This window comes from Siniperca chuatsi, linkage group LG20 (genome assembly GCF_020085105.1).
Source record: "Siniperca chuatsi isolate FFG_IHB_CAS linkage group LG20, ASM2008510v1, whole genome shotgun sequence".
NCBI lineage: Eukaryota > Metazoa > Chordata > Actinopteri > Centrarchiformes > Sinipercidae > Siniperca > Siniperca chuatsi.
The window spans coordinates 18,974,499-19,096,638 of record NC_058061.1 but is presented as its reverse complement, the minus strand read 5'-3'; the positions used below and the strand labels follow the sequence as shown (position 1 = coordinate 19,096,638).

Below are 122,140 nucleotides of genomic sequence, written 5' to 3'. Positions count from 1 at the left end.
CGGTTGGTGTTTGGTGGCAGAGTTAGCACAGCCTCATGTTTATACTTCCTCTCTCTTTATTTCTGTCTTTGACACACCACATGCCAAAATAAACATAAAATATGCATTTCCCTATTCTATTGTTACATAATGCCATTATTTCCCTTGTTTGGCTCAGTGTCTTCAGTTTTGTTTATGCTCGACGCGGTGTCCCCAGCGTGAGGGTTCATGCACCAGAAGTGACTTCATTGCGCCTCTTGTGTCGAGCGCGTAGACTCTGGAAGTGCAATTTTTGAGGATAGGCCACGGTGTCTCGCTCGAGCATAAACGAAACTTTAGGCTCTCACCAAGGCTGGATTATGGACCGGGCTAGTGGGTCTGGTGTATTTTATGTTTTAGAGCAAGCGAAAAAATCTCATTCAAAAACCGACCAAAGATTGAGCTGAGGGAACCCATGACCTACGTCTCTTTGGAGTGCTGTAGCATGTGCCAAACATGTCTCAGCTCATTGTCACTTATGTCAATAGTGTAAGATATTGTCATACAGGTAGATTTTGACGATCTAGTGGATGATTTTGCAAGGAGGAAGGCAAGAAAGACACCGATATAGGAAAGCAGGGGGGCCTCCAAAAGACATGTGCCCAGGGGCCTCATGGGACCATGATGCGGCCCTGGCTTTCACTCACTCACTCATTGATTCAGTTGCTCACTTAATGACAAATTCACACTTTTTCACATGCATTTGCTTGTTGACTTTTTAACTAATTCACTCACCCACTCACTCAGCGACTCGCTCGCTTGCCAACCCTTTCACTCATACATTTATTCAGAGACTAGCACACTGAATTTTGCACTCACTCACTTAATGACCTGTGCACTCACTCACTCACTCACTCACTCACACATTCAAACATTGACTTTTTCCCAAATTTGTCTGTGTGTTTAGTGCTTGGCAGGAGAGTGGCAGATGTCCCTGTTGACTGAGGGGCCACATTTCTGCAGGGCGAAGGAGCCGTACAGAGCTGCCATTGTGCTCTTGTGTGGGAATAAGCTTTTGCATGTACTGGTGTGCATGTGTACATTCTATATATATGGATATTTGTGTACATTTTTCTCAGTCCAACTGGGTCACTGTAAATTATAACTGATGTGAATCCAAACTGGCATCCTGCAATCATTTTGAGCCACCTTTAAAGTCTAAAAGCGGTGAGTGTTTGATGTTCAAAACTTTGATTTTCAGTTGCGTGTTCCTTTAAAGTTATAACAATTTAAGATTTCAATCCTGGGTTATTTGGCGAGACCTATGGTGACAGTAAGTGCACTACAGCAAACACTCCTCAGAAAGGGAAGGAAAACTATTTACAGTGCAGCCATATAATTGCAATAATAATTGCAACTGCGATCTGATTTCATGCTGCACTCGGCGTGCAAAAAGCCACCCTGAGTTTCACCAGCTGAATGTTTTAATGTGAACCAGCAGCAAAAAGAAATATTTGGTTTGCATTAGCAGTAATGTAATACAGCTCTCATACGGCTGTAAGAGAGGTAACAGTGAGGCTGACATCAATGAGACAAAATTATGAACAGTATTGCAGCATCATTTCCTGTGAATCCCTCATGCGTAGGCCATTGCCACTAACAAGGAAAACTACTGTATAAAGACATTATTACAGAATGTTGAATGGCTTTTGCAGAAAAAATAAAGACCATAAATGGGATTTGTTTTCATGAAAATCTCAGGGATTATAACTTTAAAGTAACAGGCTCACTCAACCCAACAGCTTATATGGTACTACAAAACAGCTCGGACTACAATTACAATTTTCTTAAATATATATTCAGGTCAATACAAAATTTGCAGAGTTGTTTTGTATTCACAAGCAAATCAGCCATGTCTGTGTCGTGTATGTAAAGTAACAACCATCATATTTTACACAGTGGTCATCTGTGGCCATATAGTCCGCTGCAGCATTGCTACTTTTCTTGGAGGAAAATGACACTGGTTCCTTTGGAAATTTGTGGGAGTTTTTGTTACAATTAAAAAGACAAATTCAGGAGGCTGATTCAGCTTCTCAGCATGAAGACCCATTTAATGAGGAGCAAAAGGAACACGGTGAAATCCACCCAAAAGAGCAAAATCTCAAAGGCTAATGAATGGCATGTGGAAAAATTAGTAAGGAACATTTAATAAAAGCTCAGTTTAGACTTCTTGGGGCTGCTACTCTACAATGTAGTGTCACTTCTCATATCAAGAGATAACCTTTGGGATTTAAGTTTATTTATCATTTGAAAAACCTGAATGAAACACCGATGTTGGGTGGTAAATTCCTAAATCATATCCTGTCTCCATGTAATTGTAGTTCCATGTAAATAGCGCAGTTGTCATTACAGGAAAGTATAAACATCTTGTAAGTGAATTTTTCATTGGATTTTCACTTTGTTCAATATCTCCCAAAGCTGGAAATGTTGCACACCGTTTCAGAAAGGTAGCGGTTTGAACTGCAATTTCTTTTTACTGCATCCTGTCCGCACCACTCACCTCATCCATCATCTGCACCAACAATTATTTGTCAGTTTCTTCCATTGTTCCTGATTCTGAGTCATAGATTAATACAAGAGTTAAGAGAGACAAGAGAAAAGAAAACAAGAGAAGACAAGGGGAGGGGAAAAATGGACATGACACATCAACCATCAGGTTTTGATTGCTTAAAAGATGTTTGAATCACAAGGTGAACACAAACATTACTGAACATCAGACCTTGAAGAGTTCCTGTTGCATAACACAAAGTGAATTACAGTGCCGCTGAAAACGCCCACATCTGGCAGGTGTCTGATGCTTAGTGATGGAGCACTCATTAATTGCAGTTTTGAAAGTACACTCAACAAGGCTCTCAGTGTAGTCAAATGCTGCTTTCTTTTAATACAAAATCTGTTTGAATATAAATCATGCACAGAAAACCTAAAGTTATCTCCCTACGTTAGTCCGGGAAGTTGGTTGCTCTGTTTTGTGATTCGAATTGCAGGTGAAAAAAAATGAATGATGAGGTCACAAGACTGTTGCTGTGAGTTTTGAAAGTCTGGTAATTTGCCGTTACCACAACTGGAGACCCATGAAAGAGAGACAGCTAGCTAGACCCCAGCTGCTTCCTATGATGTGGAAAGAGCGCATCTTTAAGTGTGCAGGACTTAGCAGGTGTTGGAATAAAACAAACGAAAAGTAATGTCTAGTGGAAATCAGCACTAATGTTAGTAAGCTAAGCTAACTAGCTTCTAATTAGGAAGCTAATTACCCAACTTACTAGCTTCCACTTTGGGAGTGAAATACAAACAGGGTCCTCCCAAACGCTGAATGTTGTAAAGGAGCAGACCGGCTTACATTGCTAATGACGTGCTGCTGTCAGTAAAGCAATGCAAGTACCTTTCAACAACAAGGTAATTCAAAGTGCTTTACATAAGCCACAGAAGTTGACAGCACATCACCTGGCAAGGCTGGCCCTCAACTGTCAGTGAACTGCTGCCATGGGAAAAGCACACACAGGCTCTAAGCTTAGAGGTTGTTTCCAGAAATATGTCACAAACAGGGTTATACCAGCTGAATGGTATTAAATTACTGATCAAATTTATAAATGACTAATTCCAATTTAGGATAAAGACGCAAAAATGCAAAGCTTAATAATGGATTTCCATTTTATGGTTCATCTAACTGGGTAATGACATTACATGATTTCATCTTATTTAAATTCACTCGCTTAGAAAGAAACAGGTAATTTCCTGTTGTAGACAAACCACAGAGCGGCTCATTGGAAAGAAATGTGTTTTTGTGGTTTGAAAACTGTTAACTAAATAAAATCCCTGCTATAATATATAGGCTACAGTGGTGCATGCAATATTAGGTGTGCTGTGTCAGCTATAGCTAATTAATTTAGCATCTTGATTTTGATTATTTGCATAGCTGAGGCAAAAATTCTCAATAACCAGACCCTATGAATCTGTGATCTCATTTTCCCACGGTGGCATCGAGGCTCTGTCTATCTTGAAGCTGTGCTTTGGACCAGAGCTATCAATTACTGTCTCTTACCAAAATCTACAGAGCCAGCAGCTTAGCATCTGTCCTGCTGTGAAGTCTGAGGATGGAGAGAAACAACAAGTGAATCAATCTGTTTTCCATCTTCAGGAGGAAAAAAACAATAAACACTGTGTGATAGCCCTTAATGGGCAAGTTGGCTTTCTGGCATAGATGGCTCTCATCTTCATCAGTTAAAACACACAGCATCATGTTAGCTCCAGGAAAGTGTTTCACCTTGATAACTATGCAATAAAAATGGCCTAAATACACTTGAATGAATGAACAATGATTATTACATTTATTACACCACACCAGGATTTTTTTCATGGTGAATTTGACTGTAAACTCTGTTACATACTCGTGCCAGGTGAGCAGTCCACACTACACTATTAATACATTACTTCATGTCAAGTTTTCGACATGAATGATACAATGTTTAGCTTTGATTTTGGTCACAAATTCAGATATATTAAAAGGAGCACTGATTTACAAATTATATTTACCTAGAGTGTATGTCCCACGCACACAAAAGTTGTGTTTCCTGCCACAAAAGGACACTATTCACTGCTGTTTACAGTAACAGGGTTCTTTTGAGCCCTCCAGTATTAGAAAGTGACGGGGAAAAGGTAAGAAAATGCAAACAGCTGTTTGTGTGATAGAGCCCTACTAAGCCACCTTGGTTCAAGGTGTCTGACACTCTTATGTGATGTATGAGGGACAAGAAGGAGATACAGGTTGGCTTCTGATGAATGAAAGTGAAATAGAAGTCCTCTGGTGTGACCTCAAAGGACTCTCTGGTGGCGAGTGGAGTATTCGGATGAGAAGGTAGCAATTGGAAGAGCTCAAAAAGTCTAGAAAATGGGCAAACTTGATTTGGGGAAGGTAAACGTAGGGTGAGTGCAGATGATTCAAGAGACTTTCCAGGCAACAAGGAGAAAAAAAAAGAAATACCCAATCTATACTGAGTTAGTCATTATGATTATTTTTGCATCATCCTTTCCAGCTGCACTCAAAATTCTACATTCACAAAATAACTGTAGCCACCATTGTAGGTCATACAATGTCACATATGTCAGAAACACAACTGAATTTATCTGCAGTTGTATACTTATGGACTCATCCTTTTTTGCAGCTGTAGAATATGCACAAATGTATGAATGTGGGGATCATTCACTACCACCTCACCTTGATAAAGAGGTGTAAATATTCCTACAATTAAGGAAACGGTAAACTGATATGTTAGATAAGATGGAGGTACACAAGCACAATAAACTGGAGCTCAAAATAAAATGTTTTGTATCATTTATTTCCTCTTAACTCTTTACTCTCATTATTGCATACATTTTACTCAAGCTTGCTTTGGGGAGTTTGTAATGGAAAGAAGCATAACTCTTAATCAGACCATAAACTGAGATCAAATGAGAACTGAAGCATGAAAAGGAATCAAAGGAATACTTCTCAATGTGTGTTGTATGTGTCATACAAGTACAGAACTGATTTATTGCTATCTGCTGGATTATCAATGCTTTGTAACTCATAGGATTGTGTTTGGGGACACTTTAAAGTTGAGGCTCTTAGTTTGTGCAAACAATTTTTTGTAACATTTAACAGTTGCTATGAAACACATAAAAACCTTGACTGTTTAACACAAGCGTATTATAGAACGTGTTGTTGCACGAATTTCATTCTAAGCGTTTTGGTGTTTTTTTTGCCATGCTAGTAGCATAACCTAAATAGTTTTCCCATCAGCCTCAGCTGTACTTTGTGGGTTGTTTTTTTTTTTTTTAAATTTGTTCATTGGTAACTGTTAGCATGCTAACATGCTAAACTAAGATGGTGACCATGGTAAACATTACCTGCTAAAAATCAGCATGTTAGCTTTGTCATTGTGAGCATGTTAGTATGCTGATGTTAGCATTTAGCTCAAAGCAAAAGTACAGCCTCACAGAAGCGCTTGCGTGGCTGTAGACTCTCCAGGTGCTTTCAGACAGCGAGCGGTTGCTGAATTGGTGGCAGCAGGGCACAACACCACCACCACTGCTCCTGTCTACCTCCGATCCTACCAGACTGTACAGCACAGGCTGCTGCTATCCATCTAGCATAATCTCATCATGCACCTAAACAGAGCTGGTTGTATCTTAAAATAGAGGAAATGAATGAAACAGTTAATATAGCAAATTGCTAACTAGTATCATAAACGTTGTTCATTGCTCCAGACCATATAATGACTTTGAAGCTGATGATGCTTCAATATCGCTTCTCTTCACTGATGTCTGACTGTCTTTTCTCTGCTGGTGAAGAGGTGAATCACTGAGGGAAATCAGATACCTGTAAAATCAGCTCCTGTATTGTGTCTCTCGCAATGGATTCTGTGGTTGCCATGGTCACACAAAGAGCCGCAACTGCAAGTTTAAAAAAAATGAACCATCATGAACGAATGCAGCGGCAAAGTCACAGGTCACAGGATTTGACAGTCACTTCTACAGATTGTTAATGCTTTAAAGTGTGACACTGTGAAGAGAGCGGACAGAGAATGAACTTAAACTTGAGCAATATTTACATTCTAGGTGACAAAAGGTTATCTCCTTGCTCTCCATGAACATCTTAATTGGCTGCTACACTATTGCAAATAAAAAAATAGTATTATTATTTTATTTCTTCACGTTCCATATGATTACATTTCCATTTCTGGATGGCAGTCTTAATATACTTTTCCAGTGAACTCATTTACTGCAGGGATGAGCAAGGAGGGGAAATAAACAGGTAGGGAATCTAATGATATCTATTTTTGTCTTTATGACCAGGACCTGTATCTCTGGGTTTTACTGCATGCTGTCTATATTTTTCCATCATTTTTGAAGATGTCTATCCGTCAGTCTTTGAAACTTTCCTGACAGGCCATAATCGGGTAGATATTCACTGCACACAGCTACATGTCTTGTGGCATTTCTTCTGTCTAACTTTGCTTCGCCTTCTTCTATCCATTGTGTATGATGATTGGTTTTCCGTCTTTCTCATGTGTTTTCTTCCATCATGACTGTGACCTTATGACCACAGCAGAAGCAGTGGACATGACAGGATTCCAAACATATTTTACATTATACATATTTTAATCAAAATTGGAGGCATATTCTGCATATTCTCACATTGGTCAAAATATCAAACTTCAACACCACAGGTGCACTGTATTTATTTTGACATGCATATTCAGTATCTCCTGGTATTTTTTTTAAATGCTGAAAGGCATTGCACAGGTATTTTAGACTGTATAAAACATGGACATAGTGTCCGTGACGTCACCCATGGGTTTCTGAAGAGCTGTTTTGAAGCTCAAAGTGGGCGGTGCTAGCCGTCGCCATCTTGGCAGCATGTCACTCAGCCTAGCTCCCGGATAACCACAAAAGGGCAATGAGGTGTAGTGTGGGTGAAGCTGAGGTGCCTGGTTGCTGAAACATGCTCACCTGGCTCAATGTTACCAAGCTAGCTAAGGCTAAGAAGCTAGGCTATATGCTACTCTGGGTTGCTAGCTGGCTAACCCTGTGGTATGTGGTTGGCAGTCCACAGTTAGTACCCAGTCATCGTCCCAGTTTACTCTTGAGGTATGTTAACCTGAAACTAAACAATAAAACTCAAAATAATGATTTATCTGTTATTGAGATTATACTAGACAAGATTTACAATGCCCCAACGTTTTTTAAATATATAATTATGGTAATTTGCAACACTAGATTTTGTCGAGACTTGCAGTGTTACCGTGAATTAGTGTAATGTTTACTTAATACATGTCTAACGAACAATTTGAAATCACTTAACCTGAATTTAGATTTTTTTAGTTGTGAGTCATTGATTATAATGTTACTTTTTTAAGTTAATGTTAATAAGCTAACATTAAGTTACCTACATGTGATTGCATAGTCATAATTATTATTGCCACTTTTGTTTAGCCTATTAATTATACCAAATAAGAAAATAGAAAATCTGCAGTTTGATTCTCAGTGTGGTGCAGATGCGTCGGTGCATAACAGCTTACAGATAGATTGCAATTCCCCACACCGCTATTTTGATTTGTATACTGCTACCAACTGTGCTGTGTGAGATATGACTGTTGAGATTGAGAAAGAAAGGCACTTTTATATTAGTTCTTATCACACTAATGTTTGTTGTGTTAGTTTTTCTGATAAGTTCTAATTAGTTATTTGATGCTATAAACAGGGGGTTTCACGCCATTGAACAATATCGCGGTTCTCACCATCAGAGAAAGAGAACAACACGTACAGTAGTGGGAGTAGGGGTCCAGCTTCAAGTACCTGCTTCTGCTTCCATATTACCACATGTCTATGATCCACAGAGTGTTGATCTGAACTGACTGAGCCATGATCCTGGGAACTAGACCTACAGGAAAGGTCAAATCTGTCCATTCTTTATCTCACCAAGGTATAGGCTCAGCCATTCTGTATGACATTAACTTTTCATGTCTCCTAGTGACCCTAGTGAGAACCTAGATAACGAGCATATTATTAGTACATCCCACCATAGCTCCTCCCGTGCTTTTCCTTAATATTTAACTTTATGCAAGTGAGCAAGGTGGATGGGAGGGCTACATACATGATTGGGAAAGTGATCAGACTTAGTGTCCATGAGTGAGAAACAGAGACAGAAAGTGTTAGATTTGAAGAAGTAGCTGTAGCAGCTCTCTCCCCCATGACAAGCTATACAGTGTGCAGTGGAAAGAGTGAGGTAAAAAGAGAAAGAGATCAGTACAGGTGCACACATTTAGTCATCACATGAATTGTAAGTAGCTCATGGTCAAATTTTGTCTTCATCTTTACTGAGGTTGGACCATGTTGCTTTAGCGATACATAACCCGTTGCCATGGAAGTGGTGGCCATAGCAATGACTCTGCTGAGGACAAGTGATGTTTGTCTTTTAGGAATAAGTCAAGCTGTTTGGTCAGAGACTGCTTCAGAAATTAGGTTTCGTTTATTCAGAAAGAATTGTTGATTGTATGAAAGTGACAGAATGTACAGTCTGAAATCAAAACACTAATGAATATACATTTATAAGATTAAAAAGCTCAAACCTGTCATATCTCAGCAAATCTTAAGGGATTATAAATAAAGAAATCTATATTTTACAGCTGTGTAATGTTTTGCATACACTACTGTATATTTTATGTCCAGTTTGGAAAAGCACAAATAATGTATATACAACTTTCATTGCAATGTGCCAAACACAACCTGGAGGTACTTTTTCTGCAAACATGAGCACTTGAAGTTATGCAATCCTTGTGGCCTCATCCTCATCCTCATCCTCCACCAAAGTATAATAAAAAAAAATTCCTTGGACAAAGACCAAACTATTAACCAAAAATTGCTTTCTGAGGAAGTCTGCTGACAGACAAACACAGGAAGACAAGCAAAAATTGGGGGGAATTTGGTGGCATGTTTGTATCCTCCTGACAAATATAAAACCAATAATCACTCTCCTTTTGGCTCTGGTTTGGTCTCCACCAACTCCTGAGGGAAATATCTGGTTGTTTAGCTGCTAGATGCTCCACTATGTTCATCAGCTGGTCGCTAACTTCGTCTGTCTGCTGTTTGGTGATGGACTGGTAGCTTACAGAGGGCATTAGAGCTTTTTTTCTGAAAACAGCTGATTGCTGCGGCTAGAAATGGCTCTGATGAGAGCGGTGAGAGTGAACAAAAAGTTGCTGGTCGTAAAAGCAAAACAAAAACTGCAGAGTTGGGTGGTAATTCTTTGGCACAACGAGCAAGACCTCTCACATTATATAGTGTCATTTCATCCATTGTTGATAGAAACAATATTGACTGGAGTTTGATTTATATCCATTACACTGTGCAATTAATATTTACTTCATAGTGATAAGTTAAAGCAAAAAAGTTGTCTATTTCCACTTTAAGTCAGCATGCCTGACTATGACTATGCTAACATGCTGATGTTTAACAGGTATAATTTTTTTTGCCATTTTCACCTTCTTTTTTTTAGCACGTTAGGTTGCTAAACTTTTCTAATTAGCAGTAAACACAAAGTACAGCTAAGGATGATGGGAATGTCTTTTGAAGCATGTGACTTCTATGCTCACACTGATCGACTGGTCACAACGTGTGGTGCTCACACTGAACATAACACGGGAGCCCTGATATGTTTTGTCCAGTGATGATTCCGATAAAGATGGCATCATTATCAAAATATGAGAGAGAATAGCAGTGCCACTTTGTGTCTACTTTGGAACAGCAGATGGCAGGGAAAATGCAAATATTTTGACAGCAGCCATGTAAAAACAAAACAGAAATCTATCCATTTAGATTGTCCAACAGCCAGATTGATTGTTTAGGCTTTAATCAGGAACCACTATCCCTCTCAAACTGAACATCAGACAACAACCGATTCTAAACCGAATTCTAAAATGAATCGGCAGCGACCGATTTAGTTTCACTGTGGCTAAATTCTGCCCAAAAACCCAATTATCCCTTTACTGTACGTGATCAGAACACAAACAAGTAAATCATTTATGTGTCCGTAAGGACATCTCAAGTGCGTATCGAAAGGACATTGACACGACACTTTATATGAAGTTGTACAGAGCACACACACTCTCGCATTCACACTCACACTCACACTCAGTGTGGATGTCACTGTGTTCCCCAGTAACCTGAGTCAGCAAGGGATTACCCTGTGAGAACACAGTAAACCTGTTAACCTAGAAAACAATACTGCAGTGATTCATGTATCCATAACTGCACTGAATATAAAGCACATGTTTGCTGTAGAGTTTCCAGCAGTCAGGCATTGCATCATGGCACAGTCTCGTTTTGAAAGATCAGTGAGTACAGAACACTCAAACAAGAACCTGATCCTTTCCCTCCATACGTTTCTGGCTGCTGTCAGTCTGCATCTGCTGCTCTTTTGAATATAGTTAATATCAAACCGGCTAGCTCACTCTACTTGACAGGTGTTACGGAACAGACAGGCAGGGGACACCGAGATTATTTAGATGACAGCCCGAGTTTAATTGTTCACAGATAGGGAAGAGAGAAACGCTGGAGACTGGAGAAATGCTGGAAGAGGGAGATCGCTTGGAAGAGGGAGAATAGGCATAATGCTGAGTAGTGTGGAGAGTCCTAGTCATGAACAAGGTTGGACACACACTGAGGAGCTAGCTGGAGGCCAGTGAACCAGATCAAGGGCCGGCGGTTGGACATCAGGACGGGGAGCCAGCGGCTGGGCCTCGGTACTGGGAGCCGGCAACTGGACAGCAGGACTGGGAACAAGGAGCTGCTGCGATCCAGCCGGGAGAGGAGTCGACTGCGATCCAGCAGGGAGTCTGGGAGTGGGGAGCTGCTGCCATCCTGCAAGAAGTGATGACTGCTGCGATCCAGCAGGGACTGGAGGCTGCTGCGATCCAGCAGGGACTGGAGGCGGCGGCGGTGCTGGGACTGGAGACAGAGACAAATGTGGAACAAACTGATCTTGTTTACACTACTGACCAACTACATACAATAAATACAATAATAATAATTCTCACTGTAATATTAAATAGTGAAATGTTAAATTATTTTGTTTACTAAAAAGGTATTGTTGACTAAATGGCTGATATTATGTAGCTTTGTTTTTCATTTTTAGCATTCAAACATACTTGATACTTTAAAATGCAAAATGCAAAGATTTATAATCTCAGAAATGAAGCCCTCCATCATACAGGGTCATATATGGTACAGCCAGAGTAGTAAAGAGCCTCAGATACCCCACAAGATTTGTATATCTTGTGAGAGCAAGATGTTAACTTAAATACACATATTATGGTGACAGATCCTGTCACTACATCACTACACAAGGATCTTGTTACCACACTAAAATGTATTTTTCCCAGAAGATAAAGCTGCTCTAATCAATATTGTTTCTATCAACAATGGATGAAATTACACTATATAATGTGAGAGGTCTTGCTCGTTGTGCCAAAGAATTACCAACCAACTCTGCAGTTATCCTCAGCTCTGTGGAGCGTTTTAGCATCTTTCAGCTCATTGTTTTGGTTTTACGACCAGCAACTTTTTGTTCACTCTCACCGCTCTCATCAGAGCCGTTTCTAGCTGCAGCAATCGGCTGTTTTCAGAAAAAAAGCAGAATCAGAATTTTTTATTCAGATTCTGATATAGAATAATGACAACATCTGCGTTTAGATTGGTTCTCAAATTCAATATAAAATTGTGACAATTTCAATTTACCTCTTCAGTGAACATGCTTCTTTATTCTTTCTAATTTGATCATTTCTTCATAGAGCTAGGCAAACGGAAAGCTACAGCAGCGTCTCTGCAACAGCACCACAAACACATGTCCACTAACACAAGTGGGTTGAGAACATGCCAGCAAAAAGGCTCAAAATAAGTCTGTCACAGTCTTACAAATTTCATTTATCATTTATTTTGGGTTTTAATCTGTATTCACCCATTCGCCCAGTATCTGCCATCTATCACTGCCTGCAAGACACAAAACAGCAGAGGAGGAGGAGGACAGGGAAAAGGAAGGAGAAGAGACATAATATTAATATGAAGGTAAAGAAGATAAACATGAGAAGAAGATGCTGATTCTCAAGAAAAATCACACCATAAAGCTGAGTAATACACACAGACACACACACAGTCTCTCTAATCACACATCTCCACTCATCTGATTGCCAGATTGATTGCCATGTTGCCATGACAACTGTCTACAGTATATTTATACCTGCGGCTGGATCCAGGCAGGATACACTGAATCAATACCAGACGTCTGCAGCCATACTGTCTGTCCGAAGTTATTTACAGCATCTGCCAGACCTTCTCTCACCTCAGATGATCCCCCACATTGTCAGACCTGCACCCCTAGGTGGGACTTCACCAGCACACTCTCCCTTTGTCGGCTGTTCATCTACAAGAGGTTAATGAATATACAATCCATTCTCTTGTTCAGCCGCATCCTGCTTCACTCTCACACATACATTATATACACATATGGCCTCCTAAGAAAAACTACGTGAACAAATGGGATTCTTGAAAGCAAATTTTCAATGTTTCACCAGTTGAGCTGTACCTTTTACAAACATTTACAAACACTCTAAATTTGTAGTAATTTTTGAAATATGGGGTTTTCATTTCACACAAACAAAAGCAGGCTCCTCATTTCTACCCAACAACCATTGTCGCTAGCAGATTTTCAGCTATATAGTTAGCTAGCTTACCCTAACTCTGTGAGTTGGTTGGAAACTCTTCAGCTGACTTCTTATTGTTTCTAGCTGACTCAATTTAAAATGAGAACACTGTAAATGAAGACTGTCACAGTCTTTTGCACATGATGGTTATATACATGTTGGGCTGTGTAGCGTAATCGTGCTACCGAGAGTTCCTCTTGGCCCTGAGATACCACGCTGACACCAGGGTTTCAGTGTATGTTCTTTATTTTTGGTTGTTCTTGCTTTCTTTTCTGTCTCTTCTTCTGTCCGCTCTTCCTCCTCCTTGTCCAGCATGCTACTGTATTTAAGGAGAGAATAATTAGTTAACTGGGTTCAGCTGTGCCAATTATCTCTCCTTGATGCTGCTCACCTGAGCAACTCCCCCACCTCTCCCTCTGCAGCTTAAAGCTACCCATACCCACCTCCACAGGCTGCAACTAACGATCATTTGCATTATCGATTAAACTGCAGATTATTTTCTCGATTAATCAATAAATCATTTAGTCTATAAAATGTCAAAGTATTGTGAAAATGTGCATCATAATTTCCAAGAGACAAAAGTGACATCTTCAAATTGCTTGTTTTGTCTGATCAACAGTCCAAAACCCAAAGATATCATAAATGACAAAGAAAAGCAGAAAATCTGTACATTTGAGTTGAATGTTTAGCAGTTTTACTTGAAAAATGACTGAATTAACCAAGTATCAATATATATATATGCTACGTTACTTTTGTAAGTTAATTAGCCATCCATGCTAACATTTGCAGCTTACCATAGAGCAGATAAACACAATGTTTAATACATTGTTACACTTTGCTCTTTTGTTTTTGCGTTGCGAACTCTTTATGTAAGGAGTATGGCTCCTACTACAGCCCCATGCACATCATTTGGCATGTGAATAAATCCAAACCTGCTGTGCCTACGGTTTCTAAGCAATGATGGACAATCATTATTCGGGGCAGGGGTTTAGCAAAGCAGTAATTTGTGTGATTGATCTAAAGATAATATAACCGTCAAACAATCATTCCAAAGTGTATCGAAAATGTCAGTGCCATGGCTTGAAAACAAACCCCTCTCTGCTTAATTACCTGGGGGTGATTGAAAAGCAATGCAATATATATATATCGCATATCGCATGGGCGAGATGCGACTGGAAACCCCGAGGTCAAAGTGGGAAACACCTCCAAAGGTGGTAGAGAACGACTGAGCCAAGATCCTGTGGGACTTCCAGATTCAGACTGACAGAATGGTAATGGCGAACCAGCCTGACATCGTGGTGGTTGACGAACAGCAGAGGAAAGCCGTCGTGGTTGACGTGGCAATACCAAGTGATGGCAACATCAGGGAAAAGGAACATGAGAAACTAGAGAAATACCAAGGGCTCAGAGAAGAACTGGAGAAGGCGTGGAAGGTGAAGGCGACAGTGGTGCCCGTGGTCATCGGAGCACTCGGGGCAGTGACCCCCAAACTGGAGGAGTGGCTACAGCAGATCCCTGGAAGAACACCAGACATCTCGGTCCAGAAGAGTGCAGTACTGGGAACAGCAGAGATACTGCGCAGAACCCTCAAGCTCCTAGGCCTCTGGTAGAGGACCCGAGCTTGAAGGATGAGACCACCTGCGAAGGGTGAAGGACGAAGTTTTTTTAATAATAAATAAAAATAATATATATTTATATATATATGAGTCATTCCAGGAGATACCAAACCATATTGATATACAGGACAATATCAGATCCAAAGGCATGTGACAATCTTAAATTTAATTCCTATGGTAGTTTAATTAGCACAAATGATGACAAAACATAATAATGGAATGTAAGACGAATAGCTGACTTCAATTCACAAAATCTGCATTCACTCAAAACTCGAAGGCACGAAGTGTGGCAGAACAAAACAGATGTTATATATGAATAAATGCATGATAACAAGACTAAGAGTCTACAGGTATGCTAGCAGCTCTGTGAGGCTATACTCTGAGCTAAATGCTAAATATCACCAGGCTAAGACAATGAAAATGCTAAGATGATTACCATGTTCACTATCTTAGTCAAGCGTGTTCGCATGCTTACATTTGCTAATTAGCACTAAGCATAACGTGCAGTAGTACTGGACTAGTAGTAAAGGCTGTAAAGGAATGAAATAGGGACTGAAAAAGGGAAAGATAAATAGATAAACGTTCATCACAAATCAACAGAAAAAACATAGTCCATCTATTCAGTATGATCTTTTCAAGTCATAGCTGAATAGGTACATCAACCCCGTGCAGGAATCACTCCTCAACCTGCTCCCTAGTCAGTCATGGACAAAGATGCATCATGACTGCAGTCATCAAGGGACCACATCAATCTACAAATACATACAATGTATATAGTCCTTATCAAACACAAGGATAAATATATTGTCCATAAAATCATGCCCCATAGACACTACACTGAAAGAATATGAATAAGAATATGCTTTCCTCTCTGGAATTACTGCAGGACTAAGGCCCCATAATGGCACAATCACTCTAAAACCTGCTCTAAAACCTGCTCCCACTGCCAAGCCAAGGACATTACAGAGAAGTGATGAAAGGAGCCGACAGTAGCTCATTTACATAACTGATTTTAAATGCAGGGCAGCAGCTTTTTGATATGTAATTACAGCTAAGTCATGCAACCTAAGGCAGTATTCTCCTGTCAATCACTGTTTCAAGCTCCTGCACATAGACACTTTGTCACTTTTCTGTCTGAAGATGAGGTAACCTGCGTCAATAAATCCTCCACCAGTGTTGAACATGCACAAAGCAAATGCAGCCAATCGGGTGACTGTTTTCATTGTCTGTACATTTAGCTTGGCTGGTCTCAGGGCCGGCTCTGGACAACTCTTGCCTGCAGTTGAGAACAATAAAATAAAGCTTTAAAGTACTGTACATACAGTATATAGTTTAACTCTATACATGTATAACTATATACAACTATTATTTGTTTTATGAAGACAACATGACAACCCTTTGATATTGTACTACCACAATGTGGCAAGAACATTCCTGCAATCTATAAAGTGGGCACAATCCTTGCATGACATTAATACACAAAACACACATTTGTAGTAAACATGTCATCATTAAGAATTTTGCCCTCAGACTTTAAATCAGGTACAAAGTCTTTCTAAACTGTCAACGAAAAATGAGGGTGATACAACGCTTGACAACATGTTGGCAGAAAAACAGTACAACCCAGCCCACACTGAACAGCAGTCATACAATTAAAAATAAGCCCCCAAAAAATGAGATCATTCTTGCACTAATAATATGAATGGTTCATTTAGATATGGCATTAATTGTATTTGCGGTAGGCCTATTGTAAATGCTTACATACATGCATGATGTCTGCTGTTTGTTGATGGCAGTGTCTGTCGACCTGTTGACAGAATGCAGCATGAAAGCACGCGATCTCTTCATTCATGCATAATGTCAGGGGCAGTTCTGTAATACTGCTGCATTTAAATCACCCGACCGTTTTATCCTTGTGATTACTCTGCCGGTGAAATAAAGGCCCAGTGCCCTTACACGCTTGACATGATGATGGTAAACACATCACACTATAAAAGACTGGAAAATGTTTGGGCCCAGTCCGCACAACCGGAGTGGGAACATTTGGATTCAGCTACAATTTAAGCCAACTGAAAATTGCTTGACCAGGGGATGCTTACATAGGGACGCACATAAAACAGCTTTTCTAAGCTCTGAGAAAGTTTTACAAATACAAAACCTTCAAAAATATAAAAATATTCCACCTAAAAAATTCATGATACAGAGTTATATTTGACTTTGTTTGCAGTTTGAGGTGTCCTGTCAACAGTTCTACAGATGTCTCCTTTTCAATGGCGATATGTGAACAGATTTTTTTCATTGCAGTACTGCAGTTGGCCAGTGTGGAAAATTTGCAGCACCACATCCAGCTCTTCTAAAACATCCCTGAAATCCACGTTTCCATCTTTCAAAATGTGCGCTGTTTACCATAAACAAACTGTAGTGTGGTGACAGTGCTGACCTTTGAGGGAACGGAGAGTCAGAGTGTCCAGAGGATGCTTTCATCGTTTATGTCAGCTCTGTTGCACCATCCAATTTACAGCAACCCTGCTCTGTCAGAGTATAAACTACTGCGCAGAGGATGCATGGTGTGCAGACGGTTATGAGACAGTTGACAGTACAAATAAGTATCTTGAATAATCTGTGTTAACTTATTATAACCAATTAGGTGCTGAGCTAGCTAGCTTGCTAACTGACAGTTACCAAGCCAGCTAGCTTGGAAAAGGTATTGTGACCAAGTAGCTCTACTATGTTCCCTCCCTGGCTAGCATGTTAGCTTTTAACTCAGCAGCTACAGTAGTTTTCTAATTAACCTTGTGGGTAGTCACTTAGTCACCAAGCTTCTGAACTCACGGTTAGCAGGTGCAATGCCTTTTCAGCCATGATATAATTTGTATGATAGTATCATTGTTTTTGTTTTTTGTGTTGGTTTTTCATCATTTGTGTGTTTTGTGTTATCAGTGATTCAGTGTCACATGGATAGAGGCAGAGGTTGGGAGGGAGGACATTTTGTCATAAAATGTTTTCCTCTTGCCTGCATGCTTACCTCTCACCTTGCTCTCCATGCATGCCTTGCCCCCTACCAGCCCATGTGAATTCATTAACAAATATACTCATAATAAATACATTTTCAAGATAATAAGACGGCCATATAAAGTACCTCCTCCATATCATTTCGCTTTGAGTTCATCTTATCAGCGAGGGTTGAATCTGTGGATGAAAACATACAGTACAGTAGATACACGTGGGCCATCCGGACTACTCCACAGAAAAGCAAACAAACCAAGCAGAGCCTGTGTGTTTGTGTCGCAGCAGGAGGTTTTCCTTACTGTTTGTTGACGTTCTTCGGCTGAGTGGAGAGGAGGCTTATCTTAATGGGACTGCATAACTGGAAGGCCAGTCCTCTTCATAACACAAACCATACACACACACACACACACACATGCACGCGCATACACAAAAACACAAGTATGGAAACTGATATTGCTCCATTCACATGTGCAAATGGCAACTGAAACACACACATATCACTGTCAGCCCAGTCACACACCAGTAAAGATTAAGGTAGTGTTTATTTCCAATATTGATAATCAATCTATTTAAAGAAGGCCATTAGGCGTATACAAATACTGTAACACATTTCCCACATCACCAACATTACAAAGAACCAGAGGAAGGGTCATAATCAACGCACTGTGATAACAGACAACAGAAAATATTGCTGTGATCCCAGAAGTCATTCACTGTAAAAATCAGAGAGAAGCATTTGTTATACTCTGTCCATGAAATGGCATGGATCACATTGAAACCAAACTATTATTATATTTGTACATCTCTACCTCTCGTCTTTGTGTGCTTTCTTTGTGTTGGAGAGTCGGTGAATCAGTCATTTTTGTTTACGAATCCAATCCAATCAATTCCAGTCAAATCCAGTACAATCCAATATAGTCCCGTCTAGTCCAGCCTAATCCATTCAAGTCTTGTTTAGTCCAGAGTTCAGTCTAATCCAGTCCAATTTATCCCAATTCAGTCTAGTCCAGTACAATCCAGTCCAGTCCAGTGCAATTCAGTTCCATCTAATCCAATTTAATCCCGTCTAGTACAGTGCTGTCTTGTACAATCCATTCCAGTCAAATCAAATCCTGTTGAGTCCATACCAGGCCAGCCCAGTCCAATCAATTCCAGTTAAATCTGATCCAAGATAAATTCATTTAAAATTTAAATCTAGTCTAATCCAGTCCAGTCCATTCCTATCAAATCCAATCCTGTTGAGTCTAACCCATTCCATCCAGTCCAATCCAATCCAGTCTACCAGTCCAGTCCAGCTAAATCCAGTAAAATCAATCTAGTCTAGTTCAGTCCAGTCCTATCAAATTAATCCAATTTAGTCCAGCGCATTCTAGTCCAATCCACCAATTCAGTCCAGTCTAATCTAATCCAGTCCAGTCCAACATGCAACTGAATAAGACATTAAAAATAAATCTGTATTTAATAATATATTAGGACATTCAGTAACAATGTATGGACTTCACTTAATCTAAGCACTACAAACTTTCCCTGACATATTGTGATATAACATAAACTCACTGTTACATACAGTGTATAGATAAAAACAACAATAGGAAGGAGAACAACATTGGAAACAAATCTGGGCTTTAGTGTTTTTAATCCTCAAGGGATGCAGTGCCTTTTATTATTGGACCATCTACAAGATGGTAATCATGCTGCAGAATGTCAACAACTACAACAAGAATAAAACCCAGACAACAAGAACAAAAAGATCACCCTCCTCCTCACTTTGTACTCATTCTCTGATCACTGTCTCATCCTATTAATAACCCAGAGCTTTATCTGGTGGTGTTACATGAAGTGTTACATGTAGTGTTACTGCTCCAGGCACTCACTGTGAACAGGGCTCATTTAAAATAGCACAGGTAGGCTGCTGTGTTCGCATGGTGAGTGTTCACAGTTAGTAGGAAGACTTTAGGATTTTCCAGAAACATACTGCCTTCTGGACAAACTGAAACTAAAGAAACCAAACTAGCATTTCTCCAGATACACAAATACGCATGCCACATGGCTTTGTTTGGGGTTCCTGGTCACTTTAGCGCAGCAGAGTGGACTGCTTGGCAACTAGTGACAGATGAGCACGCACACACAATCAGACACACATACACCGACCACTACAGAAGAGGCATCGGGGTTATGGTGCCCTCAGGTAGGGCTAATGACATGGAGAGCAACTGGTGCAACAGATGGCCCTCGCTAAGTCATATGAGGGCCTCTGTTAACAAGTGGCATCACTATGACTGTGATTTATTTACTTATTCACACCATTGCACACATTTACACATATTCGGGCAGCATGACCACTCGCGGACCCATTCTTTGTCTTCTGCTTGCCTCTCTTTTTCTGTGGATGGAAATAAAAATTGTGGAGCGATTTATGTTACTACAATGAGGATTTGTGTACGAATTAATCATTAGCAAGTGAACTTTTAAACAATAAAAGTTTTACGGTAAACCAAGACCATTAGCAGGACGACTGTGTGAAATCTGCTGGTGTGCTTTACGCATGGCAGGCATTACTTGTTAGGGGATCCGAGGGTAATTGCTTGGGCCCCCATTGATCCCACCCCCTGATCTTCCACCCTCTGAACATTGTGGATGTACCCAGATACCTCCAAGTTTCCATTATGTATAGTGCACACAGCAGATTACACACAGCAGTTTCATTATTTGCCCCGAACAGAATTGAGGGACCAACCACTATTCCTATGCTGGAATAATGACACCGGCCCCCAGGCTCTCTGTGTGTCATAATTCAATTAATCACACCATTATTTATGAAAATGCACCATGTGAGCACACTATGAACCAAAATAACAAAGCTCTTAAACTAGATATTGTCACAGGGCCCGACAGAAGCTGTGTCTACTTGTGACCCCACATCAGTACGTATGCTTAGTGTTTGTGACTGGTTCAACTAAAAAGTGCTTTTTTTTCTTCTAAACTATCCAGTAACTCACAAAAATATAAATCAAATATTAGAGGAAAATTACATCTTCAGTCATTGCAGCAAGCGCCCCAAAACGACATGTGTAAGTGACTAAGCCCACTAGTGGCCATAGGAATGATGACAGAGCAAAGGAGGACATCAGGTGACATTATTATAGAGCGACAGATTCCGCGTAGGGAGCAGTTCGGAATGGATGTATAGGTCAATAAAACATCAGACGTTAACACACGAGCCTGCTGTTGTTTGCTGTTTCCAACCAACAGTCAACGCTGGGTTTTGTAACCATGACCACGATCATTCCCTAACCTTAACAAAGTACTTATTTTAACTCAGACCATGATGTTTCCCTAAACCTAACTTTGTGCCTAAACCTAAACAAACCTTTAGACACATGAAAAAGTGGCTGCCAACAGGAAAAAAAAAATGCACAAACACTGTAGAGGAGAGAGGCAATGGACATATACAGTTTAGTAGTAATATTTTCATTGCAACATGGCCCTAACACTAACAATGTAAAAATTGTACAGAACAAAAATAATGCATGTGATACATGTAGCAAAGACAGGATGTTACTTAACCATACTGTACGATGCCTGTAGCTGTTTCCAGAAATACTTAATCTTAAAAAAGTAAAACTGTCCAAACATGAAGTTAAATGCACCCCGGACCTCGTGCATGAAATCTTTCACTATTTCTTATTTCAGTTCATTCTGGAGTGAAAAACACTTGCTGTTTGTGGCTACTTAACAAATCTGTGCAACAAGTGTGACCCCTGCTGAGCATAAAAGGCATTACAGCTTACCCCAGGTTGGTTACAGAGGGTCACTGCCGACCAAATCGTGAGACAACCAAGTGTGAAACGTAAAAAATTTTTGTATGAGCTGATGAGCTTGAGATTAATGAACAAATTCATGCTATTTTTGTTTAATGGAGCGTATCCCCTGTATTATGCCTTTGAACAGAAATTAGAGATAGTACTTCAGCAGAAAATACAAAGTATACACTAATGTTGTGACAGACTAAAGGTTTCTGGGACGTTGTGATGTGACAAAACTTTTTCAGGTGGTATTATCAGGTCAACATGGGCTTCAAACCACCTATGTTCTAATAAGTGCCACTGAATCTAATGAACAAGAGGGAGAGGGAAAATATTTCTGGGGGTCGTCGTCATACTGTTCCAGACTGGGATGTTTTAAGGAAATTGAAATAACTATTAGTCAGAGTCTGAGTCACAGCCTGTCCAGGCACACGGTGTTGATCACGCATGCATGGAAACATATTTTCCACTTCCAGCAAAGGACACAATAACAGAGACAGAACACTAGATTGAGCAAAGGTGGACAGAACACGGTACAGTATGGACACATTATCCATCACCAGCAGCAGCAGCAAGAGGCAAATTGGTCTAAACTGGAAGCCTGAAGAAATTAAAATGTATTCAAATGAAGAAAGTTTGGTCAAAGTTTCTTGTGGCATCTCAAAGCAGATTCAAAATGAAGAAATTTACATTTAAAATTAGACCTCCTAATATACATGTATGTACATGGAATAGATTTGTATAAATCTAAAAAGAAATGATGAGCATTATTCATCTTAACTTGCAGACTTCTCCAAAATCAGAAGTAAATTGTTCATAACAATAACATAACAATAACATCTGCATAAAACATAACTAGTAAAGAACGCAACAATACTCTGAACACACATCTATACTTACAAACTCCTACACAACTCTATTTTTTGCTTGTAGCTTTTACCGCAAAGAAGACTGAACTATTGACCTGAAACAAAAATATCTATTGTGTGTCAAGGTCTGATATGGTTTGTCCACAAAAGAGTTCAGTTTACTAATTCACATTTCTTTTCCATCCTCTCCTTATCCCTCGTTGAGAAATACGAATACAAATATTTTTCATTTCAAAAGTTTAAACACAAGACACAAAAGTCAATTCTCAGTGTTTGTTCACTGATGGCTTCAAGTTTCCACATCATAGTTGTGTAAGTTGCATACTGGACCATGATTGGCTCGCAAACTAATTCCTGCTCACATGTACGCGCGTCAAACTCAGATTTTTGAGTGGAGGGTGACAACAAGACACTTTGGATGGGACACTTTAGGGGGGTCATGCACTTTTAACAACCTTCCCGATGAGGCGTCCACAGCTCAACGAGGAGGCCTGGGAGACGCCACCACAGCTCGGTGACGAGCCCGGGAAGAAGCCCGCACACCGACCGCATGGACACCAGATGATTTCCCATGAAGACTGTAGTCCAAAGGCAGCTGCCAAGATGCATCCTGTAATGGCAAAAGAGGTGACAGGAGGCATGGAGGATTCGGGAGGAAAATACAGTGGAAAGGACAGTGTTCCAAGGATCATCGCTATATAGAGTGGAATTAACTGGAGCAATCTTTGGTTTTGCTTCAGAGGCTCAAAACATGGCACCGTGGAGTCTAGTTCTTGGCCTGCTGTAGTGTTGGTAGCGGGACCCAGATAATCCACAGATTTGTTGTAAGCAGTTTCATGTAGGAACTATTTTCTTTCTACTTATTGTTCCTACATGAAACTGCTCACAACAAGGTCTGTGAATAATCTTGAGTAACCGAGTCATGATTTCTGGAAAGAGACATTGCTGTTGAGTTTTTCAAATGTATTTTTTTTTTTTTTGTCGCTTTGAGCACCACAAGCCGAGTGCCATATAGTCCCATTATATTCAAAAAAGGAAGACATCTCTACGGGCGATATCTTCAGAACTTGGCAAGTCACTAAAACAATCTAGATGGATACATAGCACTACAGGTAAGAGGAAAAAAATGTATTTTTGATTTTGCGGTGAACTGTCCCTTTAAGTGAAGTGGATTATATTATTTATCACCAAAGTCAATATGATATATTGTCTGGGCACCATGGATGTCTGTACAAAATTGTGTGCCAATCCATTTTGTAGATGTTGAGATATTTCACAGGATACGTGTACATTTTGACCTGCTGGTCAAAATGCAAGATGAAAAGTCAAGGGAACACCAAAGTCTTCAGGATTCATCCTCTGGGCACCATGAGTGTCTGTACAAAATGTCATGGCAACACGTCCAATAGTTGTTGAGATATTTCAGTCTGGACCAAAGCTGTGGACCAACAGACTGACATTGCTATCCCTAGAAAAACACTGTAGTATACTGTGATTTGTGGGTTTAAATTACATTTTAGGTTTTGCAATCCCAACTGATCCCAACTGCATTAAAGTTTCAAGATTTAGTAAAAAACATGTTTCATCTTGCTTGCTTACCTGTATTATGACATGTGTTCGTCCCGTACTGTGTGATGTTGACCTGTTCCTTTCTTCTGGTCACTTTGTCCCCTCTCTTCCTCCTCCTCATTATTCCATTCCCCTTCGCTTTGTTGTGCTCTGTTACAGAATATTATGGCATAAACCATTTTCAGGCCAATCAAAGCAAAGCTCAGGTTAAAATGTCCCTGGATTTGCACTGTGTTCGTTTTTGGAAAAACAGCTGGGTTTTTCCAGTGTTCCACACCCACACTGTTACACATCAAACCTGCAGGTTAATCCGGCCTGGTAATCACTCCTCATAGTCTCAGCTCTCCCACCTGCCTCCTTGCAGAATGAAATTTCAGGTATCAAAGATATTTGGAAGCAGAAATTATCTTACTGACTGCTTTTACTGAAATAGCTAAGACTGAAGAATTACCACATAGGGCACTGCAGGGGTTGTTTTCCATTTGACTACATTTTTGCTCTGACTTGCAATGTTTTTTAAGAAAATGTTCAACTAGAAAAATAAGGTACCACATTTTGCAGCAGCCTTTGAGATATACTATACTGTTGTTTGTTTAGCTCCAGACGTGAAAACCATCACGTCCACAAAGAAAACCCAACAGGGCTATTACTTAAATAAGCACAAGGTTCGAAAAAGCCTTCAATGCAACATTTGCACCATTTAACACTTTATTATTGTAAAGAGAAATTTAATTCATACCCACCTACACCTGTATTCAAGCCACAAGAGTGATTCTTGTCCCTGTGCTGATGGTAAGAGACCTGCTGGCAAATTCTGTACTGATTCTGAGTCAGTGCAGTCTGTGTTCTGGTATGTCCAACACAGAGCTCCATTACATGTTCCATGGCATTGTAAAGAGATGGCACCATATCAGATAATATTGTATTGTGTTGCACAAATAAAGCCAGCCATAGTCAATGTTGTAATAACAAGACTCTGCCAGATGGTGGTGGTGTAGATCCATGTGTGAGCTTCATCACTGGTCATCCACAGGTAGAACAACTCATTCACTGTTGATTCATTCTTTATTGTGAACACTGGAGATTGATACAATACAAATCATTTCAGTTAGGATACAGCACACAGATTACAAGTTAACAATAAATTAATTACTTCTGATTTATTCTGAAAATGTGTGATCTATTGTAAAATCTGTATATTAAGATTCAGTGTAATTTAATTTAAATACCATTTAATGTAAGCAAATTGAATCTGTATTTGTTGTATTTTATGATAGAATTGATAGTATTTTTAACATAAGCAGACAGGAGTCTGAAACTATCTTTGATAAAACATCTCACAAAAAAAGATAAAAATGCCTGTGACATGTTACTTTTGAAAAAGTCTAATTTACATGAATCCTGCATCTTTCCTGCATTTCTACTGCAGACTGCAACTCCTCCTTGAAGCCAACACACAGCAGCAGCTTCTTTCAACCAACTACCAACTTCCAATTACCGTTCCATTTACCTCCTCTTGGGGTTGGAGCCATAGCGCAGCATTAGTTCAGCAAAGATCCAATAACAATTGTTACATCTCTATGGAACAACAGGAACTACAAAACCTCAGGAGGGAAAAATAAGTTCAATAAAACTTTCTTCTAGGTTTAACAAATTCTTAACACTTCTTTGAGGTTCAGTTTTCTAAAATTTTGTGATCTTGATTGAAAAGTACAAGACTGACTCTTTGGGTATCTGCTGTGTTCATGGTTATTGCAGCTGTTGCAGGTTTATTTTATGTTGTTTGAACATTTTATGCATTGAAATTAAGTCTGGAAAAGTGGAGAAAAAAATCAAGATGTTTGGTGTAGCAGTTTTAAACATTTATACAATACACCGTATAGTTGAAAATTCACTGTGTACATACAAAAAGTGAAGAATAATAGATAACCTCTATCTCAAACCAGCATTATTCAACTTGGGGGGAAAAAAAATCTTACTAGCTTTATCTGGAGCTTTCAAGCACATCTCACAGTCTTCCATTAGAGTTGAATATTAAATAAATCAATATTGTTAAAGCTGAGTTGATCTTCTGATGAAAACCTGATCAACTCCATCAGCATGTGCTGATGAAGAGAGTGACATGTGGTGGAAAGCTCCAGAAAAAGCTAGTACTGTAAGTGGAGCTTGAATTGAGATTTATTTTTCCAACTTCTGTTTCCAAAGTCAAAAATGACTTTTCACTCTCAATATGCAACTTTTCCCCCCCTTTCAAATTCAGACCAGATTTCACAAGAACCCCGTTGCTTTGTCACAAAAAAGATGTTATTTGTCCCTGTCCCTTGTATTTCTCAAAAAGGAGCACTTGAAGTGATTTCAATGGAAGAACGAAACCCTCTTCCTGTGTTGTGCCGTAAAACAACTGATTCCTCATCATATCTGTAAAACGCAGAGTAGAGGTTAATGGACGCCTTCAGTCTTTTTGCTGATGATCTTGTTTTTTACATTTAATATGGTCTAATACTTAATGAGGGAGATTTCTTTGTGTTAAAATGCTTCACATATCAGTTTTACACTCAAACTGAACAGTCTGTGTATAAAAGGTAAAGACCTCAAATTAAATTTCACAGACACATCAGTATAATAATAATCATGATCAGGAGTACAAGTATTAAAAACAGTTATCATATGATATCCTGTACATAAACAGCACACAGTGCCGTTTGACAGCTTATATTAGGTGCTATAGTGTACATCTGTACAAATTTCTTCATAAGATCTCTTTATTTCTATTACTTTAACAAGATTGATTTATTTAATATTCAACATATTTGTGACTGTGCTCTTTTGTTTCAACAAGACAGGCATTTACAAACTACAAAGTTTCAAAGCACAAAATTACATTTAAAATATTTACATCACACTTATGGAAAAATGGATTGAACAGGCTGTGAAGTAAACTTACAAACACAGCTGTGTGTGTGTTTGTGTGTGTGTGTGTGTGTGTACATGCATGTGTATGTGCAAGCATGTAGGTAGTTACATTAGTTATATTACATTCACAGTTGCAGAGGAAAGGTGGGTTGGGAGAGAGAGCATATTGGCCATATCACCACTAGATAGAAATATTACAAACACTGAGAATTCCCAGACACACTGACTCAGATTTATTACTACTCTAATAGAATGTACCTGTTCTCTCTCTCTCTCTCACTCACTCGCTCACTCACACACACAAGCATACACACACATATAGGATGTGGTCTATGAGCGGCAGCAGCCAGCAGTCCTCATTTCTTTGTCGACGTACTCCTTCAGCTGAAACTTTGGCTCATCAGGCTCCTTCATGGACCTGTGCTTCAGTTCTCTGAGATAGAGACAGAGAGATAAACATGAGGCTATGCCATGCTTTCTGTGTTATAGAATATCACAATAACATTTTCACCAAGGTTTCGTGGCAGTAAAATACATCTAAATGAATGCAGTATTGCACTTTTTTGACATAGACTGAGCTCATTCATTCTAAACTGTGTGCATGTTACTGCAAAATATTTTCCAAAACATACCATAAGGTAACAACTGTTTTCCATTAATTGATTGATTGAGATAGTCACTGTATCACCGTGTGGTAATGCAGTTGGTACTATTTTAAAACCATGTTTGGTGCACATTGTTGATATATTGTCTGACTTGACCATATGATTTTACAGTTGGATGTTTACAGCAAGAGGAAACTCAAAACTGAGAATTTGTAATTGAATAGGTGTTAATTGTGCTGCTGTCCTTGCCATCAACTAAGTAATTCAGTCAATAACTGTTATTGCTTCCCTGTTGTTTTATCATCTTTGTTTTCTGGTACAATCGCTAGGGTTTTCACACTTTAAAGTAATAGTAATTGACATTTTGGAAATATACTAATTGGCTTTCTTGTCCAAAGTAAGATGAGCAGGTCGATACCACTTTCATATCTCTATAATATGAAGCGACAGCCAGGAGACTGTTAGCTTAGATTAGTTGAAAGACTGGAAACAGGGGAGGGTGAAACAGCTAGCCTGGCTCTGTCCAAAGGTATCAAAATCCACCTACCAGCAATGCTAAATATCACTAATCAACATGTGGGATTATGTTGGGGTAACAGTTTCTTAGCCAGGTGCAGTGACTTCCTGGAGTCTTTGCTGGTTGCCTGGCAACCTCATGGTTACAACAAGAAATAGTCCCCGACATAACCCCCCATAAAACCCCAAATTGTCGTGTTTAGACTTTGGTTTTTGCACTGATTTAACAGATTCATTTTCCTCTTGTTTCCAGTCTTTATGCTGAGCTAACCAGCTGCTGGCTGTAGCTCCATATTTATCAAACTGATATATTGATCACATGACAGACCAATGTATTGTATATAAAAGGAAACCGGAAATCACTTCAGACACCACCCTGATGAAGGCAAGATAGCCAAAAACGAGTGGTGTACTGGAGAAGAGCTGGGCGACATGTTTTATTTTGATGGACTTGCATTGAAGCTCACACTGGTCTGCACCTTGCTGTGTGTGCATTCTCAAAGTCAGAAATTTAACAGACAAAAATTAGATTGGTATCAGTCTTCTAATCTTACTTAAGGCAAGTAAACAAGTAAAAATATTTCCCAAAACCTGGGCTACCTTTCACCATAAAAAAATCATGTTCAATTTCAATTCAATTTCATTTATATAGTGCCAATGCAAAGTTATCTCATTGCAACATTTTACAACTAAAAATAGAAAAACAATATTTACATAGGACAATTAAAGTACATAAATAGATGAATGATGCCCGTGGTTGTCAGTGGATCAATAGTCAGTAGTAAATGAATGAATAGTGGGAGAATGGGCCGTTTGTTGCTGTCATGCCATCATTGTCTCGGTTTCACGTTTTTACCTGTTTTTTGTTGCTTTTACTTTAAGCACTTGTACGTTTTGTGCAAATAAAAACACCACTGGAGTGAAATGAACAAAAACATGATGGGATGGCAGAGATGGGAAAGTGGAAGAGTGACAGATGAGAAGTGATGGAGAAGTTTGGAGAGAGCTGAAAAAAGAGAAAGCAAGAGATGCAGATACTGAAAAGGTGTTAACATGAGCTAGAGGACAGCAACAAGAAAAGAGCTTGTCTCATACTCTGTATCCACAGGGTGTTGTGTGCCAGACTGTCATGCTATTCTTGGCAACACCCCATCATGCCAGCCTGTTACCATAACGAGGCTATAAATGTAAAACAACTCCCACACAAACTGTCCAACACTACACATTTAAGTGAAACACACAGTTAAAATAGCATCCGCATTATTATGAAAAATATAAGACAAGCACAACTGTTAGATGTGTTGTTGTCAAGATCAACTTTTGGTTTGGTTACGGATCTTAACAGCTGAATGTACAATTTGTGTCCCTGTGTATTGGAATGCTTAAGTTTGGAATTTTCCATTATCACACCATGGCCGTAGGGAAGAAATGCAAATGTACATCATGTCAAAAAACAACTCTTAATAACTCCCCTCGCCTCTATCATTACCAGGTTGGTCTTGTTTTTTTTTTTTAAGATAAGAGCATCGGCCATCTTGCTCTCAGCCTTTAAACGTGTTCATATGTGAAAGGTGTTGCCAAAGTCTTCCATGTGCACCTGCCTCCACTAGCGATGCAGAGTTTTTGAAACCTAATATGAAAGACCTCAAATGGCTTCACACAAAAATGTAATGCCTGTTCACCAGTTGAAATTATTTTTCTATGTGTCTCAGCGTTAGAGCAACACTCCAGCAGTAGTTCAGCTCATCAGACCTCTACAGTGCAGCTGATAAGGCCATTGTTCTGTATTCTGTGTTTATGAGTTGATAGCTCAGCTGGATATTTTCCACAAGATATATGATGCCAGACAGAAGGTCTAATCCTTTCTTTAACAGTTTAAGGCATTCCACTGATGTTCTCACCTAGAGCAGCTGTAACACGCAACAGGTCTATAAGGAGTTGGGTGTCTAGTTTGACTCAACATGCCTTACATACTGTACATACTGCTGCTCATGGACACATCTGAGTGATGTGTTGCCTTCTGGTTGTTGGACGTTCATCTTTATAGTCTCTGTTCATTAAAAAGTACTTTTCACCACATCATCTCTAGTGCAGCCATTCATTTTAAGATATTCTTTCATAAAACTGTGTGTTGAGCTACTCTCTGAAATGAGAGAAGTTCTAGAAAAGCGAAACAAATTAAGTCATGCTTGTGTTTATGTACCTACTCAAAACTATCTTATCTATATTAACCAGCAGCCACAGGTGGCAATTGACCCTTCGCTAAGCCCCACTACCCAGTTACTGTTGCTACACCTGTCGAGTTTTCCATTCTAGCACGGCACATATGCAGTTTAAAGTAATAATGGTGGCAGATTTTCCACTCTCAAAGTGCAGAAACTTTTAAAACAATGGGTCTTCGATTTCACACAGAAGTAAACAAAAGCACGACTCGCATTTCGAGCAGATGGCGATCGATTTTGTCTGCTGAAATGACGACTGTCGCTGTCAGATTTGATCAGCTGTAGCTAACTACCATGAGATAATCCTAACACTAAAAGCACGAGCATGAAACAGACTCTGGTGAGGTATGGTGTGATTACTTCATGTTAAACATTTCAGTGGTTTTATCATAAAAGTATATCTGTGACATTCTAAAAGTGTAACAGTAGCAGAAGTAGAGAACTGTCAAACTGACTCAGGAATGTTAGTTACACAGTGATATCTAACTAGAGTTTCCTAACATTGGCTTACATTAGCCAACTTGTGCGTGTATTGAACTGAGAAAGGGTGTGCTTTAATGCTTAAAAAATTATAAGAGGAAGGTTGTGTAACTGCTTCCCTGAAAAGTTATGTACTCTTGCTTTAACATAATGTTTTTTTATTCATTATTCAAGTTCATTGAACACCAGAGATATGTTCCAGTTCTCATCACTTAATGACGGCCCACGCAAACTCTCAAAACCTCTGTGTTCATTTAAGTTAAAGTTACATTGCTGTGCTCTTCATACTGTGGTGTTGTGTGTGTGACTCACTTGGCCACTGCAGTGAAGGCCAGCTCCACGTTCAGTCCAGATTTAGCACTCGTCTCCATGAAGGGCACCCCAAACTCCTGCACAGAGAAAACAGAGAAACATCTGTTACTAGTGTGTGTGTGTGTGTGTGGACTTGGCACTCTTGTATCTCTTTTCTTATGAGGACAAAATGCCCTGATGCTGACAGAAAGATGAGGTTTATGATTTCTGGCTTTCAAAAACTAATTTTCTCCCCTCTTTGTCATAATTTATAACAAAGAAAAAGAACACAGTATGTAGTCGATGAAAGATGCTCCCAAGGTATAGTAATTCATTCTGTGTGTGTGTGTGTGTGTGTGTATACACATGTCATTATTCCTGCTTTGTGTGTCTCTAACTTGACAGCTGCAGTGCTTCTGCTATGCTATTCTCTGCCACTTGTGTTCGTATTTACTCTAACATGCATCTCAGAGCTTATCTGAGCGGAACGGCCCGGAAAATTAAGTTAGCAAGCCCCCCGTCATTTATTCCAAACAATAATAACATTATGTGCCTCCATGAATACATAATTACACATACTCCATAAGCTCAAGACACATGGGGGGAGTTTTAGGGTCCACGTCCCTGTGTGAGCAGATGAAGTACAGCATTATGCTTGTTACATGTGTCAAATTGCGCACGTGTGTGTGTGTGTGTGTGTGTGTGTGTGTGTGTGTGTGTTATGAAGCTCACCTTTGCCAGTTTCTCTCCCTCTTCTCGCTTCACCACCCTGTCATGTGTTGAGTCAGCCTAGATCACATTGGACACACGAGGTCATGTTAGAAACTGTGGCTCACATCCCGAGGCCTGTCGCACAGTGTCCGGAGAGTGGTTAATGCCAACGACGGAATTCATTCTGTTGCCCGTGTTTGACATATACATGCACATCACTATCACATTTTCCTCTCTTACGGAATAAATCAACCTGCAAGTTATTTTTCGTGGTTTTACCAGCCGCTTTAACATTCTTTGCAAATTTTGGTTTCTGGGTTCATGACCAACTCTTGTGAAAAAATAAATCAAATAAATCCAAGCGGAGGATTTGGACATATTAAATAAGATATTTTCCAAGATGTCTTGTCATAAAAATGGAGCGACTAAATTTAGCTTAAGCTGCTTTTTTTGTTCACTTGGAGGCAACGCTCCACAAGAAGCTAAAAATATAACATTTGACATTTTATGGCCTTGCAAAGCTGCTATGGCTAACGTGCCAGCAAACAGTTTACCTATTTACACATTCAGCAGAGCAACAAGAGCATTATTTGGAGCTGGCTTTCTGGATTCCTTCTGAATTTATGAATACAAGAGCAACATAGACTCTTCTTCTAGAAGCAACACATTACACATTGTCATTTGATAAATTGTTAACATAAAATGTCAAATATTGATTAGTTGAGCTTAAATAATCAAAGTTTATAGTCACTTTATCAACATAATGACCTATTTGTTGAAATGACCAGTAACCACTCCCAAGACATTTTGTGACATTTGAAAATCCAGTCTGCAATACTTGATATCAACTACTCTTTCCCTGCTTCCAGACACATCCATAAATCTGTCCTTACACTCCAGCTCCCGCCATACCTCCCTCCATGATCCCTCCTTCCCTCCCTCTATGAGTCCATCTGTCCATCCATCTCCCAGTGTTGGCAACAAGGTCTCACCTTGTTGCCCAGCAGCATGACGACCACGTCCTGCTGGGCGTACTCATGGATCTCTGTCAACCATGCCTGGAGACGGAAAGAGAGCACAGAGCGGTGAAGAAATCCAAAACGGGAAAGGAAAGACGGGGGAAAAAGAGAATACAGAGAAGATAGGCATGATAGCAGGGAGGGATTGGAGATAGATGGTGACAGAGGAGACAGATGGATCCACAGAGAAGGAGAAAAAGAGAAAGACAAAAGATTAATTTATTGTTCACTGGCTGCAGTTCATCTTGTCCTCCCTCCAGATCCCCTCTTCACCCTTCTACTCTCCTCCTGCATATCTATCTATCCATCTTCTTCCAATTACAGGCCAGTGGTCTCTTGGCTCCCTGTTACCTAGCTTGGTTAAAAAGCACTTAAGTGTCTCTGGGGATCTTTGATACTCTGATACTCTACTCACATGCACTTTCCTCAGAGATCTCATCGTTAGTTCACTATATACGTGCAGCACACATGGAAACAAAAGCTGAGACCAAGTGTGTTTCCATCCCACTTTCAGGCAACCTTTATACAAACTTTTGAAATGGCCGATGACCAGTGATGTCACTGAGCAGCTACGAAATCGACTTTAGATGATGAATGTAGCTAAAAAAATAAAGAGAGAGAGAGAAATGGTTGCAGTCCTTCCAGATCTGATTAGCATTGGAGAAGTCATTCTTTACTCTCAGGTAATATTTCATAATTTCATCCACACAAATAAAAATCTAATAAATGTACTTGGCAATATTTCAGTACACTGAAGTTAATGCAATCATGATGGGCTCTGTGTGTATGTGGGAACGATGTGACATTTCTGGGAGGTTGTCATGGACAGATTTTACGCCTAAACAACACTTGTTGCACGATGAGCTGCTTATCAAAATCATTAGTAACATTTATTTAGAGCCTGACTGATGTGTCAGCAGGCTGATATTGTTGGCTGATATTAGCTTATACAGATATTTTAATATCTGCATTTATGTCCAACGATAAGCAACAAGAATTTGCAGCATGAACATGCCAAAGATATGTTTGAGTTGCTATAGAAACTGTCACTGTTACATTGTTTGTCCACCAGGGAGCACTGACAAGTTTATTTTTCAACTGTAACATTTTCTGCTCAGTGCTTATCTCTTTACAATATAAAAAACACATTTATTCCATTTTTGACATGTCAAACTGTGCAGCTCTCCAATGTCCAGCCAGTTTGAGGGAGGGGGGGTGGATTGACCTCTCATTCAGGACATATTATTGCTTACAACCGTGCCCACACCACTTCCTGTCCTGCCTGCTTTTTGCCACACCACACTAGTAAATTTCGCCAGGAGACTGCATCTTTAGGCTGCGTTCAGACCGATTTTAGCCTCAATGCAGCACGATGTCATCCGGCAAGGCACTGCGTTGGCCAATACATGCAAGTGCAGGAGATACCTTTGTAACGTGAACACTGTATTTCAACGGGTTACCTCGCAATCATCCTGACAAAAGGTCAAATTCCTGCTGCCATGAAAGAACTGTAAAATTCTGAGTATTACAAACTGTTGTGATAAGCCTTTAAACTCATTATCTGTTAATCCAAATGGACTTCCTGGATTGTATTTCATTTATTGTCGGTACCTTTTAAACAACACACCCCCGCCAACTTGTGAGATGTATTTAAAGTTGACCATTATCCTGCCAAATTACAAAATTAATTCTTCCAGACTACAACTTTAAAAGCCTCTAACATGGAACACTAAAACTCTCCACAGTAATACAGACAATTAAATTCATTAAAATTAGCATCTGCTTAACGCGGGATGGGTTCATGTGAAAAAACACATTCTGGTTTCAACCAGAGACAGGATTTACTCTTTATTTATTTATTTAGCTCCAGTCCCCCACAACATACAGTGTGTACATGTGGCTTAACAATGTGTCTTGTGATGATGACCATGTGTTAATAGTTAAATAGGATTATTAATGCAGGCTACAATAATTGACATTAAAGTGGAGTAGCTGCCCTACCTTCCTGTTTCTAATTAGCCCAGATGATTATGGAAATCATTTCAGTTATGGTAATTACTGTCCCATTCTGTGAGCACATACTATGAGTGCCTCTCTGTATGTAATTAAATCTAAATCCAATCTTACCTTCAACCGTTACACATTTAGAATCCTGATAAGTTCTTAGTTTTTTCCAGTAAAATTAACTGTAAGAGTGAATATACTAAATAATGAGCCACAGAAGATCACAGGATTTGTATTAATTTTCCAGCCAGCCCAATTTTTTGTTCACAGGATATCGTGAAGGACAGTTAGCTTTTCTGAGATTCTGCTATTAAGCCTGGATAAGAGTGAGAGGAAGATGGGGAAAGGTATAATGAAATGGAGAGCTTATGCAACAGTCAAGTCAGCGTTTAAGAGCAGTTCAAGGTTGTGTCGAAACACCTCTACTGGCACAGAGAGAGAACAGGAAGGTTACGCCGTTATGACATAAGGAGAATGGACTGCAGTGACCTCCACACGAAATACTTTACCAGAAGAGATGCAGAAATCTCAGGTCAGTCTCAGGCATTTAACAAACTTCTCAATATGACATTTTGGCACATTAAAACAAGGAAATATTTTGTTTTTGCAGAATAACATATCACAGAGTAAAATGTGATTATTTATGTGATAACTTCAGAGCTGCTTTTAAAGGTTCATCTTAAGGCCTGGTCACATCAGCATCAAATAGCGAAAATTCGCGGTGACAGCAATTTGTTCCAATGGAATCGCCGCAATCAGTGGATTTGCTCGCGGGGACGAAACTGTTTCAACTTTGACCCGCTAATTTGCGTCGCTCACCAGTAGCAAGATGTCTCTCTCAAAATGGAGGACCCTAATCGTAGCTTATTAGCTGTGTTGCAACATCCACTTTTATATAACCATCCTCTGTTGAGGAGTATAAACTGCTCCACAAGAGAGGAATGGTTTGGGGACAATTATGAGACAGGAGTCGATGGTACAAATAGGTGTTTTAAATACACTGTGTGAGCTTATTGTCCCATTAGCGACCAAACTAAACTAACAATAAATACAGGTTCTGATATCTTAAAAAGACATTCAGGCCCCTGATTTCACAAACTGATGCAGGTAGCAGTGATGGAATAATGTGGATGCTGTCATTACTTCCATTTGCTCCTTGTGTTTTTCAGTGTAGAATTAAGCAAAATTTGTGACATTTTATACTTCCAGGAATCCTCCAAACCCTAAGTGTGTGACTAGCTGTTATACTTGGATCTCTGAATCCTTCCTCAAAAAATCTGAAGGGTTTCTTTGATCATTTTGCTGGCAAACCTGAGGGGATCAGGCTTCAAATCTCTCCATTTTCCACAGAGCTGTACTGTAAATCTCTGCTGAGCCGCTTTCTGTGCTTACCCATTGTAAGCAAATCTCTCTGTCAACTTCTGCAAAAAAAAATAAAAAATACATTATGAAATCCTCCACCTGCTTTTTAGACATTATCCCCACCTGATTTCTGAAACGTTACTTTGGAACACATATTCTTTCCATTATAAACTAATTTTCCTTCCTTCTTTAGACACATCTTTTACAGCAATTTTCTAATTTTCTAAACTGAACTGAAAAGTTCCCAGCATGGGTTTTAACAGTGATGTGCTATACATAAGAAATATAACCCCAAACAGAACATAAGTAGAGATGGCCAGCTGGGCAGAGAGCTGCTGTTACATTTCAAGCATCAATAAGCTCATATGGATCGCTTCTGACTGGCTGGGAGCAGAGGTAAATATATTTCATTGCCATCGAATTAAACGGTGAGAGAAAGGTCAGGTCTCTCTCACACTCACACACATACTGTACAGTACACACACATTTCCTCCTGCCTCCGTCCATCTCCTCTCTCTGTGCGGTAATCCCTCCCTCGTCTACAGGTTTACAGCATTCGGCCCTCGCTTCCCGGGGGTTTACATCACATCATTACACAGAGATTAATGTACAGAGCCTGCACCTAGCAGCCCGGACTCTTGACAACATGCAGACCTGCCAATTACTCACACAGCCTTGAAAGATCTCCGCGGCCTGTGGGTGGATTACAAGGAAGTGAGAGACGGAACGCGGCGTCTGAGCTGAAAGTGATCAAACTTCAAAGGACTCGCTGTCGACACAGCGTTAGACATCATACAGTATGTGTGAGCATGGGAGGAGGACGTGTGTATGTGTTGATCTACATGTGATAGCTTGTGAGAGGAAGTCATATTTAAAGCTTTGGTACAGCTTTCGGTTGACACTTTGACTTTGTGTACAACCGCTGCATTTTGTACAGAGGGAGCCTGAATGTCCTGGCCGTGGGCTTATAAAGAGGCTACTGCAGAATCACGTGATCAGTCTGCTGGATGCTTATTTTTAGCTGCCACAGAAGATCCAAACAACTTCAAAATGTGAGAAGAGTGCAACCTATGCCAAGAAAAAAAGTTCTATCAAACCAATTATAGACAGTGTCAGCAGCAGTCACCAGATAATGTCACATCCTAGTTTGCATAGTTGCTACAGCTTTCTGAACTTTGTGGGTTTCTTCAAAATAGATAAGTGAAAAGTCTAAATCAGTAGTACCAATATAATCACAAAATTCCCCAGTAGACAAAAAAATAAATCTTGCACCCGCTGGTTAATAAGTTTCAACAAGAAGTTATCAAGAAATATCATGACAATAATGTCATGAAGGTAGACTGTATGACCAAGTTGGTATTAATTTTTAGATAGAAATGTGAAAGTATAAACTGTATAATAAAATGACAACCCACAACCATTTTGTAAATTTAAACCACCTTTGGCCTACCTATGGAAAATTGATGCAGTGCTATGAGGGACAGCACCACCAAGAGTCAGAAATGTCCCTACACATAGTGGCATGCCACATATTTATCATTGAGAACAAACATAACTGCACTGCATATTAACAATCTCCAAATTGAAAATGCAGTTACATTCTACTTGCAGGTTGCCTTTGTAGTAACAAGACTAACAGTCTACATCCATGCTAGCAGCTAGCTCAAAGCATGCTTGTGTTTAGCAGGTATAATGTTTACCACCAAAGTACAGCTGAGGCTAATGAGAATGTCAATTAGTTTTGCAGGTATTTGGTCATAAACCAAAGTATTTGACAAATTTTACTTTTGAACTCTGATGGCGCTAGTCAGGGGATCACAAAAGGGAGTGCAGTTCATCCTGAGGGGAACACAAATGACTGTACCAAATTTCATGACAATCCATTCAATAGTTTCAGAGATACAAAACCACAAATGTCAACCTCATGGTGGCACTAGAGGAGAAGTCAGGGAATCATCAAAGTCATTATGATTCATCCTCTGGGGACCATGAATGTCTGCACAAAATTTCATGGCAATCCATCCAATAGTTGTTGAGATATTTCAGTGTGGACCAAAGTGGTGGACTGACCAACAGACGGACATTGCAGTCACTAGCGTGGCTAAAATAAATTTCCCCTGCAGCTGCAGCTGAGTTTGTGAAGCACAGAGAGGTTAATTATGACATGCTTTTGCTATTCTGCAAAGACAACAGAAATCAATGGAATGTCATATGTGGAACTCAAAGCATTGAAAGGTTACTTTTGAAAGTTTCCTCTAAGAAACAATGTTCTTGTTATTCAGACCTCACTGTGGACAGTTCTCACTTTCAAATTTCTTTGGTCAAAAATTGAAGAAAGTGGGAGAATACGTTCTTTTATGATTTGGTGAACTAACCCTTTAATTAGAATAGAAAACCATACTTATATTTACATTGAAGAAGCTGTGGATTATTACTAAAAATAGTAAAATAGTTAACAGTGAGGTCATGGTCGGTCGTGGACTTGTACATTATCATCAAGTTTAAATGTCTTCAAACTGTGTGAAATGTGTTTCTCATGAACAAATATATACTTTCCCATACTGCTCTTACTTCATGCTATTATGAAAGTGAGAGTGAGTGTGTGTGTGTGTGTGTGTGTGAGTGTGTGAAATGGGAACATTTCTAGGCGTTAGTTTGAGGAAGCTGTGGTCAGATGTGGGGTGGGTCGCTGGGTGGGGAAACACACACAGATAGTGATATTAAGAAAGAGATGAGAGGGAGAGATTAGTCCAGACTGGACGAGAACTGAGATCAACACAGCGCTGCAGGTAAACAATGTTTTACATTTTACATTCACATCTTAGAGACAAAGGTATTCACACTGTAAACATGTCAGCGTTCTTTTTTGTTGTTGTTGTTTTGGGGTATAATGATCTGAGGTTTTCCAGTTTTTAACTAAATTACTACATTTTAAGTTACAAACTATTTTGAGAGAATTTCATGTTTACTTATTTAGTTAGCATGTTTATTGACGTGTGCAATACAGTGGTAGTTCAATCAAACAAACTAATGTTGACTAATTCTAGCTAATGTTAGCAAAGTGTAGGCTATTATATGGCTGTATAAAGAACACAGTCAGTTTGCTGACTTTATGACTCTTCTCCACTTGCGCTATTGTTACAATAGCTTAGCATTTTAGAAGCTAAACAGTAGTTTAGCATTTATTTGTATAACAACTTTTCAAAAATGCACACGAGTGACAGTTGTTATCATAGCAGCAAGTATCTCTGTTGTGAAAAGACATTGTGAAACATGCAAAACTTGATTTGAGAAGTTGTTATGGGCGTCTCCTGTTCCTCTTTTGAGAAATGAAATAGACTGACCCCCCTCCGTCCTCTCACTTTCCACATGATTCTCTTCACAGGGTTCTTTATGCTCACCAGACCTGTCAAACACTGAGGTTTCACCCCTTCAAGCAAGATGAATAAATGTTCCACTCCTAGCCCAGCCCGTGCCAATGATAGCTATGCTAAGTGTGGCCAGATGAATAAAAAAGGGTCTAATGCTAATCATGTGAGCCTCGTGGCACAGAACGGAGACTGCAAGAACAGACAAGGACCAGGATATGTCACAACACACAGCCAGGAGCCCAGAGAGCGCTCTGTGTCAACAGTCTCCATCTCTAATGTTGCGCCCCGCTCTCATCAGCGGCGGTGGTCAGCCGACTTTTGCAAGTGTGGGACCCCCACAGTCATTACTGTGAAAAAGAACAAGAAGGAACCACAGCCTCCTCAGCGTGGAGTATCCCTCCTCCGACTTCACACAGCATCCCATTCTTCAGCCAAACGCTACTCCTGCCCCCCCATTGGGGTCTTTGGCTCACCCACCAAATCCTCTTCTTCCTCATCCTCCACTTCTTCTTGCTCCTCTCCTCCTCCTGTCCAGACATCTGTCATCACCGGCCACGACCCTCTAGGCTGGAAGTTGCGTCCCAAGTCCCACTCCACGTCCCCCCGGGCTCGCACTAACAGGCTGTCTCTGCAGATTCCCCTCCCTGTCATCTTTCCTGACCCCAAATCTGGTCCTGCTCCCAACTCTCAATCAGACAACACTCCTAATCCTGATCCCTCCCCTAAAACCAAACCCCCTCTCAAACCCAAACCATCCCGTCGTCACCACTCCGAGTCCTCAGCCTTCCTCAGGTCTCTGGCGTCCACTCTACCTGTGGTGAAACTTGAGGAGCTCTGCACTGTGAAACTCCGCCCAGTCACCCTTTCAGATGAGTCTGACGATGTCTTCAGCGAGGGGAATGAAGAGGAGGTGAAGGTGACCACTCGGCCACGCAAAATTCCACCACCTGTTCCAGAAAAAACTGCCATGGCAAGACAAATAGCACAATTGTTTGCCCATTCACGCCAACACCGTCGGCCTATTACAGCCAAAGCTAATGAAGAAAACATTTACCCCAGTGTTATAAAGCCAAAGCCTAAACATTCACACCAGACTGAGGACCACAGCAGCCTGCATGCGAGAAAAACTGGTAAGCACTTGTGAAAATCTCCCAATAATTAGCTTATGGGTGATTTAAAATGTGTAAACCCAGTGGTGTTTACCATGACCATCCTCCTTGGAAAAATATTTATTTTCAACACAAACATGGAGAATAACCTACAAATAGAATGATTAAACTTGTTGTAAAACATCACTCTATGGTGGAAATATTATTTGTACAAACCATTGATAAGCATAAGACATATGCCACTAGGGCTGGTGATACTGATGGAATCAACTAAAATAATTAACATACTTGAATGTACTTTGGTGGTGGCCTGTTCTTCTTTTCTCCATTATTACTGAAGCATTACATTTCAATTGTTTTCATTTTCTAGGTTTAGCTTTAGGATTAGAGTAGTGGAGATGAAAAATGAGTTTTTTAAACAATAATTGTAAAATAATAAATAAAGATTGTCCTCTGATTGGGGGAGAGGGGGCTAACTTGTAAGATACAGATTTAAACTAAGAATGGTCTCAATTGATGCAGCAGGGTCTGAGATATCCTGACTTTTAGTCCCCAGCTTGGATCAAGCTCCAAAAACGCTGGATCCTACACATCCCATAATGCAACATGATTGCATCTTTTGGTTAAGACTCTCCCTGTCTGGTAAAAGCTCATTTCCTTCAAACTGACTCCCCAGTTTGTGAAGCAGGCTTTCGGTTAAAAATATGCTGTCTTCTAGCTCAAGCCAAGATAACCCTTATGACATCATCTGGGGTACTTTCTTACACTTCTCTAAGGCCGTGACAGTATACAACCATATTTACAAACTGTGTAGTACGCCTCATGATGAGTAAACTCAAGCTGTAAAATTGTTGGTGTTCCCCTTTACACAAACAGTAACAATGCACAACATTGTCTTTAAAGTTTGCAGAAGACCTAATTTGCCTGAGTGCCTTTCACCCTGATTAGCTTTTGATTGATTTCCTTTACCATGTGCTGAGAGGAGAGGATTTGATTGCCATTTGCACAGGTACAGGGCAGTACAGGTGTACTGGAATTCTTGTGCATAGCTTATGGAGTCTGCTTAATAAAAAAAAAGACAGGTAAAGGAGGGGCAGTTAAAAAGAGAGCAGCACAGGAAAACTGATAATAAATATTAATAATGAAATAAATAAATGCCTTATACTTATTGTGGATGGAAAAAAGCTGTTATGGAAGCGTGCCTTGTGAGTGGTGATGCTCACTGGCCTGTGGTGTCCGAGATTGTATCCAGAGTTCTTCCATCTGAACAGAGTGAGCTGGGTGTTGTCGGTCACTAAAAATGCTTTTTTTCCTGCAGCGCTGTGTGTAGAGTGTGTCCATGGAGGGGAGGTCAGAGCCGATGATTCTCTCTGCAGTTTTGATGACTCGAAGTGATTTTCTCTGAGCTCGGGTTGTATTTCCAAACCACACAGTGATGCCGCTGGTGACAACGCTTTCAATGAGTCCTTTGTAGGCCTGGTTTAGGGGCTGACGTCTGAGTCCGGCCTTCTTCAGCAGCCTGATGCAGTAAGGCCGCTGCTGTGCTTTCTTCACTGTTGACACCGGGTTGGTGGCCCAACACAGGTTCTTTGTTATGCGAAGGCCAAGAAACTTGTAACTGTCAGCTAGCTCCACCTCAGTCCCCTTGATGGTGAGAGGCTGCAGGGGTTCCTGTGCTGACTGTGAGCTCAGCAGAGGTCTTTTCTCCCATCTTCACCACCTGTGGTCTGTCTATAAGGAAATCCAAAATCCAGTTCTGGGTGGGTATTGGTACTCAAAGGTCGGCCAGCTTCACATTCAGCTTCATTGTCAGATCGTGTTGAAGCTGTAATCCAGAGAGAGCATGCGTGCATATGTTCTGTGTGTGTTCAAGTGTTCCAATATAGAGTGAAGCACCATGGCCACCGCATCATCGACTGATCTGTTTGGGCGGTAGGCAAACTGTAGCGGGTCTACCGTGTCGAACGACACGAACGACAGAGTTTATGGATTGGAGAACCAGCTAAAGTCATTCATTGTAGGACTGTGGGACTGTTTCCTGTGTGAGAGAGGACTTAAAAATGACTGTGTACACCCCTGCGAGCTGTTCAGCGCACGTTTTCAGAACTCTCTGTGATACTCCATCAGGTCCTGCTGTCTTGTGGGGATTTCAAAGCCCTGAGAACCTGTGTGTGTGTCACCTGAAGTGTAGCTTCCTCAGGGTTACATCCTGTCAGTGTCAGTCAATAGCAACATTTTCAGCAGCATGTTCTGTGTTTCAGCATGGCTAGGTGTGGATACCAGCTGCGACAGGGAGAGGTCCACTCCGCGCTTCCCTGGCTGAGGAGACTGAGAGGAGCCCTGGGACTTCTTTAACATCCAACACCATTAACTACCAGGAACGATTACAGTACAGATTACGGTACATGTATGGAATGTCCTGGGGATGGGACATCATGGTCTATCCGCCTCATTTGAGGTTTTTAACTCAAAGGTCTGAGATTTCTAGAGTGTAAAACATACTTTTCTAGTCGCCTGACACAAATGACTATTTGCATGATGTTTTACCTGTCCACTGTATATTTCTGTTGAATATCTGCTGTAAATGTTTGGCTAACTTCTCTCTGTTGTGGAAATGCGACTTTATTCTTTGTGTGAGTTACAAGCAAGTGTTGCTTTAAGGGCATGTGGTGCTACTTGTGTAGGATGAAACAAACCCTGCAGATGTTGCAATTCCTACTGGTTGCTAATAGCGACCTAAGTTACTGTTGTATATTTGCTTGTATAGTGTATGAAATTTGCCTGATGTGATCTGTTGACAGTATAGGTTACTTATCATAGCAGATATGACATTCTTTGTGGTAAAACTAATAAATGTGAACTCATAGGCACTGATATTAGTAGCTTAATGGATTACTTGACCAAAAGGAAATAAACTGATGGCAATAAATCATTAATCATCTCAGTTAATTTAGTTTTTTTAGTAAACTTTTTGAAGCTGGGGTCCCTTGTCAAATATAAATCTCTTTCTTTTCTGTCAAATATAAGCAAAAACACTGGTTAACGCTTCTCAAGTGTGATGATTTGCATGCTTTTGCTGTTTTTCATCATTGTTAGTTGAAAAAAAATATTGTTAATAGAGCTTTTTAACTAATGGTAAAATAAAGCAAACCTTTTCAATACATTACTTTGGCCTCTGGTAACGTATTTGTGGTATTTGTCATTATTTTTGATACTTTATAGATTGATGATTCAGGCTTGGCAGGCCCTTACTATATACAATAGAATACCTGGGTAAACCTTGGTGTGTTTGCCTGAAAGATGCACAAACACACTCACTGTGCACCAGCAAAATCTAATTTGCTTGTGGCTGCAATGTGACTGGAATAGTATGCAGACTTCACACAGGTGCAAAGTGCTGAGAATCTAGCCGCTTATCTCAGGTCAGTCAAATAAACAGAAAAATAGGCTCAAGACAGCAAAAAGCTTAAAGTTTACAGACCGTCTACTCACAAAGGAACAGCTGCTTACGGGGAAAATAGAAAAGAAACACGACTGTTATCACTGTATTTACTGGTTGCAACTAAAAACAATACCAGTCTTACTAAAGTCAAGTAATACTCAGAGTGTTCACATAATGTGTTTTTACAGCAGCAACAGCAGGGATAAATTTGCAATTAGAAAAAGCTAAAAATTACAAAACATCGGCCTAAATCCAGACTGTGTAAAGTAGCAGCCAAAGACCAACACTTGTTTATCTTTTGTTGCCGGTTTGCAGCCCTACCATGTATTGACATTATCAACTAGTGACACACTTGGAAGAGTAAGTTCAGACAGAATAAAGTGTTGAGGGAAACTGAACCAAAGCTTTTAATTTCCTAGAATGGAACTGACCAGGTAACTGGGAAGGTTCCTGTAATTTGTTACTATTAAAAGGGAAATGGAGACCGTGTACACTGCAGCACACTTCCAACTATTCAATTCTAATTAATTATAAGTGTAATTTACACTAATTAAAACTCTTACATAGAACACATGCAAATGTGAAATGTCACTCTTGGTGTGGTAAAGCACAGGCAAGTCTATAATTCAATAAATACGCAAATATATATTTTCAATAAGAAAATAATATTTACTTGGTTTTCAATGGATCTCAGTCAGTTTTTACAAAGATTTAAGGAACACTCCTGGGATTTATCACCGAGATATCCTGACAGTCCCGAGCATGGGTCAAGCTCCTAAAACACTGGATCCTACGTTTCCCATATTGTAACGCAATACTGCCCACTTCTTTCAAACCACACGCAGTTTGTAATGCAGGCTTTCAGTTAAAACATTTTAAGTCTCAAGATCCAGGGCGAGATAACCCTGATGACATTATTACATTAAGATTTTAGCAGCTCTTTCAGAATGTTTTATCTGAAAAACAAAAGCTAATAGACTCCATCTCCTCTGTTTTTTATTGAACTATAGTATAGTGTCTTGAGCTTGAAAGTTAATTCATGGTTTTGGGATTAGTATGAGTGATAAAATGATCTCTACTCAAAGTCCATTTACTAGCTCGGTGACGCTAGAAAATGGACTTTGAGTAGAGATCATTTTTCAGACATCTATGACATCATCTCTTGATTTTTCTTACAAACTCAAATAAATTAAGTGGGTGTACTGTCTTACCGTGTACACTGTCTTACATTAATTTCTCATTACCTTTAATTAGTACCAAATTACATCATTCTATCCAGGAAAATTCCTGGGAAATTATAAGATATTACGGTGCCTAAAATACAGCATGACCAGTCGATGTCTGGCTGGTCAAAAATCTTGAAAAGTTGATAACTGAACTGAGAACATTGTCATTGGCTGTTTTTTGGCAATTGTTTCCATATATGATAACATTTTTCCTGGCATGTCAAAGATGACTCCAGCCTGATTTAAGCCTCCCCAAACTGTTAACTCAAATGTTTACGGGAATTAACCTTAATTAATAAAGAATTCTAATGATTTTTTTCTCTGTGTAGCTGTAGTTTTCTTACAGACTTTATGGGTAATCCAGCAGAGTGAATTACAGTAGTCCAAACGGCTTGTAATAAAAGCATGAGTATCTCAGCATCTTTCTGAGTTAAAAAAAAAGGTCTGACTTTGGCAATATTTCTGAGATGGAAAAAAAGATGTTTTAATGACCTGATCACTCCCAGGTTTGTGATGTTAGATTTAACCTGTACGCTAAGACCACCAAGCATTGCAGTTTTTCTTGTGCTGCTTTTGGTCCTATTAAAAGAATGTCAGTTTTTTTTTCCCCATTTAGCTTTAAAAAGTTTTTACCCATCCAAAAATTCATATATCTATATTAAACTAAAGAAAATATTATCTTTCACTGTGAAATATTTGGTAATATTTCAGCAGGATATAGTGCAACAAAATCTATATGAAGGCAGAGAAGTTTAGATGGATAGTCACTTGTGTGAATCTGGGTTTGGTCCGCTGAGATGAGCTGCTGGGTGCCGGGCAGAGCGGAGAGAGATCTGCAGTGCAGGCTGGAAGCAACGCTGCAGGCAGGTGAACAGTGGGACTCATCATCATGCATACACATAAACACATGCAGAGACCCCACACCCATACACACACTCTGTATTTTACCCTGTGCATGCAAATCTGAAGCTGCTGCATCATCACACTGCACACACATTGCACTTCAAGCCTCAAGACTACACGCTGAACACTGCTTTCAACTGTGTTAAGATCTCTTGTTTCCTAATTGTACCTGCATCAGCTACTGGGAAATCAACTCTTCCCGTCAAGACGGGACGGCAGCTCTAAACTCATTGCATTGACACAAACGCGATGAGGAGGAGTCTGGTCACATGAGACTCATCAGAGGATCACCATCACACCTAGAGCTTGTTGCCTTTGGTCAAAACCAGGATGGAGAACTTCACTTTTTTTGCATTTGCTTCATTAAGTTTCTTCAGACTAAGTTAAGGTAACATTATGCAGTATTATATAGTCAGGGTTCCAGGAGTATTGGAGAACTGGATGCCACAATCCAAGATGGAGCTGAATTCATTCCAGTACAAGTTGCTCACTGGGTGCATATGCCAAAAATACGCACTAGACTCCACCTCTGGCCGATTCAGTTGAGAGCATGCTTGCCGGAGACTTTTTCTCTGGCTGAGCTGACTGACATCCTGTTGGTTCCACATACACATGAATGCCATGAAATATAGAAATATTGATACGACTCTTTTTTTTTATTTTAAGGATCATTTAAGGGGGTTTACAGTTGTTCATTTAGTCTAGATTGTGTATGGCACAAAGTCATTTGGGCCAGTGTACTTCCTGCAGTGCCAAAAGTGGCCACTATACCAAAATGGCATCACAGCCCAGCACTGTTCCTGGGAGCTTGGTTTTGATGGATGTTATACACCACCAGTGTGTGCTGCCCTTCAGATTTCACAGCTTTTTTTTTTTTTGTTTACTTTTTTTAAGTGAGGTTTACTGAATGGAAGTATCAGCATTGGTATCAAGAAAGAAACAGTGGGCTTTTAAGACATCTTAGTGGTTTTATTTGGTGCCACCTGAGCTCAAAAGACGTGTGTTCCCACCCTGCCAAATAAACTGAGCTGAGGGATCAAACACTCCAGGGTTCGATAAGATGCTCCAAACACACTTGGTGTGAATGAACCTCAGATATAAGTTTTCACCCAAACGGATTAATAACTGAAACTTTAAGTGTAAAAAGAAAAAAAAAGTCTCAGGAGTCTAAATGAGACGGCTGGATGCACTCCCACTCCGAGGAGGAACAAGAAGAGTAAGATGAAAAGGCAGAGAAGAGGAGATCTTTTCATCCGTCAGAGCGGGGAGAGCAGAGGAGGCAGAACAGACTGACACTTATTAGCCTGCTGCACTGAGTGTGTGTGTGTGTGTGTGTGTGTGTGTGTGTGTGTGTGTGTGTCTGTGTGTTTGGGACAGTGTCACTTGTGAGGAAATGTGTGTATACGTGTGGTTTTGTGTAAAAGTGTACATGTTAGTGCGTGTTTGAATTTGAATTCTGTCCAAGTTAGTGGAATGTGTGTGCATGTGTGTGATTTGTGAAATTTGCATATGTATGGTGTTACGGGTCCCACAGTACCACAGCATCTTATTATATACTTCAAATAAAGTACTCAACATATATAACATTTCTGTGTGTGTGTGTGTGTGTGTGTGTGTGTGTGTGTGTGTGTGTGTGTGTGTGTGTGTGTGTGTCAGTCTCTGTTTAAATCCACGGTGACTTCAGTACAGAAATGTCCATAGTCCTGCTGTTGTGTACCTCTCCACAGAACACATACCAGCTGTTAATATCACACATTTCCAGTGTATTTTTATTTCAAACTTTTTTTTACTTCGAACAGCCAGTTACACATTATCACCTGTATAAGTGACTCAGGGCTTCTACTGTATCATCATACAGTGCGTAAATTTACAGCAATACTCAACTTAAAGGAAGCTACATTTAGCTGCATAAAATTATACAGGTCACCGAAACATCTCAAAAACTCCAGAGAAGCTCAAAACATCTTCAGTATGAAACGCTCAGGCTATAACTTCAAACATTCACACATTTGAACTGCATAATTACAATATTAACATGTTTCTCCTGCCCCTTGTCTTTTACATATTCATGGGACATTTCAAACTGTTTTCTCACTCGTGTCTGATAAGCTGTGGCGACACGGAATGTTTTAATATGCCAGAAAATGACAAAGTAGTGCCCCTATTAGCCTTGGAGAAGAAGGTGAAAAGCTAACTTGGATTCAGAGAGCTGCAGCCTTGACAGAAGGGAGAAAGCATGGCAAATAAACAGAGGAAGAAGCAGAAAGTAAGAGAAAGTTTGAGGGCTGGCGGGATGTAGCGGGGTGGATGGAGAAAATCAACAAATATGCTTGTGAGTTTGTGTGAGCAGAGAAGAGAGATACAGAAAAGCAGAGAGAGGAGGGAGAGAGAAGGACAAACATTATTTGATACAGTGCTATAAAGAGGCAGAGTGTGTTTTTGCGTCGTTAATTTTCTGCTCGGCAAAGGAAAGGACCTCGAAGAGCAAAGCATCACCACTCTCGCCTGCCAATCAACAGTGTGGGGTTTTTTTTTGTTCAACCAAAAGCTTTTTGGTGTCCATGCAGCTCAATTAAGCAAACTGGCACTGAGACTCATCAATGTCTATGTTGGTACCAGAGAGGCTGTGCTGGAAAATTATTGCAGAACGAGAAACTTTTTTTCCAGAAGCCCGTCCCTCATTTTGTAGTGTTGTTTAGTACGTCTAATTTACTGGGGTGTATATGATCAACGTGTCTGGATTTGATTTCTAACATTACAATATTTGTCGAAGGTTTTGACTTTTTCCTTTTTGCCAGATCATATTCAAGGTGTGGTCAGACGCAACGCAAGTTTTTGCCTCTTTTGATCTGCACAAATCTTAGCGCTGGAGTCCTTTAGCAGTCCGTGTTTATTTGACAGAAGTGGCCATGCAGCTAACAGTACAGATGCTATTTCTGGCTAGCTAAGAACACACTATGACACACTGTGTTTGGGTGACACTTTAGACTAACCACAGCTCCAGCTGTTTCTCTACAGCTGTTTATATACAAACACTTGTTGTTCCTCCTCTCTTTAAGGACGTAGGTTTGGTTTCAGATATATAATAAAAAGGTGTACATCATACTGATCTTCTATTTTACTGTTTTTACCGGGAATCTTTGGAACAACAAAGCCTCCCTGCTGTGAAAAGGCTCTCAGTGATTTAATGATTTTTCTCTGTGGCCTCTGTGCCTGAGCGTGCTGGTCAATACCAATAAAATCTGTCTGTGTGTGTGTGTATGCATGCCGCTGTGCTGGTCTGTGTATATTCATGTGTGTGTGTGTGTGTTTGGCATGTGAGTGAGTGCAAATCTGCAACTGAGCAGTGTCTTTAGCTAACACGACGCATGGTGCCAAAGTAGCAGCTGTAAAGCCCTCATATGAGGTTATGAAGGATTCAAGGGTTTACTGGCATCAGGCTCCTGAAACATTACGACTATATTTACATTCTTGCAATAATACATACAAAAGGAATAATGCAACATGGGAAATAGCCAGAAAATGACTTTTTTTTCAGATTATCCAGATGAAGTTGTTGGTAAAAATCACATGTATTGCAGCATAATCACATCTGGAGGAATACAGTGGACACACCAGGATATGTGTGTCTCTAGTGACCCTGATGACGTGCTTTCTATATTTTATGATTTTTTTGTAAGTTAATTTGAAACCGATCATTATGGGTGCCACAATGAGAGACAATCAGGGTCCATCTAAAACGATGATGGTGAAATGACAACCAGTAAAGCACAAAATTATCATCAACATGTCCCTGACCAATGAGGAACTTGAATTAAATGGCAGATTGTATAATCATGTAGGGCATTATGTTTTATTACTTGCATCACTACAGTAATGATAAAGGATTTTGAGTTGAGACTTGTTCATGTTAAGACCTTAATGTATAACAGATAGCTGGCTCACTGTCAGCTGTACTGAACATCATGAAGATTCATTCGCTTACCTGTTAACATTTTTCAAGTAAGATTTTTGTCGACCATTACTGACATTTTAAAAATGTGAGAATTTCCTGCAACGTCAAGTAAAAGCATCTTAAAATGCTGCTGATCTCTGGCAGAAATCAACGTTGTTGCATACATGCAAAATACACGTGTGAATGCACACACGCTGGGTGGATGCTGAGGTACAGAAACACACATACATGCATGAAATAAGGATGTCGGAAAAAAGAGATTTTGGTCTTCCATGGTCATTCTCTGGTCAACAACTAAAGCCCTGTTCAGACGTGGAATATGTAACATTGCTGGCTTCATCTTTCTGTTAAAGTGATGGCCTTGTGTCATTCAGACATGGGAGCCTCTTGGGTAAATGTTCCTTTATTCTTACTTTATTCAGACATGACAGGACTGTTACAAAAAACAGCCACAATGCTTGTGCGATATTTGGCATCAGTGACGGACACTCACAAACAAACAAACAAACTAGCATTGCAGCAGCCTTTGTCAATCAGACAGCATTCAATTAAAAATGATTAGGTCCAGCCTAATAAATCATGTTGTCATTACATAGAAGTGACTCAGGGCTTATTCATACATAAGACCTACATGTTAAATTGCCATTGCATTTACGTAACAAGGTGCAGGTCTGAAAGGTGCTCAAGAAGCAAAATGCAAGATGATTGATTATTTTTGTGCCCTCCTTATTTTTACAATGACAGTCCACATTTATCAGAATTACTGCAAATGTACTTGTCTTACAAAATAGAATATGAAGCAAAACACCCTGGACTGCTGGAATAGAAAGGCAGAGAAAGATAGCAGGAGATAGAGATGGAGGTAAATAGAGGCAGAAAAGAGCGGCAGAGAGAAAGCAGCAGTGGCTGTGGCCATGGGTACAGATGGTATGGAGAGTGAAAAGAAGTGAAAGAGCAAAAAAACAAAACAAAACATGGGAGACAGTATAAGAGAGAGTGAGTGATGGAAAGCACTGGGCACAGCGTCTCCATCTCTTTATCATCCAAATGCTCTCCAGCCTTCACCCTTAGGCTCTGCTGCTAATGGATTCACTATGGGAGACATCAGTGTGTGCTGATACAGTGTGCGGCAGTAGCCTTGAGTGCACATGTATATAGTGAGAGCTGTGTGTGCCACATGTTTACATTCATCCGGGTAAAAGCAGCTTTAACATATGCTTTCTGTGTATATACAGTAGATGTGTTGGCTGTGACACATAAGCAGCAGTGAAATAAGTATTTTGATCTTTTGCTTGAGTAAAAGTAACGATGCCAGTATAAAAATAGCCCATTCTGTATATTCACCACACACAGACTGTCCACTAGCCTCCCACAGAGTCTGCATCTGCTCTGGAGCTTTAGTGCTGTTTTTATGCTAATGCTAACAGGATAACATCCTCATGCATGGAGAAATCGCTACAGTAAGTGATGATCTAAGGGACATTGGATGAGATAGATTTAGAGAAAAATTTAGAGAAAAATCATGTCAGGATAAAGGAAGATTTATCTTCTGACCCCAAATTCATTTGAAACGTGAAACAATACACAGACAATACAGATACTACAGAGACAGAGTGCTACTGCTTCGTAATTTCAAATTAAACAAAAAATAAATCAGCAAACCGTGCAATCGTGTCTGACACCTTTGCACATGAGTGCTACAGGTAGATGCTCCATATATACACATCACCTCTCATAGTTCAATCCCCAGTTCCATTTTCAACAGAAGCTTTCTGATTTCAAATCATCTACACTCTTCCTGTTCCTGTGTTCTGTGTTTGCTCCTGTGGTTCTCAGGAATAGTAACATGCTTTTCATGGATATGTTGCCAATAAAAGATACAGAATATCACCAACCTTGTCCTTTATGTCAGCTTAGTAGCAGATCACGTTATTGAAAATTCCTGTCTACTTAACCATTTATCCGTTTACATCATCTTTCCTCCTCCCCTGTCTGTCCTCTGTTTTCCATCCCCATTAGATCCAAGGCTTCAAATACCTGATAGAGTGATTTACTGCAAACTATTTAAAGCATTATGATGGTAACCAGCTGTTTGGAGAGAAGCTAAGCTGTGTCTGTTTCTCTCTGGGGACTGCTCTCCGTCCTCTGTTAATGAAGGCATTTGCGCACCTACACACACACCTGAGCCCACATACCTGCACCCCACACAGGCATACCCATGAACACACACGAACAAACCCACCCACACACACAGACTCCAGATGTAAATGCATCAGCCCTGCCAGATGGCTATGGAGCCATTCCTCTCCTTGATGTGTAAGACACACACTTTTATAATGGCCATATTTTGCTCTTCGCTCTGTGTTAATCAAAGGAGAAAAATACACCTAAAGAGGATGAGGGGAGTGGCACCAAATGGGGCAGGAGATGGCTGGAAAATCACAGTGGGAACTGAGTGCAGAGGAGAGACATGCTGCGACTACAAAGAGATGGGTCCATTTGGGGGAAAAGTGAGCTCCAATCTGCACCCCCATGCTCTTCAGTTTCGACACCTTCCTTCATTTGTTACCACTGTGGTCATCCTCACTCACTGTCCTCATTGTTCATCATCCCATCCCTGCTGTGAGTATGAGCAAATGGGCACCACTGCAGATTACTTTGAGAGCATTTGTAATCAACTGCACATTTTCAGTGGACAAGAGACTTTCTATGAGCACTATCCTAACTTGTACAATCCAGATTTTATTTCTGCTTTGTTTACATAAAGGGAAAGCCTTCAACAATATATAGGATTTGATGTTAAAGTAAGCATTCATGCAAACTTTCATTGTTCAGCCCTGTGTTGTAGAATGACAAATAAATGTACCTTTAACCTTGAAATAACAATTTAGATATCCGAAGAATTATGCTAACAGAAATCTACAGAATTCTCAAACAGGAAGCACTATTCAGCTGCACCTTCATTTAAATGTCAAAGGGTCAATGTGTGAGTATGGTTATTCCACCAAGTAACATCAAGTGGCATTTTATTTGTTCCTCCAGAGGAATCAACAGTGGTTTCAAGCATCCAAGAATCATTACACCCATCAATTTAGACAGCCAGCCAATTTATTGCCGGTACATTGATTACACCCTAATTTCACTCTAACTCCTGAACTTTCTTAATTTTAAAATGCATAAGTTTTGCTATGTTTACACCTCGTGTCCACACGGCTCCAGCGTTTTAGCCCCTAAAACAGAAAAGTTTGGAAACGCTGCTGGCCCAGTTTTTGTTTGAGAACTCCAGGATTGCGTTTTAGTCTGGAAGGGCAAAAATGGAAGCTTTTGGAAATGACAATGCAGACACTTGCGTTTGCTTCTTGATTGGGTCTCATCAGTAACGACGTGTCCTTCCCTGATTCATCATGCCCCTATCACATAACCATTTTCTGGAAGAAAACAAACACAAAGCATGGCTAATTCAATATGGATAACTAACCAGCATTGCTGACCTTGTTGTCAATTCTAGCATCTGTTGTGTAGTTAAATTCAACATTTTATAATGATACTACTGCCCACATGCGCAGGAGGCAAGCTGTTATTTGAGCGATTTGTGACAATTCCCAAGTTCAGTAGCATTATCAGCCCTACATTGAGCATTGGTTTTGGGTGAAGAACTAGTGCCTGGTGGGATAATTTTATTAATGATGTTGTGGTTCCTGGGGAATGGCAAGAAAACTTTCAAATGTCCAGATGTGGAAGAAGCAACAACAAAAACTAGCACACGTGGATGTATTTAAAAAGGTATCCTGCATGTTGTTTTACCTGAGTGACGAGAGAAGACTCAGGAAAACCGATAACGTAAATGCATTTGGACTATCCCATGGACTATCCTGACAAGTTGTTTTAGTCATCATCCGACAAGTCAGTAAGACTATCACCATCTTCCTGGGTCCAGACTACATCAAAACACCAAGTACAGAGCCCGAAGTGAAAGATCTTGTCGTCAACTTCTAGCAAACACATGGTAAAGTTATGCCACAATGCTAATCCACAGACTACATCAACAGAAACAGGAAACATTCTTTGAATGCACAAGGTTGTGACTACCAGTACTGTTTCATGGACGTTGTTGTCTATAATGGATTTGTTTTGATGCATCAATGTTCAAACATTTGCTAGTTGCTTAGCTTAGCCTGCTGTTAGCGTGTTCAGCCATTTAGCATCAGCCTTCTGCTGTAAAGCAAATACTTTTCAAATGCAGTTTAAAGAATAGCCCAACTAAAAGAGTACATGTGTAACGCTATGTAGGCTATAAGCCTCATTAGGCTAATGTCAACTCAGAGTACGTGTTGTGATATTGGGGAGTATTTGAGTTTGTACATTGACGGAATGGATGTTATATTGTCTATATTTAGAAAGACACAAAAATACTTTGAAAATACAAAGAGGGAAAAGAGACAAACAAAATGCTATTTACAGTGTTTTAATAAAAACAGCATTATCCGGGAGGATAAGAGCAGTCACGTTTCCCTGCCTTATTATTTTTGTTTTTCTGTGCCTGTTCACATTTTCAGGCGTGTTAGTATGGATGAAGATTACTTCTGAAAAGGAGCAGTGTACTCATGAATGGTGGATGTAGCCCTAGTGTACCAGTTATCAGGCAGTCTTAGTATGGATGCCCGAACCATTACTGGCTCTTTTGAAGGAGCATAAATAAATCACCATTCAATATTTGCAAATTTTTCCAAAAAACATTTCCTGGGGATTGACACAAAACAAAAATGAACATATCAAAGGAGTGAAGAGTCCAAGTGGTTGTCCTTACCCGGATGTTGTCGAAGGATGCTTTGTTAGTTACGTCATAGAGAAGGAGGAGAGCTGAGGAGAGAGAAGAAAAAAAAAAAGACACATTTGAAATTGTCCTGTACTTGACTGCTAATTGATCTAACAAACCACATTCAGAAATCTGATTTAGAGAGTCATTTTGTTACTAAAGAATCAACCGATGATAGAATGTTCAGGGGGAATGTGCTGGTGATTATCAGTCCACTGTTTATATCATCAAATCACAAACATGTATTACTGTATAGCCACTGTAACTGTTCACTAATGTAGTGGTGCAAATCTTTCTGCTGTCGGAAAGTTGCTGCAGTGGTTGTGTCTGTACAGCCAGTAACTAACTAAATCACTGATCGTGACCAGTGTTAGTGCCACTCTGCCATTAAACCATTGGATGAGAATAATTTTCCCTTTTGCTTCAGAATGGCAGATCCGAGTATCCAGAAAAAGGCAGAAGACTGTGGAATTACATTATGCTTGACAAAGAGTGAGAAAGAACACAAGGAAAGAACAACAAAATAGAAAACGTGTGCAACATGAAGTGAACATGGTCCAAGATTATGGCGAATCATGGCAAGTTTCCAGCCCTGTCCCCTGCTCCAGAGGCACTCTGTGTGGATACAACACCTTCTGATTTGATGGTGCTGTTCTGATAAGAAATCAGTCTGTTATTACATGAGGACATATGATTCTCCTTTTATTTTAATTTCAATGATCTTTTACATCATCATATGCATATTCCACTTATTTTTTATAAAATGCTTTATAATTCTGTCTTTCATCTCTGACCTTGTTTGTCATAAACAGCCAACCTGTGAATTCATTTCTTTTCAGTCTCAATGTCATAGCTGTCAATAGCTTTTGATCCAGCCGCTGAGTTATTTATTAGCGATGATTCAGTTGTCTTATTCATATAGAGAGCTGTTTTATTACATCAAGGTAGCCTACTGAGTAAAGACAGCTGTATAAGAAAACAATAACAATTAAAATCAAATCCTTTAAGATCCTTTAATTGTGTTTTCTATAACACTGTAGAGTTTTGTGAGATTTTGCTTACAGATAGTCATCTTGGTCCTGTCCGACTGTCCTCACCAGAAAAATGCCAGGATTTGTCACTTGTTCAAGAATCAAAAGGGATGCGGCAGAACCAGAGATATCATCTTTTTTATTCTACATGTTCTTATTACTTGTCAAAACCTGTTGCCTACATTACCCACAATGCAACTCAACCATCCGTAGGAGATTTGGCTTTGTTGTGCTAAAAGCAGCTAATATGGCCTTGAGCCGCTAGGCTCAAGCAGAGATGGGGAGCGGGCTCCAGAGATCTGGTAAGCTCACTTTCTAACTCCATACCCCCAGATTTTTTTTCATTTTCAAACTTGTAGTCTACAGACCCAACCGCCGCTGACTCAAGTGTCATCACTTGAGGGAATTTATCAGATTTCGAGCAGCCACTAAAGGCTTTACACAACTTTGTTCACATACTACCCAACACCTGTAAACAGACTTCGATGTGCTCTGGAACAACTTGCCTGAAGAAATTAGGTTGTCTGAGTCAGTGTCTTCTTTTAAGTGTCTTCTCAAAACACATTTTTATCGGAAAGCATATCTTGATTTTACCTGAGCTGTCTGTTTATTTTATTGTTTTTATGTATTTCATTTATTTTATATTTTATCATTCACTGTGGTATTTTATTTCTCTCTTTGTGAAGCACTTTGTACTTTGTTTTGATAAATGCTCTATAAATAAAGTTTTATTATTATAAAATTGGTTAAGTTCCCCTTTAACCTTATGGTTAGGTTTTCCTGACAAGCAATTCTTGTTTATGTACGAATAATGACTGCTGTCAGTTTTAGCGGCGCAATTCATCTTAGGGAGGAAGTCACAAGTAAGGCATCTAAATGCATCCTGTCTCCTGCCAACAGTCAGAATCAGTTTCTTTACACTATTACCATGACCTTTCTCTAACCTTCTCTAAGTAGCTAAAGCTCCAGAACAGCTACTGAATGGACCATGTGGTGAAATTGTTTTGTCAACTGCTGTTTCCAAGATCAACAATGAACTTTCAATCTTAATTTTTTAGCAAACATGGACGTGACGATGTTTTGTCATTTAGATTTGTGGACAGATTCGGATCCTGGTGCAGACCCAAGAATTGCTGATTTCTTGACATTGTAAGACACATCCCATAATTGTCAATCACTCTGTACTTCATAGTGTATTATATGTAAAGTCAGATGATTGTTCAGCCTTGGGGAATGTATATGCCCTGTTCTTATTACTTTCTCTCACAACAAAACCATTTCTTGCTTAGAACTGGGCCACTCTTTAGTAGCTCAATTAGGTATATATAAATTTGTGAACAGCACCACAGGAACCGTCTGTCCCACTATTTCTTGCTTTAGAATTCATGTGATAGTGACTGGTGTCATAATTTGGTTCCAATGTTTCATGTTCAACAAGAGCTTTTGGATCTCAGACAAGAGAAATGCATAAAGAGAAACCTCTATGACGTCTTCCACTGTTAGCTTAGCAAAGTGCTGAGCTCTACCATTTACCACAGCATTAGTAATACGCCTGACAACATAACCATGCATGTGAATTCTAATTACCTCCAACTGCACCATGCTGCCATACAGGATAATATCTCCTCAGGTATTTTTTAGCACAAACCGGAGCGTGTGCATTATAAAGCTCTGTCAGACAGAAAAAGTCATTACACCTACGAGGGCAATTGTAGCTCATTTTCACAGCCGGATCAAACTTCAATTGGAAAAATTAGCCTAAGCTAATTACCTCCACAGCACATACCTACTGCATGTAATCCCTCCAGCCATCTTCTCCTTTACCTCCATCTCCTCCATCTACCTCCATCTCACTCCATCCTCATTCCTACACTTTTTTCCTAACCCCCACGTATGCCTCCTCTTCCCTTTCTGTACCCGACCCCTCCACCCCTCAGCTGTGGCCACATTTTCCCGCAATCTATTTTGTATTAAGTCTTCTATTTGTTTATTCCAGCCAGACATGTCCGTGAAGGGTGTTTAATGAGTTGTAATCACCGTGAGCGTGTTCTGACTTTGTCAAACTGAGAAAACACAGAGAGGGGGAGAGAAAAGAGGGAGGTCTAAAGAAAAAGAGAGAGGGAGAGAGAGAGGATCTGCCCCACGAGTTAATTTCCTCTTGCGTGGCTCTTGTGTTTATCAGCCACCAGAATACTAGAGTAAACCACAAGGAGTTGCTTTCCTTCACCCTCTCTTAATCCAATTACATCTTGCCAAGAGCACAAGACAGGTGAGAACTTTCGCACAGCAGTAGAGACGCAGAGAGTTTTGTCATCACAGGCAGTTACAGTGTGGTTGCAAAATAGTGTATACAAGACAGAAATAACAGAAAGAAAGATGGAGGAAGTCAAGCTCAAGGGCAGAGAAAGACAGAAAAATAAAGACGTAGGTAATAGTGAGAGAACAAGGGCAGGAGATACAGACAGGCAGAGACAAAAAGGTGAGTAAGAGTAAACAGGGATAGACATACTGATGGAAAGTCCTAGAACCTCATCAAGAAACTGTGAGACAACGGGACAAACGGCGATGAGAAGACAAATATGCTAATGAAAGAGGCTGACATAGAACATAGAATGTAACGTATGCATTCCTGTACATTCCTGTAGCTTTTTGTAATTATGATTGCTTTAAGAAGTAGTGTGAAAATGCACACTGGGTTGATGAAGTGATTAAGTAAAATCATGATAGTAATATAATTAATTTTTGTTTATTTAATGAAATTTTTACCTGTAACATCTGCTGACCAAAAGCAGCACTGCAACACATGAGAAACATTTAGGGCGGAATTTAAAAACAGTAGTAGTGGTCTTAAACAAGATGTGTTAACGTTTTCCTGACAATAATGGCTGTTCTGTGATAAGGCGGAAGAAGCAAAACCTCTAAGGCCAAAGTGAAATTAACTATAGTTCAAACAAAATATGGTCGAACCATGTTTAAAGACACAAGTGTTAACAGCTGTTATGAATGATCACACTCGAAGGCCAGGCAAAAAGCCTGTCGTCATGAAGAGTGGCATGATGAAATACTCATTCAAATGAGGAAAACAGTGTGCACTTTTGAACAGGCTCACCTCGAAGGCATTCATGGTGTTGCAATGCTATCGGCATGGTTCTAGGCCAGGTTGAGTCTGTCAGTCGGTCCACCACTTTGATCCAGACTGAAATATCTCAACAACTATAAGATGGATTGCCATGAAATTTTGAAAAGACATCATAGTGCCCAGAGGATGAATCTTACTGACTTTGATGATCCCCGGACTTTTCCTCTAGCACCACTAGCAGGCCAAAATACTAGATGGATTGCCATGAAATAGCTCCCAGACAATGTATCGTAATGACTTTGGTGACCTCCTGACTTTTCCTCTAGTGCCAGCAAGACACTGACATTTGTGGTTTTTAGTGAAACCACAATTGTCAATTTCTTAGTGAAGACAACTGTTGGATGGACTGTTATGATATTTGGTTCTTACATTCATGCCCCCCTCAGTAGTAATTACATGACTTTTCATCTAGCACCATCATTAAGTCAAATTTTCAATTTGTTTATGAGCAAATACCTGGAAAATTATTGATAATTCCCATCAGCCTCAACTGTACTTTATGTTTACTGCTTATTATCAAATGATAGCATGTTAATATGATAAACTAATGATGGTTAAACATAAACATTAACATTAAACCTGCTAGACATCATCTAAACATCATTGACTTGTGAGCATATTAGCATTCTGATGTAGCTCAAAGCAAATTCTGTCATGGAGTCTTGTTTATCCATGACCTCAGAACCTAACCATAAAAACTTTAACCTCAACTAAGCAGTTTCTTTAACCCCAACTGTGATCTTTCCCTAACCTTAGCCAATCATTATTATTTTTCAAAATGTATCCTAGGTGCAGATCAGAAAACACTCAAATGATTAGTTTTTGTAATGCCCAAAGACAAATAGCCTATTTTGTCATTTAGGTATAAGGACTTTTTGGGGTTGAAGAAGATTTCTGAAAATTGTATTAGTATTTTTGTTTGTCATACAGTATTTTGAATTAACAGGAAATTAATCACATTTAAAATTCATAATTACTCTTGGCTCCATATTCTTGGAAACAGAACAATAAAACTTTCACCTCCCTGCATATGCAACCCGCCAGCACACCAATATTACACACAATATAAACTACCTGACTTTATAAGCCACTACCACATTGACTATCAAAGTTCCTGCAGGAAACCTTGAGCAGGAAGGGATGGAGTTTGATGGAGTGAAGTGATCCATAAAGAGCACTGTCATCCATCATCTCTCAGATGATAATCTGCGTCAATAATCACTGGCTGACCTTGGATGCTCTCCTTCCCTTGAATATAAGTCACATAAACAAGTGATGCTCGCATACAAATGCAAATAGACATTAAAAGGTGCAAGCAGCGATGAACGGGCCCTCGCACCAGACTGCACATCGGGGCGTGCAGCATCCGCGGTGGTGTTACCCAGGGTCGAATGATGCATTAAAGAATTTCCCCTCTGGGATCAATAAAGTATTTCAGATTCTGATTCTGATTTCTGAAATTTCATGCATTTTGAACACTGCATGAAGGAGTTAAATGTCACTTCTTGTGTCCACTATGTGGCACTAGACAACACCCCCTAATAATATGTCATGTTTCAGTTAATCAAGTGTGGACCGCACCAAGAAAATTTCACATAAATCAAATGATGATTATCACACAAGCCCTATTTCCTGTTGCCAGTAGGTGGCACAATGACTATGACTCCTTCATGGCATGTAGATGTCCTCAGACTAGGACTCTTATCAAAACGTGAAATTTGGGGAAGATCTGACAATGTACACTCATCGCCATGGCAATAGCGTTTGATGAAAACTGAAGAGCTTCACAATGAAGGATCATCAAGCTCTTAAGGTTTTTCTGCCAGAATTTGAGGTGGATGTGCTCAACCTGCTAGGAGGAGTAAAAGGTGTAATTTCCTGTTGCCATTTGGTGGCGCTATGACTGAATATTGGCATGTAGATGTTTTCAGGCTGGGGCTCCTATCAAACATATGAAGTTTGGAGCAGATTTGACCATGTACACTGAAGTTACAACAACTTCCTGTTTAATGGACACGCCTTTCAATGAAAACTCACAAGCTTCACAATATATCATCAATAAGGTCTTAAGGCTTTTCTGCCAAAATGTGAGGTGGATCTGGGCAACCTGCTAGGAGGAGTACATCAAAGTATAAAACATGTCATTTCCTGTTGCGAGTAGGTGGCAATATGACTATGAGTAAATCTTGGCATGTAGATGTCTTCAGGGTGGGACTGTTATCAAACATGTGAAGTTTGGGGCAGACATGACCATGTACACTCAAGTTATAAGAACTTTCTGTTTTTTGGCGAAACATTGAAATTCAACGCCACACCACAGGCACGTCCTTCAACGAAAACTCAAGCTTTTCATCGAAAAGGTCTTTAGATTGCACTGCAAAAATTAGAAGTACCTTTATTTGATAGGGTGACAGCACAGAGAGACAGGAAACACAGGGGGAGAGAGGGAGTGATGGCATGCAACAGAGGTTCCTGGAAGGAATTTAATGGGGAATGTCGCAGTTTTATGGTAAGCATCCCTTAACCATTCGATACCAGGACGCCCAAGCACTACAGGCAAAAAAGAGCCACAAAATCTAGCGAGTTATATAGTTACTTCCATTTTATATGCTGCCTTATACTTCTTCACTATATTTCCAGGGGAAAAACATACTCTTTACTCTGTTTCATTTATTTGACTGCGACACATCGACCAGGAACAACAATAAAATGTTGCTGACATATTAACTCATGAGCAATAAGAATCATCCAATTACAGAATACATTACTGTTTAATAATTCAGCACACTGAAAGTTGCCATTCTCCATGAGTATTTGAGTTAGATGAGAAGATTGATACCACTTTCATCAGAATCAGATATACTTTTATTGATCCCCGAGGGGAAACTCTTTTGTTACAGCAGCTCACTATCACGTCAGTGCGCACAGGGATAGAAGTACTAAGCAAATCAGAATATAATACACTATAACACAGGTAAGATAAATTAAGTACCAAGTGGATATAAGTATAAAATTAAAAGTGTAAAGTGGATTTAAGGGTTGATAAGTATGTACGGTATAATAATACAATGTAATAATATAAGTAATAAGTAATAGTGCATGAAGTGTAGCTTATTAAGATGATTATGAGACGGTGGATATTGCACAGCAGTAATAGAAGTATGAATAAAAAAATAAATAGGGAATTTTAAACTGAAGAGAGTATATTGCACAGCAGTATTAAACACAGAATATTGCACAATTATTTCAAGTATTGCAGTGATGTTAATGATCAATGTCCACTTAGTCTACATGACCCTAAGTCAGTGTCCAACACTTAGAGGAGTTAGAGAGTTTGACGGCCACAGGCAGGAATGACTTCCTGTGGCGCTCTGTGGTGCATTTTGGGGGGATGAGTCTTCCGCTGAAGGTACTCCTTTGTTTGACCAGCACGTCCTGGAGCGGGTGGGAGACACTGTCCAAGATCGTAGAAAAGGTTTCAGTCGTAGTCATCTGGACACTGTTTTCAGAATCAAGGCGTTTGGCTCCCATCCGGAAGTCATTCTCAATTGAGTGTCTCAATTGACTTCCGGATGGGAGCCGAAACGTCTTGATTCTGAAAACAGTGTCCAGATGACTACGACTGAAACCTTTTCTACGATAGAACACTCCTGGACGAATGAGGGACTACACCGACTGTCCAAGATGGCATGTAGTTTGGCCAGCATCCTCCTCTCTGACACCACCGACATAGAGTCCAGCTCCACCCCCACAATGTCAGCTCACTAATTAACATATTGTATGTTGTTTGTTTAATCTATACAAAAACCGAAGTGTAAAAAGTTCTGATTTTACGAAGAGTGATGTGTGACGCTATTTCTTGGCCGGGTCTTGTCGTTTCCATGAACATACTTGCAAACCTTGAGACCTCAAAAATAGGCAGGATTTCGAAACCAAATGGGGAAAGGGGGAGTTTCAGAAACTTTGTTTCCTGCATTCTTGTGACTTTAAAAGAATGAAAATTAAAAAATAATAAGAACACTGCAACAGTATTTTTATGTTAAATACTTTTAATTTAACTTTTAGTTCTCAGGAAAGAATACAAGCCATGCCCCTTTCCTTTAAAACTTTCCGCAAGAAACAGGAATTCTTCTTTTCAGGACGTCTGAAATTTGCTTGAGTATTTCTTAGTCTCTCCATTTCTCTCTCTGTCTCTGAGGACGAGGAGGTGCGAGGAGCACTCGTCTGCATCACGTGTATACCAGGAATCAACATTTGGTGTAACTGTATTGTTGTCCAGGTGGAAACAGTAGACTTAGAGTAGTGGGGCTTATACACACTGTATAGTGCGAGAAACAAGTTGTGAAAAAAAGGTGTAAAAATTGGTCATAAATCAGGAGAAACACAGGAGAATTGTAACCCTGGGAGGAAACCGGGAGAGGGCAATGGGAGTCTCCCAGGAAAATTGGGAGGGTTGGCAAGTATGACCATGAGGTTTCCGGGTAACTAGTGCAGACTCAGGCCCAGCCCCCCAAAAAAGTTCCAGCACGTAACTCCCTGCAAAAAAAAAAAACATAGCTTGTTGTTTTTTCTCTTCTTTGTGTATGGATTAAACTAAAGAAGAAATATGATGTGTTCATTTGTAAAGTTTAGAGGTGTTGTAGGCATTTTTTAAACTTTGTACAGAGCCAGGCTAGCTGTTTCCCCCTGCTTCCAGTATCTGTGCTCCTGCTTCCAGTATCTGTGCTCTAGCTTCATATTAAGTTTACAGTAGTATCAATCTTTTGATTTAACTCTCGTAAAGAAACCAAATGAGCATATTTCCCAAAATGTCTGTCTAACTATTCCTTTAAGTATATTTAGCTGACAATACTTATGTACTTTTACTTCAGTAAAATATTAAATGCAGTATTTCTACTCAAGTAAAGCACCTGTGTGCTTCTTTTGCCACTTGTTAAGTTCCTTATTGTGACAAAAATTGTGGTTTCAGAAGTGACTTTTACAGAGAGATACATGCACACTAAAAATACTGCCAGAATATTTCCATGAACTTGCAACTTGATAAAGTAAAATTTTTTGCAAATACTCCAGTCCTTGATATTAGTGCATGCAGCCAAGTTACTTCTGAGTTGTTGGTAAAATATTATTTATTCTCAATGTGGCAATAAGACGGTGTAGTCCCTCAATGTGGCAATTTTTTGTAATATTTCTATCACTGTTTGTAATGTTTAAATAATAAACATTAAAGTTAAATTATCACTTTTTGAAAGAAACAAACAATGTCTTTACAGTAAACAAACCCTCATTAGGTGAAAGAATGGGTACAAACAGTTCCACTGCAGTATATGGAGTGCCCCTCCTTGATAGGTAGACATCATTCAAGGATGCAAGAGGATGCAGATTTCCAGTAATATTATGGGAAAAGACCTTAAATATAAATTTTCTATTCTATTTTTGTTTTTTCAAAATGACCAGAAACAGAGGTCCACACTTGGTCAGTGTAGAATTATAGTCCACAGTTGGAAATATAGGAATGTATGCGTGCGTGTGTGTGTGTGTGTGTGTGTGTGTGTGTGTGTGTGTGTGTATGTGTGTGTGTGGGGAGAATAACTGACTGATGAGTTTTACTTTATTCCTTCAGTCAAGTTGCTGCCCTGGCATTGATGTTACTGTACAACAAAATGAGAGTGAGTGTCTGAAATTGCTACCAGCGTCCCCTCCTTACATCACATTCATTATCCCTGTGACAGTTCAAGCAGCAGTTGTCTTTTCTACCTCTTCTCCTAGCCAAGCACTGCCTACGGGGCTCCATTCTACGACATCCATTTTAGAAAATGGTGGATCAATCACAACGACAAGCGACTACTAAATTCCCGAGGTGTAGTGACAGCTAAATCCATTTATATTTGAAGCCAGTCTTTGCAGATAAATGTTAAAGAGAAATTAATAGGTAAAGCATGTGGAATGTGATAGCTGGATCAATATTTGAAAACGATAAAATGAGCCAAGATATTATACTATAAGACAATAAGTTCAATGGAGAGTATAAGCAGGCAGATACATCTGCGCACACACACCCTTCCTCTCTACTCACTTCACACAGATTCCCAAGAATAAAGCCTCAAACATGCCTTTGACTGTGACCTTGCACATCCATTTTAATATTCAGGAAGCTAGTAAGATGTGTGTGTGTGTGTGTGTGTGTGTGTGTGTGTGTGTGTGTGTGTGTGTGTGTGTGTGTGTGTGTGTGTGTGTGTGTGTGTGTGTGTGTGTGTGTGAGAGAGAGAGAGAAAGACAGAGAGTTTGATGATGGATCACACAGCTCAAGGCTCTCCCCATAGTGGAGCAAGACTGCCCTCAACATTTTGTTTCCAATTGCCATTTTCCTCTTCTCCATCTATCTCCCTCTTTCCTTCTCTTTCTTTTTCTCTCCACCTCCAAGTCACCCCTTCATACTTTCTCCGCTCAACTCAATCATCGTTCCCTCTGCCGCTGTCCATCCTCCTGTCTAAGATGGGACATGTTTCACCCCCACAAGCTGCTCCTGATTGAGGCCTGCAGTTGCTCATTAGTGATGAAAGTACTGACCCAAGAAGACAGAATAGAGGGAATAAAAAATGATGCAGGCATGATGGGATGAGGCAGAGCAGAGCAGCGACATAATGAGGTAATGACACTGATTTAACATGCAATAGATGTAGCATCTGTGGATCCTACAGTTGTCATTTGTCACTACTTTTATGTGTTCCTGTGTTCTTTCTGTAATAGCTCATTTCATGTTGGTGGCATTGTGGCACTGAGAGCCAAGAACACGTCAAGCTAAAAGACAAACAAAAAACAAAATGTTATTTCATTATTACAGCAGTAAAATAAAAATCTTGCAAAACACAGACTGAGTGGTGAGTAACTATTTTTTATAGAGTACTGCCCATTACATGTGAAGAACTGGGAGTCAGCACCACCACCACATTTTAAGATGGTAGCTAGTCCCTGGTAATTGGTATGGGGTAGGGGTTTTCAAAGTCTGACATTGTTTAGCCTATATTTGTTTGCATTATGGCAAATTTGCACCATTAAAAGTAACGCAAATTAACTATTAGTAATTCCTGTTTGCAATGTACCCATGTATGTACAGACAACTATCACTTGATTACTTTGATACTGGAGAAAACTTAAAAATGTGATGATTCTCAGGCAAATTCTGGAGTTTTAAGGAGCATCTTTTTCTATGATTTCTAAGCGGGTTTATGGACTTCTATTCGCAATGGACATCAGAGATAATGATATCCTTGATAAAGTCATAATGAATCTAAAAATATGTGTGTCATGTCTGTGTGCTCAGATTTTTTCAGAGTTATGAAAAGAAAGAGTGTGATTTTTGATGCCAACTATAGTAATCGGGCGCTATGGTTGTGAGTACGTGCCTTGATTGCCTCTATGAGCTGTATGTCAGCTGTTTCAACTGCTGACTGTGTTGGTGAGCGGGCCAAATAATCGGGGCCAAACTACAATAATTAACTGCACCTTTTCACCACACGCAGTGTCTTTGCCCCACACCTTCCCGACTTCCTTATTCAATAAACCATCACAGCATTCCTTTTAAGACATTTGTTTTTCTTAAAAAAAAGACCAATAATACTGACTTCTAGGGTGCTGTTCTTCTAGAGCACAGAACTTGAGTTTTCACACAATAAGATACATTTGCTGAGCTGCAGGTTCTTCAAGTATTTTCTTCACTCTAAATGTATATTTGAAAGTTAAAGAATAATTAGATTATGTTAATGTCAATGGGTTAGAAGTATTTCAGAGAAATATTGAGAAATCTTGTTTGTTTGTCGGTTCGTTGGTCAGTCCAACAGTTTGCTCCAGAATAAAATATATTTTGGATGGATTGCCATGAAATTTTGCACAGATGTTCATGTTGCACAAAGGATGAGTCTTAATGACTTTGGTGATCTCCTGACTAGCGTAACCATGAAGTTGACATTTGTGGCACTGAATGAAATTTCTCAACTGTTGGACGGATTAACATACCGTTCTTTGGGGATCCCCTGACTTTTCATCTAGCCCCATCATCAAGTCACATTTTGTATTTAATTTAATTAATAGTTTGATTTATGATCAAATTCCTTGTATACTAATACTACTCCCATCAGCCTCAGCTGTACTTTGCGTTTAGTGCAACTTTGCTTTGATTACAACAGTGATGAAGTTTAAACTCTAGTTATAGATGCTATTGGAACAGAAGCTATCTGGGAGAGGAGTTGCAACTTCGACCCTCTACATCCTTTTTATGGTTTATCGGAAATAGAGTCTTAAATTTGAGAAACAATTCCACTAAACAGTGATAAACAACCCATACATCTACAGTATTAATAAACTGGTGTGTGGCTTCAAAGCCATAACTCCTTCCTTACTCCATTGGTAACAAAGAGAAGGCAATGAAGGCCATTACAGGCAAATGAAGCAACCAAAGCACTTTGTTCTGAATAATACAACCCCAACAACCCTTTTAATCATAAACCACAATTTGGAGCAGTCATGCAGCCATTACCTGTGCCATGAAATGTATTAACTCTGTCATTCTCGTACTTTGAATTCATCATGTTGGCTCTTTTTCTGTGATAAGGTAATGGGAAAGGAGATTAGGAGGAGTTTCATTCCAAGCTGAAATGTCCATCATTTGCAAATGTGAAATCTATGTTACAAAGTGACTGAACACACAGTGTTAATGTTAGTGATGGGATAGTGATTCCTTAAGAATACAATAATTTTTCAATTACATTTAGTTACGACGTGCCTGCATATCATTTGTCATAAAGGAAGTCCATGAAGGGGCTGGCGAGTAAGTGATAAAACCACTCACTCTCTTCCATTACCTGAACACTCTTAACAACCTTGAGCTCCATTCTTCTTTAATTCATCTGCACTTGTTATAATGCACTGCCTTTTATCGAGGCATAATGCCACTTTATTACAGGGCGAGCTTCTATTGAAAGCTCTACAATGATTTCACTCTGATTCATGCCTCTAGCCTTTTGTCTCCACAGTGCTTCCAGCCTCAGCCAACCTGGAGTGTTGAAGGCTAGTTCTTTGCATATTTGAACCGGTCTGACTGCTTTGTTCCTCTGGACCTCTTGTTTCCTTGCTTGATTTAATAAATTATGTTTATCTGACCTAATATTTCTCCATCTTTCACCCTCTCCCACTCATGCTTGCATCAGGTTTCTATCTCTCTCTCAATATCCCCTGTCTTGTTTTACGTCTCTATCCCGCCCTTTCCTGTCTACCCCCCTCTTGTTAGTTATCTCTCCCACTAAGTCTGCTTTTCCTCTTTTTTAACACCCTGTGGTTTAGCTCCATGCGGTGGAAATGACAAACTGTCTGCTCCACTGGCGGAAAGCATTAAAAGGCTGCTGCTAGTTTCTGGACCCAACTGGACCTTAGTGGTGCCCTGTACACCAGATGGGCCTGGCAGATTGCACTGGTCTCACGGCAACCACCAGCTCAATGCACTGATTGTCTGGATCTTCTTGCTCTAATTAAGGGCTTAATGATAGTCGAGATTGAGGCCAAAACTGAATAAAACAAACATCAATAGCTGTCTAGGAGCAGGTATCACTTCGAGACATGCTCTACTCTCTCACAACAACAACTGGGCAAGGCAGCAGCTGTACAATGCTAAATGCTGCAGTGTTTTTAGCCAAGCTAGCCACGTGGCTCTAGGGATGCCAATGTCAGTCTGTCAGTCTGTCTGATTGCTATAACATTTGGTACAGAATGTTCAAACTTTTCCTCTAGCGCCATAATGAGGTTGACATTTCTGGTTTTGAATAATATGTCACAATGCTATTGGAAAGATTGTCATGAAATTTGGTACGCCTACAAGCATTCATGTTCCCCTCAGGATAATTGTAATAACTTCATACCTTCAATAATTCACCTTACGTCATCTCAGTTCAAAATATTTATTTGTCCAATACAAATACCTGCAAAACTAATGATAGCCTCAGTTATACTTTGTGTTAGACGCTAATTAGTAAATGTTAGCATGCTAACTTACTAAAGTTAGATGGTGAACATGGTAAACATTACACCTGTTAAACATCAATGTTAGCATTGTCATTGTGAGCATGTTAGCATGCTAAAGTTAGCATTTAACTCAAACCCTGACAGAGCTGCTAGCATGGCTGTAGACTCTTTAGTCTTTTTTGAAACTCGGGTGCCTAGCGGCAAAAGAAAAAAAATGAATTTATTGAATGAAAGCTGTGGTTTGATTCATATTTTCATTGTTTTGCCCATCCGTTCTATCAGAATACTATTGTACTCACCAAAATAACTGCAGAGGTCTGAAAACACAGTGGCATCACTATATCAAAGTCCAACGGGGCAACAAAACATGTGCAATAAGACGATCAGACAGGTTGTTAAACAAGACAATAGTTTAAACAGATAATCTTAAGAACTTTTTGGAGGTAAAACTGAAAGTGAACACACGCAAAATGTTGGTATTAATCCCTCATTGAACAGGAAAACTATGTGTGTGCACAACAACACTAAGTATCTTAGTTAAAGTTGAACCACAAAGTCAGTCTGTAAACTATGATGGATATTTACAACACTTGACTTCTCCTGCTTGAACCATCTGACACTGCATTCCTACATCTGAGCAATTAACAGGTTAAGTGTAATAGCATTTTTACTAATAGGACGATGATGGACAAAACTACAAAGATATAACAAAGACTGTATGAAACTGGAATTTCCCTTTAAGGTCCTAAATCGCAAAATGGATTTTTTTATTTTGTCTCCATCTTTGCTGCCAAGCTTTCAGTGCTGTGTTATTTTTTCTTATTCACTCTCTGCATCAGATGATTTATGCCAGGTATGACTTACTAAATACAGAGTGATGCCGGGTATACAGTGGTGTGAAAAAGTGTTTGCCCCCTTCCTGATTTCTTTTTTTTTTTTTTTTGCATGTTTGTCACACTTAAATGTATCAGATCATTAAACTAATTTAAATATTAGTCAAAGATAACACAAGTAAACACAAAATGCAGTTTTTAAATGAAGGTTGGTATTATTAAGGGAAAACAAAATCCAAACCTACATGGCCCTGTGTGAAATAGTGATTGCCCCCTAAACCTAATAACTGGTTGGGCCACCCTTAGCAGCAACAACTGTAATCAAGCGTTTGCGATAACTTGCAATGAGTATTTTACAACGCTGAGGAGGAATGTTGGCCCACTCATCTTTGCAGAATTGTTTTAATTCAGCCACATTGGAGGGTTTTCAAGCATGAACTGCCTTTTTAAGGTCATGCCACAGCATCTCAATAGGATTCAGGTCAGGACTTTGACTAGGCCACTCCAAAGTCTTCATTTTGTTCTTCTTCAACCATTCAGAGGTGGACTTGCTGGTGTGTTTTGGATCCTACTGTCCTACTGCAGAACTCAAGTTCGCTTCAGCTTGAGGTCACGAACAGATGGCCGGACATTCTCTTTTTGGTAGACAGCAGAATTCATGGTTCCATTTATCACAGCAAGTCTTCCAGGTCTTGAAGCAGCAAAACAGCCCCAGACCATCACACTACCACCACCATATTTTACTGTTGGTATGATGTTCTTTTTCTGAAATGCGGTGTTACTTTTACGGCAGATGTAATGGGACACACACCTTCCAAAAAAGTTCAACTTTTGTCTCGTCAGTCCAGTCCAGAGTATTTTCCCAAAAGTCTTGGGGATCATCAAGATGTTTTCTGGCAAAAATGAGACGAGCCTTAATGTTCTTTTTGCTCAGCAGTGGTTTTCGTCTTGGAACTCTGCCATGCAGGCCATTTTTGCCCACTCTCTTTCTTATGGTGGAGTCATGAACACTGATCTTAACTGAGGCAAGTGAGGCCTGCAGTCCTTTGAAAGTTGGTGTGGGGTCTTTTGTGACCTCTTGGATGAGTCGTTGCTGCACTCTTGGGGTAATATTGGTCGGCCGGCCACTCCTGGGAAGGTTCACCACTGTTCCATGTTTTTCCATTTGTGGATAATGGCTCTCACTGTGGTTCGCTGGAGTCCCAGAGCTTTAGAAATGGCTTTATAACCTTTTCCAGACTGATAGATCTCACTTACTTTCTCATTTGTTCCTGAATTTCTTTGTGTTATCTTTGACTGATATTTAAATTAGTTTGATGATCTGAAACATTTAAGTGTGACAAAAAAAAAAGAAATCAGGAAGGGGGCAAACACTTTCACACCACTGTATATCAGCCTCCAACAGAGAGAAACAGCCCACAAAGTGGACATTTATTCGTAAGAAATAATACTGGATTGTGACTCATTTGTTGTACAATCATCTATTTGAGTAGTGACATAACCGGCTGTCTGGAGATGTTCCTGTTACTCTGAAAGATACTGGCAGGCTGTTCACTTGACATTTTCATTGAGACTTGTGCACACTTTTTGATTTAGCACTTTATGTGCTTAAATCTTTTTCTTAACTAATAGCAGATGGCAGTGGAGCTGTTCGGTGGCAGAAAACTTTGGCTGTAGTGAGGAACTCCAAAGAAATATCTGTAACTCAGAGAAGAGAGCATATGTGCTTGGCTAATGTTTCATGTGGAGATGAAAAAGAATAAATACTAGAAAGCAAAATCTATCTATTAGTGATTGTGAGGCAATGAACACAACACAAGTGACCCTATATGGATTTACGAATAATTTATCAATAATAATAACTACAGACTTTATCCACCTTGCAAGTTTTTAAATGATAAACTTTTGGTGTTTTTCTCCAAAATGGATGTGTCATGCTTTGAAATATAGATCTAATGTCTAATGTCTTTTTTTAGACATTGGACTTGCTCATTTCTACCTGTCGATGCTCAGAAACGAGGCAGAGCCCTCAGTCAGATCTATACATTTCAAAGTCTGAGTAACGAAAAAAGCTGTCCATTAGTCCACAGGAATTGACAACTTTCGTGACTGCTGCTTTCGGGCAGCTTCCTCTCCCCTGGTCCTGCCCGTCAGCCTGAATGAGCTTTATTTAAAAGCCAGTAACAGACGGACAACTCTGAGAAGCTGGTTCAAGGCTCCCTGGGTGCCTTGTTAAAGATCAGCAAGGGTAAACTGTTGCACTGACAGATCAGAATAACACCGGGCAACTGGCCAGCCACACACTCACACTTGTCCATATACACATTCACTGGCTCAGAAAGAAGGAATAAGCAACCACATGTAGTTACAGATAACGCATGCAATTCTTTACATGCACACAGCCATTCAAACAGATTTACACACTTATACAAACCTGTACACATGCAATCCCACACTCATACATAAAGATACAACAGGAACACACATTCACATCAACCACCCATTACGATGCTACTTTGGATGCTACTGAACAGATTTGTGTTTGAGATAATGCCTGTACAGCAGAGTGAGTGTGTGTGTGTGTGTGTGTGTGTGTGTGTTCCACAACACCTGCTCATTCAGCTTGGCCTGAGGCACACTGCTATTTGTACTCAGTTGGGGTTGTTCGACATAACTGCTACTACACACACACACACACACACACACACACACACTAATGAACACACACATGGAAATAGCTCATAGGTGTCCCACCCCCCACTGTGTGAGAGGCAGGCTCATTTTCCCACCCAGTGGTTAGCCTCTCGCTTAAGGGAACCTGCACATCACATCACAGCCTCCAGCAAATGCCTGCACACACACACACACACACACACACATATACACACCAGTCTATCAAATCAGCTGCACCTTGAGTGTTTTTTGCTATCCCAACAGGAAAGAGGGAGCAACAGGGAGACTGCCGATGTCAATCACACATTTGAAGAAAACAAAGGCAATGAAACGTCAGTCAGAACACTTTGGCTGTGTCAGGAGAAAATACAAGGCAGAGGGAAGGATGTCAGTCACAATCAAATAGGCTCACGCTGACAAACACAGAAGAATCCTACCATTAGCATCTCGGTAGTAGGCATGTGTGACACTCCGGAAACGCTCCTGACCAGCAGTGTCCCAAATCTAAAAAGGAAGAACAAGAGGACATCATCATTATCACCATCGATTACCATAATATTGAGCATGTGTCTGTGAACCAACTTTTATTTGATTCGCTAAACCCCTCCGCTGAACAACATTGTCCAAAAATTAGCAACCGCAACTACAACTAATTTCTACACGTGCTGAAGAGGTGTGCATGGGGCTGTAGTTGGAGCGACTCAGCATTTGGTCTGGAGGGTGTTGTCTTTGTTTTAGCCTTTCAAAACAAAAAATGAAAGAGCACAAAAGTAAGGAATGGTTTTAATGGTGTGTGTTGAAAATATGAACGAAAGACTGTAAGCTAAGTAGCCGAACAGGATTGTGTTCGACCAAAATGACAGTCTGACCTTACATTTTGTCCTTATTGTACTTAATAATACCGCAACTGTGCTGCGGCAGATAATGATAATGTTATGACAGGGGAACTGAGTGTGTGGCAGGGACATTTGTGTGAGTGTGTTATAGGGTAAAAAAAAAGAACAGGTGGAACAAATTGGACCAATCAGTAGCAAAATGCATCAACTCGTTTTGAATTAAAATCAGACTAGCATTGGAGCATTTGCATCTTTCTAGATTAAATGTTCTAGTTGTAGATTTGTATGTCTTAAGGATAGTGATACATATTAATCTGAAGCATATTCTTAAATTATTTAAACATTTCTTAAAGCTGCTCTAATCAATATTTTTATATAAACAATGGATGAAATGACTATGTGTAATGTGAAAGGACTCGCTAGTAGTGATAAACTATCATACGACTGCAGTTCCCCTCAGCTTTATGGATGTTTTTAGCATCTTTCAGCTCATTGTTTTGGTTTTACAGCCCGCTTTAATATTTTGAAGATCAGGAAGCTGTAAATGCTGTGATAAATCCACTATATGCTACCAGTCCAGCACTAAACAGCACACAGACAAATTTAGCAACTAGCTGGTAAACATAGTGGAGCATTTAAAAGACAGATATTTCCCTCAAGAGCAGGTGGAGACCAAAGCAGAGCTAAAAGAAGAGTGAACATTGGATTTACAGATGTCAGGTGGCCAGAAAAATGACTTCCAATGAATGCTAACGTTGCTCCGTGTATGCTGGATGTGTAAAGGTGCAACTGTTTGCTAACACATTACCAACAAGTAACTTCATAAAATGACAAGTGGCCACAAACATCAATTAATACTGGTTTAAACCCTATCACAGGATAGAAAAAAATTACAGAATAGATAGAAAAGAGTTTGAAATTTTCACTGTGATGCCTACTCTGACCCCATACTTTTTAGTATGAACACAGTTAAAAAATGCATAATTATTATAAGGTTTGTCAAAATGGGAGCAGCGTGTCTAAGACATCAAAACAACATTATGATGTATCATACTGTAATGTTCTAATTTGATGATTCTGTGTTACAATTTTTAATAAGTTAAAAAGTGCATATATGTCTGCAAGTTTCATTAAACTCATTCCTCCATTCAGATATCATCTGAAATATCAAATTTGACAGACTGATGGATGAACACAGATCCATTAAAGAAGACAAAGATGAAGGGAGAGAGAACGTGAGTGTTGTGTAATTGAGCCGGAAAACTCATCAGACAGTATCTAATGCTGTTTTTGAATGACGAGAATTCATCAGCATCTCTGTCTCTCGCTGATAACTTCCAGGCTTGATAATCTGATGGAAAGTCTGCTATTCCCTCTAGTGTCTTCAGTCAGGCAGAGCAGCAGGCTAATTGACTGACAGAGATTAACCAAGGCCTCATTAAGTCATCGTTTGGGCTTCTTCGCCCTCCCACAGCAGGCAATGAAGATGTATTTATGCCATGGGAAACAGTTGCTGGTGATTTGTTATTAAAAAGAGCGTACACATAACCTCGTTGATAAAAATGAAAGCAGACTCTCAAGCATTTAAATAAAGACTTCATAGAGATACACTGGTGTTCTTACCTGCAGTTTGACCTTCACAGCATCAATGCTCATTACTTTATTCTGAAAGACAAAAGAAAACGAAATTGAACATAAATACAAATCTGCAGCCATAGAAAGCAAGGCAACAGCAACAGGGAAGTAAAAAACGTGCTAAAGACACAAGCGAGTAAAAACAGCTATTTAAAAACCGAGGCATCAGAACCAGACTAAATGATGCTTTCAAGGGCTGCCAAAGGGGAATGCTCTTTTCTAAAAGGAATTAGAGTTTGGAAAGCAAATCTAGTGGCATATAACTGTTTTGTGGCTGGCTTTTTGTGACCACAGTTAGTGTGATAAGAGCTTGGCCTCTGCCACAAGGCTCTCTTTTATCACTGTAATGTTGTCAGCTCACTGTACTATCTATCATTCTATGAAAATGTACACGTACACACTCACACGCACACACCTTTTGTTATGATGAAGACTTTTGTTTCAGGGAGTTGCATCATTTACCAACACCATGGCTGCCAAGCAGTTTAGCATAGTGCTCAAACACATGCACACACACACACACACCCACACACACACACACACACACACAATAGCTTTCCAATACCTCTGTGATATCTTTTCAAAATGACACCAAGTTAATGGTCACCAGTTGCAGCAGCTCCTGCATTATCTCTAAGTATTCTAATAAATAGATAGCAGATCTAACTTTGCAATCTATCATTACAGGGGATGTGATAAAACTGGCAGACGAAATGGATGAGCACACTGCCTTGGTCAGGACCCAGTGGAAATGTCAGCAACCCGGTCTAATGTGTTTCACAGAGATATAGGCAAAAATGCATCAAGGAAACAGGTTTCCAACTGGTGCAAGCGCAAAACATGCTTTTCTCTGCATTTTAAACACGTTTGGTTATCATATTGTGAAATGTTTGGAATCCAACACACATAACTGTCCATCAAATGCTTGTTGGGATGCTACTGCTATGTCTGTGCCTTGATGATGATGATCCCTAGACACTTTATACATTTGCTCCATCCTGACATCATCCAATATGTGCCTCTTGGGACAAAAAAGTACAGGATGGTGGAATTTCTGCATGCAAATGCCACACAATTTGCTATTCAGTAACATGCTTTGAGGTCTCTGTGAAGCAAAATATGAAGACCTTGGAGAGCTTTCCTACTGCATAAGCAGAATCAGTTGTTTTCTGTTGCAGAAAGAAAAATCCAACAAAAGCAGTTTATACAATGAGTCACTAAGAGCCTTAAATCACTAACTTGACCATTCGCTAAACCCCTTCCCCGAACAGCGATTTCCCAATCATAGCTTAGCAACCATAACTAGGCAAAGCAGACCTGTCGAGCTTTAAATTTCTCCATGAAGCAGTGTGCATGAGGTTCTAATAAGAGTGATAGAAGAGCCTTCTAAAATCAAAAACACAAGAGCAAAAGTGTAAGGAATGGATTAAACAATGTGTTTATCTTAAATCTTAATCTGCAATTGTAGCATGTCAACTAACTAGTTTATTACCCTTAGTAGTAACCGGTCTTTACTTCCAAGACCAAGGAGCACATCATAACCTAACTAGCTTTTTATAGCATTTACAGTTTATAAGGTTACAGGTTACATGATATTACATAATATCATACTTCTAGTACTAGGACTAACTAGGCTCTACACTGCAATCTAAAAAATAATGCTGTTTCTTCATTTAGTGTTACATGTCTTTGATCATCAACTGAGGATGATGACTGTTTGCCTGGGACATGAACTTTTAGCCTTTTAACATGATGTAATGTATCTCTGTAGCCTTCAAGTGCATTTTTAAGACCCCTTTTACATGAATGTTGTTTGAGAACGACACACTTGGAAATATTGAAGACTCAGCTGGAGACAGTGATTTCAACCAACTCATGAAGCTAACATTACTTTAGTTAGCTAGCTAGCTACAGCTGATACAATCTGGCAGTGACAATTGTCATTTCAGCTGGCAAAAATCGATGGTCGCCGGGTAGAAATGAGAAGCTGTGTCATACGAGAATAGACAGCTTGCCAGGCATAGCAACAGTAACTAAGGGGGGCAGGGATTAGTGAACAGTCAATGACACCTGAGAATTGAGAATCTATGATAAGCAATCAAGGCACTTTCCTCCATCGGTAGCCTAAAACAATATGGATTATTAGAGTGTAGAACAGAATATTTCTGCATGTATGTCCCTCCCTAGACCCATTAATGTGAACACAATTACTTTTTTGTAGATCTTGTGCTCTTGTGTCATATACCCTGAGACCAAAGCTGAGGATACGTACAGCTTGAGGACAGAAACTATGGTTAGAGTGTCAAGATGCTGACCAATATTCAGTTACTGTTGGATGTTTGTGTATATTTAAGGGCCAAGACCTGAGCAGGAGATGAAAATGGCAACCGAGCCTTTTTCTATCAGGGGAGTTGGGGGGGGGTGTACAACAAGAAAGATAATAATATGACAGGAAAAAAAATTGCAGTTCACTCTGACCAAAATTGATGGTTGGTCAGACAACTGCATCAAAATCCCAGATGAAAACCTAAAGGACATCTTTTGTAAGAAAAACAGGAAAGGAGCCAGCAGCAGAAAACGCTTGCCCCAGTCTCAACAGAAGAGAAATTGAAGTTATGATTGTTTTTCACTCGCAGATGAAAAAGTCTTTTTCACTGAGGCGGCATCTCCAGACTCTCAAACACAGCTAACCACAGTGGGCAGGTTTGCAGGTCAGACGATGAGAAGACCTCCCCAATAACGAAAGAAAGCTGCTGAATATACAGTAGGAAGGTAAGCAGTCTTGTATGTTAAAAAGTCATGTCAACATACACACGTAACACACAAAACTGCATTCATTCAATTGAACTGAGTATATCCTAGGCTGAAGTGGACTGGAGTATGAAAGTGAGCAACAAATCACAGGCTGGAGAAACCCTACAGGGAGCCAGTTCTTCACGTGGCTCAGCACAGTGTATGTGTTATTTGCTAAATGCTGCATCACCTGCACCAAAAGTTCTGCTTGCTTTAAATCCAGTTGTCTGCTTTGCAGCTGGACTGTAGATCCAGAGGCTGTGTTGGTGGGTTTGAAGCCTTGAGCAATTGGCCCATTCTACAACAACATACCTTCCCCTCATTCTTAATGCATTTCATCCATATTGCATGGGATATTGTGAATTATAGTTAGTTTACCTTACAAATAGAAAACACTTAACATCTCCTGAGCCTCATTTGCTGCATTTTACTGCAGTATATTATATGTATACCTGGAAAGAGTAACTGCTCAAGGGCAGTCTCTGGAAACAAACACGTTTTGCAGTGCAAAACAGTTTATGCCCACAGAAGCTCAGCAGAGATCTTCTAATGACGACTTCTGCTGTTGACAGAGGGTTACAGATCATAACCTTAATTAGCAATCTAAGAGACTCCATAGGTTTGCTCACTCATTCCTTCCAGAGCAGCTCACTGAAATTTACATGTATGTTTTTACACGTAAGAAGGGAGGACCCAATGCCTCCTGGTACCAGTACTTGTTTAAGTGGCTGTTGTACCCAAGCCCAGCACCAAAACTCAGCCACTTGAGTAGTGTTGAGTCATAATTCATAACCTGTGTTCAATTTCTTTATAAGCTTTAGACCGCATTCAGACAAACAACAGCCCTGCATGAAAAAACTCAGGCAAAGCGACGTCATCAGGCAAGCCCCTGCATTGGCCAAATACGTGCAAGCACACATTCCGGGTAGATTACTTAGTAATGTGACACGAGATCTCATGATATTAAAACGTGACGATATTTCTCGTTGAGCTGAAAAGTTGTCTCGCAGAGAAGTAGCCCATCCAGCTGCAGCCAGCATGACCTTCTGACGATATGAGTATTAAAAGATGCCCCCGCCACTTTTAAAACATTTGTGTGGCAGCATTTTGGGTACCCAGTGGAAATAATAAAATGGCCACAGAGTGACAGATAAGTAATAATATGTAAGCACTGTAAAAAAACATGGCCATACACTGCGGCAAACATGAGCATTATGCAAAGACACCTACAGAACCACCACAGCTCTATACTAAAATCAACTGCGCCTGTGAAGAAAACACTGAAAGGCCAGGCAACACTGACTAATACCTTTGCACCTCAACTTCCACAGTCAAGTCCTAGAGCCATGGCAATAACGAGAGATATCGGCTTATTCATTGCAGCTGATATGAGTCCATTTTCCGTAGTTCATGCATGCACAGTTATAAAAATTTCAAAATGCACCTGTATTGTTTTGAGACTCAGTCAAATAAAAGGCTATTTTTCCAGTCACATATTTCATCATTGAAGTTTTCTTAAAAGTAATGTTAAAATATCGTCTCGTCCTCGTGAACCCAATATCGTGTATCGTCTCGTGAGCTGAGTGTATCGTCACACCCCTAGTGAACGGCATATTTCTACTGTTGAAAGAAAGATAAAATGATTGTGGTTATGATAAAATGAAAAGATTATAAAAAGGAAAAGTCATTATATATCTACGTTTTCAAAACATGTCCCAGGCCCTCACAGTTCCAGTGTCCGAACTGAGCACAGACCTAGAAAAAGATCCTCAAACACTTTAAAGTTGAAGAAATCAAAGCGGTATAATGTAGATCAGAACGCCTGAGTGTGTATCTGATTGAGTATCTATCAACACTGCAGCAAAGTGGGTTACTAAGGAAGCAATACTCCAATGAGCCAGCCAGCACATGGTCTAACAGATATTTTCATTCCCATTGGGGTTAGCTGTGCTTCCCCAACGTCTTCATTGGGGAATTTACGGGAATCTGATTCAATAGATTTTCATTTAGAGTATTTCATTGTATTTCTAAAACCAGAAATAATACTCATGTTGCTAAATTGCACTATGTTTGGCACTATGTGGACTGGAAAAGGAGGAAGCTGAAACTGAATAAAATAATACACACAGGGTGAGATTTACAGGTGCAGCCATTCCAAATCCATTTGCTGCTGCACTTTGGCTCCACCACCAAGAACTGTAAGCACTCTATTCAGCTGTCCAGGAGCAGATGTTTCAGGGCTGTAATGGTTATTTGAAGTCACAGGAGGTTTGTTGCAATATGTAGTTCACATGGTTATTTTATGCAAGAACCACAGCTGAAATGACCGTGTTAATGTCTGCTGGATGAAAGACTAACTGGGATTAAAGCTGGAGTATTACAGTGACACACAGTGTTACTAATGTTTTACTTTACACTGGAGTGATGATGTTAGCGGCACTGTGTAGGCTGGGTGTTTACATAACTGTGAGTCCACAACACCATCCTGCAGAATGTTTCAGCTTTGATGTGAAATCTATCAGCTATCTGTGATGAGCAGAGGTAGATGTCAAGCATGAAGAAATTAAACAATTACATGAAATAATGTTTTTTCTATGATAACAGATGTGCAGATTACAATTCTGTTTTAGATCAAACCTTCTCATATGATCTATATTTGTGTCATTTGTTGTCTTCAATTTTTTTTAATAAATCCTGTTTATTACAGGTAACCTGTAAATGAAATTAATTTGACGTGACCTTGTCAATAGGACCAATCTTTTTCCAGCTCCATTGTGAGTGAATGTCATAATTTTTTAACAGGATCACTGATAAATCATTAACTTGTGACAAATACTAATAATAATCTACAGCTTTATTTGACACTCATGCTGAATCTACAGTCACATATCTATTGTGTTGCTGAACTGGAAAAACAAGCAGAAGCTGGACATCTGTTTTTTTGGCTGTATGACATACAAGGACACATGTGTGAACCACGCACCTGTACACATGTAGATTACCCCCGCCCAACACACACACACACACACACACACATATATAAAACAAAGATGGGCCTGTATTGTCAAGCATCTCAGAGTAGGAAATCAGTCCTAAATGGCCAAAAATTCATTAAAATTGATTGCATTAAAATTTTGTACAGACATTCATTGTCCCCTGAGGACGAGTTCCTGACTTTTCCTTTAGTGACATCATCAGGTCAAAATGCAAGATGCAGCACTATTTTAAAATGATGTGAGGGGTTAGCCCTCACATCATAAGGATAATTTAATGCGGCTGAGTCAAGTTCATTTTTTTTAAGCCACATGATTTGCTTGCCATTTTTTAGCTATAGCCTGCTATGCAAATAACTTCAATATCATTATGAGATTTAAGATATTTATTAATAACTTTGGCACCTATATCATTAGCCTATAAACGTAAAGTCTACACATGTTAAAGTGGTGCTATTTTCTGCATTTTAACACTTTCTAATGTTTCAAACGCACCTGTCAGAAAAACTATAACACGCCATCTTAATTTCTACTTTGCGGCTTTGAGAGTCATAAAATCGTGATGTCACGCTCTCTCCAAGGAATAGTTATTCTCCTTGCTGAAAGTAATTGTAGGAGGCTCTTAAGTCCAACTGAAGTATGAGTGTTTTTAGTCAGTTTAACTTTCAGCTGAAATACTAGGACTGGTTCTGAGATGCTTAGAAATACGGATGCAGGTCCCATCACCCTTGTTCAGTGCCTCTGAAAACGGTCTACCAGTCTTGCCAAAAACCTCAGGAAAGTTTGTAAGATCCAAAGAATCTTGACCACAACAATATCCATGCAAATACTGCAGGTGCAAGCACATTTATTACACATAAAAGCATGAATGTGTGGAGATTTAAGGTGGAATTCCATCTTCACTTGCAAAAAACACCTCCCACACTTACATTTGTTCCCAGTGATTACATTGATTTCCTAAAGTCCTAAACCAAATTCTAATTCTAATCAAGATTCATTAAACCTGAACCAAAGTTAAAGTCCAAACTTATATGTTGTAAAACGTCCTCACTGTAAACCTCCAACAGGATGTCCCACACACATACACTCCTGCCTTCTCCAACCCGTTCTCTCTCACTTGCCCTCTCTCTCTCATAAGCAACCATCTGCACGGCCGCTCTGGTAATGATTTTTCAATAACCGGAGGCTCTAATTCCATCTCATCTCTCCTTATCTTCTCTCCTATCCCCTTTTTCTCATTGTCCTCTCGACCTCTTCACTTACTTTCTCTGTTTTTCACTCTCCCTCCTTTCCCCCTCTCGTTTCGATCCTCTCATATTATGAGGAGGTCTTCCAGAGCTGCTCAGGAGAGGAGAGAAGGGCGTGTGAGAAAGAAGTTAACAGGGTTTAAAATAAGAGTTTACTGCGTTCAATTACGAGAGTTTGTCTTTCTATTCTCTACATTTACAGTATATTCGCTACAGCTATCTGTTACAGCAGAAAACTACAGTCTCCAAGGGTCATTTTTGGAACAACATCCACATAACTGTTAAGTGTGAGCTCAAGGATGACTGCGGTCCAGCCTACAGGCCCCTTGAACCAAATCCAAATTAGATTACACTGATGTGGGTCAAAGCAAGTCAGCTCATTAGAATAAATAGAGCTGTGTTATTAGGATTCATTGAGGGTTGTAGCTTGTTGTGTTGTTGCCTCAATTTATGCCTTTCTGAGCTTGTTTAATTGTACTGAAAATAACTTCATGTTAATGTTTTTACATGTAGAATTTGTGTTTTCTTAAAATTGAGAAGTCAAGTGTGCCATTCCCAGTACTAATATATTTCTTCCACTTTACTACATTTCAGAGGCAAATATTGTACTTTTTACTACAATACATTTATTGTGGATGGACATTGTTCCCCAGATGTGGAATTTTTATTGTTAAGATGTCGACCATATTATCTGCCCAGAGAATTCACTTCAATGTTCTGTTGCCGTTTACATTCCTCCAGATGCAAATTCAAAAATCGCACTTCAGGAACTGTTTGAGGTCATCAGCAGTCACATGACATAATAACCGGATGGTGTTTTTATTGTAGCCAAGTTCTTAACTTTACAAAGGAGCAATAGAAAGCATCCTGACTGGAAACATCGCAAACTGGCATGGGATGTGCACGGCCCAGGACCGGAGGGCTCTGCAGCGGGTGATTAAAACCGCCCAGGAGATTTTTAGTTACCAACCTACCAAGCAGTGATAACAGAGAGGTGAGGTGCCTGCGCAGAGCCCAGAGGATACTAAAGGACCGTACCCACCCCAGCCACAGCCTGTTCACCCTGCTGTCGTCTGGCAAGAAACACAGAAGCATCTGCTGCCGTACCACCAGACTACAGAGCAGCTTCTTCACTCAGGCTGTGAGACTCCTTAATCCATCCTCAGCACTCCACCAGGTAAAATAGTTTTCCTTTCTTTTTCTACAACTTATTATTTATTCACTGATCTACAGTATATCATTTTTTGAGTAGCATAAAGAGAACTACAAAACAAAATCTCATTGTACTGTACTGTAAAACGATCAATAAATCTATCTTGTATCTTAACAGTTATATTCACTAGTTTACTATTCTACAGTACTTACCAAATATATGATCATCTTATTAAAATATAATGCATTGTTATAGATTAAACTACCCAACCGTACACCAAATAGTCTACCTCAACCAGCTACAGCATTAAAATGCTGCTTTATGTTAATGCATCAGCGATAATAATCCAATAATATATAATAATAGAACACTTACAGGGGCAATTCTGCCTGCAAAACAAGTATTTTACTTTAAAGCCCATAAAAATGTGGTTTCAAATATTAAGTATTTGTCTATACAATTAAATATTCATTACTAAATACACAACAATCAATGTTAAAAACAAAAAAAACATAGGTAGATAGGGGATGGAAATCTACTCCATCAGGACTGTGTGGGTGTGGTTTGATTAGATTTGATTGACAGCGGACTGGCAACATAAACCAGCCCCACAATCATCACATTTTGATTCAGATTAATCCTGATTGCCCTGCCCGCTACGAACCAGTTAGATGAGCACATAACAAAAAATGCACAAAAATTCTCATATGAATTAACCAAAACTGTGTGTTCATGTAGGGCCCCATAGCCACCATGCATATACACTCTATCATGCAGTGTTCAAATAAAATGTCAGCTTGCCTAACTGGTGTGCCCATTTCCCTTTGGTGCTTCAGCCTAAAAATAAACTAAGAGGGGAGCTGTGGAAATCAATGTTTAAAGTTGACACAAATAAAGGTCTGAGGTCATATTTTCTAAGGTGTGTGTGTTGGCTGATAAGCATGGTGCAGTAAAGTGGCAGATTTTGGAATGGCCTTTGACAGACTGTCAGTTTTTTAGTGTGCTGTGCAGTGTAGACACCCACACACTGCCGCACATGCATACACCAGTGGTAAATGTAACTGCACTTAAGTACATTTTTCATGTATCTGTACTTAAGTAGATTTAGTTGTGGGTACTTTTGACTTTTACTCCACTACATCTTAGAGCAAAGATCTATACTTTCTACTCCACTACATTTCTACACTGTGTTGTGTTACAAGTTACAGTCACATTGCTGTTTTATAATATTTTTAAAATATTTTTAAAAGTAATCTTTAAAAAGTAATATTTAAAAAGCAAAAGGAGAATCGGTCCATCGGTAAAATGCACCACTAACAACAGGTCAACACGATTAAGTTGAGCTATTTTTATTTTCAGATAAGGTACAGCTCTCATCTCCAGCAATACCTTGCATTGACAGCAACTGCCAGCAAAAGGAAAGGACCTGAGTCCAGTAAGCAAGCAGTGTCTAATGCATCTTTTTCAGGCAGAACATTTTGACATGTGTGTGTTTATTGCAGTCAATAGAGTACAATGGTTTTGCATTGGATGACTGTTTTTACAGTTACATTTTTTTTTTAACTTGCTTATGGATGGCTGTGGCTTAGTGGTAGAGCGGGTCATCCACCAATCGGAAGGTCTGCGATTCTATCCCGGCTTCCCCCAGCCCCCATGTTGAAGTGTCCTTGGGCAAGACACTAAACCCCAAATTGCTCCCAAGGGCTGGCTGTGCCATCAGTGAGTGTGTGTGAATGATCAGTTAGTTTCTTTGAGCAGTTGGCACCAGCCATCAGTGGGTGAATGTGATATGTAGTGTTTTGAGTAGTCTAGAAAGACTAGAAAGGCGCTACACAAGTAGTCAATTTACAATTTAATTGCATTTAACTCTGCTGGTCACCCCTGAAAAAAAAGTTTTTCTGATTCACAGAATCCAAGTGTTAACTGTGTCACAGAGGGTAAACACAATAAGAACATTAAGCTTTCAAATAACTGATATGTGAGGGCAACAAGCTGACTCACTAGCTTAGGACTTCAAAGTTCTTTTGTACTCAACACAAAACGTCAGTGAATAAAAGTCTTGAATCCAAAGTTCTTCGTTTGACTGTTTAATTATGAATCTCAAAACATAAAAAATAAAAACTTAGGATCTTTACTTTTCTTACAAATTAACTGTGCAGTTCCATGTAGGTCAAAAGACTGTGTTGCTCCAAAGTCCAGTGGCTTCTGACTGTTTCAAAGGGTTCTATTTCTTTCATACTAAATCTAACAGCCAATCAAATTGCATTATACTAGATCACTGGCTAACTGTTTACATTCCAATTTCTACGTTTCATTTGCAACACAGGTTTTTCTCAGATTTACAAAATAAACAAAAAATATTATTACTTCCATAGAAATGGCTTTAACGTGATATGAGATTGTTTTCCAGTGATACCAGTAGTATCATCTGCAGCATTCTTAATTAAAAAGGCACAGCCCGTACAATTTTTGTATTAAACAAAATATACTTAGAGTAGGCACACTGAATGATACTGTAGACCGTTGCATTAGGGAATACATTCGGCAAATACTTTTAATACTTTAAGTATATTTTAAAGCAAGTAGTTACTTTTACTCAAGTAGAAAGGTTAATGTGATACTTCAACTTTTACTAGAGTACATTTTTGTCTGTTTATTTGTACTTTTACTTAAGTAAAGTGGTTGAGTACTTCCTCCACCACTGGCATACACACACACACACACACACACACACACATACATGCTAACAGTAAATAAGGAAGATGGACACACACATTAGATGACAGCTACACATACTGAACAATTATTAAAACACAAGACAAAAACACTCAACAGTTACAAACATCTACACACAATGCTGACCTATTGACAAATGACCATTAATATTCAACAGCAGCCTTAGGAATCACACAGCTCTAAGCTATCTGTCAATCAACCCGCCAGCCGGACCAGTCCTTACCCTGAATATATATGAGCAATCGGGACTCACAAGAAGTCTTCCAGCTAAAATAAAGTGAAAAACGTACTGAGGAAGACGGCGGACGTGATCATGTGGGTGGTCATCATGCACAGACCCAAAATGGTGGGCAGACCCGCAAAACTCAAACAAAGGTGAGAGCTGAAATGGAGGACACGCTCTAGTGTCCTCAAGATGGCGTGGCGTGTAGTTAGCTATGCTACCACGCTACTTGGGTCATGGGTCATTTGAGGTGTGTGTGTGTGTGTGTGTGTGTGTGTGTGTGTGTGTGTGTGTGTGTGTGTGTGTGTGTGTGTAGGTATATACATATATACACGTGTAAAGTGTGTGGGTTAGTGGAGAGGAAAGAGAAGGAAAAGCACACAGAGTAAGACACAAAAGATCTCAAATGCCGTGGTAAAGCACAATAGCTGTGCCTTTATCACACAGGAACCCAGCAGCAAACTTTCATTCAACAGCCGTGCTACTAGACAAATGGGAAATGGGACACGGCGGCCCGTTACTTTCCACATTAATGCAAAAACACTATTCAAAACAAATGAAGTTTAGATGAAATAACACACAGTTATAAAATTTCTCTGCCCAGACAAGGCTTTTCCGTGAGATCGCTCTTGATAGCGATTTAATGTATAAGTCCATTTGGATTGTTATCTGGCGGAGTTTCTCTCAGGCTTGGATACTAAACGTGGCCGGGTCCGCACTGTCCATTTTCGGAGAAGCAGTTCCATCAGGCAGCAGCGGAGGGAAGCAGTAGTCGACTTTCAGTGGGGAGAAAGCGGGGCTCAGCGGCTGTCTTTCTCTCCATGAAGAAACGGTAAAACCTGAGTCTTCCTTCTGTCTTTGCTCGTCCAGTTTAGACCTTCCTAGGAAAATAAAAGTTCAACGTTGAGTATGTCCCCTGTAGCAACCAGAGTTACAATGGAAAGACAACGAGCAGTCTGCGGCGCTTGGTTTTATGGAGGTGATGACGTCATAGCTGCGTGCCGAGATTCCCTGCACTGTGTCTGGCGTCTCGTCCAATAGGAATCCAGTGTTCCAAGCTCAAATTATCACATCCGAGTGTAAATTAACGGCTAGTGAAAATCCGCGCCATTTCACTGTCTGGCCTTGTTTTCCCATTCAAGCCTCTTAGTGAAGGCTTTAGATTTTCCAGGTAGGCCTTTGTCTTTGTTCTCCACTCGTGGTGAGTGAGGCCCAACAACATGCTCAGGATTACGGTGAAGAGCAGAAACATTGGCACAGTTGCTGCTACAGTGTAACATATATTCAACATGAAGACTCTCAGCTTTTGACATGCAGTCTCTATTGGCCTTCATGTAAAACCAAATCAAAACAATGACACCAGCAAAAATACTGGTGCTGTAGCGGGGTTTTCCCAGTCAACTGTGTTCCTGTGCTGCTGTGTGTGTCAAGTGTACCAAAAAAAAAAAAAGTGTGCCAGCAGTGAGGTTTGAACACCTGAAATCTCAACAACCCACAGAGTAACAGTTGACTCCCTGATATTTATCAATCCATTTCAAATGCTGCACCAATGCTGTGGCTCTTTCCCGATAGCCACATTTCACTGGATAAACTGGGACTTTGTTTAAAACCTGTTAAAACCATCTGCCTTTTCATGTCTCTTGCCCTGTCTGATTACTTTTTAGCAATGTCGCTACGTTCCAAGGTCTCAGCAATTAAGTTATTAGTACTTATAGAATTGGTGTCCAAAGACTTACGTATTGATAAACCAGAATTATCATCCATGTCATTTTATTTGAATTTTTAACCCTCTAGACCCCATAGTGCCCATTTTATATTTCACTAAAGCGCCCAGGAGCGCCTGTCATTTTAAAATCATTCCCAGTGTATCAAAACACAGAAAATAAAGCCCTAAGCTTTGTATTGTAGATATTTTAATTTGTCATCAATAACCGGAACCGGAAATATACATCGTAACATTGAGATATCTGATTTTGAGCGGATTCCCACCTGGTTTCCACTTGTAGGCTAAAAAGCTAAACTAAGCGTCCTGACTTTATAATGTTAAGGACGCCGTAAGATTGTGTTGTGAGAGAGATCCTGACCCACAGTGCATTGTGGAAAGCGACACAGACATTGTGAGTTCAAGTTTGTTGCTCAAAATCACATCACATAATCTGACCGGGTCGCGGCAACTTTTCCACATATAAATTTGGCGATTTGTTCTTATATAACTTGCCAAATACACTACCTACTACCACACTTCTGTTGTTTGTTCTTAACATTGCTGTGTGGGCTGAAGTGTGGGACATAGCTCTTTTAATTTGAAAGTCTAGCGTTATGCAGTGAAGCATCTGTTTTGTTGTCAGACTCTGAATATTGACTCACAAAGCAAATGGGGAGAAATGTTGTGGATCACATTCTTGTTGTAAATTTGATTAGGAGTTACTTTATCTGCGTTTAGAATCCATTGCGTCTCTCATTGAATATTTTGATTGTGTGGCATCATTACAGTTATTCATTTCATATTATGTAGGCTACACCTAAGTAAAAATAGCCTAAATAGGATGTTATTATTGGCTCACTTTGAGTACAGTTTATAGTGACTTGCAGTTTTGATATAATAATATATAATAAAGTTTCTTACAAAGAAAAACGTGTGTGGGGAAGATAGGATACATTTGTGATTTTAAAATGAACACAACTTGTGATTGTCAATTTCTTTTTGTTTTTGAGATAGAGCTGTTTGTTTGGACTGAGTAGAAAAATGCTCATGTAAGTGAGGCTTCTCAGTGAACTGCAGCGACATTCGAGAATTCTACTGGGGTCTAGAGGGTTACGGTTTTACTCTAATGAGCAAAGCCAAGATGAGTAGGGCAGCATGAGGGTTTTGTCTGGGTTAGGACTTTAACATTAACCAGTCAAATAGATATTTAGTGTAGAAAAACCGCCAGGTGCTTCTCTGGCGAAGTAGCAGATCAGACAAACTTTACAGACACAAACAAAACTGTCAGCATTTGGCTGTCAGCTGCTTTTAATTTCCTCCCTGGCTTCTACTTCACTATCGGGGGTAAACAGTGAAACTGCCAGCTAACTCTATCAAAAAGTTTTTACAACACACACACATATGCATTACCCATGCATGTCTAAACAACGCTCTGTCTAATTAGTGATGACTTAATGAGAGTTAATTATTTCAGTTTGCTGGCTCTTCAAGTTTTCAGGAGAAAATAAGGGCTCAGGTAAAGGCGAAGAAAACCAGAGTGGTTCTACGAGAGATGAATACAGAAACTACTGTAGGCACTCATTTGACAGTGACGGATGCGCTCTATAGAGGTTACTGAAATAAAAAGTTCAGAAATAAAAAGGAAATAAAACAAAGTTATATCCTCTTGCTGGCCTTGGGTTCAAATAAAGCACTGTAGCATGAACACCCACTTTGCCCCTCTGTCAAAGAAACTGGTCCAAGACTGCACAGAAATATGGTTAATGAAGGACCTATTTCACTGACGAGAGGAAAACGAAATCAATGAATCCTTGGTCTCTCACACACTGTAGTCAGCAGCTGGTTTTGATTGGTAACAGATCTGCTATGAAAGGACTTTGTTCTCTTGATTGCCTCACCGTCGCACCAAAGTTCATAAAAATATAATATTACTTTTCCTTTATGTGCCACCAGTTCTTTGCTGATTCAAAACCAAAAAACCAAATTATAAAACTTCGGACTCTGGACTCAGAAGTTATGGTTGCAATCTGAGGTGTAATACATGTAAGACTAGACAACAAAGGAAAAATGCAACTTCGTTGGCAAGTAGCAAAGTGTCACTACTTAGCAACAAAAGTCTTCAAATAGTGTTAAAGCAGCATTGATTGACTTTTTGCATATTTCTGGCCATCTGATGGATTTATATCATGTTAATATTTGCTCTGCTTTGTTTTAGCTCTGTTTTGGTCTTCACCAACTCCTGAGGGAAATATCTGGCTCTTTAGCTGATAAAAGCTCCACCATGCTGGACAATGCTGAAAAATGAAGCCAACACAGAATTGTCAAAAACTGCAGAAATAAACATGTTTGCAGCCTGGTACAAAAAAAACATTTTGATCTCTATAGCAAATTTCCCCCTTCATGACAACTGTGAGGGGGGTGAATATTTTTTATTTTTTTTTAAACTCACCCATTTAAATTATACTATGGCTTAATTCTGCATAATTAAGGAAGTGGCCCCTTTGAGTGACAGGTGGGTGCCTTATCAGGTGGCTTGCCACTAGGTGGTTCAGCAACCAGGCCTCATTTGGCCCGCCTCTACTCCACCTCTTTGCCCATTTTTGGATTAGCCAGAGTCAGGACTGCCCAGATGGCAACAGCCAGAGCTTTGACCTTCACAGCGGTTCTTCAGAAACCTATGGGTGACGTCACAGACACTATGTCCATGTTTAATAAAGTCTATGTGCTGGACAAGTAACATACAGTGGGTTTATCACAGCTTTTTTTGCTGAAAACAGCTGCCTGCTGGTGCTGGAAACGGGGGCTGATGAATCAGAACAGTAAAGTTGCTGGCCCCAAAACCAAAAGAATGGGCTGAAAGACGCTAAAAATCGCAGTAGAGCTGAGAGGATCCGCAGAGCTGGTGAGAATTCTCAGTGGCTCTTCACTATGAGAGAACTGTAATCTGTAACTCAGATTACAAATAGTCATTTGATCCATTGTTAATATAAAAAAAAGTTGATTAGTGCAGCTTTAATTAAGTTTTAATTAAAGAGCAACACATTGATAAATATGCTGTAATATAATACAATGAGCAAGAAAACACAAAATAGGCTATATGTATATATAGTTTAAATGTTTGATGGAAGATAATTAGTAAGAAGTGAGGGAAAGGAAATTGATGACACTACTCTGTTGTCCGCCTCATGTATCTAATCATGCTTCCTCACCTTGTCTAACTCTGGCCACACGCACACACAAACATACACACGCGTCTCAAACAGAAGGAGCAGTCTGCCATGTCAGCGTTGCGGTCTAGAGGAAATGGACATTTGTTCTTGATAAAAAGCCAACACAGCCAGTAATTTCAAGTTAATAAGAAAGCACATTCAGACCAGAGGGTACCACATGAAAGACGCAGACGCATGTATGTTTGTTTTTTGGTTTATCATTAACTAGAAGATTGTGTATGACAGTGCAACTGACATGGGTTGAAACAGTTTCTCGTTCTGTTGACACCCACAGTCCTATGCTTTGCTTTGAACAGCACAGATCATCTGTCAGTCAAATACCCTGGGTGGTATTGGGATGTTTTCCCTTGGACTTCCTGTAGATTAAGTTGTGGTATGTAGGTGGCACACTTTTCTTTATCTTTTCAGCATGGTGGCTAACACTGCTCATGTTTGAATGAGGGACTACAGCGTTTTACTGCTCATGCTAACTATCCACCTTTTTCTAAAAAGGATGCATTGTTCCAACTGAAATTTTTAGCCAAATCTTATATTCTTGGCCTAGCGCCATCGCTCTAGGGATGGCAATGTTGTTTGGTCAGTCAGTCAGTCAGTCTGCCCACCACTTTGGTCCAGATTGAAATATCTCAACATATATTGGATTGATTGCCATGAAATTTTGTACAGACATTGGTGGTTCCTTGTAATAATAATGGTGTCCCTTAACTTTCCATCTAGCACCATCATCAGGCCAAAACTTTAATTTGCCCAATTATTTGATTTATGACCAAATACCACAATAGTTGTTTTAATGCTAATAGTAAATGGTAAAATGTTGACCTTGGTAAACATTATCCCTGCTAAACAACATTTATCATGTTAACAATATCTTTGTCAGTATGTTAGCATTTAGCTCAAGATACCACTGTTCACTTCCAATTTTTGATGACATCTATAGCTCTTCTTCCTATTGAGTTTGAATGCACTTATAAGTCACCTTGGACAAAAGTGTTTATCAAATAGATAAAATGTAAGCACAGTCTTACAAAGCAGCTAGCGTGGCTTTAGACTTTTTGTCTTGTTCTAAGATTAACCTTACTGAACAGACTGAATAGTGTAAAGAAAAGAAAATGGGAGGGTTTTAAGCTCTGATGATAATTTTAAATGAAAACTAAGGCAGCCAAGTGAGTGGTACATTTGTAGAATTGCTATAGGTTCATGTTTTTGGCTAAATTAAGGGGAGCATTTATCAATCTGTCCAGACTGACAGCCAACACTTTGGTGAAAAATGTCTAAAGGCTGATCCAAAAGGCTACAAACCAATTTCAGTTTACACAATTAACACCACACCTAACCCAGGTAAATGCTCAATGAGCCTTGCTAGACCATAAGAAGTGGAGCTAAATTGGCTTTGTAAGAGGGGTACTCTCCTCGACTTCCCCTGCTCCCCTCTGCTCTCCTCTCATGTTGCAGTGGTTTGGCACAGAAGGGCTCACACCCTGCATCAGGCAATAAGACCAGCTAATCCTGGATTTGTCACCCTCTGTGACTCTCTTTCTCTCACATTTCTTCTTCTTCTCTTTCTCCGTCTATTTCTTTCCTGTATGTGCCTTTTTATTATTTGTCTTTTCATAAAAGCCCCCCACCCCGAGCTTCCCTTTCAAAACTGTCTTCCCTGCTCAGCCTCTTTTCTTCTTCCCTCTCCCGCCTTCCTTAGATTCTTGTTCCCTCATGCTGTGCTCTGGCCTGACCTCTGATTTCTGTGCAGCTCCATCTGTCGATCAAGTCTTGAAATCTTTAACCTTGTGTTTCTTTTCGCACATCGAACTCCTGAGACAAGACCCTCCCCTTACCCTTTTCTTCAGCCTTCTCTTTCCATATTACAATCCATGTCTTATCCCTCCTTACGCTGACTGTTCCCTCTGTAGACTAGTATAGTTGTACCTAATGTGAGACACAGTATGTCTCTCTGTCTGTCTCTAAGAAGTCTGGCTTAAGGTTTGGATAGCCACGGACCCATGGGGGCTCTCTCTACTTCTTTTTCCCCTCTTTGTCTCACTGTCACAAATCTCAGCAAAGATTTAGAATCGGGGGCAGCCAACCACTGTGAGTCTGACTTGTCCACTTTAGAGCTTTAGAGGTCTGTGCCGCTTGTCTTCTCTTTCCGTCTCAGGAGAAAGCATTAACATTCCCCTAACCTCTGCTTTTCACAGGTTCCCAGTGAAAAATCACTCACTGCTGCAATGAAAGAATCTGAATGGAGACTTGTATCATGATATTCCATCCATGCTAATTTTAATGACGCACAGTTGTACTTAGTATTATCCTGTATGCTTTCCCCATAGCATAGGGGCAGTGCAACAAGCTGTAAACACAATACTGAAATACTGAAAGTTGATATTTGCACATCCAGCAGACACGGAGAAACATTAGCATTCATTTGGGGTTGTCTTTATGCCGATCTGGTGAAAGTTAGACCAATATTCACCCTTTTTTAAACTCTGTTTTGGTCTTCACCAACTCCTGAGGGAAATATCTCGCTCTTTAGTTGCTAAATGCTCCACTATGTTTCTAACTTTGTCAGTCTGTCATTTGGGCAGGTAGCGATCAGAGCTTTTTCGCTGAAAACAGCATCCTGGTGCAACGGGAAACAAGGTTGATGAGAGCAGTGAGACTGAATCAAAACAGTGAAGTTTGCAGGTAAAACCAAAACAATGAGCTGAAAGATGCTAAAACGCCTCATAGAGCTGAGGGGAACTGCAGAGTTGGGTGATATTCCACAAACCACACCTTGTTATCTTTTCCATTGTTAATATAAATATTTGTGCAGCTTTAAAGTTACAGTGTATACTTTGACAATCATATAGCTGAACAAGGCAGTTGTTCAATAGTGTGCCAAGCTCATCCCCAAAGAATTTATCTTGGATATCCTTTCTACAAGGTACCGCAAGGTGCTTACTGGATCTGTGTGGGCATTAGAATAGACTCAATACAACCCCTTATTTTAAGTGTGCAGCATGTAATGCCCCTATAAACCATACAATCCTTGCCCAGACATTAAAGTATAATCCAAACAATAGGCTGGATATCCTATTAGGACATGTCATATTATTCCAACAAGTCTTACTGGGCTTCTTTTTTTTTTTAAAGTGTTATCTCTCAATATTTAAAAGGACACAGTTTGCACACTCTTTAATTCAAGTATTCTAGGAGCACTGTGTGATATTGCAGCATGTTGTTGAGGCTTTGATATTGGTAAGTAAAGAAAGTAGAGGATGACAGCTTGATGAATAGTCACTGTGGATCTTTGCAGTTGGACAAAGATGAGGGAGTTTTCTAAAGGCTGCTGTTTTCTAGATGCCGTCCTGCTTGGCTTGTATGTGTAGGAGGGAAACTGTCTGCGCCTGATTATCAAAAGATGGAGAGTAAATTAGTTTCACATCTTGGTAGTTGTTGCCTTACTTCATCCTCTCCGCCTTTATTTTCTTGGAAACTAGAGTTTGATTATTGTGATTACTGAGCATTGCTGACATTTGTCATTGCACTTTCAGAAGATGGAACAAGGAAACGATGGAACAAGAAAGGGAGAGGGAGAGAAAGAGAGATACAGTTTAAAAGACAGCAAATGTGTGTGTGTATGGAGGGGGAGGGGAGGAGTACAGATGAAAATGAGTTGAAGGAAGTGAAGATATGAAAGGACAGAAGATGGAAATGGTGTCTTGGGCATCAGAAAATCTTTATTCTGTTTGTGCAGTCATGCAGTTCATTGCTTTCTTGCTTACTTGTGTGCATATACATTTTGTTGTGTGTGTGTGTGTGTGTGTGTGTGTGTGTGTGTGTATAGGGTGCTGCCCCCCACCCCTTGGCTCTGCTGTTCATCCCTCATTCTCCAGGGTCTGTACTGAGAGGCAGTGCAACGCTGTGATAAAGGAGTAGCCAGAATAGCATTACACAATCCACAACCACATGAACATACACACTTTGTGTTATGAACTACTTCTGCTTGTGCATGTTTCCCCAAATCCAGTGCAGCATTACGCCTTTCAAAATGTATGGGGTCCACCTGAAGTTAATCTGAAATGTTTGGGTTTTTTTAAAGCATTTGAAAAGCCACCAGGGTTTTTGAAGTCTTTATAAAAGGAGTTCACCAAGGAACCTCCTGAGGTCCTCAATTTTCAGACCACAGAGTGCAGAATTAAACAATATGGTTGAAATCCATATCACAAAAGTGATAAGAGTATTTTTCTCATATTGTGTATGTCAAAATATAGCAAATGTAAGCAAAATCATTAAATACTCAAAATGATGACACATTGGCTAAGAAATGCTAAAATTCTGGTCATGGTTCAATTGTGTATTATTTAAGAAAGACGTCCCTGCAGTACTGTACTTTAGGGTGCAGAATAAATGCCTGCAGGTGGTTGCCCTGACATTTTACTTTTTGCTATTAAACTAAATGAAACTATGATGATACTAGTCCCATGACTTTTAGGGGACAGTACACAGCTCATCTTCGCTGAGGCACAGTGCTACTTGCATACTGCTATAAAGTTCAAATCTCCAAAAAATAAAAATAAAAAATTGATTTCCTACATGTGAAAACATAAATTGTAGGGTGCATAGGATGTTGCTATAGCCACAGAGCACAGACACAGGGATTTACTGAGCACTGAGAGAGTTCTGTGTTGTATTGGCCTTGAAATAGCTACAACACAGAGCAAACAATTTTCAGCAGTATGTTGATGTGCTTGTCAGAGCTTTGAGCTCATTGTTCAGATCAAATACCTGTATCTATGCCTGTGTTCTTGATTTCCACTCATCTATATTAGCTGTGGAAATGTATTCGCTGGTGTTGCCACGTGGGGTGTGTAAATCATTGTTTACAAGGCCACGGTACCATGTTGTCTGTAAAATTTAAGGTTACAATGTGGTCACTTTTTTCTCCCTGACATAACAATAGTTGATTTCTGTGCTGTGGGAGACTGGTCTGATCATGTTATGAGATGGGAAAGAGGATAGTGTTATAGAATACCAACCCAGTATTGCATACACTACAAAATGTCTTTTTTATTATGTGAGAGAGGAAGAGGTAATAATGTTGAAATGTTTAATTTTCTTGTCATCCTTCCTACAGTAAGTGGTGTTTTCATCCTTGTAATCAATGTCAACTACTCTTTCTCTTCAAACATTCTGTGAGAGGCTATTTCCTGCTACCTGATACGTTTATTTCAAGATCATGACCTTGAAGGATGTCATATCCTGACATGGAGGTCTTACAGGTAATAATAAATGAATTAGCTTGTAGAGAAACAGCTTAAAATTCAATTTAAAAAAAAAATGTAATAAATAAGAAGCCATAAATAAAAAGTCAGTTTTCCACAGAATGCTGTACTAGCAGTGATTCAACGTGCTGTTTACTCAGTTTATGAAAACTGAGACACAAGCTGTAGTGAACACATGGTGTGTGGTAGATCTTTCTTCTCATAAATCTTAATGATAACTTTAACAAAAAGGAAAGGTACACATACAGTAGATCCTAACAAGTGCAGTTGGAACACACATACATGCAGTGTTATTTTGTCAATGAAAACTATGAGGGAAAATATTCCTTGACAACCTTTTTTTCCCCACCACAGAAACTAGTCTAAAACAAAAAAAAAAGACAATTTTCGTCAACATAGCATAAAAATAAACGATAATGTGAAAAACAAATGAATTGATATATGAAACAATTACTGTTTTAATACAAAGTCTGCAGAATTACACATTGTAGCTCCTGATTAGTAGAGCAATATCCTCCGCTATTCCAAAGATATCATGTCTGCAGAGTTAGATTTAGCTGCTTTACCAGATGCACTAATTAGCACCATCTTACATTTCAGTTACATTAAGTTTCTGCCAGTAATGTTATGAAATGAACACACATAGGCCAGTATGCTGATATTTATAAAAACGCAAGCTAACGGTAACGTAGCCGTGGATGTGGAGGTAAGGCTGACATCACTTTTAGTTGGCTGTCTTTTGTATTTATAGGAATGCGTTCAGGATTAATGTAGGCTGTTAATCTTTCACTGGATGTTCCCTAAAGGAATATTATCGTGTTATCCGATGTTTAACTGCTCAAAACACAAAAACACGCAGGCCAGCACAGCAACATTTATAAGCAGGTAAGCTAACGTTAACATAGCAGTGGATGTGGAGGGAACGTTTACTATACTTTAAGTTGACTATCTTTCGTGTTTATAGGCTATCGGTAGGAACGAGTGCAGGATTAATGTAGGCTCTTAATCTTCCCCTGGATGCTCCCGAAACGAATATTATTGTTATCCTATGTCTTAGGTACTAACCTCAAGCTAAACCTTACAGTGAATAGTATGCAGCCATGCTAACTGTAAGACGGTGTAGTCCCTCATTCGTCCAGGAGTGTTCTATCGTAGAAAAGGTTTTCACAATTGAGAATGACTTCCGGATGGGAGCCGAAACGTCTTGATTCTGAAAACAGTGTCCAGATGACTACGACTGAAACCTTTTCTACCATGCTAACTGTACACATCAAAGATGGTGACAGCTGTAGTCTCAGAATGCTTAAAAGACAAACATTTTAAAATACATGACACTAAAATTTCACTTACGTAAACTAGACTAAAATGGCTTTAATTTTTGTTGATTAAAACAATAACTAAATGACTAAAAATTAACAAAAATGTATATACATTTTCTTGAAAAAGACAAAAAAAATGTGAACACTGCATATAAAAAGGAATATAGCACACCCCATACCCTGTGAACCAAACATCAATATTGTTTTTTTTTCCATTATGAATTGTGTGTTTGTGTGTGTCAAGGCATACTTGGAGCTTTCCTAAAGTGGTGGGGTGAAATTAAAAATTGAATCTGTGCCAAGCTCAGAATCACCTTCACATTAAAAAAAGAAATACAACCCCGCTGCCATCTACCATCAACGACATTATTTCCACAGAAGACACCTCGCAGGAGCATTAATTGATCACCTAGGTAACAACTTGCCCTTCCACTACTTTAATAATAAGGATTAAATATGAGGGAGTTTAATCTATGACATGAAAAGGGCGGGAGTGAGTATGACACAACACACTTTACTTTCTCTCACTATGTATTTAGACGTGAAGTATTTAGAAGCGTTACATACTGGTTTTATTTAGTATCTCATGGTAGTAACCCTAAATCCAGGCCCACTGCATTTTTTTACATAATTAATCAGTGGATCCTCTGAATGCTGTAAAATCCAGGGTTGCAAAAAGAAAACCTTCCAAGAAGGAGTGTGCTGCCTGATGAAACTGCATACCTGCTCTTCTCAATTTTAAAGCCTGAAACATCTGCATCTGTGAGCCTATGAATATGCATGATTGTCATGTGCAGATGCTCACTTTCGAGTCTGCCAATGTGTTTGTGTGTAATTTTAACGTGGTGAATGCACTTTTGGGGCTAGTCAAGGTAATGGATTCTCAAAATCTTAATTTTCAAGGTTTAAGATTTTTCATGTGAAGATTTCTCCCAAGAAACGTCTTGGGGTTCCACTGAATTTGCAACCAGTACCCACATTGGGAACCACTGAATTAAACTATTACAATATTACATATAATGTATATTAGTTCCTATTCTTTTGTTCCTTTAAATAAGGTGGTGAATATACAGAGACGTAAAAACGCATCATTACCTTGTGATCACATTACCATTACTTACAGTAATAACTTTGTCTGTAAAGAAAAACCCCTGATGGCTAATGATAGTACATTTTGCTTAAAGAGTGCAGTCAAATAATAAAAGCCGTTTTAAGCAGTATGTTTTTGGATCTTGCTGAACATAGCAGGTTTGTAGCAGCTTGGGGAGATAGTTGAGAGAGGGGGTGGCAATGAAAAAGGCCTGTCACCTAAAGTGTGGTGCTTGGCACCGGATGGTAGGGACATGAGGTTGGCGTCGGTGGGATGGAGGCTGTGGGCAGTGTTGTGCAAGTTCACACTTCACAAGAACTAGGTCAGACAGATTAAAATGAACTAGTTCACGTTCATAGTTAACAATTTTGAATTTTGAACTAAGTCAACAGCCCCAAAAAAATGAACTAGTTCACGTTCATTTCTTCAGTTTTTTTCCTTTACAAAATGCTGTGAGTTTGACTTAAGTGGGGGAACTGCAGCTGTTGGCTTGTGGTCTTACCCTTTGTTAATGATTTCCCAAGACTGGTCGGATGCTTCAACTCGATGTGTCGTTTCAAATTCATTGCCGATGTGGCTGACGCTTTTTCCAGATATGGCGGGCACAATTTGAGAAAATATTAGATTTTTACCGTTGGAATCTGTACTGATATGTATGGAAGCCCATTTCCGCCAATGTGATGAAAAAAAAGATCCTGTAAGTCATTATAATGAGAAACTTTCTCGAAATAATGACTTAGTATCTCAAAATATAGTCTCTTTTAGCACATTCATGCACAACACTGGCTGTGGGAAGGAGTGTGGTGGTGGAGAAGGTCGGTGAGGTATGAAGGGGCCTGCTTATGGAGAGAAGAAGTTAGGACAGGAGTGATGTGTTCACAGAAGCAGCAGTGAGCAGACCAGCAGTAGAGTTCTGGATATACTGCAAGTTTATTAAGGACTTTGGAGGATGTACCATATTTTATTGCAGTAGTCTGGATGTAATGAAGGGATGGATCAGAGTTTGAGCGGCAGAGGACAGGGATGTGCAGAAACTAGGTGTTTTTTAAGTTGAAAAGGGCATTTTTAGTGATGAGATTTATGTGGTGTTCAAATGAGAGATTCCTGTCAAAAATAACTTGTTTGTATTTATTTTATGGAGCAAAACCTATGAGCCAGTTAAGGCAGACAACTCACGCATACGGCGCAGCAAATATCTAACCCACCGATATCAAAAACGCGGCCTATTTCAACTGACATTTCAGTCATTTGCTCTTCCATGCTGCTGCTGCACAGTTCATTTATCTCTGCTGTAACAACCATTCTCACATAGCATTTCATAAGCCCCACCACCACAAGAGCATCCACATGTAAGCTCTAATTCAAAGTTCCCATTGGGGAAGAGGTCTTTTTTAGAATCACTCTCCTCTGTATTGAGCTTGTGGTCAGAGGACAGATGCCACTTTTGCCATTTTAATGTCTTTATTAATTCAGAATGAACTTCTCTCTGAAATGTTTAGCTTTTGTCACTTTTGTCTTACTTGCAAGGGCTGATTTTGGCTGTTTTTCTACTGTTTGCGATTCTTCCTGTTTAACTTGTGTGCTTATTTTAGTCTGATGTGTGCACATTTATTGTAATGTGACCATTAAAAAAAAATTTAATTTCTGAGTAATTCTGTGCCTTGCATAAAAACCCATCTAGATACTGTCTATACTATCTACGAAATCTTCTTTCCCATTTAAAAGATAATTGAGCTCCTTCCCTATGGACAGAGATTAGGGAGGAAAATGTGATACAATTTGCCGCTCATGTCCCTAACAGCCTCGGTAACCACTTTCCCAAATATTCTGGGAGAGCTTGAAGTAAAGTCTGTGTATATAATTTGTTGAAACCAACCGAAAGTACTGTAGTGTGAAACTGTGCACTGGTGGGCCGCAGTGACAAATTCAGATGAGATCAACCCAGATGGAGAGAACAGAACTGAATACAGCTGTGTTGTGATTTCTTATAACTGTGACAAATTACAGACTGAGACAAATTCTTTCCTCACCCAGTTTAAAATGGAGTTTGTTAACAACCTTTTTCTGTCCATCCATCCATCTTTCGTTAATTCACACACACACACACACACACACACACACACACACACACACACACACACACACACACACACACACAAAACTTCCTCAAACAGACACATCATCTGTCATCTTTAAGCAGAGCAAGTACCAGATAATACTGCACACTCAAACTGTTGTTTTTAAACTGGGAGCAATTATTTTGATTTATTTTACAATGCCACCTCCTTACTTTAAAATTTCTAATTATAAATCTCATCTTCACCAGTGACGACGGTAACCTGGGGCAGCAGTAGACTTCTTGAAGTCAAATTCAGATTTATTTATAAAAACACATTTGAACATCTTGATCAAAGACCGTACCAAAGCCAATAGAAATATAAACTCACAGGTGTATGAAAGACTATTTGGATCCCTGGACTGGCAGAGAGAAGATGGTTGGGGAAGTGAATGAGTCAGAAAAAACAGAAAAACGGCCGTATCGTCGATTATGAAAGCAGCTTATTGCGACCCACTTTATGTTTATTGTTAGACCACGACCTCTAGTGGCCGTAGTAATTATGACGGGAGCAAAGGCGGAGGTCAGGTGATGAAGTATAAAGAGGGACACATTAGGAGGAAGGTGGTGGTGGTAGTAGATGGGTCAAACAAACACAGGAGACCAGGGTTCGTGTCCCGTGTGAAATCAAGTCAACGCTGAGATTATTTAAAGTTTGAAGTTAAATAATGTTACGTAATTGACCTACGTCACGTGAGTTACGTTGCGTAACTTATATTAAGCCAAAACACGATCATTTCCCAAACCTAACCAAGTAGTTTCCTTGCCTAAACCTAACCAAACTGCGACCACTTCAGAACATTAATCACGTGTTTAACATAATGTGACTTACGTAACGTACTCAAGCGGTACGCCTGTCGCTGGTATTTTCCAACAGTCATATGTGTCATTTTGAGAGTCATTGACAGTCGACCTATTCTGTCGTTTAGGTATGAGGACGTGTTGGAATGAGCAGTGGGCACCGTACCCCCAGTTGAGTGGTGTATAATCCCGTCCCATGTCATACTAGTGTTGATCTGTTTACAATTCAACCATGAACAATCTCCAACCTTAGTCAAGTGGTTTTTGTTGTCTCAATTTAAGCATACTTCATGAGACTAGTTTAAAGCTGCATTAATTAATATTGAGTTTGGTTTAAAGCTGCACTAAATCATTAGTATTATGTGTTATCCCTCAAAGTTTGACAGCTATGTGTTACATTTGATTGTACTCTCTCTTTTGATCAGAACATTAAAGAAATCTCCAAGAGGGCCTTTTTCCACCTACGCAACATAGCTAAAATTAGGTCTTTTCTGTTCTTGGCTGATGCAGAGATCCTAATTCAAGCCTTTGTTTCATCCAGACAGATTATTGTAACGTTTTGTCTGGTCTACCACATCCTAGTACTATAAAGGCTTCGAATGGTTCAGAAAGCTGCAACTAGAATCGTAACTAAAACTAGAAAGTTTTACACCAATTTTAGCTTCAGTTCATTGGCTCCTTGATCCATGTCAGATTGGACTTTAAGGTGTTTCTAATGACTTACAAAATTGTAATGGGCTCAGCCCTTCATACCTGTCTGATCTCCTTAAACCTTATATCCCATCCCGTGCCCTCCGCTCTCAGAATACAGGCCTCCTGTCTGTACCCAGAGTTGAAAATAAGTCAGCTGGCTGCAGGGCCTTTTCCTATCGTGCCTCCTTCCTCTGGAATAACCTCCCTGCTGACATTAGACACAGTGTGACTCTGTTGGGGCCTTTAAATCCAAACTTAAACTCATCTTTTCACCTTAACTTCAAGCTAGCTACCATTATCCTTTCAGTGGGTCAGTCTAGGTCTTAATTAATTTATTAAGCAGAATACTTATAGTCCATGTTTGCCCTGCTGATTAGAATACTGTAAACTTTCTGAAAACCACTGCATGTTATGTCATTTGTGGCCTCAAGTAATCCCATGTAAGAATATCTTCTCTATCACAATCAGCCATAAAAACTCACCATGTGCAATTAGTGTGCAATTGTGGAACATATACTGTTAAAAATGGTAGCTATGGTCCTGATATCACTAACTATCCCATCATGCTGTGTGCAGGCAATCATTTGCTTCTCATAGAAAGAAATCTGTTCTCCACATGAACACTTTAAGCCTGACTTGCTCCAGTGGAGCGGTTCTGTGGCCTTTAGCGGAAGACTGTGATTGAACTGGAATTCTTACAATTCTGGGCGCGCTGAACTATGAGAGTGTGAAGCAAAGCAGTGCTGAGCCCAACCTGCCCTGAATGAATACCGGCTAAAAGCCCATCTATAAATTTGTCACCACATGCAGATTTTGGTCATGGCTTGCTCCGTGTCTGCAACAACAACTAAACCTTCCCCGTCCCAGCTGAGGACCCTAGTCAACCTGATGCTTGAAAAAGTCGAGCAGAATCTGGTACAAGCAGTTTCCACACATTCATTGCTTTGCATCGTTGTCACGGTTACTGGTCCATAACAACAGTCTCCTGGGAACATAACAAGCACTTGAGGAGTAATGTGACGCAAAGAGAAAAAGGTAAAACTGAGCAGACCAACACGCCTGCCTCTGTCCAATGTATATCTGTCACCAGGTCTTCAGCTCTACTGGGCCACTTCACTACTAACAAACCTGGGTCGTATTATATAACAAGAATAATTTACTTAGCTCAAATAGAGGGGCAAAGTATAAAAATCATATAAATGTATATGAAAACCTACAGCAGAGAGGATTAGGAATGAAGAACAGGGGAGAGGGAATGATCGGTTATGTAAGAGTAGAGAAAATATGGCTTTGACGTTGTACTGGTCCTGGTGTTGTTGTCCCGTGGCGGCTTATTAGCATGAGTGCGTTTCATCATTTTGCTTATTCATGAATACTGAAGTGCATCTGCATATGGCTTATTTTCAGCCGACATCGCAGGAGAAGAGCAGACGATGTGGTGCAGACCGACTGGAAGCTTTTGACAGGGATGATAATGATGCTGGTGATCCATCCTGTACTTTAATTTGTTTGTTTGGTGGTTTTTAAGTTAAGTTTGTCATTTGATAGTATTTTCTCTTATTATGGCTTGCACATGCGCAAAAGAGCAACATTCAACTGAAGGAAAATGATAATCATGATAGATTAAAACCTAGAAGACAATTTTACAATAAAATCCTAAATTGAACCTACGACCAATATCCTGTAAACAGCTTTATGATTTAAAGTTTATCTGTCCACCAAGAGTAATGGCAATATGTTCATGACTTTTAAAATACCCCACTGAGTAACAGATCACATTTATGAAAGTAACTACATTTGTTAAGGATGAACGCTTTTCTGTGAATTGGTCAAACAACAACAAAGAAATCTTGGTTGTTGCTTTGTTAATATGCTCTCTCTCTCTCTCTCTGCATGCCAGTGTCTTTGGCCAGTGATGATTGTAGTTTTTCATTTTTAACAAACTCTGTCCTTTTTGATGTTTGAAAAAAAAAAAAATAAGGAGTGGGCTGTATCTTTCTGCTGTTCATTAGAAACAGACAGTGTCTTTCTCTACATAAACAATCTGAGTGATCGCCTCATTTAAATTTTAGAGAGGTAGCTCGGGGGTTGTCGAGTGTGAATTACAGACAGCTGGTGAACAGAGGGGTCAGAACCTCCCAGTTAAACTTTTAAGCACATCATGTTATTGTTTTTAGCTTATAGTGACCCAAAAAGCTCTCCAAAAATCAGGGCTGTGAAGCATCTTATGTCATGTCTGAAGCTAACGTTAGCTCAAGCAGCTCCAATGCAGCATTGTAGCAAAAGTGTAGCTAGTTTAGGGTTCCTCAGTCAGATATCAAAACATTATCATGTCATTTACCAGCAATATGTAATTCCAGCCATAGCTGTTATCAATACATTCAATGCCACTTGTGAATGTCATAATTATATTTGGATATTATTGAGTAATGTCTGGTATACTACCTGATGTAACATCTTAATAAATGTGAGCTAAAGTGGCCATTTTTTCTATAGAAACCAACGCAAATTTACTTAGAAGTTGACTCCTCCTTAACGGAGCGGTTTAAAAACAAAAAAGGACCTCGACAACAAACAGCATTATTTCGCCTGATTCTTAGTAAAAACAATACATTTGTGATTATGCCTGGAAAAATCACATCTTGTTTAATACTATGAAGACCACAAATACAGGCCTGTAGTTTAATTCGTAGAAAATAATATAAAAATACATCTAACAAAATAAAAATCGCATTGCAATGTTTTCCTCAAATTGTTCAGCCCCAACACGTACTTCATCTAACAATCGCAGGGTTCGACCCCCAGCTGCTCCTGACTACATGCTCTTGAGCACTGAACCCCAAATTGTTCCCGATGGTTAGGCTCGTACCAGAAAAGCTCTTCATTAATGCAGTCCATTTACCAAATGTGTACTTCACACATAAAACATGTAAATAAATATATATTAAGAAGAACAGTTGACACAGAGAATATTGTCTACCCACGACTATATGGAAAAACAGTATTAAGGTAAGTTTATTTAAATAATGTCAAGGTGGAGACCATCTTCACATATCTTTACACAACACTACTGTCTGACCCACAGCCATCCCACAGCACTGATGAGAGCTTACTCAGTGTTACATAAACTGATAAAGTCACACTGTAAGTGTCTTTATGTCAGAAGTGCTGTGTGAGTAGATTCTGGTTAAATCAGGTCAAAGACAACTGTACACAATGCCAAAGATACACTTACATAAAGCATGGGTGTACAGTGTGGCCCTGATGATGTCAATGATTCATCCTACACGTAAGGGATAATGTACAGCGAGCCAGTCGTTATTACTGCATCACCCTGTCGGGGTTCATTTCGCAATAATGACCGGCACGCTGTGCATTATCCAATGGATACTTACTAAAGAAATCAATAATTTGACACCAATATTGATTTAAAAATTATTTTAAAACGTTTTGGGTTTTTTTGCCACAGGACTTCTTTCTGCGGATTAATACGATTGGACTCGAGAGTCTATGATCAGAACTGCGTCCATAGCAACTGTCTGTTATTCATAGCAGCGGCCTGCTTTTCAGAAATGACAGACCGTAGAATGCAGTAACTGACTAATCAGAATCGAGTATTTAACAATAGCGAATAAACCAGCTGAACAATATGGAGCTGATGACAGAAGTGCATTTCCACTGTGTCCTGATGTTTGCATGTGATTATGTCTGTCTGTGTGTGTGAATGTGGGAATCAGAGAGTGAGAATCTGGGTCTGTTAACGTGCCTGTTTGTGTGTTAATGTCTGTGCCTGTGCATGACGTGCAGACTTTCACCTTTTTCATACTATGGACAGAAAATTGCCTTTGGTGTACCTGTGCATCGTAACTATGACAACCAATGTTGTCCAGTGTGGTAAGTGGTAAATTACAAAGCGGACAGTAAATACATTTTAAAAGAAAACATTGGACATCTACAGTCTCTATCAGAGGAAATACGATTCAAAGCCACAAAAAAAGGGTGTTCTGGGATCGAGTGATGACGTCTGGGAGTCTGAGGAGCCACTGAGGGACTGCAATCATCATCAGTCCTCTGCTGACTGATTATAGTGTGTCGATCAAGATACTAAGGCTGCCCATTCTAACAGGTTGTCACTTGTATGTAGTCTTGCATAAAAGGCATAGAAATGCAGATACAGATGGGTAAAGGGACACAATTCAGTCTGCACTTGATTCGCCTTCATCTTGATGTGTTTGGGACAAAAGCAATCTTAACAGAGTGCACGTACTAAAGATATCATTTGTAAAAAATCTAATTACTGAGACCATGGCCAGAATAAGTAGCTTTTATCTCACACCAGTAGTGTTGCCAGCTCTAAAACTGAAACATTTCCCATGAACATTGTTGCTTCCCAGTCTTGTAAAGCAGGCGTAAATCTCACAAGCTTGATGTTCACTGCAACATCTTAGTCTTGAAAACATACACGGAGAATCTACCGGGGCCATCAAGCAGCTATGCGGAAGAGTTTGGATGATGACAACACGCAACTGAATTCACTGCCTCTCAAATCTCATGAATCTCTTAATAAACTACTAAACTTCAGCGTAGACTTTAAATTAATCATGGCCTTTTCCGTGCCTCAACATTTTCAGAAAACAATTTCAGTGAGAAAGTTCAGGAGAAAAAGTGTCATTTTCTGACACAAAGAGTTTGTCCTCTGTCTTAGAGGATACACATTTTGAAAGTGATGTCTTTATTATCCTTTCACTCCCTCCACCATCTGCTTTCACCACAAACAAAGGTTTGTGCTGTAAAGCAACCAAGGAGGATATTCCTCTAGAATAGAACTGTGTGGCTCACAAATTAAAATGCAGAGTACACACTGACTTGCTCGCCACACATTTCTCTGTCTGCAGTTTGTCACCACCCCGTAACCAAACAAGTGTGAGTTCGGCCAGTAATGTACATACTGCTTTCCTTTTGCAAAGCTGAGAGTTTTCTCTTTGTCTTTAGTGAAGTGGGATAAAGATGTTGAAAATGATTACTCCATCATCTTTTCACTCCTTCCACCATCTTCCATCACCACAAATTCTGAAATTCTTCTGGGAGGATTTTTCTCCAAATCTAACCCTGCACCCTGTAAGTAAAATGCAGAGTAGCGGCTGACTTTCTTGCCTCAGATTTTTCTGAAAACGATTTCAGTGAGTAGTTAGAAGGGTCAGTGTCTTTCACCATCTTCCATCATTACAGATTTGAAAAACCTAATCTCCATTTGCTGTGGAAGAACAGCAACTTCTTCCTGTTTTGTGCTTTAAAGTAATCCAGCAATTATCTCCTATATCCACCCCGGTGGCTCAAGGTAAAATTGTCAAAAGTGTTCAATTCAGATATTAAGTTGTTATCATGCAAAGTATAAATGTACAGTTTGTGTAAATGTACTAATGTTTAAATCAACATGTTGCACCTTGTACTCATGTTCACATGCTGGTAATACTAATTTGCCAGAGTTACCATTTACGCTTCAGTGTAGTGCCTTCTGAGCCATGTTATTGCAGGAATTTAAAAACAATAAAACCTTCAGTAAATAAAACTATAAACTTCACAAGCTGCATTCAAGATCTGGTTCAGTAAAATTGTTAAATATTCTGAGTGAAGATGTAGGTAAATGTGACACATGGCAGCTTTTCCCCCACTGCTGTTCCTCCTGACAGAGTTAGGTGGCAGAGGTGCACACACACACACACACACACAGAAAAAAAATAAAATCACATATGCAAACCATGTCACATGGCAATTAGCTCTAAAGGGCAGTGAGGGTGGTTAGCATTATCCTCCTGTATGGCTCTGGCATTCTGTTGCTCCTTCCAGGCTACACACACACACACACACACACACACACACACACACACACACACACACACACAAAAAAACATCTGCGTCAGTGCGAGCTGTGCAGCCGTTTGTTTAATGATTAACCGGTCCGGTGCTGTGCTTCATCATTTCAAGCAGCGTGAATAGGTGGTGAAGGGGAGAGAAAAGCTATACTATGGAAATGAGAGGTAGCGCACATAATTAAATGTGCACACACACACACACACACACACACACAATCATGGACAGTAGGCAGGAGAAGCAGCAATACACCCTGCTATTCCACCGACGTGGAAACAAAATATCATCAGCAATTCTAACACACTTCTCCCAGGAACAGATAGAAAAGAGGAGAGTCTGAGAGAAGTGTTTGATCTTTGATTTCTGACTCATCATTTCATTCTGTTAGGAGAAATATAAATAGAAGGAGAAAAGCAGGCTGAATTTAGGTTGCGCTCTGCCCCAAAAACTTTTTCCTCCATGGGTGCTGACTCCTGTTCCTCATTATCTCGAGAGTAAAAGGTCACATTGCTGCACATTCCTGACGTTGCGAAAGATGCAGGTTTTTAACACTCACTGCTGCACTGACAGCTACAATATATCAACTTCTAGCTAAAGAGCAGCATATGACAGCACATCTTCTTCAGCATTCCTGTCCCATTATCTCCTCAGTGCTGTTATATTTAAAATAAAAAGGTTGGAAGTGCGTTTATTTCCTCCAGGGTAATTTGACCAATGTGTGAACGGATAACAAGCTTCTTTTGTTTCCCCTATCGATATGATTTTATAACATCACAACTTTGTGGCTTTAGCTTCTCACACTACCCACAAACTGTCAGAAAACTATCGACCAAGTAACTTAACAACATAAGGAAGAGCAAACTGAACTGTCCATCCTTAACTTTGAAAAAGCTGTTTTCTGCAACTCTGCCCAACAGCTTTAAGCAACAAATTTGCCACAAATTAACCTTTTCTTGATGTTGACTTTGTAACATTATCTATATAACATTTCAACTCAGATAAAAAGTCTTTTTTCCCCCATTTCAATTAAGCACAGAGTTACAGTCAAGATGACCTCTGCTGCACTTTGTCAGCTGCAAGCTGCAAATCCACTGCCAAAAAATAATTACATCTCTTCAAATATCACTGAAGAGTGTGATTGAAGAAATTCACTGAGCTTTTTGGATATTTGCCCTTTGGTTATATACCCGTGTTGTTATGAAACACAGACACAAAAATCATCCATGTGTCCCTGGTAGATAACCAGCTCCAGTAGTTCTTACGTTTTAGCATACACTGACTGATAAATGACTAGCATTATCTGAAGTAGAAGTTAATGGCCTGTACATTTAAAAATGTTTTAAATAAAATGTCATTAATTCAACATAGCTGAGGTAGCCAGGTGAGAACATGTTGATCTTCCAAGTGTGGCCAAAATATCAATATAACAGTCATTGGAAGGAGCTGTGTGTGCACCTTCTGTTCTACATGGAACACTCAACAAGTAACTGAACCCTACATGTTGATCACGGACACTCTAATCGTCCACTGCCTTTTCTTTCTAAAGAAACACAGAGAAGTGGCTTCTGCTATTTAAAAATACCATCATATCATATAACATCCACTACACAAGCCTTTAGCAGTGGAGCTCTAATTTTCTCATTTTTTGAATAATACCATTCTCCAAAATTATGAGGACAAAACAAAGTGCATACTGAAGGGTTATTTTCATGTCTATGTACATAATGTCCGTATCATTTATTAAGTAAGCTGGCGAAGCAGACCGATTTCAAAAGACTGCAAGTATATTTTTTTATATAATAGTCCAGATATTCAAGTGGCTAATAATAAAACTCTTTAAACAAACAGATCTGTTACAAAGTGCTCTAGACATCAGAAATTTATATATAAAGCAGGAGATTAAAGAGAAGCACAGAGTGAAACGTGTGTGTGTGTGTGTGTGTGCACGCTCTTGTACGTCTATCTTTTTGAGAACCTATTTGATTTTTAGACCTTGAAAGTGAGGACAGTTTAGCTAGTCCTCACTTTTTTAAAAATGAAGTAAAACTAATGACAGTTCAAATGTTGAGACTTAATAGCTAATAGCTTAATAATATGATTATTTACTTTCTTGCCAAAAGTTAGATGATGATAAAGATCGATACCACTCTAATATCTGTAGGCTAAATATGTACCTAAAGCCACGAGATGGTTAGCTTAGCTTAGCATAAAGACTGAAACAAGGGGAAACAGCTAGCCTGGCTCTGTCCAAAGGTAACAGAATCCACCTCTAAAGATCACTAATTTACATGTTATATCTCCTTTGTCACTGCGCAGCTTGGCGTAGTGACTTCCTGGATAAGCAACCAGCGAAAACATAATTTTTACCAGTGGTGGAAGAAGTACTCAGATCCTTTACTTAAGTAAAAGTACTAATATCACACTGAAAATACTCCTTTACTTAAGTAAAATATTTTAAAAAAATGTATTTAGTTTAAGAAGTAGGAGAATTTTCCCAACTCATAAAGAACACTCCATCCTTCAGTTTATCAGAAACATTCACATTCAAAACCACTACACTTGGAGATACATGGTTTTCAGTGGGCAGGAAAGGTATGAAAAATTGTAATTTGAAAAGTAACTAGGAACTAAAGCTGTCAGACAAATGTAGTGGTGTAAAAAGTACAATATTTCCCTCTGAGATGTAGCGGTATAGAAGTATAAAATAGCATAAAATGGAAATACTCAAGTAAAGTACAAGTACCTCGAATGTGTACTTAAGTACAGTACTTGAGTGAGATGTACTTAGTTACATTCCACTACTGATTTTTACACTTCAATTTTTGTACAGATTAAACAAACTACACGACATATTTATTAGTGAGCTTTAGAGGTGCTGGCAGGCAGATTATGTTACCTTTGTTAACTATTTTTGTCAGAGCCAGGCTAGCTTTTTTATGCTAAGCTAAACTAACAATGTCCTGGGTCTAACTTCATGTTTAGCCTACAGACATGGGAATGGTATCAATCGTCTCATCTAAATCTCAGCAAGGCAAATAACCCAAAAGCGTGTTGCCCAAAATGTCAAACTATTCCTTTATGGTTAGAATTAGGTTACGGTTAAAGCTGCGGGACCTTTACATATAAATGAACGTCCGCTGTATTCAAGCCTTTGCCAAACAAGTTCACAAGTTCATTACATTCACTGGTAATGATGCATTTAACATCAACCAGCAATGATTGGTTTGCCAGAGCAGAAGCAGGGAGCAACCCAGAGCCATGTAGAGAGCTCCGCCTTTACTACTGACCATTGTTTACTTTGTTTGTTGCAGTGATTCCAATAAAGCCACTTGAACTGAAATTGAACTGAGATGCTCTCTCTACACGGCTCTGGAGAAACTGTAGCAACGAAGTAGGATACAGTAACTAGGAGTAAGAGTCAAAGAAAAGTGTCTGATGCTCCAGATTAAAAAGGAAACTCTGCGTTCAGAGGAAGGATTACGGTCAAAAAAATAAAGTGATCGACGGCGAGGACAAACACGGATAACCACTGGCTTAGCTTTAGCTTTTCCTTGTTGGAGAGTGCAGAGAGAAGAGACTGAGGGCAGACACATGTCACGTTACTGCTCTTGGACAGGGTGGTAAAATATTTGGAGTAGGCTATGTAGATATTACATTTACTCTACCTAAATAATGGATTATTGTCTGCACTCCAGGGATAGTTCACCCCAAAATCAATGACAGATATTTTTCCTCTTTACCTTTTCACCTAATCCACAGATTTGTTGTGAGCATGTAGGAACTATTTTCTTTCTACCGATAGCTCCTACATGAAACTGCTCACAACAATGTCTGTAATTACCTATGGAGAAAATGACAGAAAATGTGTGATTACAGTTGTGTATTTTGAATGCTGTGGCTTTGAAATAACCAAAAAATTATTCACCATAATAATCTGCTCATACTGTCAACCTGCAGCACCAGGGAAGACAGCTCCATGCTATAGGAGTGATAATGAGGGCAGAAAGCATCTGCACATTGCACAAACAGCTTCCAATAAACTTAATGAAGTAACATTTCAAAGAGATTTTCAGTAGGCTTTGTCAGGCAAACAACCAAGTCCTTTGATCCAGATGCTGTAGAAGTTTTGGGATGTGCATACTCTTTATTCTGTTGTTTATGGAAGTGATAATGCCCAATTCTTCCTGTAAAGTCTGCAAAGACTTTCTTCCATGGCTGCAAATAAAGACCTTTTTTCTATTTTTATCTCTGTTGCCTGTGGTTCTTATGAAAAGACAGTTCTGTTTTCTTTAGTCCAAAACACAGTTGTGCTGTATGATGCTGTATCCTACCACCGCTGTCCTATTTTCATTGCCGCAGGAAAGCAGCATTTGTTTGCAAGTCGCTCCCTTGCTTGGTACATCCTGCTGATTGTACTTTTACCTCTACTGTTAGCTGATGTGTTGCTTAAGAGACTGAATTCTCATGCAAGGAATCAGGTAAAATAACAACCCAAAGACTTTTGATTCCAGGGCAAAACACCAAATTATGTTCTATGCTTTATATGCAGCGTGGTTAACGTACCGCACACCCCGGCGCTTCCTATTTGTGCTAGGGGTGTCAATTAACACACATCCTAAGACATCCTGCTGGGCTGCAGCAACAGTGTGTTTTCAGCTCTTGCACTCCTTTCTGCTATTGGCTTTAATATACTGGAATTTAACCTCTTTCCACACTTGTTCTACTCTAAGTCGCTGCAGATGACAGCATCAGTGAAACAGGGCTGAGAATTAGAGGTCTGCAAGTCCGTCGGGACTCAACGCCGAGTCGATTTGGGCTGGGGACATTTTTTCTCTCTCCATTTTTTAAACAAACCAGGCTCGGGTTGGACTCGGGCTCATTTAACTTCTCTCCTTTCATTGTGCCCATATACACGCAGCACACGTAGGCCACTGTATGAAATACTGTTCTATAGATTATATTAGAAATATTATTCATACGCATTTTATTCACATGCATTACACGTGACAGTACAGTTGACCATGCAGAGCATCATTCTCTATAATGGACAGTAGATATTAATATTTGTGGGCATGATTGTCAGTGGCACTGGTAGTTATGTTTGAGGCCTATAATAAATGTACCTCTTAGTAGCGTGTGTGTGTTTCTGCGTGTATCAGAAAGAGCGTGTGTCAGAGAGACCTTAAAGTGATATTGGTGTTGGGTCTCGGGCAGGGCTCGGGCTGAAAAATTGCAGAATTTGTGGGAATGGGGCCGGGTTAGGGCTGGAGTTTTTGGCCCGTGCAGGGCTCCACTGAAAATCCCTCCTAGGGAAGGTTTTTCCAAACAGCATGTCAGACTCTGCAGTTATAGGGATCTTGCGTGGGGGAGCAACAATAGAGTACATACATACAAGACAATAAAAGACTGAAAGAGTCATTGCTTCTAGTCCACTTAAAGTGTGGCTGTTTCTTACTGTCACTGTAACCCTTGTGCTATTTCCCACAAGGCGCAATAGGCAGAAAATTGGTTAGCCATAAGCAGGAAAAAAAACCTCACTTTACATTACCTTTTGAATTTAGCTTACCTTACCTTGCAAGTCACCTCTTCATATAACACTGAGACGGGGGCAGAGAGCCAGCACTTAAACTTTTAAAGCTTGGTTGTTACTGATGCATGACATTTCTTGAGGGAAACTACTGACATCTTATCAGAGTATAAAAGCGCCCATCTTGTCCAGTTGCCTTGTTGGCCTAAACACGCAGGTCCACACTATGTGTTGTTGAGATTTGGGAGCATAAGTTTGCAAAGACGTTCACGTGTATCTCTGCAGAAGCACAATTTCAGCTTTAAGGATAACGTTAGCAGCTCTGCCATGCTCTTAACTGGATTTGTGGAAGTTTACTACTACTGGTCAGTCATGGGTGTCAAAGTTACCTTGAGCTGCAACTTGAGGCCGACCAAGCATAAAGTTGGCTTGAGCAGCAACGATGAAAACATCCAAACACCTTAATTGTGTACTCTGTACCCCTCCGAGAGTGTGTGTATGTGTGTGTGTGTGTGTGTGTACGCTTACCCTGAAGTCGATGCCCACAGTGGAGATGAAGCTCCCGGCTAGAAAGGCTCCATCTTTGAAGCGAACCAGCAGACAGGTCTTCCCAACACCTGAATCCCCCACCAGCATCACCTGAGACACAGACGGGCAGAAGGGGAACAGGCTCGGATGATACAAGTCAAAGCCTTGGGAGTGAGCTCAGCTGAAAACTTATCTACAAATACACAGGAGTTTTGGCAATACAACACAACACACACACACACTCCCCAAACTCCCATCTACAGAGGAAACAGAGCGTTACAGAGCAGATTGTACAGATCAATGGGACAGAGAGAAAGAGAGAGGTGGGACCCAAAGTTTGTTTGTTTCTCTTTTTCCCATCAGACAACACAAAACTCTGTTCACTTTGTACCATTTGATATGTTTGTGTGTCTATGCACTGTTCTGTGTGTGTTGAGGCTTTTCTAATTCATTTCTTTTATATTCTATCAGCAGCAATATACTCTGATACGGAAGTGTTTGATTTGCTGTGAGCAGAGGTGATATTTGTGGCGCTGAACTGTTACAACTATGTGTATTATCCAAAGTCAAAGTTGAGCACAGAGCAGGGATTTTGGCAGGCCTGTCATAGGAACAGTTGTTAATCAGGGAAATTAATACCAGCTGCCACTGATGAGAATTTAGATTTGCATATGCTCAATGCAGATTATCATTACTCTTTATCATCTCCATTTCATACATTCATTTTATTGTATGTGGCAGTGCTATACAGACAGTAGGGCTGCAACTTATGATTGATTTTCATTATCGATTCATCTGTCGATTATTTATTTAATTGATTAATCATTTTGTCTATGAGAAGTTTTATTTTTTAAAAGCAAACATCTTCATATGTCTTGTTTTGTTGAAACAACAGTCCAAAACCCGAAGACATTCAATAGAAATGATACATAACGCAGAAAAGCATATTTAAGTAGCTGGGACCAGCAAATATTTTTGCAATTTCAGTTAATTAAATGACTGAAACAATTAATGCATTATCACAATCCTCCCTGGATTTGACCGTTTTACTGGTAGTAACACTATGATATTATAACATTCCTGCAGAGACATTGTGCGTCTTTTGTAAACAAGCTCAGAGTGACTTTAGAACAGGATACACGTCTGACTTGGAATAGATGCACACAGGCTATTTCACAAAAGGATTACATTTATTTATGATATTTTTCATAAACAGAAATTTAAAGCTCTTGAAATGCTAGAGGTCTGGTTAAAAAAAAAACGAAAATGTCCTGGTACATTTTGGGATGTGTAGTCACAGCCATATGTTTTGTCATTATGCTGTTGCTAACTAAAAGCCTCCTCCTGTGCTTTTGGTAATTGATCTCATACATAATACAAACCCCTCCCAACCATCTCATTCATGTTATTGCAGTGGCACATACCACTTAATGTTTCTGTAGTTCCTAAACTTCTGCATTTGCAGGGACCAGAGTAGAGACAGTGATGTACCTGACTGTATTTTATACATGCTACAGGAGTTTCGGGATTATTACAAATGTACCTATATAGACAAAACAATCTACCTTATTATGCATTTTGGGACTGTGCCTTCTGTGGGAAATAATGGGGAAATTAACTTTTCCCGCAAGTCTGCTCAGAGACTCACGAGATCCACATAGTACTGTATATTCTACAGCTACGGACAAGCATCCCTGTGCCCATTTCTGCCAAGAAAAGAAAGAAAAAAGTTAAGAAAAGCTAGGCTATGCATAGTGAAAATAAAAATACTAACAAAAATACTACGTCAAAACTGTAAGATACTAGTACACATTTTTGACTTACCATGAGTAGCCATTTTTATTTTTATCATGCCTAACTTTTCATTTATTCTATTTGTTTTTCTTCTCTTGGTGGAAATTGGTTTCCATACACAGCTGTCTCACATATCCTTGAACACGTTTACAAAGTGTCTACAAAAGAGGACAACAAACTATCAAACCAAATAAACCTTCACTTCATGGTAAAGACAGGTATACAGTACGGGCATGCTGCTGCTTTCCAGTCCAAATCATCTTGCTTCAATCATTTTCTTGAATTCCGCTCCCAACACATTTAGCTACTCCGATTTCTAAGAAAATCTTAATAGAACTTTAACTTCGGAGAAACAAGAAAGAAGAACATATAGGCTATTAACACCAGGGTTTCTACTTCATTTTAAAAGTGTGAATTCTAAGTTTTTTGAATTGGCTTCTTCAAACCTCGCAGCGGTGGTAATTTAGTAGCCTAATTGATTAATTGATTGGATGCATTCTCGTAGAATCTCTCATTTGAGGCGTTAAACCTAAACTCTCAGCTCACCTTAAAGGCGATGTCATAAAACTCTCCGCTGTTGCTGAGGCACGGTCTGCTGGGATAAACCAGTCCGGAAGACGGGGCGGCAGCGGCGGCCAGACCTTTCCCCGTCCTCCCGCTGCACGGCGACGCCTTGGGGCTCTTGGAGCTCCCTTTGCCTTTCACTGCCTTCTTCCTGGACATGGCTCTGATAACCTGTTCCTGCTCCGAGCAGTTAAGACAGAAGAACTAGGAGGATAGTATGAAATTAACGAGATGGGTTACGTTTCAGTCTTCCAACACTTTCCTTGTCAAGTTAACCTGTGCGTCAAAATCATGACTGTGCGTAAAGCATAAATGAATAACGGTTTAACGGACAAAAACTGGCTATAAAGCGAGACAGCTGTTGTTCCGGTGGTGCAGCTGGATGACTATAAATCTGAGGTCTGATTCACAATGTAAACCGCTCTCTCTCTCCTCCCTCTCTAGTATTGTGATGTTGGGAGCGTATGAAGGCATGGTTGTTTCCGTGCGTTTCTAGGGAAAATCCACCCTAAAACCGAAATGGAATACTTTTCCAATAATGTTGGACATTATTCAATACCTACAAGTGCAGTTTCTCTAAGCCGGACATTAGAACATTCCTTAAACTGATGATGTGACATTTTTGTGATGATACATTTTTGACGGTCATTAAAAAGATTGACATGATTTTGAATACTCAATCCAAACTAATTGTATTTGAACGCAGGACTTTCAGACTGGAATCAGTGCAGCTGACAATCTCCAATATGTTTTAGAATTAACTGTTCTATGGGGCAGCTCCAGGATCTGATCATATCACTGCAATTTGTCACTTTAATGTTCATCTTCAGAAGAGACTGGATCCAATTTCGAATGAGTTGTACAGCTTAGTAGAAATGAAATGTAAATTATATTTTAGGGTGTATTTTTCTTTTAAAGGTGCAGCTTGGCACTGGCAGTGCTTCGGACAGGCTGCCTGTTAGCGTGTGATTTCATGGGGTGGCCAGCAGGTGCATGTTTCACATAAACCATTTGGCATTCAGAGTTCTAAAAGCAGAAAAAAATCTAATTAGTGAAACTAAACCTCAGTGGCTACAGGTAATGTGACTGAAGTCCAGCGAAAGACGTATCTGTTATCAGTGTAGGCCTATAGTGAAATGAATAGGGGAGTTAGGCATGGCCACACTCCTTGAGGACTGTGGGGAAGTGTTGAAAACAGGGATAGAGGCTGGGTGGCATCAAAATAAAAGCTCAAACTTAATCCAAATTTCAGGCTTCAAGTGAATAGAAGGTGTCCACAATGATGGAACAATTTTGTCCATCTATTGTAAAAATAAATAAATAATAATAATTTTATTTATATATATATATATATATATATATATATATATATATATAGCGTGAAGCCTGAGAGGAAATGAGTTGGGATGAGCAAGCAAAAACCACCATAAAAGCATAATACACTGGCAATTTAAGCAATAGAATGCCAATACATCTCCTTACTATAATCAATATTTTTATATTAACAATGGATCACATGACTACTTGTGTAATACTATGTAAAAGGAGTTGCACATAGTGACCAACCCATAGAAAATTTTCACCTGACTGCAGTTCTCCTCAGCTTTACAGACCTACAGTATATGAAGCTCTAGCGTAAGTCCAGTCAGGAAGACTAGACTTCCACATGCTTGGGCGTAGTTAATTTTATACCCTTCTGCCATTCACTCCTCTCACATAGTGAGATAGTAGATAGTAGATAGTTCCTGGTGTCATTATCCAGGGCTTTTAAATCGGGACATCAGCTGTTCCATCAGCTGGTCTCATCTATCCAATAGCGCAGTGACACACCTTCATTGTCAACCTATCATCCTCTGTTTAAATATGATCTCTCTCTGCTTTCAGTACGTTCATGCAACAGTTGCGCGCATCTGTCACCATGCAGGTCGTTTATGGCTTATCTACGTGTTGCTTTGTTGCTATTCCTCAAGCTGTCACCTTTTCTCACGATGTCAGCAGTAGGTGATTTGAGGGGGGACGCCATCTCCCTTGTTAACAAAATGACCAAAATCAATCCCCCTTGTTAACCTGCTCAAAAGATGCTCTGTGCTTTCTCTCATAGCGGTGCTTCAACATTGCCGCTGTTAATAATCGTCACGATCTCGGAACATATGAGACATACTGGTTTTGAACTGCCTGTGGGATGAACATGTAAGAGTCTGTCAATTCTTGATTTAAAGCTCTGTTTCCGCTGTCTACTTTTCTCTTTTTAGAGCACGGCATGTGAAATTATTTCTCCGACTCGTCTCGTCTCTACTCTCCATGTGTGTGTATACCTCACTCACTAACTCTACTCACGAGCCGCTAAACCAGTGGCTTAAAGGCTAGAAAAGCCGTGCCGGTTAAATTAGAAACGCTCCGTTAAAATATAAGAATTCTCAACAATTGAACCCACTGGGCCATCCCCGGTGTTAAAAATTAACAAATCACCTACAGGATGTCAGACTCGAGTTGGATCTGATCAAGGCTCATTTATTCAATCGGCCACTTCTTCATCGGCTTCTCGGCGCAGCGTTCAGATTGCTTATCGTCAGAAGAGGCAAGTTCAGAGATGGAGATATTAGAAGTTCAAGGCATTACTCTGGCTCCAGGTCTGGAGCTCTCGCACCTACAAGCTTGGGCTAACAAGGAGGTAGCAAAACACCAGTCCAGGTTGAGCCCCCGCAGCCCTGGCCCTACAATAGCTCCTGGTCGCAAACACAGGAAGAAAACCATTCAGCTCTTCAAGCCAGCACTGCTCATCATGATCATCAGGCTGCTTTCATCCATCAGGAAATACCCCTCTCATCAACCCTTCAGTCTCTGGTAAATTCTATCCAGGTAACAGATGCTCGCTTCCAGTCTCTGGTGAACACCCAAGCCTCATCATCTTCCTCGGGAACGCTCACTGCTTCTCAAATCTCGCTGATTCATGCACCAGCTCCGGCACCAGTACCTCAGCCATCTACTTTCACCGCAAGGGCTCCAACTATGCCACACATTCCCTGGCTTCTGCCGTCTCTGCTTCCATGCTAGGTAGGCCGTATCCTTTTGGAGCCAACATTTCTCCTCAGTTAAGGTCTACATTTTGCACGGCTCTCCAAGCCAATATCACGGATGCCTTCAAAAGTTCCTATTCATCCTTTGCAGTAGCATCTCTTCGTCTAAAAAGGGTATCCTACTGGATTTTCTGTGCGTCTCGCATTAGGCTGCAAGCAGTCTTCCACTTTTATCAAGTTTCTGAGGCCCTTTGCTGGATTCTTTTAAACAGAGTCCGAGTTCCCTCTCTTCTGATCGACCCTCCGCATGACAAATCTGGCTCCTCTCCATCCAAATTGAAACACCTGTTCAATCATTTAGGCATCCCCCTCTCTGATGAAAAACTACTGGTCCGGCTGCCCGGCTCAAGTCACACAGTTGAGACGAAAGCTTCTCTTCCAGTCAAGAAACTGGAGCGCATTCGCAAAATTAACCCAGTCTTTTGCTGCATCAACAGAAGTGTCAAACAGCAAATGCTAATGTGCATTGTTCCCAGGGTCACTCGTTCATATACAGACTATTGATCATGGCTTCGTACGTGCCTAATCTGCATGACATCATTACATTAGATGAATTCACCACTTTGTCAAATTCATTCGATCCAGCTAAAGGTGTTACCTTTCCAGATGTAACCTTTCACCCAGATTGCTTCAGTCTTTTCTTCAAACACTCAAAAGCTGAAGGGTGCTTGCACAGTTATCATTGCTCGTACTGATTCTCATTTCTGTCCATTCAAATCCATGTGTAAATATAAAAAAACAGACCTGTCTCCGACCCTTGTGCCCCTCTCTTTCTAACTCCTGACAATAATCCAATGTCAAAATCTTGGTTTAGCTATCATTTAGAGCAGACGCTTCTGAGAGCTAAGCATTATTCAGGTCATTCATTTAGAATAGGTGCTGCAACATTCCGCTGACATGCAAGGACTTTCAACAGCTTCCCTTCAACAACTGGGCTGCTGGTCATCCTCGGCATATGCCTCCTTCATGCGCCCAGGCGCTACTGCAATCATCCAAGCTCAAACATCCCTTAGGCATGATAAGCTATTGCATATAACTGATGGTTGGTGGTTCAGGTTGTCTTACCTTTTATTTTGCTGCACTCCTAATACTAATTATCATGTTACTACTGACCTCTCTGGCCAAATCCATTCATTGTTGGTTTCTGTCTCAATGTTCATTATTCAAGGTCTCCGCCATCCATCGGCCATCACTGGCTGACCGTTCATCGCAAGCAATGCATCGCACCCAAGCCACTGCTGAGAAAAAAAGCATCCATCACAAGCAAGCATTCATCAAGCAGGGCATTGCGCCCCCAGCCATTGCTGGCTAAAGCATTCATCACAAGCAAGCATTCATCAAGCAGGGCATTGCGCCCCTAGTCATTGCTGGCCAAAGCATCCATTGGAAAAAAGACAAAAAAAATATTATTCTTGGTAACCTCAAATGTTTTTCTTGTTGTCATGCCTTATTATGCTTTATCTCTTAGCAGATTATGTCATCTTGTTTGTTCAATCGTGGCTGTTTCACTCCTGTGGGATTTATTCTGCCACTGCTCAGGGCAGATGCCCTCCACAACCAAAAGATCTCCTCACGGAGTCGAAGCGCCAAAGACTCAAGATAAACACCTCACATCATCTGTTTAAATAAATACTATCTTTACTTTATTCACTTGTCTTTCCTGATTGAAATAGCGTCTTTCGGCTCAGTATTTATTATATATATTCAGCTCTTTGGTTTTCCAGCCCACAACTTGAGCATTTTGGTTCACCCTCACCACTAACATCAGCATTGTTTTTGGCCACAGCAGGCAGCTGTTTTTAGCAAAAAAGGTAAAAACCCACTGTACACTACCTGCTCAGCATCAAGACAGACAAAGTTAGCGACTAGCTGGTGAACATAGTGGAGCATTTAGCAGCTAAAGAACCAGACATTTCCCTCAGGTGTTAGTAGAGACCAAAAAAGAGCTGAAAGAGAGTGAACATTGGACTCACATTCATCAGGTGGCCAAAAACATGACTCCAAATGAATGCTAATGTTCCTCTGTATCTGGATCTGTAAAGAAGAAACAGTTTGCTAACAAGTTCACCATTAAAAGGTGATGATATGTCAGTGTCGTTCGTGTTTAAAGCTTGTTTCTCCTGTTTCCAAGTGGCCAAAAAATCAGTTATTGCAGGTTTAAAGAAAACATCTTTTAATTTAGACACCAACTTCT

General features: G+C 39.8%; 2 protein-coding genes across 3 annotated transcripts; one reads left to right on the top strand and one right to left on the bottom strand.

Moving 5' to 3' along the window:
- Positions 1–25,168: 25,168 nt before the first annotated feature.
- On the bottom strand, positions 25,169–117,370 carry LOC122867549 (ras-related protein Rab-26). Its single transcript, XM_044178490.1, has 9 exons — positions 116,852–117,370; positions 114,512–114,622; positions 75,214–75,255; positions 73,192–73,258; positions 55,059–55,111; positions 32,853–32,918; positions 31,882–31,938; positions 31,171–31,247; positions 25,169–27,468 (listed from the first exon to the last, which is right to left on the bottom strand). Exons 1-9 carry the CDS (start codon positions 117,026–117,028, stop codon positions 27,366–27,368), a joined length of 753 nt encoding a protein of 250 aa, XP_044034425.1. The 5' UTR covers positions 117,029–117,370; the 3' UTR covers positions 25,169–27,365.
- Positions 38,912–43,891, top strand: LOC122867548. Of its 2 annotated transcripts, none has more exons than XM_044178489.1 (3): positions 38,912–39,034; positions 39,631–40,746; positions 42,987–43,891. In XM_044178489.1, exons 2-3 carry the CDS (start codon positions 39,687–39,689, stop codon positions 43,046–43,048), a joined length of 1,122 nt encoding a protein of 373 aa, XP_044034424.1. In that variant the 5' UTR covers positions 38,912–39,034; positions 39,631–39,686; the 3' UTR covers positions 43,049–43,891. The 2 variants fall into 2 exon arrangements, with proteins under 2 accessions (XP_044034424.1, XP_044034423.1); XM_044178488.1 differs by having other exon boundaries at positions 42,044–43,891.
- Positions 117,371–122,140: the final 4,770 nt, after the last annotated feature.

Coding starts and splice junctions, on each gene's coding strand:
- LOC122867548 (XM_044178488.1), top strand. CDS start 39,687: ATGAATAAATGTTCCACTCCTAGCCCAGCCCGTGCCAATGATAGCTAT. Junction 40,747..42,043: donor CCTGCATGCGAGAAAAACTG/GTAAGCACTTGT, acceptor TTTTTCCTGCAG/CGCTGTGTGTAGAGTGTGTC.
- LOC122867549 (XM_044178490.1), bottom strand. CDS start 117,028: ATGTCCAGGAAGAAGGCAGTGAAAGGCAAAGGGAGCTCCAAGAGCCCC. Junction 75,256..114,511: donor CTGTGGGCATCGACTTCAGG/GTAAGCGTACAC, acceptor TTTGTCTTTCAG/AATAAAGTAATGAGCATTGA. Junction 32,919..55,058: donor CATCCTTCGACAACATCCGG/GTAAGGACAACC, acceptor TTCCGTCTCCAG/GCATGGTTGACAGAGATCCA.